Raw genomic sequence first — 105538 nt, 5'->3', positions numbered from 1 at the left:
GAGCGGAGGGGTAATTAAATTTCAAAAAAGGACTTTTTAAGTTTAAGATCATAATTATATATAGAGAAAATAAACTCAGTGATTAAAAATGCCTTATAATATACGAATTTAACCAACTTTTTTTGGATTTGCCAAAATGACCAACAAATTCGCAACGCGAATATGTAAATCGAAACACAGAAGTCAAATTCGCAACGCGATAATCAAATGTTTTTACGCGAAACACAATATTAATTTCGCAACACAAATGTAAACAGTATTATCGCACATCATCTTTAACCTAAAACCCTAAAGCACAACTCAATCTCATCTCCATCTCTCACTCTCTCCGACGAAATCCGTCCCCATCTCCGACGAAATCCGTCCCCATTTCCGACGAAATCCGTCTATCTCCATCTCTCAGATCAACCCTCACAACCATTCACGGTCAGAAATGGAAAATCAACCACCGAGGGTTAGTTTTTTTAATCTCTTATTTTTATTTTGAAATTTTTGTATTATTATTAGATTAACCATTTCACTGAGATTGCTAAATTCATTTGGTTGCTGCCAATACTGCTAAACTATTTAGTATTTAACCCTATGAAGTTAGTATTTGTCTTTGTTTTGTCTTTTTGTTGAATAAACCCTAAATTGCAACACCAAATTCGCAACGCGAAAATGAAAATCGCATTGCGATTTTCATTTTCGCGTTGCGAATTTAAGTTTCAGAAACTTCTTTTATTCTGTAAATTGAAACTTGAATGAATTGCATTACTTCAACCAAAAACTACTAGTGTTGCTAAGTCACAGTGTTGCTAATTTAAGTTTCAAGAATAAACTACTACTCTTTATGTTGTCCTTGAACCTGCATTAAACCTATATGTTGTCCTTTTAAATGTTTATATAAGTGCTTACTTCTAGAATGTTATCTGATACATTTTGTGAACTATGATGGAATAATGACTTGGGTGAATACCGTGCTAGTTTGAAACATATTTGGCTTTGTTTTCACTGTTTAATATTGTGTCTGTTTGTAGTGTATAATTTGTAGTTTTTGGTATATCTAACTTGGTATGTTTATTATTTTTGTAGAAATTTTTTTCGGCTCAATTGACCTTAAGGAATAAATTAAGCATAGCCACTAAAATTGAGTCGACGCTTACACCTCTATAAAGAAAATTGTTTTGAGGATACTTGCTTCGGGCCATGGCTGAAAGTACAACATCCGGTGGAGATGCTATGTTGACACATTTGTTTCTTCAGACCATGACTAACGATCTACCCGATGGGGTATAACGTGGTTATGAAGAGATATGGTTTCATTTTCCTCCGGCACCGGCGTGTACTTGTTTTGGGCGGGAGGAGTTTTGCTTAATCACCGGTCTACGTTTCGGACACGATGATGTAGGCCGGTACACTAGTCATATCACCTGCCCATCATGGTTATATCGGGTTTTTCCTGAGCTGGCAAAGTCGAAGCCGATTATACATGTCGATGACTTGAAGAGATTATTTGATAAAGATGGTTTTACTCAGATAGATGACATTGATGTTGTCTGAGTATGTCATTTACTACTTTTGCATGCCGGCTTTTTAGGCAAAGAGGGCAGACAATCAATCTCCGAGGACCTAATATTATTGGTAGAGGACCTAAATGCATGGAACCTGTTTCCGTGGGGTTCATATATATGGAAAGCTACCTGGAAGAAGTTGTCGTCTGCCTTCGAGGATCGAAAAAGTTTTGCGGGGCGATGGTTCTAAATACACTTTGACAGGCTTTACTTGGGCCTTTAAGGTAAGAATTTCTATATAATGTTTCTAAAATTATAATTAATTATTTAACAATTACTAATGTTTTTGTATTATATTGTTTGTAGATTTGGATATTTGAGGCTTTCCCCAGCATGCGGACATATGCGATAAAAAGATCAAATGATATTCCTAGGGCTATTACCTGGAAGAGGATCCGCATGTTGGATTGGGAAGACTTACTCACATATACGACGATTAATGATGTAAGTTAACACACAAATACTACCATATATAAACAAGTTATTACTAGTACAAGTTTAACTTTGTGTGAGCTTTTATATTGTTAGGAGGCCAACTACCCATTACAGAGGCTGACACCCTCAGATGCTGAGCTTGCCACTGATTGGTGGCAAGCTAGTAAGCAGTTTTTTGATGGGATGGATGATGAGCACCCTCCACTTCGAGAGCCATCACCCCATCGGGCCGATTCTATAGCTCGACACCCGGAGCCATCACCTGGTCGAGCCTCTTCTCCACCTCCACCATCACCTATTTCATCACATCATCGAGCCTCTTCTCCACCATCACCTCATGATAGGCGACCGGCAAAGAGGCTCCGTCTATCTCCATCTCCCTGTTCTTCACCTCCACGGGATGAGTTAGGGGAATTACGTGATTAGGTCGGTGCTTTGCGTCATGAGGTCGATACTTTACGTGAAGATAATGGTGCATGGCGTGATGAGGTTTGATCTTTACGTGGTAGGTGGATTTTTTACGCGATAACAATGGTGCGCTAAGCTGTGAGGTATCTACCTTATGTGATGAGGTTGACGCTCTACGCGAGATTGTTTCATTGTTGCAGAATGAGGTTAATACTCTACGTAATGAGGTAAATTTGTTTAATACTATACTAAAAATGCAAATAACTTTTTTTTGGCATTATTTATTTATTTATTTACGGATTTATATATTAATTTATTTTCAGTGGCCCGTTAAGGTAGATGCTTTTCGTCGGGTTTTTCTTGCACGACGGGGTTCACGCATCAGATGTCGTGTACGTGCCATTACATCTCCGTTCACCCCACTAGTGCCAAGACTCCGTAAGAATAAGCCCGATGCACCTTTCATCATTCAAGAGGCGCATTCTATCGTTTAAGAGGCCCCTATCATCATCGAAGAAGCCCCTCCCACCGTTCAAGAGGCCCCTGTCATCGTTCAAGTGGTCCCGCCCGCAGTTCAAGAGCCCGACTCATTTGGCGTCATATGTCGACATATTGATAAACCACCTCCCGTGCCCGATATGATGGATACGTGTTGGCTTTCGTATGAGTTACCTGTCAGTACCATTCCTCAGCAGGAGATGGAAACACTATCGGACACAATTACAGATAATACCCTTTGGGCTAAGACCGTAGTTGATTTTTATCTACATGAGCGGAGCAAGGGGTGTTATTCTGACCTATGCCAAATCGACGATGCTATTCATTTGTTTCTTGTTCGGTCTTGATGGGGTATTTTATTAGGGGTTGAAGATAATGGCTACCTCGAAGGGGGGTAAGTATTATATTCTTCTTATATTGCATTTTGATTAATTTTTTTAAATTATTAATAAATTCACTAATATATTTATTTTTTTATAAAACAACATATTGATGCATGGGTGTCACGTCTTCTAATAATAAGGAAATTGAAGAAAATAGGTATTCGATGGACTATTATGCCGACGTCTTTTCACGTAGCTCACTTGAAGGAACAGAGAGATACTTCATATAAGTTGGCTAATGGAAAAGCTAAACTTTATCCTGCGTGGTGGGAGGTCGATAAGGTTAGTATTTATTTTTTGAATATTTTAAAGGTTTGCATAAATTGTATTTGATATGCGCAATTATTTATGATTGCAGGTGTTTATCCCTGTTTTAGAACATCGTCATTGGCTTCTCGTCGAGCTTCAGCTCTCATCCCTGAAGACAGTGGTATATGACAGCATGTTGAATTACATACCATTGTCTGATTTGAGAGACATTATTACAAAGAGATGGAGCGATCATTTGGCTAAATACTTGAATGCGATTGATTATTGAACAAAATCTGGAAACAAGAAGCTAAAGAAGTTCAAAATTACAATGATCAGAGACGAGACTGCGCCACAACAAACGCAGGGAGCCAGAGGGGATTGTGGTTCTCTCGTATGCTTGTGCTTGGAACGTTTGACGACAGGAAGTATACAATATCTACCTCCTACAGATAGAGATAGAGCTGCAGTAGGCTTGTGGTTTTGGCATTATATGGCTAGATCGATATATACGAGACGCTGCCTACCTGCATCCGCGTGCTGAAAGTTGTACATAAACAATTGGTAAGTTTGAATTCAGCACTCTTTAATTGGTTTGAAAATATTTGGTTAAGTACCTAGAATTCAGTAATTTGCTGTTTGTTGGTTTTAGATGTGTAGAAAGTGTTGTTTGAGCAAATGTTTGGTTTCTGCATGTTAATCCTGAAGTGAGCTGCGTGAAATGTATTTGTGCATAAACAACAGTCTGGGGTACACTTTTTTTCTTTGTAAACAATTAAATTTTACATTAAAAGTTGATTTGTTACAATAGATGAGGAAATAAGATTTATTTTTTGATTAATTGATTTGTAAAAGTTGATTTGTTTAATTTGAATTGTAAATAAGAATTATTTTTTTGCTTGTTTAATTGATTTGTAAAAGTTGATTTGTTGTTTCTAAAAAATTCAATCTGCATTATGTTTGAAGGCAAAAAAGATCTGTTGAAGGTACAAATTCGCAACGCGAAATAAGCGTTGCGATAATCAAATTCGTAACGCGAAAGTCAAATTCGCAACGCGATTTTCGGTTTGCGAATTTGACTTTCGCGTTGATCGCAACATACAACATCAAGGTATATACAACATCAAACACATTCCAAGCTATAAATACAAGCTAAGGACACTTGAAGAAGCAAGAGAATAATTATCCAAAAAATCAAACAAGAGAAAATCCCAACATTATAACAACTGAACAGATCATATCAATGTTCAAACTCAAGTTGTAGATTTTGATTTCCTTTTGCTTGGCACCACATGAGATTTGGATTTTGATTTCCTTTTGCTTGGCACCATATGAGCTTTGGATTTTGATGAGCATCGGAAGCATTTCGGACTTATGATTTGGGTGGTACTCAGAAGCATTTCAGACTTATTATTTTACAAGTTGTAGCCCTCAATTATCGGGATTTTTAGTTGCCATTTGTTGCATTTCTCATATACCACCCAGATCATACGCCTGAAACGTTTCTGACGCTTTAAAGTTGACCAAACAATACGATGGTTGGGATTTCCCTCGCGTTTAAAGTTGAAAAAAAAACAATGGAAATTAGGAATAATCAATGATAACATGCATATTTGCTTGGGCTAATATTTATAGTGGAGCCGAAATTTATATTGAAATTCAAACTCAAATTGAAATTTAAATTCAAACTCCAATTACATATGAAATAAATTTGAAATGCAGTGTTAAATTGAACATGAAAATTGCATAATTGATTCATATTGTTCAAGTAACATGTTTTATGAACCATCAAGCTAAAAGACAATATTGATTGAGTTCAAAGCTGAGTTGTGAGTTGATGGGGTTGTCACACTTGTCACATGGATGGAATAAAGTACTCACATGGAAGAGATAGATTGCTTTGTTATACACAGCCCATCTCATCTGAATGAAAATATACATACAATATAATCAAACCAAAATATACATACACAACAAATTTATACATAACAATATTCAAATAATGTACCCACAAAAACGAAATTAATCCGATAAAAAAGGGTTATTTCTAACGAAGTCCGGAACATTATTTTTCCAAATAATGTACCCATAACAATTTTCAAATAATGTACCCACAAAAATGTTTAATTGATTTGTTATTTAATTTTCAATCTGAATTATGTTGAAGGTAAAACAGACCTGTTGAAGGTAAATTCGCAACGCGAAAGGTAAATTCGCAATGCGAAATAAGCGTTGCGATAGTCAAATTCGCAACGCAAAAGTCAAATTTGCTACGCTTATTTCGCGTTGCAAATTTGACTTTCGCGTTGATCGCAACATACAACATCAAGGTATATACAACATCAAACACATTCCAAGCTATAAATACAAGCTAAGGACACTTGAAGAAGCAAGAGAACAACTATCCAAGCAATCAAACACAAGAGAAAATCCCAACATGATAACAACTGAACAGATCATATCAATGTTCAAACTCAAGTTACTAATGAATGTCTAACTGAAAATGTTTGCATTCACACATAAAATACACATAATACAACTTTTGCATTTAAAAATCACCTAAGTTAATAAGTCACAAAAGGTGAAGCCGGTTGTAATTGGGATTTTGATTTTGATTGCGATTTTGATTTCCTTTTGGTTGGCACCATATGAGCTTTGGATTTTGATGAGGATCCATTTTTTGGTAGAGGAAAAGATGATTGTGATGGCACTGGTGATCCACAAGTCAACCTTGTATGACCACTCTCCTTGCACCGACTACATGTCGATATCCTCTTCTCTTCACCCTTAGACGGTATACGATCGTGATTTTTTGGTCGGCCAGGTAGCCTGTTATCCATGACTGGTGGCAAAACTGTTTGTAAGTCATCTGGTATGTCCCACTCAGAAGGATGTGGACATGGGTAGACAATCTCGACATAAGTCTGTCGATATACTTCTGTAGTGTAGCAATCTATAGCGTGTGTGCTTGAATCATCTTGGTTTAGATGAAGAGCAACTTTTATAACATGGTCACATGGATAACCAGATGTTTGTCATTTCTTACAACTACACGTCTTTGCATTTAGATCGACAAGCCCATTTAAGTTATTATCCAATACTTCAAACAAAGTGTTTGAACATGGTTCAACTCTCCAGGACGTTGACTTCACAACACGTTTCGTTATCTTTTTTTCAGTCCATGGTGTAACACGACGTTCCAATGTTCCTGTAAATTTAAATAAATAATACTTAGTAAAATATGATAAGCTATGAATTTAGAGCGTTGATTGATTTTGCACTATTAAACGTCATGAAACCATATCTTGCTCCAAGTTGATGTACTCTTGACCATCTTTCAAACCCGGCATCTTCCAGTGTTTGAGCACATTGAGGCAAAACACGTCTTAAACAATTTATATGCTTATTAAAATTCACTTCCCGATAAGCTTTTACAGCCTTCCAGTATGTCCATTTGTGATTTTTTATACCAGCAAACCTTGATTTTAGATTTCTGTACAAATAAACACCACAAAGTCCATGAAAAGCATCTGGGAAACACCTTCTAACAGCGTTGTCAATTGATTTTGCCCTATCGGATATGATTGTCAGATTGTTAATAGGACCTATGCAATCATTAAGATGCCCCATAAACCATGTTCATGAATCAGAGGTTTCAGATTTGCTAACCCCGTAAGCTATTGGCAATACCCCATTGTTAGCATCCATGGCTACTGCTAATAAGTTTACTTCAAGGTATCGACCTTTCAAATGTGCTCCATCAACTATAATAACTGGGCGCATGCAATTAATAAACGAACGAATCTACAAAATCATATACACAATAAATATAATTATTTAAATGTGAAATGCATACAACTAACAAAAATGAGTCAACAAAATTATAATTATTTAATAACCGCAGCACCAATGGCTATAAACAGCAACTCAAAGAGTCCATCTCTATCTGTTTTGATATGAGTTACCGACGCAGGATTTTTCAGCTTTAAATTGTGACAATAAGCCGACAGTTGGGCAAACGATGCTTCTGGTGACCCCCTCAATAATTCCAAGGCATAACATTTGGCTCTCCAAGCTTGAGAATATGAGATACTAATCTTGAACCGAACATTCATGTCAATAATTTCATGTACCCGATATACCTTTCCATTCAAAACCATTAACTCAGCCAGAAAACCACCCAACACCTTTTTGTTTGCCTGTCTATGGTGAGGAAAAACTTGGGTTATTGAACATGTTTGTTTATCAATAAAAGTCCTAACTTGAAACATTTCGCAATTTTTTATCCTCTTAGCAATCATACGCCACGTACAGTTTTTGTCAATCATACACCTTGTTTCGAAACGATCTTTGCTTGATTTGTTAACTCTTAGTTGATAGCCATCTTCCACACATTTCGTATACAAAGCTATCTTCAAGTCTTCCTTTGTATCAAAACAATCATCTTTCTTGATACGAATAACTTTTTTGTAACAATCAACTGATATCTTTACCAACTCTTCTTCCGGTATCTGAAGTAATTCTGGCATATTCCAGTTATACTCTCGTGGCATTTTCTTCTTTTTCTTTTCTTCGGGGACTTTGTCTTCTTCTTTTTCTTCTTCAGGGTTATATGAATTACAGAATGGATGTTCAACATGTTCATTTACAGTCGTAACTTCCTTCTCATTATCATCAACAACATCTTCCTCGGCAGCGGCTGTCTCATCATCAAAATTCAGATTTTGACCAATATCAAAATCATTACATGCAGGGTCTGTTTCTTCTTCCATCACATCATCAAAATCCGAGTATTGACCAAGATCAAAGTCCGAGTATTGACCAAGATCAAATTTCGAATACTGACTAGTACTCACAATTTTTTCTGTTGGCTTATAATCGTCTAACTGGTCAATACGAAAACCTGAATTTGGTGCTGAAAGTTGATTGGGATTTGGATTAGGAAAAGGTTGTGGGTTTTGAGATTGTGTTTGATATTGTGTTTGGTATTGGAAATGTGGTGAAACAAAATTTGCTTGGTGATGAAATTGTGGTGGAACCATTAAATTTTGGGTTGAAGAACTTAGTTGATTACTACTCGCTACTGACCCAACTTCACTACTTCTAGGTTCAACAACATATAATGTAACATCATCTTCTTGCAAAACACTAATGTAAGCAATGAATCGTTCAACATCTTCATTGTCGTTTAACAAATAAACTTTACTTTTTCTCAGATAAGATAGTCTAAATCCACTTAGAGGCTCTAAATTCAATTTCTTTACAACACGTAACATTAGAGTTTCATAAGTTAACTTTTTTAATGACAGTTTTAGTTGAAGATTAATGGGTAAAGGTACATATTGTAAAACACCATGAACATTCTCCCATGACCCTCCAAAACACAAATATATCCAAACATGATCAACATTAGATGATTTCATTCTAAAAATTGTAAATTAATTTACTAAACAAACGAGCTATAAACTAGATATCATCACTAACTTAGAGAAAAACATACCTTTATTAAGTTGATAGTTGATAATTTGGGAGAGAAATCATTGAAAAATTATATAGAAATAAAATTATGTAAAAAAAATAGAGATGGGGAAAGATGTCGTTGGATATAGGAACGGATGTCGCTGGAGAGAGTGATAGATGGAGATGGAATGAGTTGCGATTTAGAGATTTAGGCTATGAGTTGTTGCTGCTGCGTTGTTATATACCCAAAACATTTGTGTTGCGAAACTAAAACCTGTTGCGAAATTAAATTCACGTTGCGAATTTGAAATTCACGTTGCGAATTTGAAATTCAGTTGCGAATTTGAAATTCAGTTGTGAATTTAGAATATCGCAACGCGAATTTGAAAAATCGCAACGCGAATTTACATATTCGCGTTGCGAAATTGGAAACTGGGTTGCGAATTTGTTGGTCATTTTGGCAAATCCAAAAAAAGTTGGTTAAATTCGTATATTATAAGACATTTTTTATCACTGAGGTTATTTTCTCTTATATATAATGATAATGTAGAAAATAAAGAATAATGATGTTCACTTATGCATCCAATTTTTAAAATATCTATATATTTCAATCGTAGTTTTTTTTGGGTAATATTTTTAATTTTTACACCATACCTGTCATTATTTTATTACTTTACATTAAATTTATTGTACTAATAATTTAATCAAGAGGGACCAAATTTAAAAATAAAATATAAAACTGTGATTAGCCTCTGCCGATTTATTTATTTACCTATTAAAACTAAGTTTGATTTGCGTACATCATTTTAATTTTGATTATTTATATTCTGGTTTAAACCTGTTTCTTTAAGTAACTAAAATAAAAAAAAAACTCAACTATATTTAAAAACCATTTAAAACAAGTATTAGGATATTCGAATTTGATTGAGTTAATAACTCGAGTTATTTGAGCTAAATTAGCTTAATAATAATAATGATAAACTATATCATTAATCACTAAATTTTAAATAGTATAGCACAAACCAAGCATCCTCGATGATAAATGAATTGTTGTTATTATTTGAGATTATGGGTTCGAACACCATAGGTATCAGGGGTATTGAATGTTTAACGTCGAATGAATTAGAGTTATTTTTAAATATATATTATCTTATATTTACCCAATTAGGATACTTGGTTGTTAAATCGTTAACAACGTGATAACATAGTCATTTTTTTGTTTTTTTCTTAGAAAATCTTTAATTTTTCTAGCCATTACGGTCAATCAATATCGCATTTCATCAGTCATCATTCGAGACGATACTGATATCAAAACATTTACATTTTACTCATATTTTTTCATCTTAAATTGATTTTCATAAACCTCGCTCGAAATCAACCCATCTAAAGAGTTAGCATCCTAATGCTGCGATCTCCTCTGAAGATCATCCGCTTAGACTAATTTTTAGGTTGATATTTGTATTCTTGCAAGAATGTCTTTTACTATTTAAATTTTTGAACAAACACTTAAAACTCCAAAAATATGATAAAATCCACATGAAAAGGATAATCTTTTGTGTTTAATTTCATAAATTTTAAAATAATTTTTAAAAAATCTAAACTGATAAAATAGTAGCAGATTACGAGATAAATTCATTAATGTATATGATAGTCATAGAAGATACAGAAAAATACGGTTTTCAACGATGACAGAAAACAACAAAAACCTAAAACCTAATTTTGATAGATAAAAAAATGTTGAGATGAAATAATAATATCAGTGCTGACTCTCCAATCAATGTTTACACCTAAATCTATCATATCTTTTATCCAGTTGAAAACCCCATTTATAAAATTTTATATATTTATTTAAAGTTAAATAATTTTTTGATATAATTTATATTATGCAGACTTCTCCCTATCTGTTAATTAGAGAATACGTTTAATCATGTTTGATCCTACAGCCTAAGGTAGGAGTGAAAAAAAATCAGCTTTTTCTATATATAAAAAATTGAGTTATTTGAATCAAATCAAATTATTAAATTAATTTTTGAGTTTGAGTCAAATTCAAATTTTATCAATTTGAAAAATCGGATTTCAAAACAATATCATTTTGAACTTTATATTATATTCAATTTGATCTTCTAATTGTAACTTTTTAAAAGTTATTTATTTTTATCAATTTTATGACTCCTTTATACTCTCACAATACTTTGTTATCAAAATACATTATTAAAAACATAACATTATAAATATATTTAATAATTTTTAGATGATATTCAATTTACTAAATAATATTACGAACCTTAGGAATTGACTGAAGGAGAGGCGGAAAGTCGCCCCCTGAAAATTTCAAATTAGTAAATATTTTAGATATTTTATTTATATTTTTAATTGTTAATATAATATTGCCCCCTACAATTTTATACGTTCGCCCCCTAGTATAAGATTTTATGTCTGTCCCTAACAAACCTTACTTAACATGTGAAAAAGAATATAAAAAATATATATTCTTTATATGATTAAAGAAAATTATTTAAATTAAAATCAATCGATAATAATACGAACAGAAGAATACTCGATAGGCATTTAAATCAAAATATTTAAACACATGACATGGTATTTGAATGATGAAGAGCAACTTATGGCAATACTGACATTTACCTAATGTCGTCTATTCTGGGTCCAACGTTAGCTTTTTCTTCTTCTTGGGATTCCATCCCATTTACACTTAAAAATATTATGAATCAATACAGATAGATGATTCAAAATGGAAATCACTAGTTGAAATAGTCTTATGACACTTTATACAGCAACGTTCAATTCTTTTTCCTTCAAATTATAACGATCGGTTTTAACCACTACAAAAAGCTGGTAATTAACGTTCAATAACCCTAGAGTCACCATCAAGATTTTAATAATTTGAACGCAGATTTAGACGTTGTTCTAATCTTGATATGCCTATGGATTGCATGAAATTGAGAGGCTTCTCAAGGGACAGTGGCCAAGAAAGCATGTGATTCGATTCGACTTTAAAATAATCGAGGTTCGCTATAGCTATCGGTTATCGATAATCTTATAAAATACATGTGAATGAATGGGAAATAAATGGTTTAGTTCGGGTAGCTGTGAACTTGCAAATGGTTCAACCTCATTGCATTAATAGTTTGCATTTTCTGCAGAGGAAAAAGAGAATTTTTTATGAAATTTAATGGTTTGCCACATTTGAAATAAACCTAGGTACATGTCCCTCTTTACTCCCGTCACCTTAGGACACGGGCCTGAACGAGCTGGGAAAGCTAATGGGAACCGCCCCGAACGGTGCCATCAGACATGGACCACCAAGCCGATCAAGTCCCATTCACGGCTCCACGCCTTTTAATTCGGCAGGTCGGATGCTATTTACAGCATCCTACATCAACAAAGTTCATATACCCTTTTCTATAGTATAATAAGGTGAAGAGTCGAATCCATTGAATGGTTTCAGTGGTAAAAAGAACGAACATTTTTTTTATAAAAAATCTAAATTCGAACAACTAAATCTACATGATATATGCATTATCAAAACTTATCAGTCATCGATGTAAACGGATCCCTAAACTATAGTTGTAGACTTTAAATTCTATCCTAGATATTTTCATGTTAATATTTTAGTTCACTTTTAACTTTCAAATGGTATAAATTCCAACGTTCAAATTAACTTGGAACAATCCTTTCATGACTTGAATTTTTTTTATATAAAATTGATTTTTTTTAATATTTTAGGGAGTCATGAACTTTTGGGCTAATTGATTTTTAATTGGATTAAATATTGGGCTTAATGAATTTGAATCTTTAATTAAATTTATTTTGGATTTTGAGTCCATTGGACTTGCTAAGCCCTAGTCTCACACATTCAACAAATTAAATATGTAAGCCTTTATGGGAATTCTTCCTAGAGATGGCATATCCCATCTCTCTATTTTTTTAAAAAAAATTATCTTATCTCTATAATTTGAGTAAAATTTTATTTCTAATTAAAATATAAATTTAAAATTTCTATAATATTTATATTCGTACAATCAACATGAAAAGATATGAATACGGGTTATGCAAAGAGAAACTTTTCCTTACAATCAAGCCACCTTAGTAGTTAAAAGGTGTGTTGTTCTCTTTAAAAGTTTTGAGTTCGGACGTTATGTCTATAGAAGATATACGTGTTGTCAATAACTAAGAAAAATTATATACATATACTACTTTATAATTACCTCAAACTATAATTATTATAACATATCATATTATTATATAATACACATCGCTGTTTATACGATAATTAATAAATTTTTAAGTGTTTCATTAATAAGGAAACTTTAAAAAAAAAATCCATCCTCCAATTTTACTTGAAGTGAAAAGCTGAGGGTATGCTAATGGGCCTCGTCTTCATCAGATCAAGGTGGAACTTGCCAACTACAAACAACGGGACTTTCGATTGTGAGTTATTAAAGTTGAAGCAACAGGGATTTGTGAGTTATTTGTGGGTTATTGAGTGCCAAGCCTTTTGATACACCAATTGAACAGAATCATCACTTTTGGTAGATCCTGCAAAGTATTGATGCTCGGTGGGTATATTGTTCTATTTGACCCTAAAAAGGCCCCAGTGATCAATATGGTGTTCATGTTTTAGCCCAATTCATGCAACGTCCAAAGGAAGAATAGCGGGATGCTGCTTTACGATATCTGAAACATACCTTTGGGCAAGGTATATTTCTCCAACCAGATTGTAACATTCAATTGTCTGCATTTTGTGATTCCGATCGGGAAGCTGTTCTTTTAACTCGACGCCGGTTACTTTATTTTCTTCGACAATTATCCTATCTCATAAAGACCAAGAAACAACATATGGTATCCCGGTTGAAGTAGAATGCAGGTCTATGGCTGTAAAATAATATAACATTTTTAATAATATGACAAATAATGCCATATTTTAGTAATATTATTCTTAAAGATAACGTTACATTCTGTGAACTAAAATGAAGTTGTATTGTGATAGTGGAGCAGCTTGCACTATGTATATGTAACACCATCTTATTATCAACATGTAGTACACAAGAGCTGAAGTGCTTTATTACAGATACGATTAAAACATAAAGAAAACAATACTTTATTTTTCTACCTCAGCTTCAAGTGAAAAAAGGCAGAAGCTGAGTAGATTAGCTCTTTCTAAAAACCGAGCTGATAAAGAAAGAAAGCAATATACACAGTTTCAGGTATTTACATAGAAAGATTGCAGGGATGAACAAACGGATAAATGGATACCCGATAAAATTTGGGTTACCAATTACGAGACGTGAACAAATCTTTCTCGTGGTAGAACTGGAGTCACCGGAGCTGATGAGCTCTTTTCATGGAAATCATGAAGAATCCAGATGATTGAACTCGCCTTTTTGCTACCTCGAGTTGTGCCTTCACTGAGTTGGGAATACAAGGATCGCATTAGAGAAGGATTCTTCACCAAACGAGCAACCACATCTTCACCGCCGTTCACACACAGAGCCAACAACAAGGAAACGCAATACTCCTTCCCTGTTCTTGAAGTAGAGGTACTTAAAATCCCCACCAACAATGGCAGCGCTCCACGGCGCAGAATCGCCACCGCCCCATCGATTCTCTCCGCCAGAGTAGCTAAAACCGCTAGAGAATCAGTTACAAGATCTTCTCTTTCGGCGTCTTTCAAAAGATTTAGTAGTAAAGGAACAGCTCCGGCTGCGAGAACTGTCCAGTGATTCCCGGAATGCGTTAGAAGACCGAAAATTGCAACTAATGCATTTCTTTTGCAGTGATTGTTTCCCTTCTTAATCAACTCTATCAAACCTGGAATTGCTTCAGGATTTTCACCAATCAATACCCTGTTTTCCTCGATTGAGGCTAGATAAAACAAGGTAGCAGCCGCGTGTTGTTGAGCTTCGATCTTTAGTCCTCTTCTTAAAACATGGACGATCGTATCCAACCCTTGATTCTCCACTATAACACCTTTGCTTTTCGTATGCTTGGAGAGATTCAGAAGTGCGGCCATGGAGTTTTCTTGGGTGTTATCGACTTTAGAGAACAACAGCTTCAATAAAGGCGGGATCGAATCGGATTCGACCAAACAAGACCTGTTAAAAATGCTCGTTTTCGTAAGAACCCGAATCTCAAAAGCCGCCTTGTTCATCTCTTCACTGTCACCATTAACAAGTTTGTTAACGAGAAATCCAACTAACATCTTCACTGCTTCTTCTCCGGCCAAACTCCCGGCCTTGATTGTCCTCGTGATATCGCGATTCTTTCGGCTTGATGCGACGACTGCGATGCCGTTTCCGGCACAAAATTGTTGGATCATCGCTTTTAATACAAGATTGGGAACCAATTCCGTACTGGTAAGCTTCTCGCCGGTCTTGGGGCACGTGGCGTGTCCTGAATTTAACCATTTTAGAATGGAACAACGATCGTAGGTATGCCCCGTTGATAATGTCACCGGATCGGACATCAATTCTAACGAGATCGGACACTTGAGATCATCACCGTTGATTCCTTTAAGAGCTTCGTTGCAATTACATGATCTGTTGAGATGTTGAGTTTCGGTATCGATGAAATCAAAGATTACGCATCTGCAATAACTCATGAACCCCATTAAACTACTCAGAAGCTCAGATTCTCGATCGGAAAATTCGATTTCGGTTTCTGAATCTAGGAATTTCACTTCCTTATTGCAGTTGCTCCATTTATGAATCCCGAGATGCTCCAGAATCCGTTTGACTTCGACCGGATCGGGTTGGGTCCCTTCCTCGAATTGGTTCAGCATCCGCATAAGAACCTTCACCGCCTTCTTATCTTCCGGGTCGGATTGGAAAGTTGTTTTCCTAGCTTGCCTGATGATCAAATCAACCAACTCCTTGGCTTCATTCGACACATCAACGGTTGAAAGCGGGAAAACATCCAGACCCGTCGCCATGCCCCGGATCAGTATCTGAAACTGGTTCGCAACCCATTCGGAATTCACCAGCATCCATGCTCGAGCCCCGTCGCGAGTGCAATCTTCAAGAAGGAACCGAAGCTTCTGGAAAGTGAGATGGAGCTCCGAAAAGCTGAGGACGAACGTGGCAGGTGGATCCGACGTTGTATTTCGGATCTCCTGGAGGAAGAGAAGAAGGTTGGTGATTTGACGAAAAGTTTCGCGCGCGTTTATCTTGTTGACGGAGAAAAACTTGGATTTGTAACTGCAAATGTCTTGGACGAGATCGATTAGAGAGCTCAGAAGAGTTGCGGGAGAAATGGAGTCGCAAGGATGTATCGCCGGGTACGTCAGAATCCGGCGACTCGACCCGTTTGATTTTCGGATCATTTAATAGAATTTAAAAGAACAAAAAACAAAGAAGAATGAAACAAAAGGCTTGATTTTGAAGTTAGTATTTGGATATTTAAGTTTCTGGTTTTGGGGCATTTAAGCGCCATTGGTGCGTATATATATATATATATACATATATATATAAAAGGAAACAAGGAAGGAGGCTTTGACTTTATACGTATGTAATAAGATGGCTAAGGTCAAAGGACAGGTGGTGAATAGGCACGTGTCGTGTTGAATTTGAGGAAAGTCGGCTTCCTAGATAGTTTCGAGCAGTGAATCAACAAATGAAAATATGACACGTGGTCGTGAATAATTGAAAACGCTCGTGCTTACGAAGGTACGTGAACGTGAAGAGAGGCAGCCGACATTGGATGTCGGTAGCCTTTACTATTTTTTATTTGACATTATTAAATAAGTTCATTGTTATTTTTTAAATATAATAATTATTATTGATATTAATTTATTAAATAATTTATATTTAACGTGAGATCTCCTTTCACTTCTAGTTCTGCATTTGTATTTATATAGGTTGTTTTAAAAAATGGATGAACTACACAAGAGACCACTTAATTATCGATATTTTAATTTAATCAACCAGATCACATAATTATTTAAATGCTTCAATCAAGTCATTAACTTATCAATTTTAACGGAGTGGATGACATGGCAATTAAAAAATTTGGTATAATTACATATTATCAATTTGATCATAATTTTATTCAATTAAAATAAATTTAATCTCCAATTAAAAGGTGACACATATAAGAGGTACTCGAACCTAACGCAAGGAGGAATATCTACAAGCGCCTAAACCACTCAGCCGAGATCATTCTTTGGTAAGATATTACAACATCGATGGTCAAAATGAAAGTGGACATAGTTAAGTGGTCTCTCGTGTAGTTTTTCCTAAAAAATCTAATTTGATTTCGTTTATTTGTTGATTGGATTTAAAATTTTAAATACTTAATTCTTTTTTATTTTTGATAATTTGTATCAAATATTAAAAAAAAGATAACTAAATAAGATATGAATCATATAAATTCTAATTTCAGATTATTCTAAAAATTCGGCCTTTAGAATTTAGACAACCTCTAACCTAATGAGTGAGTAATCTTTCAATTCATTAAATCTCTACCCCAATAAAAGATAAGATCTTTAATTGTTTATTATGTGAATATATATATATATATAGAGGTATATAAAAGATCGCATAAAATTATATATATATATATATATATATATAATTTAACTTTAAATTTTTATCAAATTAAATTTTATGTTTAGATATAAGTATCTAATCTAAAAAATTAGATATTTAACATATGTTAATCGGATTAATTTATAATTTTAATGAGTCGAAATTTTGAATATCTAAAATTACAAATCAAATAATATTTACATCTGAGAATGCACACTCTACCGTCAACCACCTCTGTCCAGGTCACCACGTTACTTAGCTCTAACGATACTTTATTAAAAATTATCTTGCTTTTAAAGTATCTCCACTATTTGCATGAATCATCAGCTATCTAAATCACTGAATTTCTTCCAATGGGCAACATTTGAAACAAATACAGTGCAGATTCTATATCCCCGTTTTCCAAGTACCCGCCGATCATCGTGTTCCATCTCACCACATTTCTATCGGGCATTTCATCAAACACCTTGCGGGAATCAATCAAAATACCGCATCTTGATCCTTGCATAGCAATAACGAGGCAAATATGTAAGTCATGGCTGCCCCAAATTTGTTTCACTCGGCATGCAAAGATTTGGCACAAGTTTGGGTTGAAGCAGAAGCACATGCCTCGGATATCAAAGGAACAAGGCCTAAAATATAGTCCTTGTTGGTGTATTTGGGTGTGTAAAGACAGCACTTGATCGGGAGTTCCTTGAGAAATGTGGTTTCTTATGATGGAATACAAACTGGGTTGATTAAGGTTTGAACTGTGCTCGACTATATTAAGAGTCATGTCCCCCCAAACATTGTGAATCCTTGTCGTGATATGTATCTTGTCCTTGGAGAATCACTTTTTATTGTGATAAATATGTATTTTTTCGATAAGTGATCTTTAAGAGGGAGAAGTGTTGTACCGCTACTTATAAAATGTTAATTCCAGAGGCAACTTTAACCACTCTGCTGGAGATAAGGTTTGGCCAACTAGAAGGACGTGGACTCCAATCTCACTAAGGTTTTTGGCCAACTAGAAGTATTTGGACTCCAATCTCACTAAGCTTACATAATAGGTAGAATATATCTCATAATAAACTCAAGTAATCCATAAATAACAACCATTGTCTGATCATCCAATCAGAAACAAGCCACTTCATACTTCAATACGTTGAATTATTTCGTATTTGTTTTGGGGTAAATTATAAAGTTCATCATTTATTTTTATCATCACTCTTATTTTGGTCATTAGAATATAATTTTTTTAATTTACTCTTCAAACTTTCGAGTTACTCCTATTTTAATCGCTCGAGTGTTAAATCATAAATGAAAGGGTGATATGATAGTTATGTGTGTTGATGTGGACTGTTTTATTGACATGGAATCTATGTTTTATCCATATCATTTTCCTCTTTTCCTGCTTTTATTTTTTTATTCTTCCTCCAAAGATTAAAGTTTTACAATTTCATCAATGTGTCACGTCATTGCTGCAATTACAATTCTCCGATGTCTTCTCCGACCACTCTAGATATTGAAAAACTTGTCTTATTGTCTCCTGCCACTCTATCAATTTAGATTTTACCTAAATCACTATAAAACTCATAAAACTTAACCATAAATCTAAAACTCGTAAAATCTCAAACCACTTTGATCTATAATATCCACCATTAGATCTGTATGGAATCAAGATATACAACTTGTTTCCTCCTTCTCCGGTCCCCATCATTGAGATTTGAAAGAAGATGATTTATCATCAATAAATCAAAGAGAATTTGAAACTAGGGGTTTTCACACAAAATGAAAGTCTAGTATTTATTGAAATTTTCTAAATTTTAGTGACGGGAAATGAGTGAAAATTTTTGAGGAATTAATTTTTTAATTAACCCTTGTTTTTGTAATGTATCAAATTGATTTTAAGTTCTCGATGCAGTTTTTATTATGATCTATGATCTCTGTTTAAATTTAAATACATTTAAAGTATTATATCACTAGTCGTATTTGGTGATTATTATATTTAATAATAATTAAGTATACGTTTTATTTAAAAAGTTTTAGAAATTAAATGGATTCATAAAAAACTAAAAATTATTTAAATAAATTATTAATTAAAAATATAAGTAATCAATTACATTATTTGAACAAGCTATTTCCTTAGGGGTAATATAACTTTTACTCCCTAAATTTAGCAATCGTTTTCAAACAGGTCTTGAAACATTTTTTTTTTGTCGCGTCCGTTTGTGTAACTACCAACTGTCATATCAAAGACAGCTAAAACATTTCTGGCCAATTTGTTAAAATTCCATCTCACGGCACTATTAATAAATGGGAGCAAATAGATACGTCTAATCACCACCCGACTCCCTTAATTATCCATCTTTATACATTATCCTCCAAAATCTCCCAACTAATTGCTTTCCCACCATAATAATTACTCGGATGGATTATTATATTTGAATATTGTTGAAGTAAATTTAAACTAGATAAATTATAAATTTAATCACTCTAATTTCTTCTCTTATTTTGGTTATTAAAATTTTAATTTACTCACTAAATTTTTTATTTGTTTTTGTTTTGGTTAGTCTACAGTTAAATAATCAAAGTGTTATGATTAGATATTTTTCTTTTAAAAAAATTATGAAATGGTCCCAAAAGTTCTTTTATTTTTATGAAAAACCCTAATTTTAAAGTCCAATTGATTTCTCGATGATGAAGCATCTTCTTCTAAATTTCAATGGTGGGGAGGTGAAGAAAAAGGAAGTGAGTTGTATATCTCGATTCAACATTGATCGAATGATGAATATTATAGATTTGAATGGTTTGAGGTTTCATGAGTTTTGAGTTTATGATTTAGTTTTATAAGTTTTAAAGTGATTTAGGTAAACTCTAAATTGATAGAGTGATAATAGATAACGAGATAAGTTCTTCTATATCTTGAGTGGTCAGATAATAGTAATTATAGCATTGATGTGACACTTGAATAAAATTGTAAATTTTTCATCATTTTAACAGGTCTCTGCTCATTTTTAAAATGAGACCCTTAAAATATTTTATAATAAGGATTAATTTGTCAAATTTAAAATTATGATGCATCTACGAGGTTTTTTACCAAAACTCGTAATGGAAAACGATTAAAGCTATTGTTAAAATCTTCGTTTGCAACTTTCTTTGCCACTTTATCGAGAACCAAATAGAAAATTTGCTTTTCCTTCAAACGAAAATGTCATTTGGGCACAAAGGTTGTACATGGATGGGCTTAAATGACATTCATGTATAAGACCCTCAAATTTTGGGGGCCTATGACGTGTCATATGCCACACATTGTAAATAAACAGGTCTGCTTTTGAAGGGGAAAAAACAAAAATAAAAAGAAGGAAAGAAAAGAGATATAGACGTGAATTTCATATTAATAAAAAGTAATCTATAATGTATCAATATATGTGGCTTCCATGACATTTTTTTCATTTACGAGTTAACATTCAAGTGATCAAAATAAGAATAAATTGAAAGTTTGATGAGTAAATTAGAAAACTTTAATTTTTAGTTAGAAAAATAGGAGTGAAAAAATTGAGTGATCAAAATTTTGTAATTTAACCATCAGATCATTTAAGCTGTCCCATTATGTTTCTTAATTGTTTATTTAATTTCTTTACTTTATTTCATTAGCGCTACGTATAACATCCATTTTATTATTTAATTCGCTCGTCCTTTTAATTTCTTCTTACAAAAAATATTCCATCTTTAACCACCGAATATCTCTTTGTCGATATTCTCTCGTACTATTATGACAATATTGCTTGAGAATGTGACCCTTTTTGAACATAAACAACCAATGGAAGAAATGATTGGCATGCATTGGTTGTCCACCCCAACTTGCCTGATTTTGCTATCTGTAATATAATTTAACAATTTTCAAAAGAGAACGATGACTAACGAAGAATAACCTGCAAATGGATCAAGGAAAGTGGATAATACCTAGAGACGGCCATGTGTTTATATAATGTCGAGTTTTTGACTTATTAATTTCATTTTAAAATTAAATTTTTTTTTCGTATTTGATTTGAATTTAAGAGAATTTCATCTGATGAAATAAAATTCCGTACTTAGTTTTATTAAATCCAACATAAAATAAGGAACTAATTAAAAAATATAGAGAGATATATTATGATAATTATAATATCAATTCAGTTTAGTTCAAATTTTTTGTACCTTAAATCTTAACTCGACCACATCTTTTGAAAATATGACTCAAATGTAAAATTTTAAAATAAAAAAGGAATCTAATTAGATCAGGTCTGATTAGAACTCACCAAGTCCGAGTCGGATATCGATCCCTAATAATGCCGTAGAGTATAAGGAATACAACAACCTTATCAAAGCTTGCTTGGGCTAGGCTTGTGCTTGCCAATCAAGATTATTCTTTTGTCTGCTCCTTTGATGCTACAAAACTCTAGCATTACACCACAAGCCGCCTACATTAATGGCTTCTCATAGTAAATGCATCAAAATCAAACGGCGGTCCCAAAAATCCCAGTTGGAACATAATGAAAATATAGGAAAACCAAAGTGAAAGTGAAAGCTCAAAGACGCGTAATTCCCTCACAATCTCCTTAACCTATAGGAAACCAGAAAAAGAAAACCATTACAGACAAACAAGCTGTCTGAGTTTTTACAGGTTTTTTACTGAACTTTTCTCTCGATCCAGAGATAAAGGAATTAACTTCAAAGTTCAAAGCTTGAAATGTCGAAATCAAAATGGTCCCAACTTTTTTAGCAGTCCCACGTGCTTTGCCGAGCATCACAAAATCATCCCACATGAGTACATGGTTTCACTGTCACAGATCCCATGTACACATAAAGATACCCCAGAAAAGAGCCGCCAGCTAAATACAACTAAGCTTCGATTACGCTTTCTAGCCCCTTATTTCCTCCATACATATATATATGACCAAATCTTCATCTCTTTCCCTTCATCATACTCAATAAACATGGCTCTATTCCAACGTATTTTGTTCCTTTGTCTCGCACTGTTTTGCTCGACAACCTCGGTCTCCTCGCACAGCAGGCATTACATCACTCCCAGAGTTCCACGTTTAACAGACTTGTTTAGCCATGTCTCGGTGAACCACAGCTTTTCCAAAGCTTTTGGTGCACATAACATCAAGCTACTCAACAATGGCTCAATGGTTAATCTTGCTCTCGATAAAACATCGGGTTCGGGATTGGCTTCCATGGATAAATATAGCTATGGATTCTTCAGTGCAGCAATCAAGCTACCTGCAGGTCTCACATCTGGTGTTGTAGTAGCCTTCTATGTAAGATACTGTTTAACAATTTGTGCATTTGTATATGTATGTGAATTTGTTTTTGGTTAAATGGATCGTTTTTTGCAGTTGTCTAATGCAGATATGTATCCCCATAGTCACGATGAGATCGATATCGAACTGCTCGGCAGCGATAAACGAATCGATTGGGCCCTCCAAACTAATGTGTATGCAAATGGTGTGAGCACCGGGAGAGAAGAGAAGTTTTATTTCTGGTTTAATCCAACCCTGCAGTACCATTACTACAGCATTCTTTGGAACAGTCATCACATAGTGTAAGACTAATTGAACTACTCTGTTAGAACATACGTCGTCGACGACCCGGACTTATTGTCATTAAAATTGCAGGTTCCTTGTCGATAATATACCGGTTAGAGAGTTCCCAAACAACGGAAAATTCTCGGCGGCATATCCGTCGAAGCCGATGTCGCTTTACATGACCATATGGGATGGGTCGGAATGGGCAACTCATGGAGGGAAATACCCTGTCAATTATAAGTACGCCCCATTTGTAGCTTCACTTACAGACATGGAAATGGCTGGCTGTGCCATAAATCCTAAACAGCCTGATTCGTCTTGTTCGAATGCCAGCCTTTCGAGCATCGACCCTGTTGGAGGACCCGACTTCGTTAAGCTATCGAATCAACAGGTAACCGCCATGGATTGGGCAAGAAGGAAGCTCATGTTCTACTCCTACTGTAAAGATACATCCAGATATAAAGTCTTGCCTCAAGAGTGCAAGTAAAATTTACTATAATTCTTCTTCTTTTTTTTTTTTGGATAAATTGAATTTTATTACTCAAAGAATCAGATAATCTGCTACAAATCAAATAAAAATGTATAGCTACAATACGATCCAATAATATACCGAAAACCAATCCAAAAATTAAATACCGAAAAATTGGATCCGATAAAAACTCAAACTGAGCCGATAGTTGGTGTGCCCACGGGCACGCCATAACTGAATATTTCTTCTGTTGGGTGAATTATTTTTATCCACATTTTTATCCACTTCTAAAGATTATTTTCCCATCAAGAAGCAACAATGATATGTTCCCACTTGTTGTTAGAAAGAAAAGAAAAAGGATTATAATTTACGTTCCCCTGTATCTATTGCTTTCATTCTGTTTATTTTCTCATAATTACTCACTTTTGAGAGTTATTAACGAATTCATTATTTGATAGTATTTTTTCTAAAATATTCATAATGGTTTTTTCCCAACATATTGAAATAAATATAATTTATTAAATGTTCTAGAAAATTAAATATATCTTTATGAGATATATAAAAGTAATTTATTCATAATAAGTGGTTGAAACGGTAAGGGCAGGAATATAGAGGAGGTGGGGTACAAATCAGAAATCTATGTAAAGTATAAGCCAGGAAAGGCAAGCATCAAGCGTGGGACACATCTGAGTCACTTTTTTTTTGGAATATGGTATCAAAATATTTTCATTTTTTTGGCTTTACTTTTCCAGTTTGATATAAATTTATAATATATTACTTTTTATCTTTTTTTCCCGGCCTTTTCAATATTTAAATTTGAAAGAAATATTATAATATATTATAAACGTTTGACGTGATGTACATTTTTATTAAAATAAATAATAATATTTTAATATTTTATAATTATTTTTTATTGTAATACCTGTAAATGCGTATTTATACTTAATTTTTCTATCATCCACCAATCATTAACAATGATAAAGTCTAATAAAAAGAGATGAAGTAAAAGGCAAACTAGTTCATGTTCCGCCAATTAAGTAAACATTAAGCAGGCAAAAGGCAGCTTAAACAGGAGAAAAAGAGAAATATGTATAGATAGATTATTACATCCATGCTGCATTCTTCAACGGGGTAACGACTGCCTTCACTTGCAAGTAATTGCTAAGACTGTAAATACCCTTCTCTCTACCTTGTCCGCTCATCTTGTACCCACCAAATGGAACTGCTGCATCAAACACATTATAACAGTTCACCCAAACTGTTCCCACTTTCAAAGCTCGACTCAACGTGTTTGCGGTGTCGATGTCCTGCGTGAAGACAGCAGCAGCCAGTCCGTAACCGCTTCCGTTCGCCCTCCGAATCACCTCATCGATGTCCCTGCAATCAGATCGATCATATTGGTTAAACTCAAAACTCTCGTATGATTGTTAAGACGGGAAAGGCAAACTCAATTTCTCAGTTCTCACTTGAATTTCAGGATAGCTTGAACTGGACCAAATATCTCATCCTTTGCAATCAACATGTCTTCCTGTTGACAAGTGAAAGTTTTTTATCATATCATTACAATGTTTCAATTGCATTCTTGATAATAATCTGGTTTTAAGTTGTAAATGGCCTACCTTTACATTGGAAAAAACAGTGGGTTGAATATAGTAGCCCTTGCTCCCTATCCTCTCCCCTCCGGCTTCGAGTGTTGCTCCGCTTTCAATACCGGATCTTATGTACCTCAAGATCTTTTCGAATTGTTCTGAATCAACCTGATTTAAGTATACATTGGTATCATATGTGTTCCTAATAGAAAATCAATTGATATATATAAGAACTGGTATATGAAACGGTTGTCGGTTTACCTGAGGACCTTGTTCAATTCCGGCTTTGAATGGATCACCAACTCTGCGATTCAACGCACGTGCCTTTGCCTTCTCCAAGAACTCATCATACACGCTCTCATGTACATATGTACGAGAACCAGCACAGCAACATTGCCCCTGCAAGTGGATTTTAACTGTAATCAATATAAAGAAGAGCTATACGAAAAAACCAAGTTTGATGTTACAAACAGCAATCGATTAGAGACATACCTGATTAAAGAACAAAGCAAAGTGGGCTAACTCGACTGCCTGATCAACATCGGCATCCTTGCATATGATAAAAGGCGATTTTCCTCCAAGCTCCAATGTTACGGGCTTGAGATTGCTTTTTGCAGCTAACTCGAGGACAGTTTTTCCAGTTTGAGTAGAACCAGTGAAAGCAAGCTGCAAATTGTCTCCATTGATCTCATGGGTAAATATAGAAACTATGACAGAAAATATATAAATTATTGGATGTAATGTACCTTATCCACTTGCTTATGACGGCAAAGAGCACTGCCGGCTGTTGGACCAAAACCGGAAACCACATTTAGAACACCTGGAGGAAGTCCAGCCTGTAGAAACAATTTCCAGTGAGAAAATTTGTGCATTCAAATCCAATGGACACTGAAGTTTTATGTACTTCTCATCTGAATTCACTGTATTTAAATTAGAAAACATGAAACAAGTAAATAGATTATATAGTCAAGAAATTACCTCGTGGAGTAGCTTGGCTGCATAAAGAGCAGATAATGGTGTCTGCTCTGCTGTCTTAAGAACAACAGTATTGCCACAAGCCAGGGCAGGCCCGATCTTCCAAGAAAACATGAGAAGAGGGAAATTCCATGGAATGATTTGACCGGCAACACCGATCGGTTCATGTATGGTTTGAACATGGTGTGGGCTATCAGCCGGAACTGTAAGACCATGAATTTTGTCCGCCCACCCTAAATAACCAAAACAAATCTAGTGTGTCAGACTCAGATGTGAACAATACTTGAGAGATAGCAAAACTATTGAGTGTGATTGTTACCAGCATAGTACCGAATCAGACGTGAGATCATCGGTAGTTCAATGTTAGCAGCCTGCTCATATGTTTTTCCATTATCCCAAGTCTCGAGCGTCGCAAGCTCCTCAGTGTGCTTATCGATAAGATCAGCAAATCGGAACAATACCATCGACCTTTCCTGGAGGACAACAGACGAAAAGATTAAGTTTAACAAAGTTGGAAGATTATTTCATATGAAAAAAAGTAAATCTAGGAAGTTACATACATAAGCAGTCATCCTTGGCCATGGTCCTTCATCAAACGCCTTGCGAGATGCAGAAACCGCACGATCGATATCTTCAGCATCAGCTTCAGCAACATGAGCAATCACATACCCTGTCCTGGGTCATATGTTGGAAAAGTTTTGCCTGGTGGATTGTGACAGTTTTAGTTAAAAAGTAGCATCATTACAATTAACATGCTTAACAATACACATTGACAGCTCCATTTTAAATCCAAACAAGTTTCAATTACAAGAAACAAAAAGCTCACCTGATGCGGAATCAACAAAGCTGCCATTAATTAAAAGCTGAGTGTAATTCACTTGGACGGAAGGAGTAGTTGGGTTCTCAATAGCAGCGGCGGTGCCGTAACCAGAAAACACTGTCCACTCCACAGAGCCTCCCTGAAAATTATTATTTTTTTAAAAAAATCACGTTGCATTTCTTACTATAGAAATGACAAAAGGCGTTACAAATTGAAATGAAACAGCTAATTATTCATAAAAAAAATATTCGTCTACTTTTAAAAAATATTTAGAAAAATACATTTATTTATGATGCAATATATTACAGATGGATATAAATTAAAAATATATATATCGTTTCGTTTTTCTCATTACATTTTCTGAGCAACCAAACACACTCCACCGAAGCCGTAATTTTTTTTATCAAACCGTAGGTAACATCCGTGTTTAGTCAAAGTTAACATTTCAATTTCCATTTGGCTTTAAAAACGACGTAAAAAAAGAAAAGAAATCATGAATTCAAGCACAAGTACCTTTAGATAGCAGAAAAGGAGGAGGAGAAGTCAAAGAACGAGAAAGAAACGCTGAAATCCTCCTAGTCGCCGCCGCCATCGTCGATTATCTAACAATCAAAAGGCTGAATCGAAACTAATACTAACTCAAGATTTTGTTTTTAGTTTCGAAAAAAAAAAAAGACAGAGAGAAGCGGTGGATCATGGACTGAAGTGAACTGGAGAAAAAAGGTGTATAACTAAGCGGAGTGAGGGAAGAAAGCGACAGATTGGTGATGCTTCTAAGTGTTTTAGAAAATGTATTAATTATACGATAATTTTTTTATATTGCACGTCATTTGTTAAGATTTTTATAAAAATGGTTATCCGGGAGGTAAGATAGTAGGTTGCTCCCAACATCATGTTGAGAGCAGCTTTCGTAGAAGACCTCTAAATTATGAAATGCCTTCCGTGTGACTCGATCCCACGACTTCAAGGTTAAAAACCTCGATCCCACGACTTCAAGGTTAAAAACCTTATGATCTACCAACTGAGCTGGATAGTCATCTCATTTGTTAAGATTTTTATGTTCGAATTATATAATCATTAGTTAGTATAATTACCGTTTTAAAATATTAAATATTCCTTTATAAATTTATATTTATAAATAGATTAAGGAAAATACAACAAATATGAAGTAGAATTAGTGTAACTTTAAATATTTGTGAATGTATGGTGTGTTTTCTGCAAAATTAAATAATATAAATTTAAAAATATTTGGATCAGATAAATTGTCGAAAACTTTACCGCTGTAATTGTTCGTTCAAGCTGGATTCATTTATACACATACTTAAAAGTGACTTTTAATAAACATGGTGCAAATAAACCCCGAGCTATTTGGCATTGGAATTTTCTTTTATCAACAAGTATTTGACATGGAATACTGCAAACATTTCCCAAAATTTAAATGCTGCAACCAAACATCACTATGATTTTGAAAAAATGTATTCAGTTCCAGATGAATCTTTGCTGAAGCATGGAACTTTAATCATGTTAAACCACAACTGCAAACATCTATCCTTTTACTCAACTCCTTTGTTATTTCAACTAATTCTTGGTGATTATACACTTCATTAAAGGAGTTTCAATGACTTAAACATCCACAAATCCAACATCTTTTCTTCCAACTTCTTCATCTACTTTCTTCTCCAAAATCCGTTTCTTGCAATCCAAGAAATAGATCACCAAAACAATCCATTTCATCAAATTCCCTATGCAGATCAAGCCAGTGCTTCCAAAGATGAACAGCATGCCCCCAGCTCTGTCACTGGACTTCCCCAAAAGTCAAGGCAACCTCAAGATGATTTCCCATATAGCGAAAACGAGCATTAACCGAAGACCGCGCTGCGTACTACCCCTTCCGAAATAAGCCGACAGTTGGAACGCTTCGATCCCGAACGTCTCCTCCAAAATCAAGATCACGAGAGCCATGTTCCATCCTGCACTCCACTCCGAGTACTTGATTAGCAATGCTATAAACGCAGCAAAATGGAAGATGGTTATCAATGATTCAACAATGTAATCATTAATCTGATCGTGATAAAAGTAGTAGTTCCTGACGAAGCCCTTTGTCAGAGTGTACCAGTTCGAGACAACCCCAACTAATCCAAGCAGGATACAGGTCGACAAGGGCAGAACATAGATTGATGTAATCAAAGGACCTTTTAACCTCGAATTTTGTCTCGTAAGATCCCGGAAACTGATCGGTTTCTCTGCTGCGTATACCATGTACATTGCATTAACAGTCATGATGATGTTGAGGAGCCCCACAAAAAAGCACGGAAAGAGTTTTATCCATCCTGTAAAGAGGTGCCCTTGAGAGATAGGCTCATCGACATGGAAGGTAACTATTGAGTCCAAACCAATATACGCGTAATCTGAAGATGGTGAAAAGAAATTGATGTTATCAAGCACCGTTTTCTGGAGGACGATCTCGAAGAAAATCGAAAGAAAGAAGAGAAGTGAAAAGGATGAAGATGATGAGTTGACATGTTTGTAGGGAACTGATAGATTCCTCGAGTATATCAAGGAATTCAAGCTTCTCCTTCAACATAATTTGAGTGTGATCTGTAGCTAAGTTTGGTAATGCGTTTATCTTGAACCATGTGCCCTCTTCTTAAGCAAAAAATCAAAGTCGTCTCTTTTTGTCTTGGACTAAGACTTGGACTTCATGGAAGATAAGAACGTAGGTTATTGGACATTGAGTGCAAGTGGCTGTAAGTTGAAAGACTAGTTCAAAGATTCACCTTGGTCACATGGTGGGTGATTGATTGGTGTAAAAGCTCTGAATTTTAGTATTTTCTGACTTTGTTTAAGCTACGGCCAGACTGCCGAAATTTTATGTTTTAAATACATTTCATCAACTTATAGCTTCTCTACACTTGGATTGCCTTCTCATTATTTTTCATTCTTTACCCTCTCTCTTGCAATATTTTCTCTATAAATTTTTAAATAGTTAATATATGTACGCATACATTCATGTATAAGGATTGTGATTAATTCAGCTCCCCCACAAAATCTAAATTGAAAAAAGAAACACAATGAAAAGGATCATATTTGTAAACTGCTTTCTATTGTAAAAAAAAGTACAGTTAAAAAGAAAATGGAGAGAGCATTCTGCTGAAATTTGAACAGTTGCACAGTCAAACTACTGAATGTACAAATAATTGGTTACCAAGGTAACATTCACCTGGTGAAAAGCAACCACCACTAAAGGTAATAATTGTGAACTACATCTACCATTATATTATATTAGACTAGAATCTCCACCAGTGTACGTAAAACACGCAACAATCAAATTTACAAGGGAGGAATGGACCTAAATGGCAAGTTAAACCATTAACCTCTATGGCATTAGGCACCAATATACAGAACAGACAAGTAGCAAATTAGATGGATGGAAAACAAGACAGCCAAACAAGATGGATGCTTACTTTCAATTACTTACCTCTGGAGCTTTGCAGATAATCCATCACTTAGATGATCATCAAGTAGGTTGCTGCAGGTTGTAGCAGCTTTCATGCTGAAGTAACCTTCAAGCACACACTGATACAAGGCAGAAATAAAAGGTTCCATACCATCAAACACCAAATATGCATCCAAGGAAATGTGTGAGCATCCAACATCAAGTAGTGCTAAATAGACAAGACCAAGATAAAAGTAATAGCGACACCTTCCACAATCAGCTACTAAGGGATCTTGCACGATTCAATGTTGGGCTGAATATGAAGCAATCATACAAGTAGATGACGAAGTGCAGAGAAGCTAACAATAGTAGACCGATTAACAGCTTCATCGTCTTAAAAATTTTAGATGCGTTGTTGCAGAAGCATACACCACAAACTAGGTCGCAACCAAAATCTGTTTGTTATTACTAGCGAATTCAACATGTAACTCAAGCTTCTACAACATGCAGGAGCGACGTCGAGTAGAAGAGGTGGTGCAGAGAAGCAATAGTGAGGAAACCATGTGCAGTAAGATGCAGTAAAGAGGCTAATGGACGCTGTTTTACTTCAAAATCACAAACCAAAAAAACATAAAAATCCTTTAGAATTATCTATCACAAAAAGACAAACTTACCATAATAACCAAGTTAACATAAAAAGGCAACAGAAAAATAGAAGCAGATAATGTGAAGCAAGAAAGGGACTTCCCAGTTTCATGTGCTGCTTACAGCAAGCCATCACAGAATGGTGTACAAGACACCCATTTTGGTGGCTGAAACACTTTGCAGAGTGGAAGCCACGCAAAACCATAAGTTCTAACGACCCCATTGTCATGAAACGAACATAACATAAATCTCTTTTGCTCACAGAAACTAATAATATTACAGTAGTACATAATTTCCCCCTAGATATCAATCCAGATTTCCTCAATTCAGGTCCCACTTTAATCTCTGCAAAAGAATTTAAGCAAAGCATGTTAAGTGTGAAACTACATTGCAAGTACCAAAAATAAGATCTGGTGATTCAAGTTATTCAGTATGCATGACTTACCCATTAGCATAAGGTGAATCACGACGAGCATGACGATATGGAGGCGACCTGCTATAGTTGCGACCACGACGAGGTGATATGCTGCGGTGCCGAGGAGATATTTTCCCATGTGGACTGTAGCTCCTGCCACGTGATATAAAAGTTTTATAAGCAAGCAAAAATAGCAAGTACATCTCTTAAGTAGTCTGCGTACACTTGTTCAGATGACCAATCATAACAACTAACAATCCACACAAAAAAAAGGGTTTAGTTAAAATAATAAGCCTTATTATCCAGATTTAAATATGCATTTGAGCACATCAGGCTTACAAAAGTCAAGAGTGATGGATTCTTAAATAAGTAGGGCGCAATTACAACTCAAGTTTACCTCAATTATACAACCAATAATATATATCCATGCAGACTACATTCATTCGTAGACAGTAAGGGGAAAAAGCATTTGCTTAGCATAAGAAAGGCATAACATGTATTGTACCATTGCATACATAGTATAAGCACCTCTGCAAACCTGATTCATCAGAAACTCTCCTCCTACAGCCTCAAATATAATTAATGTATATATGTAAGAACCGTTAAACACACCTGCGACCATATCCATAACTTGGACTCCTACGGCGACGAGGACTGGAGCTCCGACGTCGCCCATTCCCCATGCCCCGTGAGCCACGCGAGCGACATTCACGAGCAAAGTGACCAGGTTCACCACACTCATAACACTTCAAATCCTCAGCCCCACCACGACGCCCACCACGGCCTCCACTGCCTTTATAGTTATGAGAAAGTTCCACACGCCAACCATTCTTGCCTTCAAGGAGAAAATAATAAGTAAGCAAATTTTGGGTCAGTATTGCAGGATTGATCAGAAATCCATCATTGATTTTAAGAAACCATAACTGACAGTGTCAAAGAAGAAAGACTTAATTTGTTCGACACACAGTCATAACAAATTAAACAATTCCAAGCTTGTGAAAATACTAAGAAGAATCATATAACACACCTCTCTTAACATACATATCAAAGCTTAATTGTTAATGGATTTAAAGCATAAGCAGCAAATAAGGTGAGGGGGAAAAAAGAAATAATCAAGCAAAGACCAAGTGCAAGATTTGAGAAAAACGACAAATGGATAAATTAAACACCAAAAACACCAAGCTTCATAGTAAAATTGGAATAAAACTATACTCACCATCCAGCTCACGGATTGCATCCAAAGCATCCCTGCGGTCATCAAACTCAATAAACGCATATCCTGGTGGCCTTCGAGCTACCCAAACGCTGAATTCATTCCATTAGCAATTAACCAATCAAACTATATAATATATGTACATATATAAACATTAAAACAAAAGGTAAACTTCATTTAAATTCCACAGAAAAAACCCGGAAACCCTCACAGCTACCATCTAAAACACTATTATTCAGGTCTCTATCAAAAATCAAAATTTTCCCTCATTTAGAAAAATAATATTATATTTACTTGCGGAGAACGCCGAAAATTCTAAACTCGTCTTCGAGATCCCTCTCAGTGACCCGAGGGTCCAAATTCCCGATATAAACCCGAGACATTCTCGAAAAATCACTGCACACCATAAATAATTGCAGCAAATAAAAAAAAATCGTTAAAATTGAAACAAGAAACAGAAAACACTAGGAATAGGATCGTTAAAGAGAGGCCAGAGAAAATTAGGGGCTTTCGTAGGAAATGATCGAGGAAATAGATGTAACTGAGAGAGAGCACGATTAGGAGTTACCTCGAGGAAATTTATCGTGTGCTTTACGGTAAAAGGGAGAGACCGAAAATTGAAGCGGGTGATCGATTGCTTTGGCTCTGTTGCACCCAATCTCAAAGCTTTGGATTCTAATTAGAAACCCTAGAACAAGAAATTGTAAACTGTTTTTTTTTTGTATGTTTTAAAGGCAAACCAATGTAGTGTGTAGAAAGACGTACAGGCCTAAGGGACCGGACCGGGTGGCATACGGCCTTTCACTTTGCTGAACCGGGTCGACCAATATCAGGATACAGATTAAGAATGAACATGAGATCCGGATCTAATAAATTTCGATCTGGTTCGATTTCATAAGGTATTGTGTTCGGTAATGTAGGGTCAGTTTTTTAAGTATAATATCGATTCGAATTTAAGGGTATGATAAAATATCCTTAACCCAACCAAAGAAAATTGTATAATTATGTAATAAATATTTAAAGATAATTATAATAATACTCATTTTTTTAATTATATTCATATTTTTCTAATAAAAATAATTTTTTTACATATTTATGAAGGATCAAATCAGATTCAAATTTTTACTCCAAAAATCAAATCAAATTTAAAATCGAATAAAACCTCCTTAAAATCAGATAAGATCAGATGACAAATGAAAAAAATAAAATACTCGAATCAAATTTAGATTGATTAAGAAACTGACCCAACCCATATATATCCCTAGCACGAATGATTATAAATGATAATAACCAATTAACGCAAAGTAAAATTGATTTTAACATCAAAGAAGCATCAAAATTGATTTTAATTTTATCTTCAAGAGAAGCTTTCCAACGAGTGAAGAGTGAAGCTTTAGTTTGCACCTTCGGATCCTGGCTACTCGGGAGGGAAAGCAACTCTTTCAGACCAAGGCTTTGAAAAAGGTCCCACTTCGTTTCCTGGCTCCTGAGGGATTGAACTACCTTGTTGAACTACTTCCTCAAACTAAACTATAACACCACGCTCACGCGAACCTCAAACTAAACAGAGTTCTTTCGGCAGAAGCTTCCCTCGTAGGCTTTCGGCGCTTTCCTTGAGCATTCCTGCAGTTACCACTCGGTGGAGACCACGAACAAAATATTAGCGACTGCCTCGAATTGACCAATGCTCCTCTGCTTAATTTAAAAAAAAAAACATTTGCAGTCGGTTCAGTTTTATTTCAGATGACTTCAGCATTACATAGCCTGGATGACCAAACTCTTCATCCCATCCTTTTTTTAATTAGCCTTTCCATCTCTTCCAACCAATCAATAAAGGATGTAACGCTAGAGCTCATAACTAGGGCAGCAAATTATTCAATTTCGACTTGAAAATTCTAAAATTTGATTCAGTAATTATCAAGTAAAGTTCGAACTCAAGTCAAACTCAAACACCAATACTTGAATCAAACGCCTCACGATTGGGAATGAACTTTGCAATTTTAATATATATTTTATATTATTAAATTTGACTGGATCTATTCTAAACCAATTAAACGAAAGACAGAGAAGGCTGATTAGACAAAAAAATTAGACATCTTTAATTGCTTATTATTAAATTAAAATTATTCACATTCAATTGAAAAACTACTTGACACTAACATAATTAGGGTAATTTAAATTTAAAAAAGGGTACACTCCAATTGAATCGATTCACAAAACAAGGCAAAACAAATGAATTGTTTGATCAAACAGGGAGCTAACTGTAAACTGCATTTATTTGCAAATGGTGAAATTTGCTGTTACAATTCAAACCAACACTGCTCAATTCGAACTTCTATGGATTAACTAACAAGAAAACCCTTGAACTTGTATTCTAATAAGCTAACCCTTAGCCTAAACAGGCCTGGAAAGCCAAAATCTGTTTCATCAGTCTAATTAATCATATGGTAAGTTGCAAACAAATTAAACTGCGGCATGAACAATGAAGCGGGAAACAGCTCCGAAGGTCGAATCTTTCGTACCAAATCATTCAACAAGTAAAACTCAGAACTTTATACCATGAAGGAGCAATGCAGAGTAAAAGGTAGCTCTGCTTTACTTCAAATAACCACTCCAGAGGCAAAGACACAATTAACACAAGAATCAAAGTAAACACTAAAATGGTTTCGGGTGTGTACAATTCGAAGTCCATACCCTAACAATTGCAAATTTTAGACTATGAAATGAGAAAGAAACCACCCAAATTCATATGCAAAGCCAAACGTTGCACGTTCAAATGTTATTCTGAAGAAGCAAAGCATAATCATAAAAAGAATCATAAATCTGTGAGCTGAAAGAACCTTTACAGTATTTCAAAAACATTACCCACGGATGATATTAACCAGTGCAAAGTTTAGTGAGACAAAACACTTTCATCAACCAAAAGTACATGGCCAAACCTAAGCCTTCCCGGTGTTCTTCTTCTTCTGTTGATTATCAGTTTCAGGGTTTTGCTTAGGAACAGGCTGAATTCTCTGGTAAGGAGTCCTAGTCAATGTCTCCCCCCTCAAAGCAGCTACATATCGATCGATCGTATCCTCTTTCCGCTGGAGCTCCCCAAGGTACTCCGCTAATCGCTCCTGATTCACTTTCCCCATCATCTTTTCAAAATCCATGAAATCAAGCAGGTAAGCATGGGAATAAATTACGTAAATTATTAAATTAATTGTTAATCGATGAATTGAACAGGGATGGAACTAAAGAGTAAAAGAGGGGGAATAAGTGGTTACGAGGGATTCGGGGCGGGCGTTTTGGCGGAGCTGGGCCTCCAACTGAGGGTTGCGGGAGTTGGTGAGTTGCATGACGCCGTAACCAATGACACCGGGAACGACGCCGCAGATGGTGGCGAAGGCCAAGAAGAAGGGCTTCGAATCCCTAGTCCGCCTCACTAGCCACCGCCAGGTCTGGCTCTTTTCCCACAGTATCGACATCTCCGATCTCTCTGCTTTCTGGATCTCTCAATTGTTGTTGCTCTAATAAGCCCTTCTCAATTCCACAACCAATACACGGTCTTTATTTTTCCTCTTATGGGCCCATAAAATGTTAGTTTGGGCCTTGACACTTTGGAAATCAACAATTTAGTATTTTCTTATTCACTCATTTTATGTTTGGTTAGACAAGTCTCGTGTGGGTCTAAATTTAGCTAATTGGTCATTAAGTCATGCGATATTTGAAATAGATTTTTAAAATAAATTATTCTTTTCATATTTTTTATTTTAAATTTATTTTCATAATATCGTCATATTATTTAAAATATGTCAATGACTTATATATAAAGAATCTTATAAAATCTATTAAAAAAATAGAGTTCAATCTCACATCTTAATCATAAACATGATACGAGATCTATAAACTCCAAATTTTAAAATAATTTTACATAACATAAATAATGATTCTTAGAATTTTGGAAGTATGATGATTATGTCGGGGTTGGAATTCGAGTATGATCCGATTAATTTGGTTTGAGTTTAAATGAGATGATTAGGGTTTTGGAATAAAATTTGTACCTTAAACTCAAATTAAAATGAATTTGGGTGATGATAAAAAATTCTAACATTATTTGAAAAGCGGTTATAAAATTATTTTTGCATTGAAAATGTATCAAATAATAATTTAATAAGAAAATAAATAGTGAAATAATCGCTTATGCAAGAATTAATTGAAAGTAGGTGAGAGCCTTAGGTGGATATGTGTGCCTACGGAGGAACTTTTAGATGACCCGGTTTCTCAACTATTTAAAATTATTATTAAATCAAATAATAATAAAATAATTGATAAAAGATAAATTAATTATTAAATTAGATCACATCATTGGCCAAAAAGGAAAACTAATTATTAAACTAGATCACATCATTGATAAAAGAGACTAAATCAAATAATTGATAAAAGAGGAATTAATTATTAAATTAGATCACATCATTGGCCAAAAAGGGAAAATTAGATATCACCGATTAATATTACCTTCACCGTGCAATAGACCCAACCCAAAATACTAGTTTTGGATCGGGGAAATTAGATACCACCATTAATTTTATTAATAAAAAATAAAATATTCAAAATCATAATAAATTTTTATCAAATCATAAAGTATACATACAATTAGGATATTTATTTATAATAATTAATTAAAAAATTACTCATTTAAGATCATAGAAGGATAACTGTTAAAATATCAATAAAAAAATTTGAACAAAACATAAATACGAATAGGTCTGACTGCATAAATAAACAAACGACAGAAGGGAATTAAACTACTAAAAGACAACTGATAAACCATAAACTAAAATCGAACGATGTGAGAAAACTATCCACGAACGTAAACTACATATCAAAATCTAATAAAAAATCAGTATGTTAATAAATAGACATCATCTTGATTAATCGATACGACATTAAATTCAAAAAAATACTAACCATGAATTATATCATTATTTCTAAAACAAATCAAGTCGAACATTTTTCGCTCTTAACTCAAACTCAACCCAACTTTATTCGTAAAATAATCTAACCAATCTGACATAATCTAAAAATTTGAATGTTTAAAAAATATAAAATTAAATCAAATCAAAATTCAATAAATTCATATAAAAATTATCTTTAATCTTACCTCGCTGTACGTATATACTTTACATCACTGTCGAGCCCAACTTTATGTTTGTTTGGCTCGATTTGACTTGGCACATTATGAATTAATTATGGTCCTACATTTTTAAATGGCGATTGACTCGATTCAGTCCTCGTGCGGGCTTCGTGGTGAATGTGTCACATTGATGTGGATTTATAATTTCAGTTATAAATATTATATTTATGGTCTCACCGTGCATGCTTTGGTGGTGAATGTGTTACATTCGATGCACTCCATCTTATTAATTAATTAGGTCAATTTACAAATTGCAAACTATCATTATCCTATACCAACTTACTTATTCGTGCCGCCAACTACATTCTTATCATTATTCATATACAATAAATAATATGAAAAATTGGGATTTAAATGATTGATTTAAATTTAAATAACATATATTATATATATTTTTTAATTTTGGGCGGTCGATTTTGGGAATTAGATGGATAGATAACATTAAATGTGAAATTTCATATTATTTGTAGGGACGGCCAAAATTAAAGAAAGGGGTCATATTCATCCATAGATAGCCATACTTTTAATTTTTAAATTTTATTTTATTATAATTTTAATATTTTTAAAGAAAGATTTTACTTCTAAAATTTCATGCCAAAAACGTTACGGGTGATATGATATATATATTTATATATATACTAGAATTATAAAAAGGTATTTTTAAATATATTGTTTTTCAAAAATGTATTATATATATTGGACAGAAAATTAGATTTATAATATGGTGGCTGCTTTATGGATTTGCATAATGCTAGTTCCAAAAATTGGCGTTATAACTTTGACTTTTTTATTGTATACAAAACACGTGTCCTGGGCAGCCACACCCCACACATTTGGCTACTTGGGGTTAGGGATGGCATAGGACCGAACCTGATGGGTTCAGATCCGACCTATATCTTATAGGGTCAGAATATTTTTTTTTAAATTTAATTCGGATTGGGTTGAGTTGAGTGAAATTTAGGGTGAAAAATATACGATTTTATCCGACTTAGTTTAAAAAATAATATAATTATATCTTATATGTTTAAGGATAATTGCATAAATATCATTCTTCGTATTATTTTTTCAATTAAATTTTTATTTATATTGAATAAAATATTATTTAAAAAAATATATTTATTTCTAGTCGAATCAAGTTTTGTTCGAGTTCAAATTTTATCTCAAAAGCTGGGTCAGGTCGGGTCCAATGTAGTCACTCTAGTCTCAGGTCAGGCCGGATTTAGTGTGGAGGGGGTATATTTTTCGGATCGAATCATGTTAGCCGAAAACCTGACCCATGTTTATCCCTACTTGGGACAAACTTTTGATTTGTTTGGTATAATTATTGATATTCGATTTATTAATTGGTTAATTTGGATTATATACTATAGAAGTTTAATATGAGAACAATCTTTCTAATATAATTTGCTCAATTCACAAATATCATTACTTGAATCTCTAACTTTGTTTAAGATGTCTAATGTTTCATCTCACTAAATTAATTGATTGTGGATAAACTTTTGGTTTCTTTATCACACAATATTAAAGGATGATATAGTTTTAATCTTAAATCTTAAATTATTATATTGATAAATTTTAAATAAATTATATAATATTTAAGTGATAAGCAGTTTAATATTGTTTAAATAAAGTCTCGAGTTCGAGTCATTGTGTATGCAGAAAATTCATGCTAGGAGACTCACCCACCAAAACAATGTGTGCGACGCGAGCCAGTATTGATTAGTCAATGTGAAGTTTTAGAACCAGAAGAACAATAAAAAATAATATTTTTTAACTTGTATGAGATGAAGTTTTTATTATAAAAAATTATTAATCTCTTAATAACATATACATACTATACGGTGTAGATCATTTAGAGATAATAATATTTTATTTCACTATTTAGTCTACCCAATAGATTTTAAACCTTAAACCTAAGTATTTATATTAATAAATCTTAAATAAAAATATAAAATTAAAATATACATAATTATATAAACTAAAATGTATATGATATAAAATGTCAAAAAATGTTATACGATACATATTCATATAATTTTCCTTAATAAATCTAGGTTTCCACCCCATACATTTCAAAACAAAATTATACCAAATCGAACACATTTTATAAATCATTTATCGAATAAAATGAGTACTTATAAAACCCCTAATAAGTACTCAATCAAATGAAACTTTAAAAGCATAGATTTGACTAATGATTACTTATTACTTATTAGTCTTCCTTTCCCCACTTATAGCTACTTTCATCTCCACTTTATAAAAAGCTTTAATTATATGAACCAATATCCCTCTTATCAAAAGGCCTTTGTATTTGATATCATCCTTTCCTTTTTTTTTCTTCCACTTTAGCATCATTACCATTTGTCATTACTTATTTTCACAATGTATATCCCTAAACAAGTATATAATCTGAAAATACATACAAAAGGATTTAACAATAAGTATATAATCTCAAGACACATACAGAAGGATTTGTTAAATTATTTAAACAACAGTTATTAATAAAACTGAAATCCATGTAAAGCTTTCCCCACCAACTACACACCAAAACAACTAGTCTCTCCCTCTCTTTGTTTCCTTGCTCCAGAAGCCTCATAAGTCCTTATTTTTTATATTTTTTTAACCGCTACAAGTTTTTTTTTTACTATAAAGTATCATATTTGTTCTTCACTTGTGGTTTTATGGGCCTTGGAAGTTTTATTTGTTTATGCTGTCTCCATTGATGAAAGCTCAACTGCTCTCTACATACATACAACTGTCACTAAAGAACAAAAAGAAGAAGAAGAAAGTTCTGTACTTGACCTTTTCGGTTTGCATTTAGCAGTTGGGCATTCGTTGAATATCTTCGATCATGGATCTGGAAACTGGTGTTTACCAAAACTATGTTAAGGTAAGATGGGCTTGTTCAACAAATTTGCTTTGATTCCTTGTTTTTTTTACTGAAACCCCATTTCTGTTTCGAGTTTTTGCAGAAGGAATCATGGAGAACTGTGTTGACTTTAGCATACCAAAGCCTTGGAGTAGTGTATGGTGATTTAAGCACTTCCCCTTTGTATGTTTACAAGAGCACATTTGAGGAAGATATTCAACACTCGGAGACAAATGAAGAGATATTTGGGGTTTTGTGTTTTGTTTTCTGGACTCTCACTCTGGTGCCTTTGCTCAAATATGTGTTTATAGTGCTCAGAGCTGATGATAACGGTGAAGGAGGGACTTTTGCCTTGTATTCATTGCTGTGTCGACATGCCCGAGTTAACTCGCTTCCCAATTGCCAATCGGCCGATGAAGAGCTGATTGAGTACAAGAAGGATGGTATCGGTTTTTCATCAAAATCAAGTTTTGGGTCAAGATTGAAATCCACTTTAGAGAAGCATAGGGTGTTGCAAAGGTTCTTGCTTGTTCTTGCTTTGATTGGGACCTGTATGGTGATTGGTGATGGTGTCCTCACACCAGCTATCTCCGGTAATTTGACTTTTCTTTCCTTGAACTGATTTTTTTGTTCTAATTGTGTCATAAACTGAATTTGCTTGATTGTTTGGGTTGTTCGTGCAGTATTCTCTGCGGTGTCCGGGCTTGAGCTTTCGATGTCGAAAGAGCATCACAAATGTAAGATACTTTCTCCTTTCATTTTGTTTGGCTGCACATAACTGTAGCTTCTAAATATCTGCTTGGTGTTGCTGTACTTAGAAGTTAGAATAAGTAAATAATCTATGATGCAAATCCCTGTTGGTGTTGCTGGATTTTAGCACAAAGTGGAATTTTTGGTCTGTTTGATTACTTCAGTAATTCTCAAGAACAACCTAAATGATACGGCACATGATTTCTATGGTTGTCTTTGGTTTTTGATATTGGTCCCTCATAACCCTAGACATATGTACAGTGGAACCCATGATTTTACCTTTCACCTCAAGTTGGTTAGACTCTCCGATCAACATGCTAAACTGCGGTATCTACAGTTTGCATAGTCTTCCCGGAATTGTAAATTGGATGTCTTTAGTAATATTTCTGCCAGCCTATTCTGCTTTCAATTGAAACTTTCAGTTTATATCAAAACTACTGTCCCACCTTGGAATAGAGTTGTTAGGAGGGCAAACTTTGGCATCTAGTTTCTTAACAAGCTGTTTCTTCATAAGTTACTGTTCCTAAATGAAATGACCTACCTAATAATTCAAGTTTTCAAATAAGCCAACTTATTCGAACCAGGTACAATTTGAACTCATGTGCCTCCGAGACCCTGGTTTTACGTTGACACTGAACAATGACTTGTGATCTTCGAATTGTGGTTTTAGTTGTGCAACTAATGTTTAACTCTATACTTTTCTTTCTGCCCAATTTATATTAATTGCTCTTCAGATAAGCTATTGCTATACTCCTATGAATGCTAGAACGAGTCCATGACTAATGCTACCATGAAATGTTATAAATAAAGACTACATTGAAATGTTTTCGGAAGTTTGGTCTCAGCAAAAGTTTTAACCATGAGTACTAACTGGACTTTACCATACAAGTTGTTCTCTATCTGAAACATGAGTATTTGTACCATCTTCTCCTCTTCATATTTCATCCATAAATCCGTGTGGCATTGTACCGCCTCTTATGAAGGTTCAACAATTTTTTGCAGATGTAGAGGTTCCAGTCGCATGCATCATACTGATAGGCTTGTTTGCCCTTCAACATTATGGCACGCACAGGGTTGGATTTTTGTTTGCACCCGTGGTTCTATTATGGCTTCTTTGCATCAGTGTCATTGGGTTATACAATATCATTCACTGGAATCCTCATGTGTATCAAGCTTTCTCTCCATATTATATGTACAATTTTTTTCGGAAAACCCAGAGAGGAGGTTGGATGTCTCTGGGTGGTATTTTATTATGTATAACAGGTAAAAGTGTTTGTGGTTATACATGTGTGTGTGTGTATAATTTTTTTGTCATTTTAGAATAAAAAGGTTGATTCTAAGTTGATTTACATTTTTTATTTTCAGGTTCGGAAGCTATGTTTGCTGATCTTGGACATTTTTCACAGTTGTCAATAAAGGTATGTATACTTATTTCATGGTTAAGGATTTCTTTTTTAAAATAAGTTGGCATTTAGACCTATCAAATAGGCTAGCTGGGTTGATTTTGGGTTTGAATCATTTCGAATATTATTTAGGACTCGAATAGCTCTTGGTTTAAGGCATTTTTGGATTTCTGCAGATCGCTTTCACTTCTTTGGTTTATCCATCCTTGATTCTTGCATACATGGGGCAAGCTGCGTATCTATCTCGGCATCACGCCACAGAAAGTGATTACCAAATCGGATTTTATGTATCGGTACCAGGTAGGTACCTTGAATTGTTATTGAAATGGTGCAATTTTGATGATAGTCGAGTTTTCAGCTAACTGCAACTATCCAAATGTTATTGCTTCAGAGAAGTTAAGATGGCCAGTTCTGGTTATAGCCATACTTGCTGCAGTAGTGGGAAGCCAAGCTATCATAACAGGAACGTTCTCGATAATCAAACAGTGCTCTTCCCTCGGCTGCTTCCCAAAGGTCAAAATAGTCCACACATCGTCGAAAATCCACGGTCAGATCTACATTCCTGAGATTAACTGGCTCCTAATGGTGTTATGTTTGGCGGTTACTATTGGCTTTAGAGACACGAGGCGCATGGGTAATGCATCAGGTATGACTATCTCCTGCATAAATGTGTTCATTTGGTTGTGTAACTTGGAGCTTTGAGCATCTTGCGATCTCGGTTTCATATTCTAGGCAGAACCATTTATTTATATACGGAAACTTACGTTATCCTTTTGCCTCTGATTTTGTACTAGTAGTTTTGATTCTTCATGTTTCTTGCGGGACAGGTTTGGCTGTTATAACTGTGATGCTGGTCACCACTTGCTTGATGTCTTTGGTAATTGTTTTATGCTGGCAAAAGAGTGTGTTCTTGGCAATAGCCTTCGTTTTCTTTTTCGGCACAATCGAAGCACTCTACTTCACCGCTTCCCTCACCAAGTTCCTCGAAGGGGCCTGGGTTCCAATTGCCCTTGCATTCATCTTCCTTATAATCATGTGTGTTTGGCACTACGGAACCCTGAAAAAATACGAGTTCGATGTTCAGAACAAGGTCTCCATCAACTGGCTACTTAGCTTGGGTCCTAGTCTAGGCATAGTACGGGTTCGTGGGATCGGACTTATACACACAGAGATTGTATCTGGAATCCCTGCAATCTTCTCCCACTTTGTCACCAACCTTCCAGCCTTCCATCAGGTTCTAGTCTTTCTTTGCATCAAATCTGTCCCGGTTCCTCATGTTAAACCCGAGGAACGATTTTTGGTTGGTCATATTGGACCTAGAGAGTACAGGCTCTATAGATGCATCGTACGATACGGTTATCGTGATGTTCACAAAGATGACATGGAGTTCGAGAAGGATCTTGTTTGTAGCATAGCAGAGTTTATACGCTCGGGAAACATTTCTCCCAGCCATGTTAATGAGGATCCATTGAAAGACGAAGATAAAATGACAGTCATCGGGACATGCTCTAGCCATACCGAAGGGATTCAGATGAGCGAGGATGATGCATACAACACAGATGCAGCTGGTCCATCAAAGGAGATATTGTCACCACAACTTACAATAAAACCGAGAAAAAGAGTACGGTTCATTGTACCGAAGAGCCCGGAGATAGACAACGGTGCAAGGGAAGAGTTGCAGGAACTTATGGAAGCTAGGGAAGCAGGGATAGCATACATACTAGGGCACTCATATGTTAAGGCGAAGCAAGGATCTAGGCTGATAAAAAAACTTGTAATCAACTATGGGTATGAATTTTTGAGAAGAAACAGCCGAACATCAACCTATGCGCTAAGTGTACCCCATGCATCTACGTTGGAGGTTGGTATGATATATCATGTTTAATTTCTTTCCCTTTCCATTTTTCCTCTTTTTTATGGGATAATTTTGGTCATAGACAAAGGAAATGTATCATATACATTTTTACAGTTATGTGCACGTAATATATATATACGTACATGATATATGTTGAGAGCTTTTTGTCTTCTTTTTCTCATGTTAAGAACTTTATATAATATATTGTTTATAATATTAAACTTTTAATTTTGTCAATTATAACATTGAATTTCAATTTTTGTTTCAACTATATTATTGGATCGTTAGATAGTTGACGACACAAAAACGTGACTTATGACCGTTGACTTATGACCGTTGACGTGGATATTACATTGAAATAATGATGTCGTTTTGATGTTCAAAACGAATCAAAACAACGTCGTTGTGTTGAATAAAAAATGAAGTCAAGTCGTTTTTCATGAGAGTTAAACTTAATTCCTTAAAGAATCAAACTTAGGCCCTTCGGGATCTAAAGCTCATGTGTGACCATTAAGTCAACTTACGTTTTGAAAAATATTGTAACATAAATAATATATATCTTAAACTGTTATTGAGATTAATTCTAAATTTTTAGTTAATCTAGGAATCAAGTCTCAATTTTTTCATTATATTTTAGAGTTTGAAAATGAAAGATTAAATACAAAAAGAGAAAAATGTAATAGAAGAATTGAGATTTAGTTCCTGAATCATTTAAGATTTTAAAATTGATTTCAACTATAAACGATTTCATCACCTAAATAGGGAATCTTGTAATTATTTTTAAATAATTCTTTATTTATTTTAATTATTATTATTATTTTTAAATAAGCCAATTTTTTTAGTATATAGATCTACTCCTTTTTTTTATTATTTTCAAAATCGGTAAATCTAATTCAGTATATAATCAAAATAATTTTATCCAATACATGAAAAATTATAAACAAATTTTTCAGCAGCTTAAAAACTTTGCGTGACAAAACACCAAAGTAAAACTAGAAATTTTAATTTACCAACAATCAGTTGATCTTGTGAAATGAAACACTAAAATTTTAAGTAAGATTAGGAGTTCGAATCTTGACATTTGCGAATGGAGTAAACTAGGTTGGAATGATCATTCCCTTCTCTACAATATCCGATCTGAATTAGTCGATCAATAAATCAGATATCAGTGATTAATTAAAAAAAGCTAGAAATTTAAATTTAAGGTTTGGACCATTAAAAAAGTCACATTTTTATATTATTTGAAAACATAGTAAATTCTATTTTAAATATTTTTTAAGAATTAAATATTTTAAAAACCATGGTTAAAAAACGTAACTCAAGTAAAGAGTCAAACTTATTATCCTATTCGCAATATAAATATATTTCACTTTTTTATTTCAGTTGATTCTTTTTAACTTTCTTCCTCTTCCTTTCGCGTTCCCTTCTCTTTCTACTTTATCTTCTTCCAACTTTTAACGAACTTCCCCCGCCTCTCATCTGCCGTACTTTTCCTAACCGCCGTGTCGCTGAGGTAAGCCGCTTCCTCCACAATTTTTGACGGTTGCGTTCGTTTTGTTAATTCCACATTCTCTTTTTGATCTACTGTTGACTCGCATTAACTGTTTAGATGATGTTTGTTTTTATTGTGTGAGGTCTGTAAAGTTCTTATGTCTGTGTCGCGTAAATCACGCGCAGACATTGAACTTCACACATTATTTAATTTTTAGAAGACAGAAATTCTTTTAACGTCTGCGCGTGATCTACGCGGCGCAGACCAAAATTTATGTCTGCAGACGTCTTCTAATCTCAGATTTTATATTTAATTTTTATATTATATTATATGTAATTTTAATTTTAATATTAATATTTTAAATAAATTAAATATTAATTTTTAATATTATATTATAAATATTAATTTTTTAAATTTATTTTATATTATATAAATTATTTTATATATTATTAAAATTTTATATTTATTTTAATTATTTTGGTTTAAGTTTAAAAATAATATTTTTTTTGGAGTTGTTGTTTTTAAATTATATTTAAACCTTTTTATACAAAATGTAAATATTTAAACCACATTGCTTAGGTGATGTTTGTATAAAAATATAAAAAAATTAAGATTTACAAAATATGAAATCATATAATTTATAAAAGGTATTTTCTAAAAATATCATATAATTATAAAAATAAATTATGAATATATATTTTAAAAATTAAAAGTATTACATAATTGTATATTTAAAAAAAGAGAAAATAACCTCAGTGATAAAAAATCCCAGATAATATACGATTTTGATCAACTTTTTTTGGATTTACGAAAATGACCAATAAAATCGCAATGCGATCTCTAATTCGCATTGCGATATCCACTATCGCAAATTCGCGTTGCATTTCAAGTTGCGATAATTGAAAATCGCGTTGCGATAGTTGAAAATCGCGTTGCGATTTTCCATTTCGCGTTGCGATTTTCCAGTTCGCGTTGCGATAGTCTACAGTTGTCGTTGCGAAAATTCGTTGTGATAGTTAAAAAAAGATTTTGTTTCTTAAGAATTTTCTCTAAAAAGATAGTATCCCGCGCGGACGTGTCGAAGACACGTATTACCACGACCACGACCACGACCACGAGACGGACGGCGGCGGCGACGCGCGAGAGTCCCCTTTGTTCTCTATCACTCAACAAGGAAGTGGGAAAGCCAAGCCTTAAATATCATTCTCAATAGTGTTTCCAATACTATGTGGGATTGAGCATTACCAACACTTGTTTCCAATACAATGTGATTATTCAGGAAACAATTAACAATCATGCACCTTAAAACAACTGAATCAGCAACCAATTGCATTAGTATTATACGATTAAATATGTCATAATTAAAAGTCAATCTACAATCAATCGCGATTATTGCAATTTTAAGCAAAACATTCAAAAATAATATCACTATTTAAGGCTCAATCCCACATAGTATTGGGAACAAGTGTTGGTAATGCTCAAATCCCACATAGTATTGGAAACACTATTGGGAATGGTATTTAAGGGTTGGCTTTCCCACTTCCTTGTTGAGTGATAGAGAACAAGGGGGACTCTCGCGCGCCGCCGCCGCCGTCCGTCGGGTCGCGGTCGCGGTCGCGGTCGCGGTCGCGGTCGCGGTCGCGGTCGCGGTCGCGGTCGCGGTCGCGGTCGCGGTCGCGGTCGCGGTCGCGGTCGCGGTCGTGGTAATACGTGTCTTCGACACGTCCACGCGGATACTATCTTTTTAGAGAAAATTCTTAAGAAACAAAATCTTTTTTTAACTATCGCAACGAATTTGGAAAATCGCAACGACAACTGTAGACTTTCGCAACAACAACTGTAGACCATCGCAACGAATTTGGAAAATCGCAACGACATTGTAGACTATCGCAACGCGAAATGGAAAATCGCAACGCGATTTTCAACTATAGCAACACGAAATGGAAAATCGTAACGCGAAATGGAAAATCGCAACGCGATTTTCAACTATCGCAACACGAAATGCAACACGAATTTGCGATAGTGGAGATCGCAATGCGAATTAGAGATCGCATTGCGATTTTGTTGGTCATTTTCGCAAATCCAAAAAAAGTTTGTCAAAATCGTATATTATCTGGGATTTTTGGTCACTGAGGTTATTTTCTCTTAAAAAATCATGTAATTTAATGATCATTTATAAATTTTATTCTATCAAACTTATAAAACTAATAATGCATGTGATTATGTGAGATTTATAATATAATTAATAAAATGATGTTTGTTTTTCTAAAAAAATTATTATGATAGTTGTATGAATTATTTAAATTCTAATATTGTAAAACTAAAATTATATTGCAAAACTTTTTAAGTTTAAAAAATTAGTTTATTTTATATTTTAGTTTATTTTAGCAGTCTGCAGACGTTGAAAAATAAATAATATTTTTCTTGCAGATTACAGACTTTTGGTCTACCTCTTCTACTGCAGATATATTCCGCAGACTACAGACCTTTTAACTTTTCAAAAATAAACACCACCTTAGTCTCTGACTCATTTCCTTTCCTCTTGTTTGGTACCAAATCCGTGTTTTAATTTAATTTAATTTTTTTAATTTCATTCTTTTTTGGTTGGCGAATCAGATGGTATTGATCGGTTTTCATCTTTATAGTTTTAATAATAATATAAAGAGAAATCAGAACAGTTAGAATATTACTTATGTTCTTCTGAGATTCTTGGCGTGTAACTTCCTCATGGAATACATTATTTCCTTTTTTTTGTATTTTTTTTCTATATCAATTTGTTGAGAATTTCAGTGCTTTGCTGTTACCTTAGATTTCGATTTTCTTATTTTTTTTATCAGTTTGCTTATTTGGCTATCAAATTGGTACTATTCCTTTCGAAAAAAACTGACATTTTTATAGAAAAATTTATTGTGAGCACAGAAAGGCTCCGAATCGCTTTTGTTCCAAATATAAGACTATGAAAACTACAGGTTACATTTTTTAAAAGGCTTATTATTTTTGGTACTAATTGTTATCATTGCTATTTGTTTTAGTTTTTTATTAGCTTAAGATTTTATATGAAAATACGAAAGAACGATATGGTAAAAAGTCAAAACCACAGGGGAAAAAAGGCAGAAAGAATGATCCCTGCTTGAAACTTTTTAGCGTGTTAAATTAACTACACTGTTTATGGTAAAAGCAAACAGAAGAAGTGATGATGTTTAATGCTAGTTAAGGCTTTTTCTTGATTTATCGTGAATGAGGTCAATTAATTTATATATATTATTTTCTCTCTGTGTAGATTATTTGACAATTATTCGAAAAAGTTTCTCCTGGTTCTGCAAAATAAAATCTTTCGTGGCCTCAAGATCATGTGCAATTTTTTTACACTTGGCCTTTGGGGACCTACTTGATATTCCCCAAACTCGGAGTCCTAGAGCTCTTCCTCCGGTAATGACTGTTCCTGGGATCATCTCTGCCTTGGATTCATGTACCAGTAATGATGGGGATTCAGATGCGAGTTGGTCAAGTTTTAGAGAGCGTAAAATTATAGTGGCAAATATGTTACCTTTGAATGTTAAAAGAGATTCAGTAACTTCTAAATGGTGCTTCAGCTTGGATGACGGTTCTCTTTTATTACATCTAAAGGATGGTTTTTCTCCTGAAAACGAGGTTGTATATGTGGGATCTCTCAAGGCTGATATTGATGCCAGTGAACAAGAAGAAGTTTCTCAGAAACTGTTGGAGGATTTTAATTGTGTTCCTACGTTTCTTCCCCATGATCTGCAGAAGAAGTTTTATCTTGGATTCTGTAAACAGCACCTGTGGCCGTTTTTTCACTACATGCTGCCAATGTGTCCAGACCATGGTGATCGGTTTGAGGGTTCACAATGGCAGGCATATGTTTCTGCTAATAAAATATTTGCTGACAAGGTTATGGAAGTAATAAACCCAGATGAGGATTATGTCTGGATTCATGATTATCATCTGATGGTTCTTCCCACATTTTTGAGGAAACGCTTTCATAGAATCAAGCTTGGGTTCTTCCTTCACAGCCCATTTCCTTCATCAGAAATATATCGAACATTGCCTGTTCGGGATAAAATCCTGAGAGGACTGCTGAACTGTGATCTAATTGGTTTTCATACATTTGATTATGCACGACATTTCGTCTTGTTGCAGTAGAATGCTGGGCATTGATTATGAATCTAAAAGAGGACACATTGGTCTTGATTACTTTGACCGCACTGCATTTATTAAAAATCTTCCTGTAGGAGTTCATATGGGTAGGATTGAGTCAGTTTTGGATCTTCCCTCTGCTGCTACCAAGTTCAAAGAGATTCAGAAACAATTTGAAGGGGAAAAAATTGATTCTTGGAATAGATGACATGGATATTTTCAAAGGCATCAGTCTGAAGCTACTGGCTGTGGAACAGCTCTTGCAGCAGCGTCCAGATTTGCAGGATAAAATAGTTTTGGTTCAGATTGTGAATCCTGCTAGGGGCTCTGGGAAGGATGTCCAGGAAGCAAAGAAGGAGACTTATCTGACTGCTAAAAGGATTAATAATCTGTATGGTTCACCCAATTATCAGCCAGTGGTTTTGATTGATCGCCCTGTTCCCCGTAATGAGAAATCAGCCTTTTATGCACTAGCAGAATGTTGCATTGTAAATGCTGTGAGGGATGGGATGAACTTGGTTCCTTACAAGTATATTGTTTGTAGGCAGGGAACTCCCCCCATAGATGAGGCTCTGGGTATAAAGACTGATTCTCCACGAACAAGCATGCTTGTTGTGTCTGAGTTCATTGTTTGCTCACCTTCTTTAAGTGGAGCAATTAGGGTAAATCCATGGGAAATTGATGCCGTCTCCGAGGCTTTAAATACATCTATTACCATTCCCAAGTCCAAGAAGCAATTGCGACATGAGAAACACTACCATTTTGTTAGTACTCACGATGTAGCTTATTGGGCTCGCAGCTTTGCACAGGACTTGGATAGAGCATGCCAAGATCATTTTAGTAAGCGCTGCTGGGGCATTGGTTGGGGCTTTAGTTTCACAGTCGTGTCTTTATCTCCAAGTTTTAGGAGGCTGTCTACTGATCACATTCTTTCAGCATATAAACGAACAAATAGAAGTATTTCTGGACTATGATGGCACTGTTGTTCCTGAAGCTTCCGTCATTAAGACTCCTAGCCCTGAACTTCTCTATCCTCAAGACCCTTTCTGATGATCCTTAGAACACGGTGTTCATTGTTAGCGGAAGAGGGAGAACCTCACTTGCTAATTGGCTTGCTCCATGTGAGATGCTGGGAATAGCTGCTGAACATGGGTATTTCACGAGGTAGGTTTATGAAAATGTCGTAAATATTTAACCAGTAATGAAACTAATTGCCTGAAAGTAGTCTGAGGTCATTTTCCTTTCTTCTCCAGATGGAGTAAAGATTCCGAATGGAAACCAGTCCTCTAGGTGCTGACCTTGAATGGAAGAAGGTTGCAGAACCAGTTATGAGCCTTTATAGAGAGGCAACAGATGGCTCCAGAATAGAAATTAAAGAGAGTGCTTTGGTGTGGCACCACCAAGATGCGGACCCCGATTTCGGATCATGCCAAGCTAAGGAACTGTTAGATCTCGAAAATGTTCTTGCAAATGAACCGGCAGTTGTTAGTAGAAGCCAGCATATTGTTGAAGTTAAACCGCAGGTATGAAAAAAGTGAATTTTCCCCTCCTAAATACCGCCGCCTATCTTTACTTTTTATTATATTTTTTGTGTGCAATATGGTTATCAAACTTTCTCATCAATGATTTTCATCGTTCAGGGAGTAAGCAAAGGGTTGGTCGCAGAGAAGGTGTCAAAAATGGTCAACGGTGGGAAGGGACCGAATTTTGTTATGTGTGTTGGTGATGATAAATCCGATGAAGATATGTTTCAGAGCATATTAACATCTGTTTCTAAACCATCATTGCCCGTGGCTCCTGAAATCTTTGCGTGCACTGTTGGATGAAAGCCTAGCAAAGCAAAATATTATCTTGATGATACCGTCGACGTTTTGAAAATGCTTCAAGGCCTCACAACTGCTATGATCTCAAAGCCTAAGCGCCTTGCGGAGATCCAGGTTTCTTTCGAGAGTACTGCTTGACTTGAACAGGGTGGCTGGTGCAAATTTACCAGCTCCATACATCGGAATATCAGCTTGCTTCAACACATTCAACTTGAATGAGGGAAAACTCGATCCTAAATTATCCGAAGCATTCTCGGTACTTGCCAGGTATGGTTCTGAATATGGTAACCATATTCTTATTGACGCGGGAACTGGACGGTTTTAACTTTTACCCTTCTTTTAGAGGCACCTGTTAACTTGTGTATATACATTGCTCTCCAATACAAATTCAAAATGTCAATTTGATTTTTTTCAGATCATATGCCATTAGGGAAACAAAATGCTCAGCAGTTTCTTCCTTCCATTCCTAAACTCAAGTATACATAATATTTTGATTTTATCTTTAATTCAATTTTAAATAAAGTTTAAGGTGATGGTAAATGGTAAGGTAATGTAATGTAAGACAGGTTTAATATCTGTATTTTTTTGTAATATTAATTAAATTATTATTGGATATCGGAATCTGTTAAAAATCCACATTTAACGAGTCTAAAAATGATTTTAAATGAAATTTTTAAAAAAGTAAAACAAATTTGGATAATGAATATGATACTAATTCAAATCGATTTTATAATAAGATGTTGAATAATATCCTTATGATGGAAGGCAAGCAAAGGGAATGGTATAAAGGGAATTGTAATGTAAAGACAAACAAAAAGCAAAGGAACATGTTACATCAGAGATATGTCGTTTGTTGGTTCTTTTAGTCTTTTTTTTTCACCCTACATAATAGGAAAATTTTCACGTGCGGCGGTCTTAATATACGATTAATGAAACGCATTATCAGTTTTGTTATTATTTTTTAACATTTCTAGTAAAAAATTACCGGAAAATATTATTATTTCTATCGATTTTGTTATTATTAGGCTCTTTACCGGTTTTGTTAACATATCCGGTAAAATCTTACTTAAAATATTATTTTTTTTCTACTGGTTTTGTTATTATTGACACTTTACCGGAAATGTTAAAAAATATTAATATTTTAGGTAGAAATAATAATGTTTTAGGTAATTTTTTACCGAAAATGTTAAAAAATAATAACAAAATCGATAACGTCTTTCTTTAACAGTATATTAAAGCTTCCGCACGGCAGAATTTCCATTACATCCATCACACAGAAGCATGGGCCTTTGGTGATCACTGATCAGCTCTCAATCATTTGTAGCTGCAGTGACAGGATTTGTATTTGTTTTCAAATGTTTATTAAGTTTAGAATTCGAATACGGTTTACTCTTTCCTTTCGAGACAGAGATAGCAATCGTCTCTTCTTACTTTCAATACCAACATTTTTTTTATTGTGGTTCAACGAAAAAAATGTCTGTAATGATAGTTGACAATTCATTCTTTTTAATTTAAACGATAAATTATTGATTATGATGATATACTATCTATATATGAAGAATATTTTTACACTCAATACAAATGTTCTGATATGACTTGGTTTTATCATGATGAACCTGACTGTATTAAAAATAATGTTTAGCTTGATGCAATTGGTATCTACTGATTTCATTTTCCTTTCAAATATATGGAGGAGCACGAACGAAACGATTATCCTTAAAAATATTAAATTCAAATACATTGTCTATAAAAATATTTAAGCATTCATTATTAAGTAGTTGATAGTATTTATTTACTTCTACTTTTGTTCTTCCCAACCCCGAAATGCATAAGCTAATACTATTATTTAGTTTCTATATTGTGGGTTATAAAATATAAACAATACATGGTATGTGCAGTAATAAAAAAATAAATCACATTAGATTATCCCAAAAAAAACATATCAGTTTAATCGAAAATTAATGATTTATTTGATATGTTGCAAATCAAACATTGAAAACTTCATTAAATCGATGAAGAAAATGGTTAACGGTTAGAACCAATTAAATCATTATTATTATGAAAATCTTATTAGTTTGACTTTTAAGTGTAATTTTTTATTGGTTAAAGGACCACTTATAGGGTAAATTAAAGCACATCATTGTCTACTAATAACCCAATTGAGACCAGGCTGGCACCGACAGGCATAAGCTCAGATTCGACTATTTTCAACATACAAGCCTAGCATTTGTTATTACATCCCCCACCTTTCCATTTGCTGCTATATTATTGAACTCTCAATTTGGCATTTCAATGTAGCAAAAATCACATCAATGGTAATTTGTACATATTATTAGTAAATATGGTAAGCAATAGGGGTGTGCATTATCGGATATCGGATATTATCCGATCCGAATTTTTGGATATCCAAAAATTTCGGATACCTAAAGTAATGATCTGTATCCGATCCGAAAAAATCGGATATCCGAAAATTCAGATATCCGAATATCCGGATCCGAATCCGATTTTTTAGGCAAAAAAAAAATCAACATAATAAAAGTATTAATCAAATAAGAAACACTTACTAGCTCTTATGATTTCCCTGGTAGAGATGAAACCGCTAAATGTGTCGATGTATTTTTGTCCTTCAAGTAAGTTTTCTAGCTTCGACTGCTGATTAAGGAAACCTTGTATAGCTTTTTTTGACGAAAATTTCGAGTTCCGAGCCACGTGTCTCAATGCATCCGTCGAGAGGTTTGCATAGTTATGTGCACTGCAAATTCTCATTTTCTGTGCTTCACATATTCCTCCATGAACCTGTTCTGAAATTTCATCAGTCAGCAAACTTGAGTTATTGGATTAGCATTTGTCCCAATACTAATTAATAAGTGATCTCATTCAGGTATGAGCAATTAAATTAAAATTAGCATGTACACTTAACCAGCTACAATATCAATTTTGCCCTTATCATTTTGTACATGAAATGAATTTACCTAAATTTTACAAAACTGAATTGATTGAGCTCTAGGAAAAGGCCTGCAAACTTTCAAGGAATATACTACACCAACATCATTACTTCAATTGTAAGAAAAATAGAGAATTTGTGCAAAACAATTAATTACATTTATAACAATTTATAAGTTAATAGCAATACCTGCAGATAAATGTCTATGGCTCGAAAAAGGCCATAATGGGATTCTCTTGTAAAATCTGGCAGCAGGAGGACTAATGCTGCAAACTTTGAAGGGTTCAAGTAGTAATTTGCTGAAACTTTCACAAGGTACGAGTCAAGTAAGCTTGTAACTTTTCGAAATCGAACCGGGGGTCGGCAACAACTTTGTTCATTCTAAAATGCATTTATCAGCCTCGGTACCAGATTCACATCATACATGTAAAGTTTCTTTTGTGGTGATGGGACAAGCAAAAATATAATTTTCAACCTTGTTCGACTTGTGTTTCAAGCTATGTAAAATACAAGATAGAATCCAAAAATCTATACATGCTGCATATTAAAATACAAGCTAGAATTCAGAAATCTATACATCCAAAAAACTAATATAGCCCAAACAGCTCTGGGCTAATAATATAGCTTAAATTTTTTCGGGTTTTCGGATAATCCGAAACTGGATTTTGGTCGATCCGTATTCGATCCGGAAATCCAAAAAAAAAAATTCGGATAACTGATCCGAACTAACCGAAAATTAAAAAACAGATAGGATATCCGAATTTTCAGATCGGATCAACGGATCAGATCGGTCGGATCGGATTTTTTTGCACACCCCTGGTAAGCAGTGAGGATTCAAGCTGCGAATTAACGTGAACTTTGGTCCTTGTTGCCAAACTTCCAGTAGTAGAAGCTAAGTAGCATTTAAGCATATATACTTGTTCATCCAATTCTCTGCAAAAGACCCAGGTTCCAAATTGGGTTTGGGTTTCTCCTCAGCGTGTAAAAGCTTGAATCTTTCTCAAATATCTAACAAATCTTTGTTGATAGCAACAATGGGGAAAAATGTGTTGGTTCTGGGTGTTTCTCTTTTGTTTCTTCTTCTTCTTGGAGGTGTCTCTTCAGCTCCTACTGCTTCTTCACCTGCAAGTAAGCTTCTATTAGTTTAAAGCTTAAATCCTAGCTTTTTATGAAAAATGGATTTGATATGTTCTTTCTTTTTGTTCTTTGCAGAGATCGTTAGTGGGTTTTTATCTAATGCTCTGTCAGTCATTATGAAATGGTTATGGTCACTCAAAACTAATAACAAAACAGGTTTGGATCTCTGATACTGTTGGAACCCATATTTCATTTTTCATTTTTTTTTTTGGCTTTGGAGAATGGTATCTGATATGGTAGTTTCCAAGGGATGATGATGTGGATAGCAATCACTAGCAAGCCGATGATGATGTTTGAGAGTGGATACACAGTTGAGACCGTGTTTGATGGGAGTAAGCTTGGGATTGAGCCTCACACTGTTGAGGTTTTGCCTACTGGAGAGGTGCTGATTTTGGACTCTGATAATAGCAACCTTTATCGAATTTCAGCTTCTTTATCTTTATGTAAGTGGTTGCTCTCTTGCTCATTGCATTTGCCTTTAGTTGTTCTAATTGTTTGTTTTGATTTTATATTCCCACAGCATTTTTAGTATGATCTTTGCGTTCTGATAGTTCTAAGTTAATGGAAAAGGAAAACATATGTGGTGTTTGCATATGTTGGCGGTCGAATTTGGTTATTCGACTTGCATCATAAAAGGAAAGTGCACGGTTTTGCTAAGTTCGTATGACATTTCCCATCGCCTTCTTATCTCGTTTAGATTTTTTGGAGAACTGCAGATAATAGACCAACGCTGCTTGCTGGTTCCCCTGAAGGATACCCTGGACATGTCGACGGTAAGCCTAGAGAGGCGAGGATGAACCACCCGAAAGGGTTAGCGGTAGATGACAGAGGGAACATTTTTATCGCAGACACGATGAATATGGCAATCAGGAAAATAAGCGATGCAGGTTAGCAACGTAATCACCGAGTTGTCCGACAAAGAAAATAGAGTTCACTTGTTATTTTGGCTTAACTATACAAGTTTTTCATCCTTTATATGGCTCTGGTCTTTTACCCCCATGTCCTTAGTATTTGGTGTCCTAAACATTTGTCGTTGAATGTGGTTGTCTCTTCAGGTGTTACAACCGTTGCTGGTGGGAAATGGACACATGGAGGGGGACATGCAGATGGACCGGGTGAAGATGCAAAGTTCTCTAATGATTTTGATGTCGTCTACGTTGGAAGCAGTTGCTCCCTTCTCGTGATAGATCGGGGAAACCGAGCTATCAGAGAGATTCAACTGCGTTTTGATGACTGCGCCTACCGATATGGAAATGGCTTCCCTCTTGGTAAACGAATAAACCACCCGAATTTCATGTCCATTAGTCAGTATTCGAGCTTTACGCACTATAGTTTGTCATTGCAGGGATTGGAGTACTTGTTGCAGCCGGCTTCTTCGGTTACATGCTAGGTTTGTTACAGCGTAGAGTAGGCACCATTGTATCCTCCAAGAATGTGAATGCTGTTGTATCGAGTTCGTGTCCATACCAGGCACTCATTCCAAATGAAGATGAACAAGTGAAGCAAGAAGAAGGCTTTTTCGGATCCCTTGGGAAGCTTTTTGTCAATGGTGGTGTATGCGTTTCGGAAATTCTTGGAGGAGTATTTCCTGGTTTTCGAAAAAAGCCAGTAAGCTAACAATATCATCAGATCCAGCACCAGCAACAACAGATGCATTCAATGCCTTGGCCTGCACAGGAGAGCTTTTTGATACCAGATGACGATGAGCCCCCATCGATCGATACTCGAACCCCTACACCAAGGAAAACGTACCCTTTCATGTCTATAGATACGGAAAAGATCCATCAGTTGCGACAAAGCCGAGTGTTCTACAGTGGATGGAATTCTAATATGCAGCAGCAGCAGCAGCAGCGGAATCAATCATCCATTCCGCATACTTACCATGAGCAGAGCCATGAGAAAAACAACGAGATCGTTTTCGGGGCAGTTCAAGAACAAAATAGGAAGCAGGAATCTGTAGTCATGAAGCCGGTTTATCATGGAGATAACATGTACGATCATTTCTACGACATTCACTTCCGATCAAATCTGGGTTAATTCATGGCTATTAAACACAGAACTGAGCTTTGTTCATAGAGAAATGAGTCTGTGTGGTCTGTGGAGCAGCTTTGGTGCTACTTGGGGTTCACTCCTGTCCTGCTAGCCTACATTTTGTAAGGCTACAATGGGATCTTTTGTGTTGAGCTTAAGTTGACGATTCAACCATTGTCATCAGATTTTACTAAGCTTATATTGTTGTTGGATTAAAGCCACAACATCTTGTGTTCGTATATAAAATTAAAAGTTCGAATTCCGATATTATGAATGAAATAAACTGAGTTGAGAGAGTTATTGTCATATTAAATCTCTACAACACACTGTTCAAATTAGTCGATCAATAGGTTAAATAGATTTAATTTAGATAATTATACTAAAAATTAATAATTCAACCATTAAATATGTATTTGAAAAAGATTATCTTAAACGATCAAATGTACTTACTCATTAAATAAGTTTATATTAGTTATATATTTATTTAGATGCTCTGTCACGTTGATATTTTATGCTTTAATAACTGATGCTATGTAAAATTAATTTTGAATATTTATCTATTTAATTTAAAAAATATTTATGAAAATGAAATATAAGTAAATTATATATTTAATTTATATTTTTTGAATAGATAATTTCGGTCACATTCAAATATAAATTGTTAAATTATAAAATTAAAAATAATTAGATTAAAAATAAAAATTAAATCTATAATTTTATATATAATACAATTAATAATAAAATTTAACGTAATTAATACTATCCCTTTAATTAATTTTAAATTTTTAAAATTCTAAAAAAAGGTTAGAAATGGCTAAAGTAGAATCTAAAAACTAAAAGACAATATTTATAAAAAAAAAGACATTAATTAAAGGGTAACATAAATAAAAATATTTTTAGGATTTATGCATATATATTATCAATATAAATTTTTTATATGAACAAATATTACTTTATAATTACTTTAGTTTAATAAAAAATTATATGAATAAATAAAATAAAAATTTAAAATAAATATAATTAATAAAATAATTTAAAATTTAAAAAAAAATTGAATTTCAGTATATACACTTATTCACCCTGAACAAGTTAGATCCGCCTGTGTAACTACTAACTAACAGTAGAATTTACATCGAAACTTTTACTCGACCCGTCTGACCCATGGGTTATATTTTTATGCAGATTAAATGCGACCCGTTTTCCAGTTTTTATTTATTTATTTATTTATCAATTTTGGTTTTTATTTTTAAATTTATTTTTACATAGACAAAAGAAGCAGGCAGCATTTTCGTTGTCACTGGGAGAAAAGAAGAAAATAAAAGGAAAACAGAGACTTGCGTTTTCTCTCTTCCTCAGATCCAAATCTCTGCCTGTTCTATCTTTCTTAGATCTCCGAATTCCAACTTTTGGATCTTGAAGCTGCGGATCCTTGGATTTGAATAGAAATTCCGTTTAATTACGTGCAGCCGTGATTCGTTGATTGATTTAGTTGCCGCGTTTAATTGATTGGATCTGATTCCAGCTCTATCCGGAAGTTTCAATCCTGGACGAAATCATGAATCCTTTCTCTTCCGGTACTCGTCTACGGTGAGCACCCTGCCCTACTGTTGTCAATTTCGTCTTTTAGTTCCCTCTTTTCCTTTTAATTTTGTAAATCAGATCAAGATGCTTCTTATTTGAATGTATTGGTTTTTGGATTGAAACAGATGGGCTTTTGCACAATTTGGTTTGATTCCTTGATTTTGGAAAGTTTGGTTGTAGTTAGTGCTACTTAAAAGATGTCTGCGTCTGAATTTAGAGCCGGATGGAGTTTGTTAGGTTTTTTGGTTTCATAGTTTGAATATTCAAGCTAGCTTTTCCTTTTCTTTTTTATTTGCTTTGAACTAGTTTCAACTAAGGGTGAAAATGCAGAAATGTCTGAAGTCATAGCATATGCATTTAGAAATACTTTTGAGAATAGCTTGATCTGTTGTTTTCATGAATATTGATAATGCAAAATGATGCGCCAAATGACATTGGTGCTTGAAGTACATTTTTCTAGAGCGGAAACCTAAATCTCCACCAGCCTACAAACCATACTTCCTCTACTTGTTGCATTATGAAATGTAAGTTATGAAGCTTATCTAGGAATATAGATATGAAGTTGAACCTTTAAACATCAGAAAACAACTGGAAATATAGAAATAGTCAATCTAGTCATTTATGTAAGTGTCCTCCGATCTGGATACCACAAATACAATCAGAAATCAGAACAGCCTGGTTGCACAGTTGCACTCGTAGTTTTTGTGGTTTTATGTTCAACTTGATTTGTAGTACTCATCAAAGATTTAGGAAACAATTTGAAAATCCAATTCTCGTTTTGCTTTTCCTTGTGGAGAATGTTAGGTGATTCTAGAAGCTGCTTATATCTGTTGCAATGGAACTGAATAGTTGTATCTTTCTCTATATAAATGGTCAAAAAAACTTGATTTAGATTACTGTATTTCATCTATATAGATAGCAAAAGAACCCGGTTGAATGATAACCTCCATTCCCTGTTATGTGAATTCTGAGTTAGTTCTTTTCATTAGGTTACTGAATTTTATCCATATTTTTTGGGTATGAAGATCTCAACCTCCTTTTCTATATTCATTTGATAATTTATGGCTTGAGATTCTTCCTATATGGAATGATCAGTAGTGTTTTTATTTTAAGGAAAAAACTGGTAAGTAGGAATAAATTATCTCCTCTCTTTTGCATATGAGTATTTCTTGTTCCAGAATTTTTTTTTGATAAGAATTGGAAGCCTTGTTAAAAACCCCTTTCATAATTGCCAGAGAGCCGAGAAGGCATACTAACAAAAAGCGGAAGGGGAAATTGTTGACTAGAACTTTATATGTATGTTACAAAAAAGGTTCTCTTAGTTATACCTTTTTTTTTGGGAAAAAGAAAAAGGGACCATGGATCTGATATCTTATGGTTTGAAAAGTTTCTTGTTAGGCAGGTCCCATGGCTGGTTTTTAAGAATACTGTTGTACTTTCCAAACAATTTAGTGTATAAGTGCCCCCCCCCACCAACAAACCAAATGAATCAAATTAACGAGTAACACATATTTTGTACATTTTCTGCTCCAAGCTATAATAAAGAATCTAAATGATTGACTTAACTGTAGATTATGTGCTTATTAATTGAAGTTGTTGAACTTACTGTTCCAATGCAGGGACATGATACGGGCTATACGTGCTTGCAAAACTGCAGCGGAAGAACGTGCTGTTGTAAGGAAAGAGTGTGCTGCTATTCGTGCAGCAATTCTTGAAAATGATCAAGACTATAGGCACCGTAACCTGGCAAAGCTCATGTTCATTCACATGCTTGGGTATCCCACGCATTTTGGCCAAATGGAGTGCCTGAAGTTGATTGCATCTTCTGGATTTCCAGAGAAGAGGATTGGATATCTTGGTCTTATGTTGCTTCTTGATGAAAGACAAGAGGTTTTGATGTTGGTGACAAATTCATTAAAGCAGTATCCTACATGTAGACTTTCTCAAGTTTAATTTGTTCCCATTTCCTTGTCCCTATTACCATTTATTTTCTTAACGAATAATATTGTCCCTGATAGGCTGGTATTACGAAGGGTAAGAAAAAGAAAATGGAGAGATATAGTTTACTTTTTGTTTTTCAGAAACCTTAACTTCTATGCAGAGATCTCAATCATTCAAACCAGTATATTATAGGGCTTGCTCTTTGTGCGCTGGGAAATATTTGTTCTGCTGAAATGGCTCGTGATCTCGCACCAGAAGTAGAAAGATTGCTGCAGTTTCGAGATCCAAATATCAGGAAGAAAGTAAGTGTGTGATACTCTTTATTCAAGGCCACAGAGTTTGGTTTCAATGAGATGAAGTAAAGGAGGAAAATTGAGGCTGATTTTAGGATTCGTGAATTTGCTATGCTTAAACATTTCTAAGTATCCCTCTTAAAAGATATCTTCTTCATCCTCCTTTCTTCAACAGAAATTGGAAAGTTTTGATTTGTTTTGTTGAGCTCTACAAGTATCATGGTTTGTTTTCCTTTTTTTTTCTGTTTCCAATAATGCCTTTGTAATTTTGTAAATACAAAGGTTAAAAATCCATGTGAATCCATGACCACATGCCACTTGACTGAGACCTCAAACTGTATTATGTAATTATGTTCCTACATCATGAATAGTGTGATATTTGTTCAATGATATTCTGCATTCTTCATAAGGAATACTACATTTATGAAATATGGATATTTCTCTGCCCGTTTATCTTAACCAGAAGAATTTTTAGCGTATACCCATTCAAGAGAAAAAATGCTAATAAATGAGAACTCTTGAGTTTGTCTTGATGACTCCAAGAAAGTAAAATGTTGCTTTGTTTGTTTGATGATTTAAAAGAAAGGCATTGTGCTTTTCTTTTCATTCTGACTCTGCCAGCTTCCCTTTGTTTATGAATTCTCATCATGTGCATTATCTGATAATTTCTAGGTTATCCGTATTTTCTTGAGAAATCTGATTGCAATATTTGACTCCTCTTGACTCTAATCTTTTTTTTTGTAGGCAGCATTGTGCTCCATACGGATCATAAAGAAAGTTCCGGACCTTGCTGAAAACTTTATAAATCCTGCTGCTTTGCTGCTTAGAGAAAAGCATCATGGAGTCCTAATAACAGGAGTTCAACTTTGTACGGATCTATGTAAAGTCAGTTCAGAAGCCCTTGAATATTTCAGAGAGGTAATTTGGTTATAAATTTGTAAGAATATAGCTATAGCATCGGAAAGACAAAACTCCATATCGAGTATATGAATTGTTTTATAACCCTGTGAAAAGAAGAAGAAGCTATAATGCTTAATTTTTTGTAAATAGTGAATTTCTGCTTTTTCTTGTTTGGAACATCTCCTCTTTAGCAGCAATCTTTTGTTCTGGTTTTGGCTGGGAATACTTACCACCAAAAGGATTGAAGAAAGGGATCAGGTTGACTGGTTTTCTTTCCTAACTGTTGGCTATCTTTTGGCTTTTTCACATTAAGATGCTTCAGGCTAATTTTACAATTTGCTTTAAAGTACTTCTGAGCTTATTTTTGCCTTCAGGGTCATGCAAAAACGGGACCCATTTTTGTGTTTAAGGATTAGACTGAATCATATATGTGGACTTTAGTAGGAAGAAACATGTCAGAAATGGATGATGCATTAACCTTCTAAATAATAGCTTCTTTTTTTCATATCTGCAGAAGTGTACTGAAGGTTTGGTAAAAACTCTGAGGGATATGGCAAACAGTCCCTATGCACCTGAGTATGACGTTGCTGGCATTACAGATCCTTTCCTTCATATAAGATTGCTTAAGCTTTTGCGGATATTGGGCCAGGGAGATGCTGATGCTAGTGACTGTATGAATGACATACTCGCTCAGGTATGTTGTGACCTATCACCTTTGTAATGTGTTCAGTCCTGAAAGAAGTATTTAAGAAAAATACATATCCCTCTGTTGTTTCTCTCGCCAGTGCTAACTGCATTGAGGTTTTTGTTTTCATTTCGTTGTGATAGCATAGAGATTTTTGTTTTCTATATTTTTATTCTGAGATAAATTTGATGTGCATGCTCGTCGTCTGTGGAAAATCAATTTTACTTATTAGAGGTTCTGAAAAGACACTTGATGAGATTTCTCTATTGAGGAATGATATATCTCTTAAGTATCATGGTTTAAGATGGTACTGCATGATAAAAAAATACTTCAGTAGAAAATTAACCACACTCCTCTCATATTTTTCTCCTTCACATGAGAAAAACCTTGATGAGATTGCTTGGAGCATGTTAATTGAAAAGATCTATTTGGAGTATATGGGATATTGCTTCAAAAGCTGAATTCTGGAAAAGAACATATAAGCTAAACATGTTGCATAAACTCATTTCCTGGTCTTCACAGCATTTCATTCCCTACTCTTTGTTTGGATTGAAGTAACGGAAGGGAAAGGATCTTCCTTTCCTTGGATTTTTTTAAGAAGTGAAAGTAAGGGGAGTAGAGTAACCCTTACTTTCCCTTAAAACATCAAATTTTTGGTTACCTCAATTTGGGGGGAAAGATATGGAAAGGAAAATGAGTGTTCTTAAAAACGTAAAATATCTATTTTGTTCTATTCATATTTTATATAAACATCTCATGGAAGGGTTATAATTGGAAAAACTCATTATAATGAATCTTTTGCTTTCCTTTCTGCTCTTTAACCAAACAAAGATGGTTAAAATTCCTTTACCAATTTTAATTATCCAAACTAGATCTACATATATCCTTCACTTTCCTCTTCCTTTCTTTTTTTTTCCTTTTATTGCTGTTCATCCAAACTTCATAACGAGGTTAAGGGTTTTTTACTCATTTTTCCTTGTGGTCACCAATTTTGTTCTTAGGTGGCAACAAAATCGAGTCAAATAAAAATGCGGGAAATGCCATTCTTTATGAATGTGTTGGAACCATTATGAGCATTGAAGATAATGGTGGTTTGCGTGTGCTTGCTGTCAATATCTTGGGAAGATTCTTGTCAAACCGTGACAACAATATCAGGTAATTTATTTCTAATCTTATCTTGAATTTTCATATCCCTTTCTGCACTCTTTCTTTGTTACTCTACTATATTATGGAATTGAACCTTGCATGCTTTTCAGATATGTTGCATTAAATATGCTTATGAAGGCTATGACAGTGGATGCTCAAGCAGTGCAGAGACATAGGGCAACAATTTTGGAATGTGTAAAGGTAGGGCCTGAGGATATTAAGATTCATGCTTCTTGTTGAAGATAGGTCTCTGATTTAGCTCTTGCTCAAAATGCACTCAGGGAGTTTGCATATGCTTTGCTTTTTGTCTACCCAGTTTCTCTGGTTCTATTATTTATTTGTTACTTTCAGGTGAATCCCATATTTGAATGAGCATGACTGTCATTACTTGCTAAAGCAGCGAGGATTAATTCTCCCTTTAGATATCACTTAATTTTTATCTCCCGTCGAGGATAAATTCCCTGTAGTCAAAAGGAATTATGATTTATATTTGGACATAGTAGGGATTCAATTTTGGAGATATAGAAATTTCTAGCATCAGCCCTTGGGCTTGGATTAGGGTATTGTGGAGTAGGAATTGGGTTGAGATCCTATGTTTGAGCCATAGTACTCAAAGGAATGAAAGAAAGAGTTTCCATCATTTTATGATTGCTTTTAGTTGAACTCTTTATTTACAAGTGCTATTATTGTCAAAAAGTGAATTTTCAGCTATTGAAGAAGTTGTTGATTTGAAATTTTGTTTTCCAGGATTCAGATGCTTCAATTCGAAAGAAGGCACTTGACCTTGTATACTTGCTGGTGAATGAAAGTAATGTGAAGCCTCTGACAAAAGAGTTAATTGAATATTTGGAAACAAGCGATCAAGAATTTAAGGGAGTTCTTACTGCCAAGATTTGTTCCCTTGTCGAGAAGTATGTTCAATTCTGCTATTTATTATTCTTTGTTTTTTTAATTTATGCTATAATATTTGTAATTTCTTCTATTTGCTTTCTATTCTTGGCCCTGTATTTTCATGTATCTTTTGGCTGGTGGAGGGATGCTGAAATATTTGTTTGGAATTACTTTGGATCATTGCCTAGTCGATTAACAATCATTTCTATTGCCTCAGGTTTTCCCCAGAGAAAATTTGGTACATTGATCAGATGCTCAAGGTTCTTTCCGAGGTATTTTTTTTGTTCACTGCATTGCTTTATAGTTGGAGTAAATATGTTTATTTTTCTTATTCCACAGAATTCATCCCCGTCCATGTTTCTGTTTTGCTACCGTTTTCTCTCTTCTTTGAGTTGCACCTGTTGCAGTCTCTGTTAGTTGATGTTGCAGAATATTACTTTTTCTTCGATGTTTTTATCACATTTTTGTTTCACTGATGTCTTTATTTTTCTATCCTTGATCTGACCCAGTGTTTTGCATGTGTGTCCATTAAGTAATGTGGTAAACCATGTCTTCATCTTTACTCTTTTGATTACTGAACATCTTTGTTAAAGATCTGATCTTGTTGTATAAAATCCCTTACAAACGAAAGGGAAATACATTTTTGCATTGTTTGTAGGTGGTGCTTTAATTGGATAATTTAATACATTTTTTGGTGAAATTTGGGCTCAATTTACTGTCAAATGCACAAGTCTACCCTCTTTATTCTTCAAGTTAAATCTAGTGAGAGGACTTGTCTCAGCTGTGACTTTTGCCACTTGTTGCCTTTGAGTTAATGAACTATCAAAGGCTGAAAATGAGATATTCCATCCCACATCAGATTTAAGTAAATATCATCTATGAAAACTGTACAAGTCCTCACATTACTCTAGAACTTGAATTTAAGCTTTTAACTATTGAGAATTGGTGGGTTAGCCCTGAAAAATTGCTGGGCCTTCGCAATTTGCATGAGCTCTTCTTGTAACTCGGTATTGATTATGGTACGATCATTGTCCTTTTTGGTTTTGTTTATGATTGTGATGTGTGACCCCAATGAGGATATCAAAACTTAAATACATAAGGATTCTGATGCCTTTCTATGTCAATTAGGGTTTATGAATGTGATTGATTAAATTCATATGAGACTTAAAGCCACTACCACTAGTAATTTGTTAAGGACTTGTGGTTTGGATCCAGAGAAGTAGCCAGGTCAATGATTTTTGGATCTGTAATTGGTTACTGTTATAATCTTAGAGAATAAATTGAGATAAACTTCTATCTAGATTACAAAGGCTCATAAGACTTCTCTTTCTTATCATAAAAGACTCTTAAACAAAAGAGACTACTATAAATCATTTTGTTGCTTTGTAGGCTGGAAATTTTGTAAAAGATGAAGTCTGGCATGCCCTTATCGTTGTCATAAGTAATGCTTCTGACCTCCATGGATATTCAGTCAGGGCTTTGTACAGAGCATTCCATACATCAACAGAACAGGTGTTCTTTGGTTTATTTTAGATTTTATATGTCTAGATTTGTATTCTTATCTACTTAATCATTAAAATGCCAATTGATATTTTCATTAGGAATCACTTGTTCGCGTTGCAGTTTGGTGTATTGGTGAATATGGCGACATGTTGGTGAATAATATAGGGATGCTTGATATTGAAGAACCAATAACTGTAAGTGCATCCTTGTCCATTGACTAGTTTGCATACACTCGCAGTAATCATTTTGCATTTCTTCATCTTCAGTAAAAAAAAAAAAAGAGGGAAAACAGCCGATAGTTGGCTGTGATATATGAACTGGAGTTTGTAAAGCGGAATCTTCTAGTTGATGAATATGATCCCTTTCAGCTTCTGTAAAGATTTCCTTACGCTTAACACTTAAAAGACTTATGACATGGTTGCCGTTAAATTGAATTTAAAGTAATGAAGTTGTTAACAGAACCAGTATCTGTATTGTTTGTTTAATTGGTAGTACAAAACGTATAACTCATCATTTGCTTCATCAGATTCTAGATTTTTCTTGTGGAACTTCATCTATGTTTTAAAGTGGTATAGCTGAGTTACTTATAACAATCAAATACATCTTGGCTACCTAGGGATAAATCTATTCTAAAGCCAGAATTAATCAAAATAATCTAGAGCAAGTATGGTGTTGATTTGGGTTTATGGGTAATGTGATTTATCCAAACCATCTCATTTAAGTATTTTTTATATTATTTTTGGTTGTAATATTTTGGGTTTGCTTGCAGTAAAATGTAATAGTGGGTGTTTCCAATTGACATGTTTGTTACTTGAATCTTTTCCGTAGAATCACATAAAACCAATTTAATTTTTGTACTAAAGTCCTTCATGTCAGGATCTTGTTCTAAAATTGAATGCTTATTTCTATCACTTTACATTCTTCCTAAACTGCAGGTAACAGAGTCTGATGCTGTGGATGCTGTAGAGGTTGCTATTAAGCGTCATTCTTCTGATCTCACTACTAAAGCAATGGCTTTGGTTGCGCTGTTAAAGCTCTCTTCTCGTTTCCCATCTTGTCCAGAGTATGTTAATGCTTTGCCATGTACATTTTATCGTTTATCATCTCATTCCCCTTGGTTATGCACGTTTCAACTAGCTTAGCTCGGTAGGGGTTTAAAAATAAGTATCTTATTAATTAAATGAAGTAATATTGTCATCAATTGCTTATTCGATTCATGGACATTCTTCATCATCATTATTGTAAGAAGTAAAGAACAAGAGAATGAAAAGATAAGATTAGAAATAGGTGAGGGAAAAGGCAAAGTTTCTTTTTATTTATGTTTTCATGGCGTATTTATTTTTTTGTTCATAATTGTATTTAAGGTATATAAAATTGAGTGCTTTAATGATTCATTTTATTTATATCTATATATTGGCTCTTTTACAAATTCATATTTGTATTATTTTTCCGTTTCATATTATGCTTTAATTATTTTTCTCATCATATTCGAAATTGTCACTTCAAATTGGTACAATTCAAATAACACTAGATTTTGTGTTAAATAAGTTGTACAATGATCAATTCTTCAATTATATAAAATACGTTTAAATTAATCCCCTAATTGTTGAATCAGTGGGGGAGAATATACTTTTTTTTCATATTTTAAAATTATTAACATTGTTACATTTGTGTTGTTTTATTCATATTATAATTGGTTTAACGTCTTTAATTTATTTTGAAATTTCTTTGCAAAGTAATTGAAGAATGTTATTTTTTCATATGCCATGAAAAAAAAATATCTGTATCTCCAGGAGGATCAAGGATATAATTCTTCAGAATAAACGGAGCTTTGTGCTTGAGTTGCAACAGCGTTCTATTGAATTTAATTGTATTCTTCAGAAGCATCAGAACATTAGGTATGATTAAAATTTTGCCTTTTATTCTATATTTTACCTCATGTCTTTTCAGAAGGCTTTGAACAATGTAGCATTGTGAAGTACAAAGCTGATGGATGAATTGGTACAGAGCTGCGTTGGTTGAAAGGATGCCAGTTTTGGATGAGGCAACTTTCAGTGGAAGGAGAGCTGGCTCCCTGCCTACATCTGTTTCAACATCCACTGGGACAGCGCGTAATCTTCCCAATGGAATTGCTAAACCAGCTGCAGCTCCTGTTGCAGACTTACTTGACCTAAGTTCAGATGATGCTCCTGCACCTAGTTCTTCTGGTGTTGATTTTCTTCAGGATCTTCTTGGTGTTGATTTATCCCCTGCTTCTGCTGCTCCAAGTAAGTTGGGATGCACAGATGGTACATATTTGAGAAACATTTGAGTGAAATTAATTTTTTCATACATGTTTATGGTTTTTTTTTTAAAGAAGTAGGAGGCCTCATTAAAAACCTCCCTCATAGTAGTCCTATTCCCTAAGGAAAGAACCGACTAGCGGAAGGAGGAAAAAAGTACCTCAGTATTTTGAAAATAAACAGGTTACATAAGTCTTAAAAATACACCAAATACATCTGTTCTCTAAAAACACAGAGAACAATTAAAAAAATCCTTAGAATCAACTAATCCCCTCCTTCGCTAACTTATCAGCCTCACAATTACAACCCCTAGGGATCAACCTAACTATAAACGCCGTTGCTGATACGATAGACAAAATGTCCTTAACTAGATTACTAAAGAAAATAGGAGCCGAAGGAGATTTAATCCATTCCACTGCCGACTTGCAATCGCTTTCAACAATCAGTCTACCCTCCGAAACCCACTCTGAAGAGATAAAGATCTCGATGCCTTTTTTGATGGCTTTCAATTCTGCTAAAGGGGGAGGGCCAGGACCAACACTTTCTGAAAAAGACAGGTGAGTAGAGCGATACCAATCTCTTAAAATACCACCAATACCTCCTACCATCCCGTCACAACTAACAACTCCATCCACATTCATCTTAAAGAAATCAACTGGAGGGGGACTCCAACAAAGCAAAGGCCTACACTAAACCTTTAAAACAGAACTCGTCTGCAAGGGAAGGATCTCCAATCAACGAATCCATGAATTACCTAATACTTCAATCTTCTTAGGATGTTGCAGCTGTAGTGCCTTAAATTAGCATTTTTCAGGTTAAAAAAGGCTGTTCTAGAACCAAGTGTTTAGACTTTTTATCCTTTTTATTTAACTTATACTTGCTGAGCATCCATCATCTATATATGATACTCTTAGTGGGCAGTTCAGGAAAACATCTATAACTTTTTACTGAAAACCCAGCTCTTTAGATTATGCTATGAAAGAACATAAATCACATTTAAATTTGATTTCCCCATCATTATAATTTTGAATTTGAAATTGGTTTTGTATGTATAATGGGTGTGTAACGGTGCTAAAAGAAAGTTGACGTTGCATGATTATGATGGTTGCAGCGCATAACTACTTAAGTTGACATTTTGAACGTGTAACAATGTTAAAAGAAAATAATTAATCTCCTATATTTTGTTCACAGATAAAAGTGAAATATTTTCAGTATTGCTTCTTCCCTGTTGATTAAAAAGGCTGATTTTATCCAACATTTTAGGTACAAGTCAGCCTCCAAAAGGTGGTACAGATGTTCTGCTGGATCTTTTGTCAATTGGAACATCGCCTCCGGCACGAAGCAGCTCATCTGCATCTGACATGTTATCTTCTATTCAAGACAACACAGCACCGCTTGCTAATTTAAACGGCCTCCCATCACTTTCCCCACTTTCTGCAAATCCCACTTCTCCTGCAAGTCCTGCTACAGTGATGGATTTATTGGATGGGTTTGGCCCTAGTCCTCAAAAGAAAGGTAAATTTTAAAGTTTAGAATTCCATGGCAGATGCTGTAGCCCTTGTAGTTGCCGAAGTAATAGTTTTCTTTCCATTGGCAGTTGAAAATGGACCAGCTTATCCTTCTTTAGTTGCATATGAGAGCAGCTCTTTAAGGATGTCATTCAACTTCTCAAAGCAACCAGGAAACCCACAAACAACTTTGATACAGGCTACTTTTACAAATCTGTCACCCAATGTTTATAATGATTTTCTTTTCCAGGCGGCAGTTCCTAAGGTAACTCAAGATGGTCATTTATGAGCTTGCCAAACTTATATATTATAGAAATTTATATATGTTTCAGTGCCATCCGTCATAGGTGGATTTTGCATTATCAGTTTTCTCTCTGTTGCTTTCTTTATAATGAATTTGTGTGACAATCTAAGAACTTGGCCTGTCCTCACTACTAGTTTTCTGTATGCCTCAAAATTACTTATTTTATCTAGCCTTGTTTGTAGGTTCCTAAAATCTAGGCTTCATTGATTTCACAAATCTAACAGTGATATGTTGATTAAAATAATCATTGAAGATAGTAAATCTTTGGATAGCTGTCCTTTAAAAACAAGTGATGCTGATACATTTGCTGCTTTCAAACTCTGCAGTTTCTTCAGCTGCATTTGGATCCGGCTAGCAGCAATATCTTGCCTGCAAATGAGTCCATCTCTCAAAGTATGAAAGTCACCAATAGCCAACATGGGAAGGTATGTGCACCGAGTTTAGTAAATTATATATATATATATACATGTATAGTTTATTCTGTTAAAGTTAGTGTGAAATTGTCAGTGGTGCTCTGCGTCCTAACTGGCTTATTGTGGCAGCCATCCTCCACATGCGGCTTTTTGCTTCATCATATAAAAGCATTATTGAAACTTTTGATCATAGGGGTTTAAGAACTTGGAGGAATCGAGTGTCAATTTGACTAAGCATGTTTTGCACTACAATTTTTCAATAGCTTGGCCTTCATTATTACTATTAACTTCAGTAAGTATTTGTCTTAGATTTATCCCGTGTCAATTGAACGATGCTTACATGTAGTTCCACCATAAGCAGGAGTTGACAAGTATGTGCTTTCCCCCCCCCCCTTTTATGGAGCAAATAAGGGTGGTTTAGGCTCCTAGGGTGATTAAACAATTTATTGCTCGAGGTTAGGTTTTACTTTTGTGCCTAAGAAGATGAAATCAAGAACCTGGGAGAGATTTGTCGAGCTAAAATTTCGTTTTATGTCAGGAGCCTCTAGTTAGCAAAATCGTTCTTCCCTCGAGTCTCTAATCACCCAGTTTCCCATTTCTCTTGAGGAACAGAAGATCATTGCTCTGGGATTAATTCAAAAACCGGGAGAAAGAAATTAAAAGAAAAAGGAAAAAAAAAGTAATACCTCATTAAGACATGGTCGTTAATAGTTCCTGGTTGATCTTGCTGGTATAGCGACTAATATGTCCCTGTTAACTTTGTTCGGAAATATGCCACCGAGTAATTTTTTCTTAGGTTAAGTATTCTCTTGACGCTACCCATCTTTCAAGGGTCTTTTGCAGAGGCTTAGTTACTATTTTATTTTATCTGTTTAACTTTCAGAAATCGTTGGTGATGCGCATAAGGATAGCTTACAAGATAAACGACAAAGATGTTTTGGAAGAGGGACAAGTCAACAATTTCCCTCGTGATTGTGAGGTTGATCGATCTGCAGGGACGCCGGAGTTATTCATGTACCAACTTCTTTCCTTTTTTTTTCCCTCCAGTTATTTCTTTTAATCTCTGAGAAACTCCGTCAAACAACGTGTAGTGATAGACTGATAGTGCATGCAATCTTTTTTCAGTTTCAAAAATTTGTAGCCATGGGGGGGTAACATAAAGATTTTGCTGGGGGCTTGTGTTGTGTTGATTCTTCTAAAAAAAAGCTTTCTCATCTTAGTTGATTTTATGTATATTATCATGAGCAGCATTACTACTACTATTATTAACCCTTCTATGGAATTTTGGGAACTGAATTTTTGCTTTATGCTATTTCCTCCACTCCTTTTTGCTTACCCTTAATCCCACTTTATATGGTGTTAAAGTTTTTATACATGGCAGACCTTTAGGGGAAGAATCTGAAACCTCAAAAGATAAGGTCAACATCTCCTTTTCCTGTATTTAGGTTTTTCCATTAGGGGTGAATATTTGATCGATTCAAGTCGAGTAAATTTTTTTGACTTAATTGAGTAATAAAATTTTGAGTTAATCGTGTTGACTAGTCTTATTTTTAATTCAAATTTTATTTGAATGTTTTTTTAATCGAGTTTTTGAATTCAATTTTTGTATAAATATTCATAATGTTATACGGATTGGTCTAATTTAACGACTTTATCTAATCATATATATATATTCTTTTTCACAGTGAAATGATATTTAATAAATTAAATGCCATCTAAAATTAAAAATATATATTTATAATTTAATTTTGAAAAATATTTTGAGAACAATATTTATGGAAATTAAGTTGGGTAAAATATAAAGTTGAGAGATTAAATTATAAAGAATATGTTTGTTTTTAAAAATATAAATTGAAGTTACATATTTTATTGTTAGAGTAATATATGATTCAACTCTGGTCAGAAAATAATTTAAAATAAAAGAGGAATTAAGGATGAATATTTGATCAAGTTGAGTTAAATTGTGTTAATCAAGTTCGAGATTATTGAATAAAGAGTCATTTTTTATTATTTGAATTATTTAAAAAAAAATTGAATCAAACTGAATGTATTAAGTTCTACTCAAATTGGGCCGGTTTTTCGAATCGATTATTCACTCTTAATTTCTATACAAATCAAAGTATTTTTTTTTTCCTTTTAAATTATTATTACTGTTATCATTTCAGATGATTCTTTATATTAATAAGATAGTTAAATGGCAGAGTTGATTGACTTTCTTTTAAGGGTAACTTACAAAAATTACAATTAAAATTTGAGTAAACTTTGTTTATTTTATTGAAGTTTTAGAAGTAATAAATAGACCACTAATATCATCGTTCTCCAACCAATAAATATAATCTAATTAACAAAACAAATTGAATATTATATGATTTAAAATAACAATTGTATTAGAGTTAATAAATTTAATCTTTAATATTTATAGATATTAGAAATTAAATTAATATTTTTTTCAACTAAATTTAACTTTAAACCTATTAAAGGGAAATTACTTTTTTGTGTTAATAAAAATTGTAACTAAAATAATAAAATTTTAAAACTTTTAATGTTAATAATTATGTTATATCCCCTATGATAATACACATATTTTATATAGGTTAATAATATTTTGTACTGAATGTTTAAAAATTAGCTGACCCTATTCTTATATGTAATAGGTAAGGCAGTAGACTGACCCCAACGCCAGGTTAAGAGCAGCTTCCGTAGAAACCTCCAGCAGTCAGAATTATGAATTGTCCACCGTAGGACTCGATCCCACGACCACAAGGTTAAGAGCCTTGCGCTCTACCAACTGAGTTGGACGGGCAATTCATAAATTGTATGTATCATGTCAATAAATAATTTTAAAATAGTTTAAACATTAATATGAAGTATTCATAAACTAGCATATAAAATGTTATATTAACATTATTAAAAAATAATCAAACTGTCTTTCTAAGAAAGTCGGGCTCGATGGATTAGAATGGGGACCTTTGTTCATGGCTATTATTTGGGGACTGTGGAAGAGCAGGAATGAAATGATATTTAAAGAAACATCAATGGATCCCTCTCAAGTGATTACCTATGCCAAACGACTTGCAATGGATGTGGATAAAGCCCTGTTAAACTCACATAGCAGGATGTTTAATGATCCTTGTTGGGTTAAATGGAAAAAACCTCCTGAAGGGGGTTGGATTCTAAATACTGATGGTGTGTATAAAATGAATTCTGGCCTGGCAGCTGCAGGTGGTCTGATCTGAGATAGCAATGGGGACTGGAAAGCGGGATTCATGCTTAGACTAGGGAGGGTTAATAGCTCGCTCGCTGAAATTTGGAGGGCTCGGCAGGGTCTCTTGTTAGCGAAAAGTCTAGGGCTTAGAAACCTAATCCTAGAGATGGATGTAAAATGGATTGTGGACCTCTTAAATGGAGACAAAATGGTTGACGCCTCTGAAACTGATTTGGTAAATGATTGTTTAGACATCCTTAAGGAAGGATGGGTGGTTGAAGTTCGGCACATCTGGCGTGAAGGAAACAAATGCGCCGATAAACTTGCGAATCTCGCACTTCTACAAAGAGATGATTCCGCTATTCTTAAGTTGCCTCCACCTGAAATTCAGGCATTGTTGGGAGCGGATAAGAACGAGGAGCACCAGCTGAGACACTAGTTTACTGCTTTGTTCAAGTGTACCCAAAAAAAATTATTAAAAAATAATTACTTGATAATATTTTATTAAAAAATTAACTATTCAATATATTTGAAAAAAATTAAGGTCATATTTATCAATAAAATAAAAGTAAGATTAAAAATATATAAATATTAAAGAGTTAAATTTGTCCTTAGGAGAAACTATTGGTCTAGTAATAAACTTTTACGTTAGTTTGTAACGCGGTAAAAAATGAATTTGCTGTAAAATGTTAAAAACCCTAAACCTCCATAACTGGGGGTAAAACGCTAAAATAAGGAACAAAGAATCCCTTTCATTTCTATGTTGTGCACTCTCTCTTCAATTGTCCGCCGTTATACTTGTTTTCATCAGCCAACTTTCTTCCTTCTCTCTAAGCCGTCCTCCACTCTTCTCCGACGCTTCTCCGCCTCTACCATGGCTGTTTCTCATCCCAAAGACGAGGCCTATCTCAACCAAGTTATCGAAAAGCGCATCAAAATATTTCAATCCCTTCAGTCTCAACAGCAATCTCATCTTGAGTCCCTTCCACACGACCCAATCAAGATCACGTTGCTTGATGGGTCAGTTAAGGAAGGGAAAAAATGGGTTTCGTCCCCTATGGATATTGCCCGAGGAATTTCCAAGGGTTTGGCTAACAATGCCTTGATCTCTTCGGTCAATGGGATTTTGTGGGATATGAATAGGCCTTTGGAAAGTGACTGTGAGCTTAAGATTTTCAATTTTGATACCGATGAAGGTCGTGATACCTTTTGGCACTCTAGTGCTCACATCCTTGGCGAGGTAAATTAATATTTTTTATCCTCTACTAAAATTTACTTCAATTTGGCTCTTAACTTTGAAAATTGATAAATTGATCTAATTGGATATATATTGTTGAACTTTCAAATCAGCATTTTAGCAATTTATATACTCAGAATTAGTGGGAAGAAAATAAGCAGTCAGCAAACTATATGCTACAGATCAGCAAAACTTAACTGCTCAAGTTCATGTGTTTACCAATAACTGGATTAAGTTGTCAGTTTCGGTAATGTAGGGGTACCATATTCTGATAATTAACTTCTCAGTTTTTTCGTTGAGGTTGAAAAAATTCATCATTAGATGTAATATCTTCTATTGTTCTATTTTGGGGGATTATTGGCTAATTTGTTTTGGTGGTTATGCAGTCCCTTGAGAGCATATATAGTTGTAAACTTTGCATTGGACCTTGTACCACAAGAGGAGAGGTAAGGTTATTTGGGCTTTGTTTATATTGAAAGGTGTTTCAGTGTAGATATTTCTCTTAAATGATCTTAGTGTTTATATCTGTGGCTTTGTATGTACGTTTTGATAACTCCCAATGTCTTTCAATCAGATTGCATGAGCAAACGCGTCTTCGTTGTAGGTATAAAGTATTATGCTTTGTGATAATTGGAAATACTGTGTTTAGCTTGTTATTTTATTATAGGATTTGAATTCACTTGATAAAGGCATTTTAAAATAATGTTATGTTTTTAATTGCTGTTTAATGTTTCATTCTTTTCATCTTGATCCCTAAGTAAGAATACCGAGGTATTTTGGTGTAAATTTTCCTTCTTACAAGATTGTATATGGTTTCACAGGGTTTCTATTATGATGCATTTTATGGCGATTTGGGCTTGAATGAGGACCACTTTAAGCAAATTGAAGCTGGGGCATTGAAAGCTGTTGCGGTATTGCTAACATTACTAAAATACCAACGTCATGATTTCACAGTTCTGATTGTTTTATTTATGATCACCGCCCATCTATATCTGATCACCTCCCATCTATATCCATACTCATTTGGTGTTTATACAATATTTTGCTATTCCATGCTCATTGTAACTCTATTCAAGTAGTCAACTCATACCTGTGTCGGATTTTTTTGAAGCTTGTGTCAAGGAAAAAAAAAGGAGTCGTGAGATCATATTATGTGATGTTGAACAGTGGATAATTTTTATGTTCATAGTGTTCCTATTTCATGAGATTTGTTTTAGAGGTAAAGCTGTTATTTCACTGTAGGCTCTTATTTCCTTTTGGTATCTTAATGCAGGAAAAACAACCTTTTGAACGCATTGAAGTTTCAAGGGAACAAGCACTTGAGTTGTTTGCTGAAAATAATTTTAAGGCAATTTGAGTGGTGTTGTATTGAATTTTTGTATCGACTGAAATGATTCTTTTCTTCCTATGAACTTTCCCATTGCACTAATTTCTGCAGTGCTAATTTTTACAATCAGGTTGAGATCATCAACGATTTGCCTGCAGACAAAACTATCACCGTATACAGATGTGGTCCCTTGGTTGATTTATGTCGTGGACCTCATATTCCCAATACTTCCTTTGTGAAGGCATTTGCATGCTTGAAGGTGACATGTTAAATTGATATGTGAAAGCTATATTTGGAGATGCATGAATTCCTGGTCAACAAAATTTCCTGGTTTACTCATTAATTGTGATCTTCAGGCTTCATCTGCTTACTGGAGGGGAAACAAAGATCGTGAGAGTTTACAAAGAGTTTATGGTATATCATATCCTGACCAGAAACGTTTGAAGGTGAGATCATATTTCTGTTTTGATTATGGCTGTCAGATTTATTATAGTATCAGTTATGTTTCTTCATTTTTTTTTATTTTAATTATTTGTGATTGTTGAAACAACTATATATGAGTATGATGCGTAAGGAAAATATTAATTTCTTTTATTATAATGCAAAGGATATCTAAATCCAGTATATTAGCAGAAATTACTTTAAGGCCGCTCCTTTTATTAGGTTTAATTTGTACATATGTAGACAAAGGCAGTGTGTTTAGGCAATTCATTACTATAAGAAGAGAAACTTTCTTGTTTCATAGTACATTAATTGTTTTTGCGTCATATTTTTTCTTCTAATGGAAGTTAAATGTTTTTCGTAGGAATATATCCAACGGATAGAAGAAGCAAAGAAATATGACCATAGATTGTTGGGTACAAAGCAGGAGCTGTTCTTTTGTCACCCCCTCAGGTACAGTATAACTTAATATGACCTGTAGTACTGTGCTAAAAAATGTTCGTGTTATTGATATTTGGCATCTTTGGTAACTTTCAGCCCTGGAAGTTGGTTTTTTCTTCCTCATGGCACTCGGATTTACAACAAATTAATGGAATTTATAAGAAATGAGTACAGGAAAAGAGGTTACGAAGAGGTTAAAAGTCTTCTCTCACTTCCTTTATTCTATATATTTATTTAAAACTTATGAAATTCCAATAATAAGTCATTGGAGTTGCATAATTTTGGCAGGTTAAGTCACCAAACATGTATAATATGAATCTTTGGGAAACATCTGGCCATGCTGCAAATTATAAAGAGAATATGTTTTTGTTTGAGGTGAGATGTTGTGTAACAGCAGAGAAACGTAACTTGTTTCTGTTGTTTTTGTTGTAGAGGTGAATCTTAACATTTATACAAACTTCCTGGAAATCTAATGTCATGTGGATATTTTATGCATTTAGTCTTCCTATGATGTTCTCTCTTTTTCGGGGTGGGGTGGGATATTTGGTTTCTGCTGCAGATTGAAAAACAAGAGTTTGGACTGAAACCTATGAATTGCCCAGGCCACTGTTTAATGTTTCAGCACAGGGTTCGTTCCTATAGAGGTCAGTTCATAGACATTTGTGTTTCTCCTAATTCTTTTCACCATGTTGCAAGAAAAACATTAGTACTGCTTAGAGTACTAGGCGGGGTGCTAACCCAAGTGTTAGACTGTTTATTGAGGAGAGCTTAAAGATGCTTCTCTTGGCTACACTTCTTAGTTTATTACGTTCTTTAGTTGCTTTAAACATGGACTTCCTTCTTTGGGTGCTTTGTAGGTTTCCTTTTTTTTATAAGAATTGAAGGCCTCATTAAAAACCCCCTTAATGATTAATGGGACTCGAAATGATTTCCTTAATTAGAGGAAGGAGGAAAAGAGTACCTTATACTTCATTAATAGGAAAAGATACATATACTTGGTGCATAAAATGATGAGAGTGAGTGAGTGAGAAAGGTCAAAAGTCCTCTGATAAGGAATGGACGGCGTTCGTGGATAATCTGAGTAAGAGAGTCTAGGAGAGTAGTAAGGGAACTCTTCCAACAGCAGGGTAGTGTTCTGAGCAATGTTTTTAAAACCGGACCGGACATTGAACCGGTGAAGGTACTGGTTCACTGGTTCAACCCGGATTTTATATAATTTTTTTTTTAATTTTACATAATATTTAAAGCAATATTAATATATATGTAACACTTTTTTTAAGTTTACAATATTAAAAGGTATAAAAATATCACAAGTCATAGCATATATAAATTAAAAACCATAAAATCAAGTGAAACAAAATGATTCAAATCAACTACAACATAATATTTAAGGTAAAACATATTAAATAATAAATATAATTATATAAACTATAATCAAAAAAATAAAATTGGGGCTTAAAAAAATCATAACAAATGATGTCGAATAATAGAGGTAATTTGACATTCAAAATCATGGAGTCTTTTGGTGAGCACAGAGCGAACTATTCTTTCGCTTCAATTGAGCTCAAATTTTAGGCTTCAAGCGAACTTCTAATTTTTTTTTTGAGTTCGAGCCTTTTCGAGTTCAAGTTTTAATATTATATTTCGAGTTCGAGTTGAACTTGATAATTTTTAGCTCGTGAGTTTTTGAGTCGAGTTGAGCTTACTTTTAAAGTTTTTGAGTTCAAGTCGAGCTCAGCAATACTCGAATTTGACTTGGCTCGTTGAATAAACGACGTTTATTTTTTTTTTTAAAGAAAAAAAGTGAACCGGCGGTTCAAACCGATTTTGCCGGTTTTCAGCCGGTTCACCCCGGTTCTATCAGTTTTCAGCCGGTTCTACCGGTTTTGTGAGGTAACTGGACCGGACAGGCCACCAGTTCACGGTCGGTCCGGTCCGGTTTTGATAACCATGGTTCTGAGGGTCTACATTCCGAGTGTTTTAAATAAACCAAATTATAGGAATCATACTTTTGCGTTTGTTCAGTTCGCAAAGGAGGAAGACTTGAAGAAGGCGATTGTGAATGTTAATGGAACATTGTTTGATGGGAAGAGATTATCTGTAGGGGCTGCAAAGTACCAGAGTTATCGGAATAGGAATGGTGATATTAGCAAATCAAAAGTGGAAGAAGAGAATTCCAACAAGGGCGAGGTAAGGAAAAGAAGAGAAGGAGCAGAATTTTCCTGTCGCCTGAGGGATGAAAGAACTTATAAGGATGCACTGGTCTGCAGTGGAAGGCAGGAGGTTGAACCGGGGATAAGTCATAATAGAGAGGGGCGTATGAGAATTGACTATGGGAAGAACGTGGGGGAGATGCACATACCCTCATATGAATCGGATTGGGTTAAAAGATCTTTAACGGGGATTATTAAACCACTTTTAGATTTGGAACTAGTTCAAAAGGGTCTGGCGAGTGATGGGATTACGGTAAAGATAACCAGCTGGGGATATGCTTGGAACTCATGCATTATAACCTTTAGTTCGGTTGAAGAATTAGAGGAGTTGTGGTTGAATAAAAAGGAGGAAATAACCTTACAATGGCAAGAATTTTATTGAGGGTGGAAAGTCCCTTTGATGTTCCAGAGGTGATCACTCTTGGATCTTATGGAAGATCATTCAAAGTAAGTATTAAGATTGGATCAGCAAGTGAGTATTCAAGTTCGTTTTTCAGTAATTTTCCGATGGAGGATTCCGATGAGGCATTTTCTGAAGAAATTAGGTCTGAGGAGGATGTAGACAGGTTGTTGTCAGATCATGGGGAAGGGGAGGCATGTGCAGCAAGGAAAAATCGTCTGTCAGTGGACAATTGGATTGAGCAGGGTGTGTTCAGTGGTTCTGGAGGAGTTAGTGAGAATAGACAGCTAGCAAGGCTTCCCTTAGATAGGAAAGGTATTAAATGTAGTCTGCCAGAAAGTCAAAAGGTTGGGAGTTTAAAAGTTGGTGAGTTTGCAGGTTTGGGAATTAGAAGTCAACATTATTCGGCTGATGGGTCTCAGGCCCATTCTGAAAACTCTGGGCAGTCTGGGTCAAAAGATTTTTCGGGTTTCATTTCTGGGCCAGCATATATAGTTAATAAGTTTGGGGATTTTGTGGAGAACCTTAATTTAGATGGAAAAAACAGGAAAACGTTTAAAGTATTGGAGAAGAGCCCAATTACAGAGAAGGTGGTTAATGCAGAAATAGAGGCTGAAGAAGAAAGTTTAAGGTTGGTTGAACCGGTTACAACTAATTTAGGAAACATCTCAAGGGGGAGACAGTTACACCGTTCTAGAAGAAAGGTCTCATCTGAGAGTGAGGTGCTGGAAACTAGAAGTTTGAGCAGTTGCAAAAGGGTCTATAGCAGGTCGAGGGATAGAAGATATTGGTATGGAGATTTGTTGAACTTTACGGATGAATAGGTGGCACCAAGGTTGGGCAGAGGAAGTTGGATGTGGACTCCAGCACTGCAAAACATATTTGTTTTTCAACAGAGCTCATTGCTGATGGGAGTCTTCTTCCTAGCTTTGTTAATGGTCTTGGGGGTGGGACCGTAGAGCGGGAGATTGAAGGTTACTGTTCTGAAGGTGAATGCTTAAGACCCAAATCTGGTTTGTTAATTAGAAGGAAGAGGAGAGCTAGAAGGATCCTGTTTCGAGAAGCTCTTGACCAAGTGAGCATTGATACAGCATCCTCCTCAGCTTTCTCGAGTTTATTGAAAGAAGCTGTAGAAACTTGGGAGGTTAGTAAGCTTTTGGGAGTATCTTTTAAGGAAGGGAAAGAAGCATTTTTGGAAAAAATCATAGCTCTAGAGAAAGGCTTGATTGGGATTAATCAAGGTTTGGTTGATTGAGGGTTTTGTTTGTACCTTGTTCCCTTTATGAAGATGTCAAAGTTAGTAATATGTTCATGGAATGTTAGGGGTCTGGGGAAAAATGAAAAAAAGAGGGCTGTTCAGAATTTAGTCACTAGCTTAAATCCTACTTTCCTTTGGTTACAAGAAACTAAGACTGAAAAATTTAAGAGGTCTTTCTTTAGGAGAAGTGGGATTAATAAGCTTAAAGGGGTTTTGGAATCTCCTTCAGTTGGATCAGCGGGGGGCCTGTTGTGTTGTTGGGATGACAATATCTTTGAGTTGGAGAGTCAGTTTATTAGTAGGAGATTTATAGCTACCTTTGGTAAATTCCGGAATAAAAACTTCAGTTGTGGTTTCATTAATGTATACGGTCCAGCAGTGGAGGAAGAGAAAGCTGGTTTTTTGAAGAATTAAGCAGTTTTCTTAGTGGACAGAATTTTCCCGTTTGTGTGGGAGGGGACTTCAATGTTTATTTACAAGAAAATGAGAAGATGGGCAGAGGCCAAAGTAGGAGCTCAATGGAGATCTTTAATGACTTCATTCTTCATACGGGCTTAATTGATCTTCCTATGAATGGGGAAGGTTCACTTGGTGTAATAACCAAGAGAATCCCACGTTTGTAAGATTAGATCGTTTTTGGTTGACAGTCAATTTCTAGCGTTATTTCCGGACATTTTACAGTCTCTTCTACCAAGATCTTGTCAGATCACAATGCCATAATTCTTGTGAATAAAGGAGTGGACTGGGGTCAAAAACCGTTTAGAATGTTCAACTATTTGATGGATGAGGAGGGTTTTGAGGATATGGTTATTGCTTCTATTCAGAGTTCTAAGAAAAGTCAGAAGAAGGCAGGTGCTTTTAGTCTTTTAAGGAGTGCCAAACATGCAATTAAAAAGTGGTCTGGAAACAGAGATAAGTATCCAGGAGACTTGATTTCTGAGTTAGATAAGAAAATTTCGAAGATAGAGGCTGATATTCAACAAAAGCAGGGTGCTGTCGATAGTGAGGTATTAACTGAGTTGAATAATTGTAGAGCAGAATTGTGGAAGCTGCACAAGATCCAAGAGCAGATTTGGTTTCAGTATTCGAGATCTAAATGGATTGAAGACGGGGATCGCAACACTAAATACTTCCATACCTGTGCTACGGTTAGGAAGAAGAGGAATGCACTGGTGGCACTTAATTTTAGAGGAGAAATAATTGAAGACCCAATTGCTATTAAGGACATTGTGAAGGATTATTTTTTTAAGATCTACAATAACCGATCTACTCTAGAAATTGATGAATTAAATCTGGATTTTTCCAGAATTTCTTTGGAGCAGAATCAGTTCTTAGAGCAGGAATTTTCAGAGGAGGAAGTTTGGGATGTTGTGAAGTCTTGTGGAAGTAACAAAGCTCCGGGTCCCGATGGCTTTAATATGGGTTTTTTCAAGAGGTTTTGGTAGGTCCTTAAGGAAGATATTATGATCTTCTTCAAGAAGTTTTACTTGGGGAAGGATTGGGAACATGGAATAAATCACACTTTCATCACTCTTATTCCGAAAATTTCAAACATTGGCGGTTTGGACGATTTTAGACCTATTAGCTTAGTTGGTGGTTTGTACAAGATCCTCTCTAAATGTCTGTCAAGGAGACTTAGGAGCTGCATTTCAGATTTGATCAGTCCATGTCAATTCGCTTTTATTCCCGGTCGACAAATCTTGGATTGTTCCCTTATAGCCAATGAAGGGATTGACTTTTGGAAGAAGAATGGTTTAAAAGGATGTGTTTTTAAAGCTGATTTCAAGAAGGCATATGATACTCTTGACTGGCCTATTTTGTTCAGAATTATGAAGGAAATGGGATTTGGTTCTAGATGGATAGGGTGGATTTCGAAGTGCATCACTTCAGCAACTGTTTCAGTCTTGGTGAATGGGGTCCCAACCGAGGAAATCCCAATGGCTAAGGGTCTTCGTCAAGGCTGTTCTTTGTCTCCGTTGTTGTTTAATATAGTTGGGGAACTATTGAATTTATTGATACTTAAAGCTGTTTCAGGGGGTCTCTTTTCGAGTTTGATGATTAGAAATGAGGAGAAGAATTTTAATTTAACACATCTACAATTTGCGGACGACCTTATAATATTCTGTGGTGCGTCGAAAAAACAGATCTTGAATGTGAAGAGGGTGCTTCGAGTGTTTGAGATTATTTCTGGACTTCAGTTGAACTTGAAGAAGTGCAAATTGTTTGGGGTGAATTTAAGGGAAGAGGAAATTAAGGATTGGGCAGCTACGATTGGATGTTCAGTGGGTTATTTTCCCTCTGAATATTTGGGACTCCCTCTTGGTCCACACAGGAACTCTAACATTCTGTGGGATCCAGTGGTTCAAAGCTTCAATAAGAGGTTAGCAGGCTGGAAAGGCTCTTCTTTGTCACTGGCGGGCAGGCTGGTTTTGATTAAATCAGTCCTATGTTCACTTCCTATATATTATTTGTCATTATTTAAGGTACCAGCTTCAGTATACAAGACCCTAAACTCTATTATGTCAAATTTTTTATGGGGTGGAGGAGGTGGGAGAAAGAAAATCCATTGGGTAAGCTGGTCCAGCGTTTGTAAACCAAAAATTGAAGGAGGCTTGGGAGTTCCTAATTTAAATACGATGAATAGGGCTTTATTGGAAAAGTGGGCTTGGAGGTTTGCTATTGAGAGGAAGGCGGTTTGGAGGGAAATGATTTGCACTAAATACAAATTGGATTCTTCATTGATGCAGCTTGATAGTAAGGTTTCTCCTAAATCTTCTTGGATATGGAGATCTTTGGTGAATAATCATTTTAAAGCTGATTCGATGGGCTGTAGTATCAGAAGCAATTATAGCTACAAAATTGGCAATGGGAGGAATATTCGGTTTTGGCAAGACAATTGGGCATTGGATCATCCTTTGAGGGTCATGTTCCCTAGACTATTCTCTATTGCAGTGAACAAAACTGGAAGATTATTTCAGTTTGGGGATTACAGTTCTGGGGGCTGGTTTTGGAACGTCCAGTTGAGAAGGGAGTTGAATGACTGAGAATTTGAACAATGGTCAAACTTGATGGTTGTTATTTCAGATTTTTCTGTTTCTACTGATGCGGTTGATGGACTGTTGTGGAAGGGGAATGGAGAAGGGGTTTTCAATGTTAAATCATGTGCCAATCTATATTATTCGGGTAGTTCTGATTTGGAGGAAGCTAATTTTTGGAAATCTATTGTTTGGAGGGGCCTGCTGCCTCCAAGAGTGGAGACTTTTCTTTGGCAAGTTATCTTAAAGAAGCTGGCAGTGAAGACAGCTCTGGTTAAGAGAGGTGTTCAGGGCATAAATGATTCTATGTGTCCTTTTTGTAATCTAGAAGAAGAGTCTTCATCTCATCTATTTTTTTCATGTTCGGTTGTTTGGCCAATATGGACTAAATTCATGGGTTATTGGAATTTTCAGTCTGTTTTTCATGAAGATGCAAAAAAATTCCTAGTAGCATGGACTAACTTAAAGACCAACTCTCTAATGTGGTCATTTATCCCTGGAGTGGTCTTATGGACAATATGGAAAACTAGGAATTATATAGTGTTTGAAGGAGGGAAGTTTGATCGAGCAGAAATATTCTATCTAGCTAGGTGCAGGCTTGCTTCATGGTTTCTAGCTAGGGAAACTCAGATTTCTATTTCCAAGGATGCTCTTATTGCTGATCCGTCCTTGGTGGATTCTAGCTCGTCTCATACTAATCGGATTTCAACTAAGGTTCCTTGGTCCCCTCCTCCAGAGGGTTTTATTAAACTTAATGTGGATGCGGCTACTTCTAGTGATTGGAAGAGGAGTGGTTTAGGTGGTGTTCTGAAAGATAGTTCTGGTTCGATTCTCGGCTCCTTCAAAGACCCTGCTGGTCCGGGACCTCCAACTTTGATGGAATTGAAAGCTATCCTAAAGGGGTTATTTTATTATGAATCTATTCGCCACAGATTTAAAGAGAGATTGATTATCGAGAGTGATAGTAAGGTGGCAATTGGTTGGGTCAAGGATGTTGGTTCTTGTCCTGTCGTTTATGTTCAAGTTGTTAAGGAAATTATTCAAAAGCTTAGTGTTTATGAAGGTCTTATTAGATGGGTTAGTAGAACAGCCAATATAGAGGCGGATGTTCTAGCTAAGGCTGGTATTGGTTGAGTATTATGTTCTGTTAAGGGCTGGTTCTTTTTGGCTTTTTATCTCTGGAGGGAGATTTGACATTGTATTACTTTGTAATGTTTTAAGATTAATGAATTCCCAGGGCACTCTTTTCCTCCTTCCGCTGATTAAGGAACTATTTTCAAGTTCCGTTAATCATGAAGGGGGTTTTTAGTGAGGCCTACTATTCCTATCAAAAAAAAGATTGAATTATGCTACTGTTTTCTGTGACAGAATTTACAGCAGGTCTGGTAAGAAAAAAAATAAGGTTGATTCCGACAAGGCTGTATCATCGATTGATTGTTTGGTAGAGAAAGAGGATGTTGAATCTACTTGGCATATTAGCAAAATGTTGGGGGTAACATTCAAAGGAGGGGAGGAAGCCTTTGCCAAGAAGTTTTCGGATTTGAATCCGAGCAGGGGAGCAGAGGGCGGGAATTAATCCTGCAACTCTGGATAAGGATTATAATATGCTGAAAATGATTGGGGTCTCATGTGTAACTTGGAATATCAGGGGATTAGGTAGGAAGGAAAAGGCAAGGACTGTTAGGAAGGTTGTAAGCAATAGGAAACCTTCTTTTCTCTTTTTGCAAGAAACTAAATTGGAGCTGGTTAAACCATCATTGAAAAGGATGTTAGGGGGTAAGTATCTTGGAGGTTATGCTGTGTTGCCTTCAGAAGGAGCATCCGGAGGAATTCTAAGTTTTTGGGATGATAATTAGTTCTTGGCACAGATGCAGAAAATTACATTCAGGTTTGTGGCGATTAAAGGTACTATCAAGGAGTTAAATGAGGTCTGCTGCTTTATAAATGTGTATGGTCCTACAACAGATTCGGAAAAAGAGGCTTTTTTGGAGGAATTGTTAAGTTTCATCAGTACACTGGACTGTCCCGTCTGTGTAGGAGGTGATTTCAATGCGCATTTGACACAAGATGTGAAGATTGGGAAATCACAGGATTCGACATCATTAAGGCTATTCAGGGATTTTGTTTTTCAAGCAAATTTAGTGGATTTACCTATTGTTGGAGGGAGTTTTACATGGTGTAATAATAGGGAAGTTCCTACGTTTGTGAGACTGGATCGATTTTTAGTTACAAACAATTTCTTAAGGTTATTCCTAGACATTGTACAGGTACTGTTACCAAAATCACTATCGGATCACAATGCAGTTGATTTGGAATCGAGTAAGATAAATTGGGGTCCAAAGCCCTTCAGACATTTTAATTACATAATGGATGAGGTGGGTTTTAAAGATACAGTTGAAAGAAAGATTGAAGAGTTGAAGAAAGGGGAAAGTAAGGGCATTGAAGTCTTAATTAAAGAATCAAAAGAAGTGATCAGAACGTGGTCTAATAACAGCAGATTGCAATTGTCGAGATTGATAGAGAACCTGGAAAATTCTATTTCAGACAGGGAAGCATTATTACAACAAGGGAATCCAATGGTTTCGATGGTGGACATTGCAAAAGATAAGAATGAGCTATGGTCTTTGTATAAAAAAGATGAATTAATTTGGTACCAAAAATCAAGGGCGAATTGGATTCAGAATGGTGATCGGAACTCTAGATATTTCCACCAGTGTGCAGCAAATAGAGGGAGAGTCAATGCATTAAAAACTTTGGATGTCAGCGGTATTTTGTTATCGGATCCGAAACAGATAAAATTTTTCATTTAAGAATATTTAAGGGATATCTATAACTTGCAACCTACAGTGGAGGTGGAGCATTTGGATTTGAACTTTAAACGGCTTTCTGAGAATGAAGCTGCTCTTTTTGAAAGAAACTTCTTGGAAGAAGAGATTTGGGAGGCAATTGCGTCTTCGGACAGTAATAAGGCACCGGGATCGGATGGATTGAACATGGGGTTTTTTAAGAAATTTTGGTCAGTTTTGAAGGATGACATTCTGAAGTTTTTCAAGGGTTTCTATGATGGGAAAAAGTTAGGGAGAGGTGTGAATCATTCCTTTATCACACTTATTCCGAAGAAGCCGAATCCAGTTCATATTGATGAGTATAGACCCATTAGTTTGGTTGGTGGTTTGTACAAAATTTTATCCAAGGTCCTATCAAGAAGGTTGAGGATGTGTGTAGATGTGTTAATTGGCCCTTCACAGTTTGCTTTCATCCCAGGAAGACATATATGCGACTGTTCATTCTTGGCTAATGAAGGTATTGATTATTGGAGGAGGAAAGGGAGGAAAGGAATTGTGTTCAAAGTGGATTTTAGGAAAGCATATGATACTGTGGAATGGGATATCTTGATCAAAATAATGAAGTTTATGGGGTTTGGAGAAAGATGGCGGACTTGGATAGTAGAGTTCTTAACTTCTACTTCAATTTCAATTCTTGTGAATGGTTCTCCAACAGACAACAGTTTCAACATTTCTCGTGGACTACGCCAAGGATGTTCCTTATCTCCACTTCCTTTTAATCTTGTGGGAGAATTTCTAAACCTTTTGCTTTCTAAAGCAGCCGATTGGGGTTGTTTGATGGTTTTCAGATAGGCCGAGAAACTTCATCTTTTACGCTTTCTCACTTACAATTCGCTGATGATTTGATAATTTTCTGCAGAGCCTCAGAAGGTCCATTGAAGAATATTAAGAGGGTTTTGGTTGTCTTTGAATTGTGTACAGGTTTGAAGCTAAATCTATTGAAAAGCAAGATTTTTGGGATTAATATAGAAGATCAAAGAGTTGAGGATTGGGCAAATTCTATTGGGTGTATTCGTGGTGAATTTCTGACGGATTATCTGGGGCTTCCTTTGGGCGCAATGTGCAATTATGTATCCCTGTGGGAACCGATAGTGAATAAATTTTATTAAAAGCTTGCAGGGTGGAAAATAGGGTCGTTATCGCTTGCGGGAAGAGCTGTTCTTGTAAAATTGGTCTTGGATACACTCCCAAATTTTTACATGTCTTTTTTTAAAATGCCTGTGGGTATTCGGAAAAAGCTGGAATCTATCATGGCCAATTTTTTGTGGGGGACAACAGTACAGAAGAAAAGGATCCACTGGGTTAATTGGTCGCTAGTATGCAAAAAGAAAGAATTTGGGGGTTTGGGTATCTCAGATTTAAAACTGCGGAATAGGGCTCTATTTGGAAAATGGGTTTCCAAGTTTGGGACTGAGAAGGATTCTTGGTGGAAGAAGATTTTATGTTGCAAATATAATGTTGATAGGAAATCTATTGTTTTGAACAAGGAATTGCCTTCCAATGCTTCTTGGATTTGGAAAGGAGTCATCAATAATTATTGGTCGAATGACACCGTCGGGTTATGCTTTTGTAATCACCATATTTTACAGGTGGGAAAGGGAGATTCAATTAGATTTTTGCTTGATAGTTAGTTAAGCAACATCCCTTTGAAGAACAAATTTTCCAGGATGTTTGCTTTGTCGGTTAAAAAAGATGGGTTCATTGCAGAATTTAAAAATGTTAGCAATGGGAGGTGGATTTGGAACATTCATTTGAGGAGAAATTTGATGTATAGTGAAATTGATCAATGGATTGAACTGATGTCGTTGTTGGATTCATTTCAGCCTGGATTAGAGACTAAAGACTGTTTCATTTGGAAAGGAAATGGTGAGGGTGTGTTTTCGGTTAAGTCATGCAGTAGCCTAATTTCCAACTTGTCCGAACCAGATTTGTCATGGTCAAAGATTGTTTGGAGTGGGTTATTACCTCCCAAAGTTGAGGTTTTTCTTTGGCAGGTGGTACATCAGAAGCTGGCTGTTAAGACTACTTTATTGAGTAGGGGTGTCCAAGGAATTGAAGATTCTCTATGCACGTTTTGTGGTTTGGAGCAGGAGTCGGTTAATCATTTGCTATTTTCGTGTCAAACTGTGTGAGAAATTTGGGTGTGCATCCTTCGAGTGTGGAATTTATTTTCTGTTTTACCAGATAATCCTAAAGGTTTTCTGCTATCATGGTTTGAGTTAAATCCAAATTCTGATATTTGGAAACTTATTCCGGGTGCTGTTTTGTGGACTGTTTGGAAGTGCAGGAATCATATTGTGTTTGAGAATGGCAGACTGGATAAGGCTAATCTTTTCTTCTTGGTTAAGTATAGGGTGGCTTCTTGGTTCTTGGCTAAATTCAATGATCTCAATATCCAAGTAGACTGTCTGGTAGGTGATTTAACCTTGGCAGATTATAACCGTGCCCCTCCAAAATTGGGAATGAATAAGCCAAAGCGGTGTCCACCACCTACGGGTTTCTTTAAAATGAATGTGGATGGGGCTGTAAATTTTGATTGGAGGTGTAGTGGTATTGGGGGTGTACTCCGGGTTGCTGAAAATAATAGGTTGAGTTCTTTCTCAAAAGCGACTGGTCCAGGCCCCCCCGATCCTAGCAGAGATTCTAGTGATCCAAGAAGGCTTAAACTTGTTTATTAATTCAGAGTGGAGGGATAAGGGGAGTCTGATTTTAGAGAGTGATTCATCTACTGCTTTAAAGTGGATAAATAACCCGCAGACTAGTCCGATTCACTATGCTGATTTGGTTAGAGCTATTCAGAAGACTATGTTGCAATTCAATGTTATATCTACCCTGGTTAAGAGATGTACTAATGATGAAGCTGATGGTTTAGCAAAATCTGGTATAGGATAGTGTGAGGAGTCGTTTTTGTTTTGGTTATTTAGGAGTCCTGTTATGGGTGTTTGTACGGGGACCTATGTACTTTATCTATTCTGTTTCTGGTTGTAATCCTAATTTCTGGTAATAAAATTTAGGCACTCTTTTCCTCCTTCCTATGACTGTTGAGTTTTTCGGAGCTTGATGGTTATGAAGGGGCTTTTTAATGAGGCCACATTCTTATAAAAAAAAATAGGAAAAGATACAAGATTTAAAACAACAGAATAAAACCCTTACAAAGAACTCGAAGACCCAAAATAAAATACCCCTAAAAACTCCACTGTAATTAGCCTATTGCAGCCTTAGCTAGCGCATCTGCCTCCATATTGGCTGTCCTAGCAACCCATCTAATTACACCCTCCAATTCTTTCAGCCTATCAGCTATATCCCTGACTATTAAGACATACAAATCAGAACAAATAACACCATTCTTAACCCAATCCACTACCATTTTACAATCAGTTTCAATAATCAACCGACCCTTAATACTTCCTTTCAATGAATTAAAAAAAGATAATCCCTTCTGAATAGCCTTTAGCTCCATCATAGTAGGTGGACCCGGACCTGAAGCCTCCTTGAAAGAACCTAAAAACAGTCCTGCATCATCTCTTAGAATACCAGCAATTCCACTTCTCCACCATCTGTGGATGTTGATCCAACATTTCTTTACTCCCTTTTCTTTCATACTCTGCAATGAGTTATAGATTTTAGTGAGCAAATAATTGCTAATTATATTTTTTTTCTGAAATGGTCTTTAGCTTGATTATGTTTTCATTTGTTTTACTCCACATTTTTTTGCTCTGCCCTAGTTCTTTTTGAGCTGTAATAAAGTGTTGCTATGTGGCTAAATACTTAGACAGAGTTTATTACTCTTTCTTGTTTAGCCCTATGATGTAAATTGTCAATGTTTTTATAATGATTAATAATTCTTGCAGAACTACCTCTTCGCCTGGCTGATTTTGGTGTCTTGCATCGTAATGAGGCTAGTGGGGCACTGACTGGGTTGACTCGTGTCAGGAGGTTTCAGCAGGTACCTGTTGTTAGATGTAAACTTTCAAGATTGTGATCCTTGCTTGCTCTCCGTATCTTTCTTTTGGCTTAACATCAAATACCAATTTTGGTGTATCGTGATTTATTTCTATGTGAAAAGTTGCTTGATGGTTTTTGGACTTGATTTTAAACAATTCTATTCAGATCTTATACATTTTGATTTGCTAAGTCATGCTAGTTAAAATCATCTCTGGCAACCTCGTGAACACTTTTGGGTGAAAGTGAAAGGTGGAATGGCAGATCATCTTCTAATTCCCTCCTTTCTTTGACATTACTCATATTTTTTCAGGATGATGCTCACATTTTCTGCAGGGAATCCCAGGTGAGGTTAGCTTAAATTGTTACATGCAAAATTCTGGAACATTTTAGCTCCCTGTTTCCTTTATAATTTATGTGTTACCTTTATTTTTTTAATTTTTTTCCCAGATAAAAGAAGAAGTTAAAGGCGTCCTGGAGTTCATTGATCATGCTTACACTGTTTTTGGATTTACTTATGACCTAAAACTATCCACGGTATGAGAAGCGCCATTCACTTATTTTTAGGGATCGGCAGTATTTTTCTTTGATAACCAAGTGCATTTTGCAGGGAGCATAGGATGACGAATTGTTTTTGTCTATAATTCTTGAGATGCCATGCAAATAAAAATATGGTTTCTTGAATTTGAATTATCTTCTTTTTCAAAGTTTGTTGGTTAAAATGGCTTTGGATGATCTAATGTATCTACTTCCACCATGATTATTTCTTATTGTTATATATTAGAAGACTTGAAGACTAGTTATTTATGTGTGTACTCATTCATGGATTGAACTCTAGATGCAATTTTTATTTTGTATTACAAATATTTGAACTGCAGAGGCCAGAGAAATACCTTGGCGATTTGGAAACTTGGGACAGAGCTGAAGCTGCTCTTACAGAAGCATTGAACCAATCAGGGAAGCCATGGCAGGTCAATTTTCTATTTAACACCTTAAATCAACAACTTGGGTTCTTCACTGTACAGGTTGTTTCGGAATTAAGTGTGTAGGTAATAAATGAGAATTTGCTTCAGCTTGCAACCACCTTAATCCGGCCTATATTGGTATATGAAATGTGGTATGACTATGCAATCTAAACACATGTAGAACTTTGTCAAGTTTTTAGCCTCAATGAGTTATTGCCAAGTCAAAATATTAGTTCAAGCTTATGGTTCAATAGGATTTGAAATTTTGACAAGTTGCTTAACTTTAATGTTGTGTGCCAGAAAAAAAGTGGTGACCATACCAAGTGAGTTTGGTGTGTTGCTCAAAATCTCTTTTCTTGTATTTGGCACCTTTTGGTTCAGTTTGTTGTGCTTTATTTTCTCTATTTTGTATTGAGGACTAGTCTTTGTTGCTGTCTGTTCTATTGAGTTTCTTTCTATTTGTTTATATCTAAGTGTTATGATGGTACAGATAAATGAAGGAGATGGGCTTTCTATGGTCCGAAGATAGATATTAGCGTATCTGATGCATTGAATAGGAAATTCCAATGTGCAACATTGCAGGTTGGTGATCTTCAATTTTGCTTCATTTTTCTTATTTTTCTCTACTCTCTAATTTTTTGTCTTATGATAATTATCACACATTAGCTGGTGCCCTTTGTTTCAGCTTGACTTCCAGCTCCCTGAGCGCTTCAAGTGGAGTACTCAGCTGAGGATGAAGCCAAGAGGGAGAAACCTGTTATGATACACAGAGCTATCCTGGGATCTGTTGAGCGCATGTTTGCTATATTGTTGGAGCACTACAAGGGCAAATGGCCCTTCTGGCTTAGTCCCCGTCAAGCAATTGTTTGCCCTGTGTCAGACAAGTCCCAGAAATATGCCATAGAGGTAATTTGATCAGGCAGTGGCTCCTTGTCTTGTTTGCAGACCTCTTCTTTTTGGGGGAAAATTCAGTCAACTTTCAACCTCTATATATAATCTCTGCATATGCTATCTGATATTATCTATTTGCTCTGCATTCTGACTTGATTTTCCCTTGCTGGACAAGAAATTATTTCTCATATGGCTGCATGCTCCTTGTTTAAAAATAAACTTGGCATGGTAAATCATTTATCTCCCTCATTTAGCAATTTTAAAACATCAAGTTGTTAGCCATAAAGTGTTTCTATATGGTGTCCTGCGTGTTATTTTGTTATCTTTTTTATGTGCAACTTTATTCATTTATTGACTCATGAGGCTATTCATATGGTGTTCTGGAGTTCCTATGAATGTGCCAAAATAGACTGTTTATTATGTGCTTGTGGAAGATTTTTGAGAACAACGCCACCATATATTTGGATGGAAACTATTGAAAGCAAGACTTGCATTTTTCCCTTCAATATCTTATGAAGTATATGGCACAGTAGGATTCATTGAATCTATTGTTGATGAGTTGATTGTTTGGTGCGGCATCAATCAATTTGAAGGGCAAAAATAGTATGTCTTTTGTAACTTTAATATGCTAATGTCATCTCTTATTTCATTTTTCGTAGGTTCGGGATCAGATTCATGAGGCTGGTTATTATGTAGACGTTGATATGACAGATCGAACAATCCAGAAAAAGGTGCAACCACTTACGTCTTCAATCACTGCTGATTTTATTATTACATTATCCTCCTGATTTTGTCTTTTGATGAAGTTATCAACTTTTTCACTTGTTTCTCATTTTTCTACGCAGGTACGAGAAGCTCAGCTGGCACAGTACAACTTTATATTGGTTGTGGGAGAAGTGGAAGTGAACACTAACCAGGTTTGTGCATTGAATTGCTGGTGATTGTAATTCTTAAGTTAAAAGAGAGGCAGCTAATTGTATGGTATTTACTTTAAAAATGGATTCAGGTGTGTGTACGGGTGAGGGATAAGGCAGAACACAAAACAATGAGCATAGAAGCACTTCTCCAACACTTGCAGGCAGAAGCTGCTGCCTTCCATTAAGGATTTTACATTGTTTTTGGTTCTCTCTCATTGGTGTCCCTAATCAATACAACTGTTTCTTCTTTAAGTATTTTGAATTGTACTCTGCATATAGTAGTAACAAATTGTTTGAAGGGAAATTACTGTCAACTTTGTTCTTCTTTCACTGCATTTCCAGTGGGATCTCTGACTCTTTTTTTTCTTCTTCTCTGAACTCATTATTTGTTATTGAGCAAGAAGTTGGCTACACTTTTCTCTTGGGCTGAATTTGATTGAGCAGGCCAGTGGGGAAGCACCGAATGGTATTCTTGAAATGCAATATAGCTCCTTGAAAGAAGCGGCAGCACAGGATTTTCATTAACGTCTTCAACTAATGTCTGCAAATGATGCTTAAAAACTGATAAAATTAACTTCAATTTCCTCAAATACCTTCACTCTTCTCCCGAGAAGATGATGCCGCAACGACCATGGCTAACGGCTTCAACATGGGAATAAACACAGGTCCTGGTTTCCTAACCATATAGAATCATAATTCATTTAATTACATAAAATCACCTTTCCCTAATCACGCATATTACTTGAAAATCTTAATACAGCCAAACCTTGAAAGATTGTTTCATGATCCTTGGCCTCTAGGAAAGAAATGTTAAGCTCTCCTGTTCATGTTTGAATTAATCAAAGAGAAAATCGCCTCAGTGACCAAAAATGCCTTATAATATACGATTTTAACCAACTTTTTTTGGATTTGCCAAAATGACCAACAAAATCGCAACGCGAAATAAAAATCGCAACGCGATCCCCAGAATCGCAAATCAGTTTCCAAAATCGCAACGCGATTCTTGACAATCGCAATGCGATAGTACAAATTCGCATTGCGATTTTCAAGAATCGCAACGCGAATATGAAAATTGCAACGCGAACACATAAATCGCAACGCGTATCCGTAAATCGCAACGTGTATCCGTAAATCGCAACGCGTATCCGTAAATCGCAATGCGTATCCGTATATCGCAACGCGTATCTGTAAATCGCAACGATAATCAGTAAATCGCAATGCGTATCCGTAAATCGCAACGCGATTTTTAAAGCGCCATTATAATCGCTACGCGTATTTTATTTTCAAATTACAAAAACGAATATTAAGACAAAATCCCGTAATCGCAACTCATAACCTAAAACCTAAAATCACAACTCAGTCCCATCTCCATCTCTCACTCTCTACGGCGAAATCCGTCCCCATCTCCGAAGATTTCCGTCCCCATCTCCGGCGAATCCCTCACAACCATTCACGGTCAGAAATCCCTCACAATATTCAGAAATGGAAAATCAACCTCCGAGGGTTAGTTTTTTAATTATTTTTATTTTGAAATTTTGCATTATTGTAGGTTTTTTATATTGAAACTGATGATATGTTTACTGGTCATTCAATAATAGATTAACCATTTCACTTAGATTTCATTTCGCGTTACGATTCTCTCGTTGCGATTTTCATTTCGCGTTGCTATTCTCTCGTTGCGATTTTCAAGTTAGTATTTGTCTTTGTCTTTGTTCTGTCTTTTGGTTGAAGTAATGCAATCCATTCAAGTTTCAATTTGCAGAAGAGTCGCAACGAGATAATGAAAATCGCAACGTGAAAATGACTATCTGCAACGAGAAAAATGAAAATCGCAACGCGAAATGAAAATCGCAACGAGAGAATCGCAACGCGAAACCAAAATCGCATTGCGATTTTCATTTCGCGTTGCGATTCTCTCGTTGCGATTTTCATTTCTCTCGTTGCGACAGTCATTCTCTCGTTGCGATTTTCATTTCAACCAAAAGACAAAACAGTGTTGCAAATTTTAGTTTCAAGAATAAACTACTACTTTTTATGTTTATTGTTTTTGGTATATCTTCACAGTGTAGTTTTTGGTATATCTAACTTGGTATGTTTATTGTTTTTGTAGAAATTTTTTTCGGCTTCATTGACATTAAGGAATAAAGTTAGCCTAGCCACTACAATTGCTTCGAAGCTTTCACCTGCACAAAGACAATTGTTTGAGGAAACCTGCTTCGGGCCATGGCTGAGAGTACAGCATCCGGGTGGAGATGCTAATTTGACCCATTTGTAGCTTCAGACCATGACATCAAATCTACCCGACAGTATACAACGTGGTGAGGAAGAGATATGGTTTCATTTTCCACCAGCGTATACTTGTTTTGGGCGGAAGGAGTTCTGCTTAATCACTGGTCTACGATTCGGACACGATGATGTAGGCCGGTATACTCGTAATAACGCCCGCCCATCATGGTTATCCCGGGTGTTTCCGGATGAGTCAATGGAGAAGCCGAACCTACACGTCGACGACCTGAAGAAATTGTTTAATAAGAAAGCTGGTTTCACTCGGATGGATGACGTCGATGTTGTCCGAGTATGCCTTCTACTACTTGTGTATGCCGGCTTTTTAGGCAGAGAGGCCAGACAACCTATTCCTCGGGAGCTAATAATATTGGTAGAGGACCTGAATGCATGGAATCTGTTTCCGTGGGGTTCGTATATATGGAAAGCTACCTGGACTAAGTTTTCTACTGCCTTTGATGACCGCAAAAGTTTGCGTGGCGATGGGTCGAAATACACTTTGTCAGGCTTTGTTTGGGCCTTTAAGGTAAGAATTTCTATATAATGTTTCTAAAATTATAATTAATTATTTAACAATTACTAATTTTGTTATTATATTGTTTGTAGATTTGGATATTCGAGGCTTTCCCCAGCATGCGTACATATGCAATAAAAACGTCAAATGATATTCCCAGGGCTATTTCCTGGAAGAGGAAAAATCTGTTGGATTGGGAAGACTTAATACCATATGCGACAATAAATAATGTAAGTTAACACAAATACTTTCATATAATATAAACAAGTTATAGTAGACGTTTAACTTTGTTTGAGTTTTTATATTGTTAGGAGGCCAACATTCCATTACAAAGACTGACACCCACGGAGGAAGAGCTTGCCACTGATTGGTGGCAAGCTAGTCAGAGTTTTTTTGATGGCACGGATGATGAGCATCATCCACTTCCTCCAATTCGAGAGCCATCACCTCACCCAGAGCCATCACCCGATCGACCCGACTATACACCTCTAGAACGAGAGCCATCACCTATCCCGTCACATCATCGAGCCTCTTCTCCACCATCACCTCATGATAGGCGACCGGTAAAGAGGCCACGACATTTATCTCCTTGTTCTCCACCTCCACGGGATGAGTTACGTGATGAGGTCAATGCCTTGCGTGAGGAGATCGGTACTCTACGCGATAACGATGGTGCATGGCGTGTGGAGGTGTCAACTTTACGTGGTGAGGTTGCCGCTCTACGTGAGATGATAGTTCGTTGCAGAATGAGGTTCATACTCTACGCAACGAGGTAAGTTTAAGATTTTCCATATTTAACTTAATGATAAATTTACTCGTAATTTCACTTAGATTAGCCATTTCACTTAGATTGCTTAGTAAATTTATTCGGTTGCTGCCAATTCTGCTAAACTGTGTATTCTTTAACACTGTGAAATAGTCTTTGTCTTTGTTTTGTCTTTTGGTTGAAAGTAAATTTGTTCGGTTGCTGCCAATTCTGCTAAACTGTGTATTCTTTAACACTGTGAAATAGTATTTGTCTTTGTTTTGTCTTTTGGTTGAAAGTAAATTGTTCGGTTGCTACCAATTCTGCTAAACTGTGTATTCTTTAACACTGTGAAATAGTATTTGTCTTTGTTTTGTCTTTTGGTTGAAAGTAAATTTGTTCGGTTGCTGCCAATTCTGCTAAACTAATACCCTGAAGTCAGTATTTGTCTTTGTTTTGTCTATTGGTTGAAGTAATGCAATCCATTCAAGTTTCAATTTGCAGAAGAAGAAATAGTTTACTTTCGCAACACGAAACATAAAATCGCAACGAGAGAATCGCAACGCGAAATGAAAATCGCAACGACAGAATCGCAACGCGAAACCAAAATCGCAACGACAAAATCGCAACGCGAAACCAAAATCGCATTGCGATTTTCATTTCGCGTTGCGATTCTCTCGTTGCGATTTTCATTTCGCATTGCGATTCTGTCGTTGCGATTTTCATTTCGCGTTGCGATTTTGGTTTCTCGTTGCGATTCTCATTTCACGTTGCGATTTTAAGTTTCGTGTTGCGAAAGTAAACTATTTCTTCTTATGCAAATTGAAACTTGAATGGATTGCATTACTTCAACCAATAGACAAACAAAGACAAATACTAACTTCAGGTATTAGTTTGAAACATATTTTCTTTGTTATCTGATTCATTTTGTGAACTATGATAGAATAATGACTTGGGTGAATACAATGCAAGTTTGAAACATATTTGTCTTTGTTTTCACTGTTTAAATATCATGTCTGTTTATTTACTGATTTTTGTATTAATTATTTAGCGGCCCGATAGAGTGGATGCTTTACGTCGGTTATGCTTGCACGACGGAGTTCACGCATCAGACAGCGTGCACGTGCTATTAAGTCTCCGTACACCCCAATAGTGCGAAGACACCGCAAGAAGAAGCCCGACTCGCCTGTCATCCCTCAAGAGTCCACTCCTATCGTTGAAGAGGCCCCCCTATCATTCCTCGAGAGTCCCCTCCCACCGTTCAAGAGGCCACTGTCATCATTGAAGAGGTCCCTCCCACCATTCAGAGCCCGATTCACATGGCGTCATATGTAGGCTTCTTGAGAAACCCTCTGACGTGCCGACATGATGGATTCAAGTTGGCTCTCGTATGGTTACCGGCCAGTACCATACCGGTATCTGAAGAGGAGAGGGAAGAACTACCGGACACAATTCTGGATAACACCCTTTGGGCTAAGACCACAGTTGATTTTTATCTACATGAGCTGAGCCAGGGGTGTTTCACTGACATATGCAAGCTCACCGATGATATCTATTTGTTGCTTGATCGGTCTTGGTGGGGCGTATTATTAGGGGTCGAAGACAATAGCTATTTCGATGGGGGGTAAGTCTTATATTTTTCTTATATTTCAATTTGATTAATTTTTTTTTAAATTTATGTAGTCACTAATATATGTCTTTTTTGTAAAACGCATATCGATGCGTGGGTGACACGTCTTCTAATAATAAGAAAACTTAAGAAAAATAAAAATATACGATATACAATTATGCCGACTCTTTTAACGCCGTTCACTTAAAGAATGCACGAGATGAATCATTTGATTTGGGCAATGGACAAGCTAACTTTATCCTGCATGGTGGGAGGTCGATAAGGTTAGTATTTATTTTAGATTGAGTTTAAAGGTTTTATGAAATAAGTGCGCAAATGAATGAATTATTACTTATGATTGCAGGTGTTTATCCCTGTTTTGGAACGTAACATTGGATTCTCGTCGAGCTTCAGCTCCCATCCCTTAAGACAATAGTGTATGACAGCATGATAAATTACATATCATTGGCTGATTTAAGAGATATTATTAAGGGATGGAGCTCTCATTTGGCTAAATTCTTGGATGCGATCAATTATTGGACTCGTTCTGGAAACAAGAAGCCAAAGAAGCTCAATATTACAGTTATTAGAGACGAGACCGCGCCACAACAAACGGGAGGAGCCAGAGGAGATTGTGGTCCTCTCGTATGCTTGGCGTTGGAGCGTTTGACGACGGGAAGCATCAAGTATCTACCTCCCACCGATAGAGAGAGCTGCAGTAGGCTTGTGGTTTCGGCATTATATGGCTAAATCGATATATACGAGATGCTGCCTACCTGCATCCGCGTTATAAAAATGCCCATAAACAATTGGTAAGTTTATAGACTTTTGGTTTGAAAATGTTTGGTTAAGTACCTAGAATAGAATAATTTGCTGTTTGTAGGTTTTAGATGTGTATAAAGTGTGTTTGAGCAAATGTTTGGTTTCTGCAGGTTAATCTCAGAAGTGAACTGCGTGAAAATGATGTATGGCTGCAAAAGTTGATTCAATAGTTTAATTGATTGTTTTTTGATTGTTTAATTGATTTGTAAAAGTTGATTCAATAGTAGATGATTGGAAATAAGAATTATTGCTTATTTTTTTATTTTTAATTGATTTGTAAAAGATGATTTGTAAAAGTTGATTTTGTAATTGATGTGAACATAATTCTTATTTGCTTGTTTAATTGATTGAAATGTAATGGTTGATTTTGTTGATTTCAATCTGCATTATGTTGAAATGAAAATCGCAATGCGAAATGAAAATCGCAACGAGAGAATCGCAATGCGAAATGAAAATCGCAATGCGGAAATGAAAATCGCAACGAGAGAATCGCAATGCGATTTTCATTTCGCATTGCGATTTTCATTTCCGCATTGCGATTCTCTCGTTGCGATTTTCATTTCGCATTGCGATTTTCATTTCGCATTGCGATTTTCATTTCCGCATTGTGATTCTCTCGTTGCGATTTTCATTTCGCATTGCGATTTTCAGTTCCGCATTGCGATTTTCTTGTTGGGATTTTCATTTCGCATTGCGATTCTCTCGTTGCGATTGTAATTTCCGTGTTGCGATAGTCAATGCATGCCTAATAAGTGATAACAACTGAATAACAAGATTGGTTTAGTCAAAATGGTTGGCCTGAGTCATTAATTCAACTGAAAATGTTAAAAGTTCACACATAAAATCCACATATACAACGTTTGCATTTAAAAATCACCTAAGTTAACAGTCCCAAAAGGTGAAGCCAATTGTGATTGGGATTTTAAAGATGATTGCCTTTTGCTTGACACCATATGAGCTTTGGATTTTGATGAGGATCCATATTTTGGTAGAGGAAAAGATGATTTGATGGCACTGGTGATCCACATGTCAACCTTGTATGACACTTTCCTTGCACCGACTACATATCGATCTCTCTTCTCTTCACCCTTAGACGGTATACGATCGTGACTTTTTGGTCGGCAGGTAGCCTTCTGTCCATGGCTGGTGGCAAAACTGTTTGTAAGTCATGGTATGTCCCACTCAGAAGGATGTGGAATAGGGTAGACAATCTCGGCATAAGTCTGTCGATAAACTTCTGTAGTGTAGCAATCCATAGCGTATGCGCTTGAATCATCTTGGTTTAGATGAAGAGCAACTTTTATAACATGGCCACACGGATAACCAGATGTTTGCCATTTCATACAACTACACGTCTTTGCATTTAGATCGACTAGCCCATTTAAGTTATTATCCAGTACTTGAAACAAAGTGTTTGAACATGGTTCAACTCTCCATGACGTTGACTTCACAACACTTTCGTTATCTTTTTTTCAGTCCATGGTGTAACACGATTTTCCAATGTTCCTGTAAATTTAAATAACAATACTTAGTAAATATATAAATATGATAAGTTACGAATTCAAAGAAATAATACCTGCATGGTTTCTTTCTTGTAGTACCACTGTTGAATAAGCTCGAAAAAACTCCATTAACATAGTAATGGGTTAATTTCCGGAATGACGACTTAGAGCGTTGATTGATTCGCACTATTAGACGTCATGAAACCATATCTTCTCCAAGTTGATGTACTCTTGACCATCTTTCAAACCCGACATCATCTAGTGTTGAGCACCTGAGGCAAAACACGTCTTAAACAATTTATATGCTTATTGAAATCTACTTCCCGATAAGCTTTTACAGCCTTCCAGTATGTCCATTGTGTTTTTTTATACCAGCAGACCTTGATTTTAGATTTTATTCCAGCAGAGTTGTCAATTGAGTTTGCCCTATCGGATATGATTGTAGATTGCTAATAACTATGCAATCCCTAAGATGCCCCATAAACCATGTCCATGATCAGAGGTTTTCAAATTTGCCACCCCGTAAGCTATTGGCAATATCCCATTGTTTAGCATCCATGGCTACTGCTAATAAGTTTACTCCAAGGTATCGACCTTTCAAATGTGCTCCGTCAACTATAATAACTGGGCGCATGCAAGTATAAACGAACGAATCTACAAATAATATACACAAAATATAATCATTTAAATGTGAAATGCATGTACTAACAAAAATGAGTCAACAAAATTATATTGATTTACTAACCGTAGCACCAATGGCGATAAACAGCAACTCAAAGTGTCCATCTCTATCTGTTTTGATATGAGTTACCGACCCAGGATTTTTCAGCTTTAAATTGTGACAATAAGCCGCAGTTGGGCAAACGATGCTTCTGGCGACCCCCTCACAATTCCAAGGCATAACATTTGGCTCTCCAAGCTTGAGAATATGATATACTAATCTTGAATCGAGCATTCATGTCAGTCATAATTCATGTCCCCGATATACCCTGCCATTCAAAACATTAACTCAGCCAGAAACCACCAAACACCTTTTTGTTTGCCTGTCTATGGTGAGGAAAAACTTGGGTTCTTGAACATGTATGTTTATCAATAAGTCCTAACTTGAAACACTTCGCAATCTTTTATTCTCTTTGCAATCATACGCCACGTACATTTTTGTCAATCATCAACCTTGTTTCGAAACGATCTTTGCTTGATTTGTTAACTTTTAGTTGATAGCCATCTTCCACACATTTCGTATACAAAGCTATCTTCAAGTCTTCCTTTGTATCAAAACAATCATCTTTCTGATACGAAGAACTTTTGTGTAACAATCAACTGCTTTCTTTACCACTCTTCTTCCGGTATCTGAAGTAATTCTGGCATATTCCAGTTATACGCCCGTGCATTTCTTTTCTTCGGGACTTTTCTTCTTCAGGATTATATGAATTACAGAATGGATGTTCAACATGTCATTCACAGTCGTAACTTCCTCCTCATTATCATCACAATACATTCTTCGACAACGGCTGTTTCATCATCAAATTCGGGTATTGACCAATATCAAAATCATTACACGCAGGGTCTGTTTCTTCTTCTGAACATCATCAAAATCCGGTATTGACCAATATCAAAGTCCGGATATTGACCAAGACCAAATTTCGAATACTACTAGTACTCACAATTTTTCTGTTGCTCATCATCGTCTAACTGGTCAATAGAAAACCGGAATTTGGTGCTGAAAGTTTATTGGGATTTGGATTAGAGAAAGGTTGTGGGTTTTGAGAAAAACTTAGTTGATTACTACCCCTACTGACCCAACAACTACTTCTAGTTCAACAACATACAATGTAAATCATCTTGTGAAACACTAATGTAAGCAATGAATCGTTCAACATCTTCATTGTCGGTTAACAAATAAACTTTACCATTTCTCTGATAAGATAGCTAAATCCACTTAGGGGCTCTAAATTCAATTTATTTGAAACACGTAGCATTAGAGTTTTCATAAGTTAACTTTTGTAAAGACAATTTTAGTTGAAGATTCATGGGTAAAGGCATATATTGTAAAACACCATGAACATTATCCATGACCCTCCAAACACAAATCTATCCAAACATGATCAACATTAGATGATTTCATGGTTGTAAATTAATTTACTAAACAACGAGCTGCGAAACTAAACTTGTTGCCGGATTGGGAAGGATGTCGTTGGATATAGGAACGGATGTCGCCGGAGAGTGATAGATGGAGATGGAATGAGTTGCGATTTAGGGATTTAGTTTATGATTTGCTGCTGTTTCGTAGTTATATACCCAAAATTTCAGTGTTGTGATTTACAGATTCTCGTTGCGATTTACGGATTATCGTTGCGATTTACAGATTCTCGTTGCGATTTACTGATTATCGTTGCGATTTACGGATACGCGTTGCGATATACGGATACGCATTGCGATTTACGGATACGCGTTGCGATTTACGGATACACGTTGCGATTTACGGATACGCGTTGCGATTATGTGTTCGCGTTGCGATTTATGTGTTCGCGTTGCGATTTCATATTCGCGTTGCGATTCTGTAAAATCGCAATGCGAATTTGTACTATCGCATTGCGATTGTCAAGAATCGCGTTGCGATTTGGAAACTGGTTTGCGATTCTGGGGATCGCGTTGCGATTTTATTTCGCGTTGCGATTTTGTTGGTCATTTGGCAAATCCAAAAAAGTTGGTTAAATCGTATATTATAAAGCATTTTTGGTCACTGAGGCGATTTTCTCTTAATCAAATTGCCTAGAGTGGACCACTAGCCTTATTATATAATGCTCAAAGTAGGCCATTATCAATGCCCACCACAAAACTCAATTGGAAAATCATTTGCTTTTTCATTATGCCCCATACCTTATTACTAAAACTACACAAGTAATATATTATTGATGACTATTAGAGTAAACCATGTTTCCAAAATTCAAATCCTTTGTTTATTATAAATAATGTGAACATTCATCATAAATATATAGCACCACACAAATTATTACTATTACTTGGGTTTTGATTATTTACAAGTTGATTATGTTTACATTTTTCCATCCATAAAATTTGAGTTTCAACTCTTCGATAGTTAAAATAAATAAAATTCAGTTTACTTAACAAGATATACTTTCTAAAATTTTGAATTTTCGATTCAAATTGATTTTTTATTTATATTTTAATTCTAATTTGAGTTTGAATTAAA

The 105538-nt window shown here is 35.3% G+C and overlaps 10 protein-coding genes and 2 pseudogenes across 10 annotated transcripts; 7 read left to right on the top strand and 5 right to left on the bottom strand.

Annotated features, from left to right (window-relative positions):
- Positions 1 to 14089: 14089 nt before the first annotated feature.
- On the bottom strand, positions 14090 to 16367 carry LOC120117969 (U-box domain-containing protein 18-like). The gene has a single exon (XM_039138118.1). The coding sequence runs from the start codon at positions 16323 to 16325 to the stop codon at positions 14283 to 14285; it is 2043 nt and encodes a 680-aa protein (XP_038994049.1). The 5' UTR covers positions 16326 to 16367; the 3' UTR covers positions 14090 to 14282.
- A 5241-nt stretch (positions 16368 to 21608) lies between these two features.
- LOC120118067 lies at positions 21609 to 27648 on the bottom strand (annotated as a pseudogene).
- On the top strand, positions 22434 to 23585 carry LOC120117965 (probable xyloglucan endotransglucosylase/hydrolase protein 33). Its single transcript, XM_039138113.1, has 3 exons — positions 22434 to 22814; positions 22893 to 23098; positions 23172 to 23585. The coding sequence occupies exons 1-3, from the start codon at positions 22488 to 22490 to the stop codon at positions 23566 to 23568; spliced, it is 930 nt and encodes a 309-aa protein (XP_038994044.1). The 5' UTR covers positions 22434 to 22487; the 3' UTR covers positions 23569 to 23585.
- Positions 27649 to 28519: 871 nt separating the features above from the next.
- Positions 28520 to 29511, bottom strand: LOC120117968. The gene is given in 1 exon segment (XM_039138117.1): positions 28520 to 29511. A coding segment is annotated over 1 exon segment (657 nt). The 5' UTR covers positions 29215 to 29511; the 3' UTR covers positions 28520 to 28557.
- A 1288-nt stretch (positions 29512 to 30799) lies between these two features.
- Positions 30800 to 33352, bottom strand: LOC120117966 (serine/arginine-rich splicing factor RSZ21-like). The gene is made up of 6 exons (XM_039138114.1): positions 33212 to 33352; positions 32938 to 33039; positions 32647 to 32735; positions 32043 to 32265; positions 31461 to 31583; positions 30800 to 31360 (listed from the first exon to the last, which is right to left on the bottom strand). Exons 2-6 carry the CDS (start codon positions 33024 to 33026, stop codon positions 31354 to 31356), a joined length of 531 nt encoding a protein of 176 aa, XP_038994045.1. The 5' UTR covers positions 33027 to 33039; positions 33212 to 33352; the 3' UTR covers positions 30800 to 31353.
- A 1846-nt stretch (positions 33353 to 35198) lies between these two features.
- Positions 35199 to 36170, bottom strand: LOC120117967. Its single transcript, XM_039138116.1, has 3 exons — positions 35913 to 36170; positions 35573 to 35783; positions 35199 to 35539 (listed from the first exon to the last, which is right to left on the bottom strand). Exons 1-2 carry the CDS (start codon positions 36111 to 36113, stop codon positions 35583 to 35585), a joined length of 402 nt encoding a protein of 133 aa, XP_038994047.1. The 5' UTR covers positions 36114 to 36170; the 3' UTR covers positions 35199 to 35539; positions 35573 to 35582.
- A 4503-nt stretch (positions 36171 to 40673) lies between these two features.
- Positions 40674 to 44822, top strand: LOC120117964 (potassium transporter 6-like). Its single transcript, XM_039138112.1, has 8 exons — positions 40674 to 40712; positions 40795 to 41284; positions 41375 to 41428; positions 42444 to 42704; positions 42807 to 42859; positions 43021 to 43144; positions 43236 to 43490; positions 43672 to 44822. The coding sequence occupies exons 1-8, from the start codon at positions 40674 to 40676 to the stop codon at positions 44727 to 44729; spliced, it is 2334 nt and encodes a 777-aa protein (XP_038994043.1). The 3' UTR covers positions 44730 to 44822.
- Positions 44823 to 46194: 1372 nt separating this feature from the next.
- LOC120117960 lies at positions 46195 to 52468 on the top strand (annotated as a pseudogene).
- Positions 52469 to 56150: 3682 nt separating this feature from the next.
- LOC120118066 lies at positions 56151 to 57870 on the top strand. The gene is made up of 6 exons (XM_039138207.1): positions 56151 to 56244; positions 56329 to 56383; positions 56494 to 56696; positions 56970 to 57140; positions 57309 to 57521; positions 57599 to 57870. The coding sequence occupies exons 1-6, from the start codon at positions 56151 to 56153 to the stop codon at positions 57868 to 57870; spliced, it is 1008 nt and encodes a 335-aa protein (XP_038994138.1).
- Positions 57722 to 58398, top strand: LOC120117962. The gene has a single exon (XM_039138111.1). It carries the CDS (start codon positions 57904 to 57906, stop codon positions 58288 to 58290), a length of 387 nt encoding a protein of 128 aa, XP_038994042.1. The 5' UTR covers positions 57722 to 57903; the 3' UTR covers positions 58291 to 58398.
- Positions 58399 to 59538: 1140 nt separating this feature from the next.
- On the top strand, positions 59539 to 74967 carry LOC120118065 (AP-1 complex subunit gamma-2-like). Its single transcript, XM_039138206.1, has 19 exons — positions 59539 to 59871; positions 61485 to 61787; positions 61967 to 62108; positions 62844 to 63017; positions 63514 to 63697; positions 64686 to 64839; positions 64941 to 65031; positions 65578 to 65741; positions 65939 to 65993; positions 67111 to 67233; positions 67323 to 67418; positions 68160 to 68287; positions 69018 to 69122; positions 69232 to 69491; positions 70770 to 71021; positions 71104 to 71279; positions 71645 to 71743; positions 72615 to 72745; positions 74739 to 74967. Exons 1-19 carry the CDS (start codon positions 59840 to 59842, stop codon positions 74965 to 74967), a joined length of 2898 nt encoding a protein of 965 aa, XP_038994137.1. The 5' UTR covers positions 59539 to 59839.
- Positions 74968 to 75664: 697 nt separating this feature from the next.
- On the top strand, positions 75665 to 95161 carry LOC120117961 (threonine--tRNA ligase, mitochondrial 1-like). Its single transcript, XM_039138110.1, is given in 22 exon segments — positions 75665 to 76176; positions 76560 to 76619; positions 76995 to 77084; positions 77447 to 77521; positions 77631 to 77759; positions 77857 to 77946; positions 78306 to 78394; positions 78479 to 78575; positions 78671 to 78757; positions 78942 to 79026; positions 91986 to 92080; positions 92390 to 92422; positions 92527 to 92613; positions 92955 to 93047; positions 93532 to 93547; positions 93550 to 93623; positions 93727 to 93751; positions 93754 to 93947; positions 94592 to 94663; positions 94778 to 94849; positions 94939 to 95041; positions 95118 to 95161. Coding segments are annotated over 21 exon segments (2139 nt in total). The 5' UTR covers positions 75665 to 75696; the 3' UTR covers positions 95035 to 95041; positions 95118 to 95161.
- Positions 95162 to 105538: the final 10377 nt, after the last annotated feature.

Source organism: Hibiscus syriacus, unplaced genomic scaffold (genome assembly GCF_006381635.1).
Source record: "Hibiscus syriacus cultivar Baekdansim isolate YM2019G1 unplaced genomic scaffold, ASM638163v2 tig00110325_pilon, whole genome shotgun sequence".
NCBI classification, from domain to species: Eukaryota; Viridiplantae; Streptophyta; class Magnoliopsida; order Malvales; family Malvaceae; genus Hibiscus; species Hibiscus syriacus.
The sequence above is the reverse complement of the archived record's forward strand: the minus strand, read 5'-3'. Positions and strand labels throughout refer to the sequence as shown.

What these genes read in the sequence shown, in the direction of transcription:
- LOC120117969 (XM_039138118.1), bottom strand. Translation starts at nt 16,325, where the DNA reads ATGATCCGAAAATCAAACGGGTCGAGTCGCCGGATTCTGACGTACCCG.
- LOC120117965 (XM_039138113.1), top strand. Translation starts at nt 22,488, where the DNA reads ATGGCTCTATTCCAACGTATTTTGTTCCTTTGTCTCGCACTGTTTTGC. An exon ending in GTGTTGTAGTAGCCTTCTAT is followed by an intron (nt 22,815 to 22,892) that starts GTAAGATACTGT and finishes CGTTTTTTGCAG; the next exon opens with TTGTCTAATGCAGATATGTA. An exon ending in TGGAACAGTCATCACATAGT is followed by an intron (nt 23,099 to 23,171) that starts GTAAGACTAATT and finishes TTAAAATTGCAG; the next exon opens with GTTCCTTGTCGATAATATAC.
- LOC120117966 (XM_039138114.1), bottom strand. Translation starts at nt 33,026, where the DNA reads ATGTCTCGGGTTTATATCGGGAATTTGGACCCTCGGGTCACTGAGAGG. An exon ending in ATTTTCGGCGTTCTCCGCAA is followed by an intron (nt 32,736 to 32,937) that starts GTAAATATAATA and finishes GAATGAATTCAG; the next exon opens with CGTTTGGGTAGCTCGAAGGC. An exon ending in AGTTATGGATATGGTCGCAG is followed by an intron (nt 31,584 to 32,042) that starts GTGTGTTTAACG and finishes ATCACGTGGCAG; the next exon opens with GAGCTACAGTCCACATGGGA.
- LOC120117967 (XM_039138116.1), bottom strand. Translation starts at nt 36,113, where the DNA reads ATGTCGATACTGTGGGAAAAGAGCCAGACCTGGCGGTGGCTAGTGAGG. An exon ending in ACGCCCGCCCCGAATCCCTC is followed by an intron (nt 35,784 to 35,912) that starts GTAACCACTTAT and finishes GATTTTGAAAAG; the next exon opens with ATGATGGGGAAAGTGAATCA.
- LOC120117964 (XM_039138112.1), top strand. Translation starts at nt 40,674, where the DNA reads ATGGATCTGGAAACTGGTGTTTACCAAAACTATGTTAAG. An exon ending in TTTACCAAAACTATGTTAAG is followed by an intron (nt 40,713 to 40,794) that starts GTAAGATGGGCT and finishes GAGTTTTTGCAG; the next exon opens with AAGGAATCATGGAGAACTGT. An exon ending in TTTCACAGTTGTCAATAAAG is followed by an intron (nt 42,860 to 43,020) that starts GTATGTATACTT and finishes GGATTTCTGCAG; the next exon opens with ATCGCTTTCACTTCTTTGGT.
- LOC120118066 (XM_039138207.1), top strand. Translation starts at nt 56,151, where the DNA reads ATGGGGAAAAATGTGTTGGTTCTGGGTGTTTCTCTTTTGTTTCTTCTT. An exon ending in TTCAGCTTCTTTATCTTTAT is followed by an intron (nt 56,697 to 56,969) that starts GTAAGTGGTTGC and finishes GGAGAACTGCAG; the next exon opens with ATAATAGACCAACGCTGCTT. An exon ending in TGGAAATGGCTTCCCTCTTG is followed by an intron (nt 57,522 to 57,598) that starts GTAAACGAATAA and finishes TTGTCATTGCAG; the next exon opens with GGATTGGAGTACTTGTTGCA.
- LOC120117962 (XM_039138111.1), top strand. Translation starts at nt 57,904, where the DNA reads ATGCATTCAATGCCTTGGCCTGCACAGGAGAGCTTTTTGATACCAGAT.
- LOC120118065 (XM_039138206.1), top strand. Translation starts at nt 59,840, where the DNA reads ATGAATCCTTTCTCTTCCGGTACTCGTCTACG. An exon ending in ATATTGAAGAACCAATAACT is followed by an intron (nt 67,419 to 68,159) that starts GTAAGTGCATCC and finishes CCTAAACTGCAG; the next exon opens with GTAACAGAGTCTGATGCTGT. An exon ending in CGTTTCCCATCTTGTCCAGA is followed by an intron (nt 68,288 to 69,017) that starts GTATGTTAATGC and finishes CTGTATCTCCAG; the next exon opens with GAGGATCAAGGATATAATTC.